We start from the raw sequence: 144,179 nt of genomic DNA on the forward strand, positions 1-144,179 counted from the left end.
AGTACCCCCAATTTGGCTCAACATCTTATTTCTTATCTGAGAACTAAAAGTGCTAGGCTCTGTATCCCAGGAAGTCAAGAGGCTCATGCCATCTCTGTACAAGGGCTTGGGAACTTGGGCTCCAGTGGCCTGGAGAGCAGTTGCAAAAGTGCATTAGACATTTCTATGGGTCCCTTATGTCTTGCTGTTGTTTTGGGATGGTGCCTGCACATATAGGTGTTTAGATATGACTGGGAGCAGCTGTCTTCCTTCTCTTGACAGTGGCGCTTGGCATCTTGAGGTTTTGCCAGTTGGCCTTCAGGTGAAGAAGTCTGAGGTCTGAAGTGCTAGCCAGCTCAGAATCTGGACCAGCCCCCTCAGTCTCCCCATCTCCTTTTCTGAAAGCACGTGGGGGTGTGACTCTGAATCTTCTACCCACCGTGTCCCTTACTTCACCGAAGCATCCAAGGCCACCTTATTTCCGGGGCTAGAACAGAGGCTGCTGCAGAAGCAGCTCCAGGAAGTGTCACATTCCTGAAGCCCTCCCTCCACCACCCAGTACAAAAAAAGCCAGAGACAGGAGATCTCCACCCCCTAACCCCTCAGGGACAGCAAAGGCCACCATTCCAACTCCTGGGTGTGTTGGCTAAGCCTCTGGTGGGATCGGTATTGTGATGTAATTTGATTTCTTACCCATTATCTCTCTTTATCTTCTAATCACGTGGGCAAATAGAGTTTTCTTCATTGTTCAGCGGGAGAAACCGGGCTCTGAGAACTTTGGAATTTTTTTTGTCCTCCGTGCCTGTGTCGTTTTGTAGCCTGTACTTCAAAGATATGGCCAAGGCCTTGTAGTCAAGGTCAGGACCGGCCTTCCTCTCGTCTCTCCTTCCACTTTGCAATTTTCGTTCTCCCCGGTTGGGGCAGAGAAGAAGGGGAGGCCGGATCCGGGCAGACCTTATTCTGGTACCCCTTCTTTTAAAAAGAGAGAGGGAGAGAGAAATAATGATCATAGATAGGCATTGATTTCTCAGGTTTATGGGGCTGGCTTGGCGAGCTGCCTGTGTATTAAGGGGGGGGGGGGGGCTGGCTACATCGAGATAAATACTTGAGCTGAGCACACCAGCCCTGCTTCCTCATCTCCTCTTCCTCCCCCTCCCTTAAGGACTGGAATTGAACCATATACTTAAATCTTCCTCAGCCTAGAAGGAGATACAAGCTACAGGAGTCTAAACAATATCGATCTCATGTGCTCTTTTTGAGGGCAAAGGTCTCTGTTTTCTCCCTTTTCCTACGTGGGGGGAGGGAGGGCTCGGGGGCGGTTGGGGGAGGCAGTGAGAAGGATAGGATGGAGATAGGAAGGAAAAGGCATTTGGCAGAGTTCTGTGTGTGCACCTATGTCTGCAGTGGGTTGCTATCTTTGGGCGTTTTGACTTGTGTGTTGTGCATGTATTTATTTAGGCTGGGGAGGTGCTTTGGATAGGTGGGCTCCAGCTGATAGTCACTGTTTGGTGTTTGTGGGTGCATGTAGGTGCCTGACTCACAGGCCTCTGAATGGGGCTGCCCAGGGTATAGAGGAGTGGCTCTGGCAACCATAACCCCATCAGTCACAAGAGATGAAGCTACCTGGCAGCCAATCAGTACCTCAGAACGGTTCCCTTCCCTCATGGCCTTCAATGAGACCAAAGTGCTGAGACAGAAGTGAGCTCTGGCCACTCCTAAGGAGACAACAGCCTGAAGCCAAAGGCACCAGAAGAGGGCCTGCCCCAGTGCTGGACCTTCTCTGGGGTGGCCCTAAAATTTTTCAGTGGCCAGCTTGATTTTGCGTGTGCGTGTGCATGTGTGTGTTCTAGACAAGCCATTCATCTAGCAGTAGACATGATATGATTTGCTGGCCTATAGGCTATAGGAACGAGGGTGGGGTGAGGGGGTGGGTAAGATGAGCAGGAAGGCCGTGTATCCAGCACAACCTCCCATTTGCTGCACAGCCCGGCCTTATTAAGCTGAACATGACACTTCATATTAAAGACCATAATGGTGCCTCTTGGGGTCAGAGCACTGTTCCATTTCTCTTGACCACCGGAGGTTCAAATCTTCCCTGGACCTCTAGACTCAGCGAAGAAGACACTTTATCTGATGACTTATAAAAAGAGGGTGTGTCCATGGCGATGAGCAGTTTTAATCCTAGCACTCACAAGACACAGAGAGGCAGGAGGATCTCTGTGAATTCAAGGCCAGCCTGATCTAAAACGTGAGTTCCAGGCTAGCCAAAACTACATGGTGATATTCTGCCTCAAAAATAAATAAGTAAGAATAAAATAATATAAAATAAAGAGAGAGATGGTGGAGGCTGTGGTTAACCTTGCCCCTCCATCCCCCAAACACTCAACAAAGCGCCAATCTGGGAGTGCTCCTCTGGAATGCTCAAATAAAAAGGTCTGCTTTACATGTGAAAAAACCAAAATCAATCTGAGCCTTTTTGAGGAAGAGTCTTTTTGAGAAACACAACTAGCGGGAGGCAAAGCCCTCAGATGTGCTGTCTGCATCCCTTCAGGAGAGGTGGACAAGCAAGCAGCTATCTACACATGCAAAAGCATACGTACATGTATGAAGTGCACCTGTGTGGAAAGCAAATATACTTTGTATATTCAGAGGTGTGATTACAGCAGGTGCAGAGACGATACCAGGGCACAAGGTTCTAACAAACATCTGGGCCAGTAAAACACTACAATACAGGCACATACTGATACATCCAAGTCCCAACTCCTGGGCTTTGTTCATTCCTAACCAGGGCAGGAGACAAAGGTCTCTTCTAAGGGCCTCTGCATGGTTGCCACTAGAGAGAACTAGGGCTGAGAGAGGTGGGTTGTTTGGGAGTCTGGGAGATGGGGAGTGGAGGCAACCAGCAGTGAAGTCTGGTGGCTCCCTGTCCCCTGGGGATCAGGGTCAAGGTTCTCAGGATCGGACCCCTACTAATAGCCATAGCACAGTGGTTGTGGGACGAGCCACCAGGCCAGCTGGACTTCCTGGGGATGGAGCATACTGGAGAAGCAGGATGCAAAATGATGGGTTCCACGTGATTTCTCAGAGAACCTGGCTTGTAGCTGGCCCACACAATTTACTTCAGTAGTATGCTTCTACCTTCAGCCTTTGCCACCCACCTTGAGGTGGAACAGGTACGCTTCACTATCACAGACTTGGAACCGGGGTGCTTTGAAGATATTTGGGAGGATTCTAGGCTGAGAGGAAGAAGGCTCACTGTGAACATTTGAACACTCACCCACATCTCACCCTGAAGAGAATTCTCAGGGCTGCAGACTCAACTTTGGGCAGTGGGGTAAGTGTGGGGGGGGTATTGGGGGGAAGAACAGAGGAGGTGCCTCTTCAAGACTGCAGGGGGTGTATAAACTTCCCAAAATTTATGAACTAACACTAAGAATTTTTCCCTGTCTCATGCAAACACACCCATACCCATGATGGGGATGGATGGGATAGAGGAGGTTGGGGTGGTGGGGAACCCTCAGCAAGTGCTCCATTTCATGCGGTTCCCAGAACTGAAGGCCCTCTGTGTAGAAGAGAAACCTAAAAGCACAAGGATATTTTTTTTCTTCCTAGGGTTCTCTATCGCAAATGGCTGGGATTCCTGACAGCTAACAAGCTTTTCCATAGAAGACTCTGCTTGGCCTTGGAGTTAATGGAACCTGGAGATCCCAGGCTCTCCAAGTCTTAGCATCTTTTGTGTTGGGGAGACATATGTTAACAGGGTTGATTTCCGGATTTCCTACCAACCTCTCAGCTGGCCTCTCCTGGTCCTTTCCACCTCTTTCACATCTGGACGCCTGGACATCTGGCAGGGCAGAACAGATGAGGAGAGGGAGCCTAGCAAAAATGTTAAATTATTGCCAATATGCTCACTACTTCCTGGCGGATGATTGAACACATCTGACATCGTTCACTTCATCCAGACATGCACATGTCTTTGAGATCGGTATCTGTTATCTATACACATATCTACATCACCTTGTCCAACTTACAGATAAGAAAAAGAGGGCAAGGTCGTCTTCGGAAGGTCACATTCAATCTCGTTGAAGTTTACAACGCTGGGCCTTCCTCACAGCTGAACTCTGACATTTGATAAGGATCTGAGGTGGCTGCTTTTCTGGGGCCTTCGATCTTTAAGTAGGAGGAGGTTTCAGTGTCTCCCCCCCCCCCCCATCTTCCTACCTTCTCTATAAAGGAAGGAATGCAAGACCCAAGGCCCATATTAACTTTCAAGGGAATTCAAAATTTGCCATCCTATCTTCCCTACGGGATGCGTTTCCACCCGCATCTTCCTCTCGTACCTGAGCCGGGACTAGACCGGCTGAAAAAGCACGTACTAATCCAGCATCGTATTCCTTTAGCCACCCTCCAGCCCGCCCTGCCACTGCCTGCGCTCCCCACCGTCCTCCGAGAGAGCTGTGCAATCCATTTCCGGTCAGTACAGGCTAGGTCGCGGGCCTGGGGCCACCTTTCTCCTGTACGTGGATGAAAATAAAACCGTTCTGGTGTTCCATTGAAAGCCTCTGAGCGCGCCCGTTATCTCCGCAGGGAGCCTCCATATCTACCAGTTCTGGGCTCCTGGTCAAGGGCCCTGACTCTGCTGGGGACACTCAGCAGACTCTGAAAGGCCACCTGCGGCAACCTCTCCTACGGTTTGGGAGTGACACTCCTTCCAGCCTGCCTCTCCCAGGCTACTCTTTGTAGGTTTCGGTTTGCATTTGCCTTGGTTCTTTCTGCTGCTCTTAGTGATTTGGGGTCCGGTCCCTTCCTGGTCTCTCCACTCCAAAGTCTTCATTTTTGCATCGGAGGTCTCCCTGTTGCTTTCGGACAGCTTCCTCCGGTCTCTGGGACTCCCCCTCCCTCCTAAAGCACTCCAGACAGGGGAAGGCCTGAGTGTTCCTTAGGTCCCCAGCCCTCCCTCTCCATGGGTCACTTGGCCCAGCTCTTGATTTTGCTCAGCTGTCTGTGTCCAGCAGATGCTCTGGAGGTCCAATTTGGTGACAGTCTCTCCCTCCCCCTCCCCGTGTTGCTAACGTGTAGGGACACGGACGCTGACCTTGAGTGCAGACGGGCTGACCTCTTATGCTTCGCAGCCACCGTCAGCCCTCAATTGAGTGTGTGAAGGGGGGAAGTGGGGATTCCAGTTGGGGCTCCTTGGGGCCCGATTCATGAGAATCACCTTTGTACCACCAATGCACAAACCCGACCCGGGAACGACCAGGCCTGGAGTTAAATGAGATAGGGGGAGGGCTGGCCTTCAAGACTGTGGAAAGTAGACTTTATTTGTGAGGTTGCTTCAACACGTCCGGGATAGACTGCACTCCGCACTGTCACTGAACATTCCGCGGCCAGACCTCTCGCAAGCTCAGTCCCCTTGGCTTCTGATTGCCGGCCTAGGGCTGGGCCCCAGTCCTCTGCGAGCTTGAGCTCAGGAGAATATTTGCTTGGCGTTTGGCTGGGGAAGTGCTGTCAACTCAGCTTCAACTTCGTTCTAGGTGAGCGCTTTGAAAATACTTCCTTTTTTTTTTCTTTTGCGGGGGTGGGGCGGTGAAAGTAGTAACGCCCCTGCCACACTAGCCCCCTTCTGTGTCAGTACAACTTTGCTGGGAAGAAACTTTCACATTCCCTCCCTTGTTTCAGCGGAGGTGTTTGGCCAGTTCTCTAGTGCCTACACCCGGCTCCGAAACACAGCTAAAGTCTCCCTAGAGTTTCTTTACAACCCATTTTTTTTTTTCTTGCGGTCCTTCCTTCTCTGAGTCATGCCCACCCAGGTCCTATAGAGCTTCCCCGAAGGGTGCTGCCCTTTTCTGTGGGTTTCAGAGCCTGGCTGGGTCGGTCCTTCCATGCTTTGCTCTCTGCGGGCTGACCGCGGGCCTTCGCTCCTGGGCTCCTGACTTTCTGGTGCTTTCCCAGCTGGCCGAGGCTGAGGAGGAAGGTGGACACAGGAGGGTGGCTGGACCTCCCTCCTCCCCGACAGGCCTCTGAATTTCTTCAAGGATGAAAGCCTTGAAGTAAAAAGTTGGGTGTCTGTTCTCCCGGAGACTGCTCTGGAAGTGAGATATCCGAAATATCTAGAAAATGTTGAGGGAACGGAGAGAAAGACATCCACTTCCTCAGGACCAAGTTCAACCCAAATCGGCAAATGTTCCCTGAGCATCTTGGTTAGAACTCCCAAGTGGGGGATGGAACTCCCCTACCCCTATCCTCACTCTGCACTGACAACTTAGCCCTGGGAGCTCGACTACCTCACACTTTTCTAGATCTTCCACTCTTCCAGGACAAGCTACATTTTATAACTGCACCCCTCCGCTCCATTGCAGGAAAGCTGTAAGAATCCTTGGATGTGGTCCACGCATCCTGGCAACTCACAGCCTGCCTGGCCGTCCTGCGAGCTTCCCCAGGATGGGGTAGGGACTCCTTTTTCTCCTAGAGACCCTCTGGGGCCAGAGTGTCGATGATCATTACTTTATATTAAAAGTCCCTCATCCCTTTCTGTCTAAGCTTCAACTTAGTTTCAGAGAATGAAGCGTGAAAGCTTTGATAGAGATTACCAATGCTTCATTTATTCCCGCAAATGGCAAACACGGCCCAGGAAAACGGAGCCTCGCGTGCAAGCTCCTCATCTTGGATCCACAGCCGTCTCAGCCTTCACAGGCTCACTTGGCTGTGAGACGCACTGGGCAGGGAGAGTCTTGTACAGTGGGCTTCCCCTGGAAGGGAATCCTGCAGTTTAGGGGTGAGGCTTCATGTTGTAGTAACAGTGTAGCTGTTGAGACCAGCCTGAGAGTGAAGGGATTTGGCACCGGGGAAGTGAGGGGGAGTGGTCCAGAGCACACGGAGCCTCCAGAGTCACAAACTGGTTGTGTGAGTTTGACTATCTAAGGATTCTCACTCCTTATCACTCCCTATTTATGGGGGAATGCAAGGGAAATATTGTATGGCGACATAGAGAGGGCCAGGAGACCCCAGTTCCATTTTCTGACCCATTAACATCCCATACCAACCCCACACCAGCCCCTGGGACTTTATGCTTGCCCATAAGATTGAAACCAAAGGGAGGATTCCCTCTGTGGCTGGCTTTCACACAGTCCACACAGACCACCCTCCAGGTCTGGTACACTCCAACCCACTCAGAAAAAGGCAGTTATTTTGGACCCAGAGCCTTTGAACCTTGCTATGCAAAGCTCACCTTGTGATGGGGTGACACAGTATGCTAGGACCATTTCACAAGGTGGCATCGATGGAGACTCCAGAAGAAAAAAAAAAAAAAGATTCTGAGTTTTATTCTTTTAGACACAGCAGGGAAGTTTGAAGCAGGAAAAGTTGACGCCCCAGTGGGAGTTCAGCCTCAAATTCCTTTGTGACACTGTGTTATTAACTCCCAAGTAGGCAATGACGTCTCCACATTCCAGCCACCTGGAAGCCCCTGTAATACAAAGATACCTTTGGGGGAAGGTAGCCAGGAAAGATAAGTAACCCTTCTTCCTGTCACCTTAGTCAGCTCAAAGGGCATCTTTGCACATGAGGAACTAAGTTCCATTTCCAGAACTCGGTTTTGTTTGTTTGTTTGTTGTGTTTTAAAGCCAGGTGTGATGGCACATGCTTGTCATATCTGTGTTAGGGAGACCCAGACGGGAAGATCCTTTGGTCCCTGAGCTTAGACTACTTGGCAAGTCTTAGCTAAGTGAGAGACCCCATCTCAAAATAACAAGCTGGACAGCATCAATGAACAACTGAGGTTGTCTTTTGGCCTCCACAGGCACAGGCATACATGTGTCTGTACCTAACCCCCCCCCCCCCCCCCCCACTCCATGTATCTTTGAGAGCAAGATTACCCCACAGAGTCCAGAGGGGCCTCACCGTAAGAGAAATGAGGCTGATGAATGAATGGGGTGCCACATGATTGTATAGGAGTACCCAGCACTACACTGAGGAAGAAGAACTGAGGGAGGGGTAGAGGTAGACACCTTGTGGACTCCCTGAACTCTTGAACACTTTTATTAATTACTCAGTAATCACATCGTGAAAGCAGGTAAAGGCAGTTGCCGATAAACTTGACCACTTGAGTTTGATCACAGGACCCCCACAGAGAAGAAGAGACCACATTCCACGTCCACACACACACAAATGAATGAATAAAAATGTTTCAAAAAGTTAAAAAAAATACTTTTCTGTCATTTTGCATTGATGATGGTCTGCAAAATCCAAGGAGGAGGGGGCTTAAAATTTAATTAATGATGAAATGAGTTGAGGGGTTGAGGAGGTACTCAATCCTTTCAAATCTAGACCCCTCTGCCCAGAGCTGGAGATGCTGGGCAGTGACTTGAAAACAAGTTGCTTAGAGAACAGAGTTCAGACCCTAATGCTGACACACACACCCAGTGGTGTGCACCACGTGTCCTTGTCACTTACCCAGTTATTCAACATGGCAAAAAAAAAAACAAAAACAAAAACAAAAAAAACAAAAAACAAAAAACAAAACAAAAAAAAAAAAAACAAAAACAAAAAAACAAAAACCCGAGTGCTTTGGAGAGGCATCTGGGTGGACATCAGAGTGGCAAGTTCTGCAGTTGCTTGCCCACCTCGGCTATGATGAGTCACATGATACTTGCAGGTGGTTTCGTGAGTCACACACACTTTTGCAGTCCCAGTCTAGGTGTTTGGACTGCCACACAGCTCTGAAGCTCTGTGGGGTCAGAGGTAGCTCCCATTGGACCTTTGTGGGTTCAGCTGAGTTGAACTTGAGATCTGTTAACGAAAAGGAAACGTGGGACTTTGGTACATTCTCCTTAGCTTATCAAAAGCTTCCAGGCCAGGATGCCACTCAGCTGTTACAGTGTTTGCCTAACATGCACAAAGCCCTGGGTTCAATCCCCAGCACCCTGTGAACAGGATGTGCTGGTACACCCTTGTATCCCAGTCCTTGGGAGGCAGAGGCAGGCATGCTAGAAGTTCTAGGTATTCCTCAGCTACACTGCAAGTTTGAAGCGTGCCTGGGCTACCTGACTAACAACTAACTAACTAACTAACTAACTAACTAACTAACTACATCTTTTGGTAGTAAAATTTTTCTTCCCAGATTCTTCTGCACAGGAACTGCTGGCCAAGGAAGGGGACAGCAGATTCAAGGACGTTAGAGATGGGTTTTGCTTTTCCTTAATGCTTTTCCTTCCTTTTGTTTTGGCTGTTCTAAGGGGGTTTTGACATGTGTGCCTGTCTTTCGGATGCATGTATTTTTTGGGGGAAGTGTGGTGAGAGGGAACAACCGAAGGTGCATTTCAGCCATGTAACAAGGTTCTGGTGTCTTATGAAATTGATAAGAACCAGAGGGGGCACTGTTGAAGTTATTCCCGGTCCCGTGTTGGTTTTGTTGCTCATTTGTTATTAAGGCAAATACTATTTAAAATAATCATGAGCATGCTTTAATCCCAGCACTCTGGAGGCAGAGGCAGGCAGATATCCGTGAGTTAGAAATCTGGTCAACATGGTGAAGTTCCAGGATAGCCAGAGCTACCTAACAAGACCCTGTCAAACACACACACACACACACACACACACACACACACACACACACACACCCCAACAAATAAACAAACAAATAAAACAAAACAAACAAACAAACAAAAAAAACAACCCAAGTCCCTCCCCTGCTCCCAACAACAGAAATCATTACATTTCTATATGAGTCCAACCTGGGCAGAAATTTGAAACAACCAACTGGGTCATTTACTGCTGCTGCTGTTGAATTGTTTCCAATAAATTTGCCATTGTAGTTTGTAGAGTTTATGTTCTTGGAATTCTCAGCCTTTTCCTGGAGTTCATTTATGTACAGTCTATACATACACACTGACCAGCTTTAGTGGAAATAACACTGTGAGATGGAAGGTACACACACAGCCACGGGGTTATTGGAACTGCTCTCCCTCATTCTTCCTAGACCAGACTATGGACAAAGTGGTGCCCAGAGTACACAGTGAGCCCAGAGCCGCCAAGGTCCAAGAGTCTGGCAGAATGTAGGTAAGAGATGGAACTCCCTTTTAACTTTGCTTGTTTGTTTGTTTGCTTTGCTCTTCTTTGCTTGTTTGTTTTTCTGGTTCTGTACATGAAATCTATGTCACTTTTAAGCCAGGCAAGTACTCTACTTAAACTACATTCTCCACTTTGTAATTTTCTTTTAAAACAAAGTCAGAACTGGGGAGATACAGCAGTCAGTAAAGTGCATGCCTTGCAAGTGCAAAGACCTGGATTCAATCCCCAGAAGCCACATAAAAGAGAGAAAGAAAAGAAGAAAGAAAGAAAGAAAGAAAGAAAGAAAGAAAGAAAGAAAGAAAGAGCCCAGCATGGTGGTGTGTTCTTGTTAGGTAATTCTAGTGCTAAGAAAGTAAAGATGGGTAGATACCTGAGACTCTGGCTGACCAGCCTAGCCTGCAGGGCTAGCTCTAGGAAAGTAGGAGACAGGAGACCTTGTCTCAAGGAAACATGTGATGACAGCTGAGAAATAACACTTGTGATTTTCCTCTGTTTGCCAAACACACAGAGTGTGTATATGTAACTCCTACACACATGCATCCCAGTATACTAGAACTTGCTAGTACATGTACTTAGGCATGCATGTGCTCTCGTGTGTGTGTGTGTGTGTGTGTGTGTGTGTGTGTGTGTGTGTCTGGAAGTGAATTAGTTCAACTTTAAGGAACGTCTCTTTATTCTTATTTTCTATGGCCAAGGGTTTTATGAAAGAGAATTGGCTCTTCATACTTGGGAATCTTAGACTGTGATCTGGAAGCCTCTTTTCTGGGGTCATAAATTTCACACACAGAAAGTCTGTAACCCCAACCATCAAACAGAGCAAGCCTGAAGACCAGCAAAAATCATGGTGAAAGGAAAACAGGGACAGTACAATGATCCTTGGGTCATCCGACTCAGGCTCTTTGGCACCAGGACAAGCAAGAGCCATTCTACTCCTCCCCACTGCTTCTGGTGTCCAGAGAGACAGTGAGTCGATCAATGCTGGGGAGATGGGTAAGTTGGCAGCATGCTTGCAATGAAAAGGTTAGGACCTGACTTTGGTCCACAGTACCTACAGAAATACTGATGTCTGCAACACTGTCATTGCTGCAATGCTGTAATCCCAGTGCTGGGAGGCTGAGACAGAAGGATTTCTGGGACTCTTATGACCTGTCTAGCTAAATCAAAAGCTGCAGGTTCAGCAAAAGGTTCTGTTTTAGAAATAAGTGGAGAGGGACTAAGGAAGACACTTGATGTTGACTTCTTACTTGCACAGGTGCATGCACACACACAAATACAAACACACAGAAACATATACATACATGTGAACACAGAAAAACATGCACAAACACACACACTAACATACATGCACACACACTAAGGAAACAGAAGTTTATGCTAACATGGGTTCATCTAAGCTCACTCTATCTATCTATCTATCTATCTATCTATCATCTATCTTCCATTTATTTATTTATTTATTTATTTATTTATTTATTTATTTATTTCTCTAGGTGGGGGGAGTCATGAGAGGCAAAAGGAAAGAGTTTCTGAGAGACCTAAGGCTGATCTTTTTTTAAAACCAGAGTTTGCTGTTTAATAAATAAAACTTCCACATGACAGTCTGGGAGATGTGACATTCACCTGAGTAGATGAAACATTCATGAGAGCTGCATGGGGGGATGCTTGGGGTGCAGTTTCCTTCTGTTCCTAGATGAGATTGCAGGGAAGCAGGTGTCTCAGCTCAGATGGTAGGGTTCCCACCAGGCCTGGCCTTGGAAGAAGGGATTCAAACTTCCATAAGGATGGGATCTCCATCTTCTGGTAATTGTGAGCCTGTTGGGGCAGCAGGAAATGAACCCAGATGACTTTATGGGGAAATGAGGAAAGAGGTGACTTAAGCTGCCGGTGCTCACTCCTGTCTTTTTCCTTTCCCTCCGTGCTGTCCCTCACATCTGAGAGGAAAGAATTATGCCCCTGTACAACTATCAGTACAACCAGGGAAGTATGGCTGGCCTCTAAAGGAGAGAGAGCGAGAGGGAGAGAGAGAGAGGAAGGGAGAACTGCCTGTCTGTCTGTCTTTGTCCTAGTTTGGGAAGGCCTCCTGGTCAATAAATACATATTAATCATGTGAAAGAATTGACATGCAAATGAAGGGCACCATTGACAAGCCCTAGATGGCAGAGGGAGAGCCCTGCAGCTGTGGTCCTGCCTGGAGAAGCCAGGGCTGCGCCTGGCGATTCATTGGGTATTTTCTAGGGGGCAAAGCTTCCTTTTCCACTAAGTTTGTAAAAGGGAGAACTGGCCCTGGAGATGACTTCAGGATCTTTTGCCTACACGTTTCTTAACTCTGCCAGGTCTCCAGATTTTTTTTTTTCAAAAATTAATTAAAGTCTGTCAATGGCAGGCCACCCTTGTGGATCGCTGTGTCTCTCGGCCCAACTGGAAATCTCCAAAGGTACTTTGTTCTTGTGATCAAAGAAAAGTTGAGCCAACCAGAAAAAGAGTTAAAAAGCTTAGGTGCATTTTTTTTTTTAGAGGAACGCTTGATAGTGCAGGAATAATTATTACCTGCCATTGTGAATTACTGCTTATAACACAGCGTGCTGTGTATTGTTGTGGCTTTTCTGGAGCAGACGCCTCCAGATAACCTTGGTAGAGGCAGGATGAAGTTTCAACTCAGAGTTTTCAGAATAGCTAACACCTTTGGGCACAAATATTTCAGATTTTAACCTACTGGGGTAAACTGTGAACTTGGTGTTGGGGAATTATACATAGAGCCTGATGTTATAAAAACAAAGCAGACTGTAATACATACCCAGTAGGCCATTGTGATGAATATAGTTACTTTATTTATCAAAATCATGGGGACAAAAACTGTTTGTTTGTTTTAACACTGAGAGTAGACTAAGTTGCCATTTAGGTTGAAATAGAAATGAATAGTGTTACTTGTGTGTCCACAGACAGCCTGGTTTGGTGTTCTGCTTTGGGGTATGGATGGATTCTTTATGGTTTAGGTTTTGACTTCTGTCTGTGGGCTCCTGTTATCTGGTAGGCATGCATGGTGACTTTGGAATGCTACTATAATCTCTTGTCTTTGGTGATACACCTTGGGCCATGGATGTCAAAATGGACCCTGGTTTGGAAAAGACCTGGGCTGTCCCGGGTTCTGGCAAGTCAGGCCCAGAAAACGTCTTTGGAGATATGTGAGCTGGGCCTGGTGTCTCTCTTCTTTTGTGGTCTCTATTTAATCTTACCTAATGCTCTGCAAGTGAATATTAGACATTGTCGTTGAACCTGACGGAAACAAATGGGGATATAAATACGAGAGAACCATCTTCTTCCGAAAGGAGCAGGGGTGGTGATAATTGTGAATTAACTGTCCACAGTCATGTGCAGACCCGGCCCGTTAGGTATTCTGGGTTATATTAATCCTAATCAAGATACTGACTTGCTAAAATACCCCCATTTTCATCTTAAATCCGTCACGGTGTTCTTCGATTAGAGGTGTGTTGATCTCAAACCCCACAGTCTGTTCAAAATTCAAACACAGACTCTCCTAAATTCCTTCGACCAACGTACGATGCTTAAAGCATTCTGCTAATATTTACCAAGATTCTAGATGGATCGAGGATTACCTGGAATTAGAATGCAGCAAACCTGTTGTCTGTTGGATTTCTCTGTGTGCGTGTTTGTGTGTGCACACAGGGAACGGCGCTGCTACTAGAGATACATTATTTAACATGATTTTCCTGTATTGTGGACAGGGAGGTTGAGCCTCATTTTTCGGATTATGATTTGTGTTATGAAATGCTTATCAAATGTTTTCCAAAGATTAGTTTAATTTTAATTAAATAAACCTTTCTCAAGAGGAGACTCCCAACTCTTGCTGTACCCAGAGGCTAGCGTCCTTGTTGTTTTTAATTATTTTGTGCTGTTACCCAGACTGCTTTGAGTACTCCTGCCCAATTAAATCAAAGGCCCAGGTTCCTTATGCACAATATGTTTAATATTTAATTTTAATTAAATTAATTAAATTGTTTATTTAATTTTATGTGCATTATTGCGCATTGGATAATGTAAAATTCATGGGGTGGAGAGGTAAATCGTAGTTCTTCCAAACAGGCCCATTACAAGGTTTCTAGGAAAGTTCCTTCTCGTTTGCAGGGGAAATGTCCCAACACCAGGTGAAATGAACTGTAAACTTCTTTTCTAGCTGGAGCTTCTGGAGGCTGGCTTTGCAGGTCTCCTTCACCTGCTGGAGCTGGCCTTCCAGTCTGCAGGTATTTGCAGCTGCTTAGCAGAGGCAACAGTGTAAGTGTGTGCACACTGTTGTCACTGTGGTGACATTGTCTGCTTTGCTGAGCACACAGCCACCAGCATAGGGACTCCTAAGAAGGTCAATTTTTTTATTTTTATTTTTAAAATTTTTACCCAGAGGCCTTGGTAAAACTTTTCATAACATCTTGCCCTGTAAAAACAGTCCGAGCCAGCAGGTTTCAGGAACCTATCCAAGATTGAGCACAAACACCAGCAGGTATGTTTTGGGATCTCACCTTTGGCCTGGAAGCAGCCCTGTCCACTTTCCAGTTTCTATCCCAGTTTGCTTGTGTAGGGATGTTTGTATGTGCACAGTAACCAGCTTTCTGTTTTTCAACGGAGGGGCTTAACTGCCAAGAAACCTGCTTCCTCAGAATTGGGAGGCAGAGAGACCCAAACACAAAGATAACGAAAATAAAGAGCCCTTTCTAATACTGCTCACTGTTCCGAAACACACCCGAGCTTGTAAAACACAGGACGCTGGAGTCAGGAGTTCTGACGCGCCTGAGCCAAAGGAGCCACACTGAATTCTCTCCTTCCTGTTCTCCGACTTAGCAATGACTTAGAGTTATCACTCCCAGCGTCACATGGGTTTTGGGTTGTCTGAGCCAAATTTCTAAACATGACCTCTCGGCGCGGAGTAGTCTCTTTTCATCACGAGGGGTTTGCCCCTCCGGACCACAGTTGAGTGCTTACACCTCTCCTCGCTCTGGACAGTTTTTGATGAAGTAGATCGAGTCTTTGTGGGTGCCTCTTGCTTATTGAAAGTGTTAGCTGCACTCAAGGAAACTTGATTAACTCAGTTGCAGGAAAAAAAAAAACAGAAAGGGAGACAAGAGAAAATGGGAAAGAAGGAAGAAAAACAGGGAAAGGAGAGAGAGAGAGAGAGAGAGAGAGAGAGAGAGAGAGAGAGAGAGAGAGAGAGAGAGAGAGAGTTAGTTCTTGGGCCAAGGTTGCATGGTTCTAACAGAGCAGATCTACTAAAATATAAACAGCGTTCTCGTGACTGCTGTTTATTTTCCCCCCTAAGGCTGGTTTTGTTTCAGTAGATTAAATATTATCATAAAAGTAGCTGGTGATGCAGTAAATTAAAAATCAAGTTGTGGAATATTTTGCAAAAGCCTTTTATTTTTTTAAAAAAACTTCTATAGCCTTTAACCACTCACGGCAAACATTAGCTTAAATGCATTTTCCAAACAGAACTTTTTTGGCTTGAAACAGGAATTTGGAAAAATTCAAATTCAGTTAGATGGAATGGACCTAGTGAAAAAGCCACTCAGAATTTCTTGAGAGAGTAATGGTGGCTGGTAGTAAGAAAAAAAAAAAAAAAAACCACACACACACACACACACACAAACAAGCAAGCAAGCAAACAAACAACAAAAAATCCCCAAACCCTGAAAGTACCCTTGGTTTTCATTTATTTGGCACATCTGTAAACTCGTGGACAATTTTAGTGTAAAACATAAGGCTGGCAAGCGGTAGGAAATGTATGTGGGGACAGATGGAGCGGAATCCGGGGTAGTGCTGTGTCACCACATTTAACATCAAATTATGAATTAAACAAGAAGAATGAATAACAAATTAGGACTCGCTTAAGCCTAGCTTTGTGCAGCTGGACAATGAAAATTTATTTGAATGCTATTCCTTGATGAGGTTACAGAGCTTTCCCCAGCAGAAGATACCCAGTGAAGACAATTATTGGAAGTTCATCTTCTGGGCACATCTTAGAAACCTTTTGATGAAAGCGGAAATGTCTGTGCAGATTTAGATTTTCGAAACCCTCCCCTAGTCTACTCAGTGACTGCTTCAGAACTCCCAGGGTCGAGGGGATTTGTTGAGCATGTTTTGCTGGGCTCTATCAAACAGATTAAAACTGAGTTTTGGGGGGAAAGTTTTGTTTTGAGTGTGTGGGGGAGAATTATCGAGTATTTGACTGGTTAGGACGTCTGCAGCATGTTAAGGGATGGCAGGCTCCCTGTACTCCAGCTGTTTGCTGAAAACGACCTCACTTTGCAAAGCTAAGTGTTTTTTCACAAGTCCCGTTGTATCCCTCTCACCTAGATGCAACCTGGAAATCAGGCACTCTGGCCTCGCTAATGCCTTCCCCACATGCTCAACTCAGATGAAGAAAGGAAAGGTGTCTGGGATATGAACCCACAGAACAGACAAGTTTGGATATACTAGGAGCCATTTCTAGTGTTGCTGGGTGTGAGGAAACTTCTCAAGCCACGAATGTAACTTATGGTATATCAGCACTCGGTGTATTGAGACAAAACAGAGAAGCATAATAAAATAGACAGTAATATACAACCTGCTTATACCTAAGGAATTTGAGGAAAGTAAACCAAACGCCATCCACTATGACTGATGGTTTGTGTAGGTAGATGTTATGCCAGCGTGATCCTCTATTGTGATTATTATTATTTACAAATTGTATTTTTGGGGAGGGGAACACATGCCACGTTGTATGTGTGGGTGTCAGAGGAGAGGTGTCAGGAATCTTTTTTTCCTTGTACCCTGTGAATTGGGGATTGAGTTAGGTGGTCATGCTCAGTGGTAAGTGTCTTTACCCACTGAGCCATCTCCATGGCCCTTATCATCTTCATTATGATTAATAATAATTTTTTGCTTAGATATTCAAGAAGTTAAAAAGGTGTTTCTCTTCATGTTATTGTCCCCGTGTAACGTGTGTCACTGTGTGAGTTCTCTCTGCAGAGGAGAGGTCTTTTTCCAGCAAGAGTGGGCACTGTCTAGCTTGCCGAACACTCTTACCTGCAATCCTGTCTTCTGGACCTCACACACAAAATAAAAATAAAATAAAAGTCAGGAGATTCAGCTCAGTCAAAGATTGATTTTCTAGCACAGAGAAAGTCCTGGGTCTGATTCGCATCCCATTGCAAACTTAGTGTGATGGACTTAGGAGGATCAGAAGTCCAAGGTCATTCTTGGTTAGTGGATTTCAAGGATGTCCCGAGGACAAATGAGACCATGTCTCATAAAGAAGGAGAGAGAAAAAGAGAGAGAACATAAAATGAAATAAAATATGAGTTAAATATATTCAAATAGTATCTTGTAAAAGTAAAAAAGAAAAAAGAAAAAAAAAGAAAGAAAAAAAGAAAAAGAAAAAAAAGAAAAATCCCAGTTTGGTCAAAGAATAGGCTTTTCATTTTTTAAAAATTTAGAGAATCCGTTTCTCACCTTTTTCTTCCTCCTGGCTGGGTTGCATCTCCACAAAATCAGCATTAAGTATAAAATGAACGTTACTATGCTATGTGTGTGTGTGTGTGTTTTGGTGTCACCTTTGAGACTTTTATAAAAACTGGGGCAAAACCTGGAGCCTGCTTTCTGTCCCCTACCTTGGGCTCTTCCCTTCCTGTCCTTGGAAGATTCATGCAGCTCCAAGGCCGGCCTGGTACCCTCTGCAGTACCGTTCCATTCTGTGCCCTTGAGCAGTGGGCAGCTAATTTCCTGCCCTTGGTTTCATTTCAAAATGGGCTTCGTTTTGAAGAGTCGGGGGCTAGGGAGGTAGAGAGGAAGGAGGGAAATATATCACCCTAAGCAAAACCGTTTGGCAGAGGTCTTCAAGGATGGCCGACCCCCTCCTGCACTGCTTCTGCCCTACCTGCCCAGGCCCAACATGCTAATTACATTCAGGCCAAAGGCAGCAGCAACTACCTGGCTGCAGCCCAAAGGATATTTTATTTTATTTACAGATGAGCTGTTCCCCCTGAAATCTCGATTGTTCTGGAAGCTGTGACAGAAGGCAGACCAGCCTCCATTTTCAGCAGCTCCAGCTTAGAGCTGTAGCAGGACCTGCCTTAATTAGCTGTGTCATTCAGAACAGAGCCACAAGCGGCCATGCCTGGAGAAGGGTCAGCCCAATGTCCCAAAACCTGTTCCCTGCCTTTTCTTTCAGAGGGGACTTTCTTTTCTTTTCTTTCTTTCTTTCTTTCTTTCTTTCTTTCTTTCTTTCTTTCTTTCTTTCTTTCTTATTTTTTTTGAGACATGGTTTCTCTGTGCTTCCCTGACCGTACTGGAACTCATTCTGTAAACCAGGCCGACTCTGAACTCAAGAGATTTCCCTCTGCCTCCCAAGTGCTGGGATTAAAGGTGTGTGCCCCCATACCTGGCTCAGAGGGAACTCTTTACACCTGCTTGGTCAGTGCTCTGCCTGGGTCAACTCTAGACTCCCATGTCCCCTTGTGTTCCCCAAGTAGGAATCTCAAGTTCCCAGTTTACACCTGGGTTTGTGTCCACCCTCACTCCTCCTGCAAGTAATGGCTGAGCCATTCACCTTTATTCCTGCCAACTGAAACTGCAAAGACTTTCTTTTAAACGTTCTTTTTTAAAAAACACATTTATTTGTGTGTTCGAGTGCTCGAGTGCATGAGCCTAAGAAGGCACGGACATAGAAATTAGAAGACAATGAAGAGAGTCGGGTCCCTCCTTCAACCATGTGTTCTGGGGATCGCACTTAGGTCATCAGGCTTGGTGACATGTGCCTTTACTTACAGAGCCACTGGCTGTCCCTGGAACTATTTTTAAGAGTTAGTTTGCAAATGGGCTGGGGAAGACAGCTCAGTGTGTGGCATTCTTTCAATGCAGGAGTGAGGACCCAAGTTTATTTCCCTAGCACCCATATACAAAACCAAGTGTCTCCCACTCCCAGCACTTGGGGAGCATGGGTTGCATGAAGAGACACTGCCAGCTAATATGGCTGAGTTTGTGAGCTCCAGGTTCAGCCTCAGACAACAAACAACAACAAATCAAAAAATAAAACTAACATACAAACACATAAACAAACAAAAACAACCAACTAAACAAAAAGCCCCAGAAAAGAGCCACTAAGACAAACATTCTTGACCTCTGGCCTCCACATGCATATTCACACATGTGCACACACACATGTACAAATGCATATACTACACACACACACACACACACACACACACACACACACACACACACACTTAAAGACCATCCATACATATACTCTCCTTCAAACACATGAAAAGGGTTTTGTCAGTTTGTATACACACGTAAGCCTCACTTTTGCTCAGAACAGCCCATTTCCAAGTCCCTTTCTTCCTCACACTTGGCTTGATACCTTTCAGGTCTTTTCTAAGCTTTAGTTCTCCCCAGGGGAGGAACTTGCTCTAGTATCACGGTTTTATCAGAGGAGTATACAGGCTACCAGGAAAGTTGTGAGACAGTGCTCAGAGTGAAGAAAAGAAACATATTCACTCCCAGGGTTTCTCCCTGGGAGGGAACATGAGAAACATGGGCCCTAGAGTTCTGGGCGTTCATGAAACATTGTTGCCACCAGATCCGATCTATCTCATCCCACCCACCGCAAGAACCAGCTCCAGTGGGCGCTGGTGAGCTACTGAACACTTTCCAGAGGCTATGTTTGCATTTCAAGGCATGTAGGGCAGGCTTACGGGACTGGAGAGAAGCCACCTTGTAAAGGATAGTAGAGATGTTGAGGATGAGGGAACCAATCAAAAGAGCTTATAGCTTTTTGTGCAACTCTTTCCTTTTTTTCATTTCTTCTTCTTCTTTTTTTTTTTTTTTTCCCCTTTGAGATGGACGGTGTTTCACACAGCCCAGGCTGTGAGAACGCATATAGTTGAGGATGACATTGAACTTCTGTTCCCTGGTGCTAAGCTTATAGGTCACCATGCCCAGTTTATTTTGTGCTGCACACGAAAAGGTGGCAGTCACTCTGGCGATTGAGCCGCATCCCCAGAACAAACAGGGATGGAGGGAGGGAGTCATGAAGGAGTAGAATGCTCAAGGGACCTGAGTGAACAGTGGCAAACAAAACAACAACAACAACAACAACAACAACAAAACAGGAGCTCCAGACATGCGGGAAGAAAACTGTGATTGTTTGACATTTGAAAGATGGTGTCTGGGTCTGGGGAAATGGCTCAGTTGGGAAAGTGCTTGCTGTACAGGCATGAGGACCTGAGTCTAGACCCTCCAGCACCCATGTAAAGGTGAGGGTGCTGCAGTGAGTGCCTGTAAATCCAGAGCTGGGAAGGCAGAGGCAGAAGGATCCCTGAGAGCAACTAGACTGACTGGTGAGCTCCAGGTTCAGTGAAGACCCATCTCAACCAACAAGATGGAGAGCAAATGTAGGAGATATTTGAAACCAACCTCTGGCCTACACACACACACACAAACACACACACACACACACACACACACACACACACGTTTGCACACACATGCAGGGGAAGGGGTGAAAACAGAGCTCTCTAGAATTTCTCATTAAATCCATTGCTGGTTTTACTGGTTAGTACTCTTTTATTTTGAACTGTTTTGTTGCCTCTCTATTCTCTACAGTGCTTAATATGGCTCTGCTTTAGCTAGAAGGCAGGTGAATCCCCTCTTTCTCTGTTTGAAAAAGAACCCTTGTATATACAAGGCAAGCAATCTACCACTGAGCAATCAACCCTTGATTTTCTTTTTGGGAAAAATGGTGTCTCAGGGAAGGGCTTGGATGGGCAATGCTTTCAAAGGAAGGGAGCCTATGAAGTTAGAATAGACAAAGAGAGCCATTCATGTGAAGTTTGGGCCAGCTGAGGCCAAGACTCAGGTAGTCACTTTGGGAAAGTGTCCTAATTTTACCTTTACTGTTGTAAAACACCCTGGCCAAAACAATTTAGAGGAGCCAAGGGTTTACTCAACTCTCAGTTCCAAGTTACAGTCCACCATGTAGGAGAGTCAGGTCAGTCAAGCAAGCTGGTCCCAGTACACTGCAGTCAGGAGCCAAGAGTAGACACACCCTTACTTCCTGCTTGTTACTGCTTTGCCTCGGTTTCCCCTGTTCTATGCAATTCTGGATTCCTGGACTAGGGAATGGTACCACTCAATGGGGGCTTGTGACTTCCTTCATCAATTAATAATCAAGATACCTGCCCCTGACATGCCCACAGAGTAACCTCATTTAAATAATTCCCCAACCTGTAACTCTCTTTCCAGATAGTTCTAGGTTGTAGTATGTTGGCATTTTAAACTGATCATCAAAGAAGGGTACATCTACTGGGAAAAGTTCTGGCAGTTCTAACCACCAGGCCTATGAAAACACGATATTATTTTTAGCATAGATCATTACACTGGGGTCTGGAGACTAGAGACAAGTCCCACCTCCAGCTTTGTGACCTTGAGTTGATCTCTTGCCATCTCTGTGTGGAATCTATAAAAAAAAAAAAAAAAAAAAAAAAAAAAAAAAAAAAAAAAAGGCCAGTCAATTGGGTTGACTAATCGGGTTGACTGGGCAATTTCCTAATGTAGTTGGAGTCTTGGTTCTGAGGGAGGAAGATCACATGATGAGTTTTAGCATCTGTTCTCCCCTCACCAAAGACACCCTGGCCATCCGCAGGATGTTTCCTTGTCTCGAAGTGGAGATGCAACAGACTGGCCATAAGCACTTGGGCTGCTTAGTCCCATGCATGGGTTGTCAGTCCCATGCATCTTTGATTAATACAAATGGGAAAATGAATTTATTATTATGCAATGAATATTTATAAGGTAAATAGCGTTTATCAGATACCAGGCATATTGTTGGTCTTCAGTAAATGGGAGTCATTATTAGCACTGATATTATTATAGATATTCTGGTTGGCCAACGTTTTTTAAAAAAAATGTAAGCCAGGACAGAAATGTTGTCTCATTGATGGGGAAATGGCAGGTGTTCACTGTCATGGTGGGACTAGTTTCTAAGCCTTTCCAGGAAATATGATGGTCTCAGGCTCCTGGAGCCAAGGCTTCCAAAGCATGGTAGAGGGCTAGGCTATTCATTGTGACGTCTGGGCTTTAAACAGAAGGCAAAATCTGAAGGGCTTATCTGAAGGATTCCCTCCACTGAGTTGGCCCCCGCTACTGGCTTCTCTTTAGCTCATAGCAGGCTCCAGTACCACATGAACTGGGCAGGGTCCTGAAAGCCTGATAGTGGAGGATGCAGGCTTAAATCGCGGGTTGGTGGAAAGGGTCTGGACTCAGCTGGGCAGCAATACATGGAAAGGAAAGAGGGAACTGTTGGGGTGGTGGCTTTGGGCTGACAGCAGCAGACTGAGCTCCTGTGGGTGTCAAGCTAGGAAAGATCTAACCTTCCTCCAGCCTTTCCCCAGATAGGCAGTGATGATAACCACTCTCTTGGTTTCATGGTTCTAGCTACAGGAGACATTTCTCTTGTCTACAATTGGCAGCCTAGTCTCTTGCCTTCCCTCACAGACAGCAGTCAAACCAAAGAAATAAACCTAGAAGAATGCTTGTATACCTTCCTCTGCTGTGTGTGTGTGTGTGTGTGTGTGTGTGTGTACACCTATGGAGGACAAAAGTCAACCTTGGGTGTCATTCCTCAGGAGCCATCCACCTCTTTTTGTGTGACAAAGTCTTTCACTGAACCTGGAACTCATCAAGTAGGTAACTGACTGACCAGTGAGCACCAGAGATGAAAGCAAGCCACCGTTGCTTGGCTTTTTAATACAGGTGATACAGGTTCTGGGGATCAGACTCAAGTCCTCATGCTGACACAACAAGAACTTGAACAACCAAACTACTCTCCTAGCACCCCTCTCTTTCTATAATATTTGCTATTAAGAACTATCAAAAGCAATCATTCAATTTTATTTTAAGAAAAACCACCCACAGCATAGTCAAGCCACACTGACATTGAACTGCTCTTTTCTGAAGCCCCCTTTAGTCTTGCCCCTGGTCTTGTTTGTGATGTGAAAATGTGGATGTCATATAGTCTGGAGCCTTCTGTTTACCCTAACCTTGATGCTAGAACATCTTGCTCTGCATTGTCTTCATTGAGCTCAAAACCATGAGAGGCTGTTGTCATACTCCCAGAGAGTACTCTGGGGTATGGCAAGTGCCCCCATCATGAGTGTGGGTCCTAGTTCCTTCTTTATACTAGCTCTGGTCATTGAGAAGTCTGGAGATGGGCAAGGCTGGAGAATACAGAAGAAGAACTTAGAGACCTTTGGGCTGGAGGAGCCTGGGTGCCCGTAGGTGATTAGCTAAAGCCTGGGCACCTTTGAACTCTAGAGGTATGCCTGTTTGGGAGTCACCTTGTGAGGGCAGTGTTCTGCCTGGTTTACAGGATTTAGATGGAAACCTGCTGCCGATGTTGGAAAATTCAAATCCTCTATGAACCTCAGATTTGTCATCTTTAAAATGAGGTGCTGGTACTTAGTTCTTGAAATTAGTATGAAATTAACTGAGATAATGTTTAAAAAGTGAACATTGACTAGATACTGGCTTCCTATTGTTTCTTCTCTGAATGCTTCGAGAAATTCTTATCTTACTTTATTATGATTTTTAAAATTACAAGGGGATGTGCACATGAGTGTAGGACCCTGCAGAGGTCAGAAGAGAGCATCATCAGATCCCCTGGAGCTGGAGTTGCAGAGGGTTGTAAATGGCCTGAAGCAGGTGTTAGGAACAGAGTTTAGGTCCTCTACTGATCTATGTCTCCAGTCCAGTGATTTGTTTGTTTGTTTGTTTGTTTTTGAAACAATGTCTTAGGTAACTCTGGCTGGCTATGTAGCCTTCCTCCTGTGCCTTCCAGGGTCTGTGTCACCATTACACCTGGTTTATGTAGTACTGGCGATCAAAGCCAGGATGCTGTTCATGCCAGGTAAGCACTCCTCCAACTGAGCTCCATCTCCTGCCCTGACTCTCATCTCTTAGAGAACCATAATCAGTATCCTGAAGATGTTCTTTGGGCATCTATCGTCTCTAAAACTCACTAAGGGTGCCTTTGATGTGGTCCGATCATCTTTGCCTGCTTTCTTCCCAGAGGGAACCACTCCTGAGCCCCACCAGAAACACCCCCTGCAAGCAAAAGTATGAACATTATAGTGGTTCATGATGACGTTCAAAAGGGTCCTTTTGTTGCCACCACATCCCCTTTCTGGAAAAGTTATCTTCTCTCCTAATTTCCAAGCCTTTCCCAACCTAATTCTAAAGTAGTAGGGAATTGAAAGTTAGCGAGGCAGAGCTCAGTAACTGACTGAATAATCGCTGGGCACTAACAGGGCCTCCGTTTGGTAAGATGCTGTGGTTATACTGAGGACTAGGAAGTCTGGTGGTGACTACCCTGACATTTTTAAAACCCAGATTTTGTGTTCTAGTCTTGCTCAAATCTCCAAATTAGGAGGGACCTAGAATGGTCTGTATCAAGTGTTCTGTGGGAGATCTGTCTCATGTGAAATGTAAGAACCCCTGAGTGGGGGCTGGGTAGCATTGGGCACACAAACATGAAAACCCGAGTCCAAATTCCCAGGACTGTTGTGAAAAAGCTGGGTTCACTGTACATGTGCCATGCCTGTAAATCCCCATCACTCTGAAGGGGTTTCACCCATACAGGAGAATGCTGAGGCTTGCTGGTTGCCAGCCTAACTTCAGGCTCAGTGAGAAGCCCTGTCTCAAGGCAATAAGGCAGAACGATAGAGTGGGACCCTGATGTTCTCCTCTATCCTCTGCAAATACATGTGAATACATGTCTCTGTCTGTGTACTCCCATACACATAACACACACATATCTTACATATACCCTTCACACACACACACACACACACACACACACACAAATTCATATATAAAAATATAAAATAAACCAGGAGTGGTGGTGCACGCCTTTGACCCCAGCACTCAGGAGGCAGAGGCAGGTGGATCCCTGTGAGTTCAAGGCCAGCTTGGCCTACTAAGCAAGTTCTAGAATATAGGACCATTATACAAACTAACCCTGTCTCAAAAAAAACAACAAAACAAGACAAAAAGTAAAATAAATGAGGTGAAGAGTAATAAGACATCTGACATTAAACTTTTGTCTCCACATGCATGTGCCTATACATATGAACACATATACACACATATTTGCACACATATACAACACACACACACACACACACACACACACACACACACACACACGAATGGATGAGTGCCAACAAGGGAGGCAACCTCATTAAACAGTGTCAGGTGGCTGTGGGGCTTTCCTCAGACTTGGTGAGGTTCAGACAAGAACAAATGGATTAATCCCAACGGCAGCCATTAATCAAGCATCATGATGACAGATGTGTCACCTGCATTATCACTAGGATTGCAAAGCAGGTAGGACTGTCTCTTCTTAGAGACATGGGGGGACTTCTGAAGGTCACCTGGGGAAGGAGTTACAACTACAGTCTAAGTAACTGTAAGTCTAAGTCACAACAGTGACTGAGTAGAGAAATTGAGTCCCTTCTGTGTATATTTGTGAGATCTCAGGTTTCTTTGAGAGTCATCTGGGCCTCAGTTTCCTTATCTGTAAAGCACAGAGCTTCCTGGCAGGCTTGTTAGGAGACTCGGAGAGGAATGCTTGTGCATAGTGAGTCCCTAGTCAGTGGCAGTGAGCAGGCCCTTGCCGTAGGGAAGGTCATGATCATCCTCTAGCTTGGACCACTCAGATGACACGTCTGAGGGTTTTGGATTTGATAGTACCAACACTGATTGCCCAGCTCTGAAATCCTATTTTTTAAAGTATGTGTGTGTATGTGTAGGCCAGAGGCTGGGTTCGTGTTCTCTCTCTCTCTCTCTCTCTCTCTCTCTCTCTCTCTCTCTCTCTCTCTCTCTCTCTCTCCCCCTCTCTGTCTTCCTGAGACAGGCTTTCTCTATGTAGCCCTGGCTGTCCTGGAACTCACTCTGTAGAGCAAGCTGACCTCAAACTAAGAGATCAGCCTGCTTCTGCCTCCCAAGTGCTGGGATTAAAGGCTTGCACCACCACCTTAGTTTTTGAGTCAAGGTCTCGTTTTGAACCTGGAGTTCGCTAATTTGGTCAAACTTGCTTGTCAGAGAGCTCTAGAGATCTGCCTGTCCCCATTTCCTCAGCACAGGGATTAGAGTGTGTGTTGCTGTGCTCATTTTTACATGGCTTCTGGGGACTGAATTCAGTTCTTATGCTATCTTCCCAGGCCTCCAACTCTGAAATTCTGGAATGGATATTGAGTGTCAGGATGGACAGCTGATGTCCTAGAGCATCTTGCTTGGGAGGCAGAAGGATTATTCTGCTTTCTCAGGGATCCAGTTTATCCATTCCTGGCACCTGAGACAGTGGTAGAAATATCTGCCTCTCTATCCTGTTATGGATGATGTCATCATTATCCGTCAGAGGGAGGGCTTGCTGAGAAGGCTGTAGGGACCCTCTATGTGGGAAAGCAATGTAGGCCAGGTTCTAGACAACCCTTATCTACCTTAGAAGCAGGTAGGAAAGCAGGCTGATACTCTGCAGGTACTCAGCTATAATGACCCTGTGCTAGGACTTCCAAGAGTCTGTATGTAAGAGCAGACTCCATGTGGGTGTGGAGGTCCTTAGAAGGCAGCTAGGGCATGACTGAAGGGCTAAGGAGCATTGCAGGGTTCAAGAGAGACACCAAGCACTGTAGACGAGGCCCCATCCATTAAAGAACAGGAGTACAGCGTTACAGTCATGATGGTAGTTAAATTGCTCAGTAGTGACACACCAGCTTTACTGGTGAGAATATAGCATGTGCCAAGTCTCTAGCACACACCATAAATTCATGTGAGAATATAAAGCAGGTAGTATTATTAACTCCATTTTACTAAAAGAGAAACTGAGGCAACAGGAGACCTAACTCTTTGCTTTAGGTTCCAACGTCAGTGCTGATTAGCCGGCCTTCGTTCACACTGTGAGAGACCTGCTGCTGAGAATGCTGGCTTACCCAGAAGCACAGCTGTTCCTCATGTGCTGCTGGCTCTTTGTGATTGATAAAGTTGGGGTTGCTGCTGACATACCTCACAACCTCCTTGACATTTGGCTTCCTGTATGTGCCAAGGGTGGGGTTGTATCTGGACAGGAGGTAATCCTCTGAGGGCCCTACAGTCTACAAGCAGCCAGTCATAGCTGCCCCCTTTCTCCCTGCTTCTGTTTGATGTGCCTTTTGTCCACTCTCATGGCTTTATGGGCAAACAGGGTTGTTACTGCCATAAATGCATCTCAACACAGAACTTCTCTTCTCAAGGTTGGTTTCCCAAGGTGAAAATCCATGAGCCTGCCATACGGAGGTCTTCTACCCAACAGGAGGGCCAGAGAGCCTTGACTAGGGTTCAGGATAGCTTGGTGGGAACAATGGCCAAGTGGCCACCTCTCTGTTCTCACCACGTAGGCTTTGCCCCTGGGCATTGAAAATATGGTCTAACTTATTGTATATCTGCCTACTCTCTCTCTCTCTCTCTCTCTCTCTCTCTCTCTCTCTCTCTCTCTTTCATCTATTTATCATTCTATTTCTATCACTCTATTATCTATCTATCTATCTATCTATCTATCTATCTATCTATCTATCTATCTATCGAATCTTCTATGATATTCATTTATATATGGAGCTGAGGTCTGTACCCAGGGCCCCACATTCAATCACATGCTCTATCACTGAGACATATTCCCAATCCCCCCAAAGATTCACAAGATTTGTGTGTGTGTGCATGTTCATGTATGTGCATGTGGAGGATAGAGGTCAACTTCAGGTGTTACTTCTCAGGATGCTGTTTCTCAGGATGTTGTCCACCTTGTTGCTAGAGACAGTATCTTTCACTGCATGGCACTGGCTAGCAACCCCAGAGTCTGTCTATCTGTGCCTCTTAGTACTGGGTTACAGATGCACACCATCATTTTCAGATTTATATGTGATTTCTGGGGGTCAAACTCAGGTCCTTGTACTTGTGAGGCAAATTATTTACTGACTTTGTCCCAGCTTCCCAAACAGGCACAATTTTAGTGGAAGATTTAGATGTCATAGTCTTATTCACCTCTAACCAAAAGGGGGTAATTTAAAAGGTAAAAATGCCCCCATCAACTGGATCTGGGGTTGGGGCAGGAGAAGCTTACATTTTGTAAATGCCCTTTCTGTATTTGCTCTCAAATTTTGCAACTAATTGGCTGGCCTGTGTATGAAGGAGGGGCTCAGCTGTTTGGCTGGGGAAAAGGGTTTTTGACATCAGAAAATAACTGATGAGGAAGGCTGTGGCTTGGGGCAAGAAGGGAAGGAACTTTCTTATACTCAGACCCAGGTTGTCTCTGAAAGGCTACACAGGTAGCCTTTACTAAGAGAAGCCACTCTGAAAGCCAGGAAGGAGTTCTTTGTTTCTGGTAGCCAGCGAAGAAGTGGGAGGAATGCCAGGAAGAGATGGAAATTTCCCAGGGGAGGAGTGCAGAAGGGTCTGAGGGAGATGAGTGTTGCTCTGAGACTATAACCATCACCTCGGGCCAGTATGTAGGTGATTATTTGCCACTGTCCAGGTCCTTTGGAGTCCACTACTTGGAGCCAGTTCTCCAAATTAACATTAGTTATATTATCCACACAGCTGAAACAAAGGTAGCCGTCTGTTTTTAGGTGTATGCTGTACATGTGGCACGTGCGCCAGTGTGAGAGATGTGTGTGCATGTGTGCACGTATGGGTGCGGGACCCAGAGGTCAGTGTCAGCTGCTGTTCCTCAGCTGTCTTCCAGCTTCTTGTTCACTTATAGAGATCTGTTTGATTCATTTATTCTCTCTGTGTGTATGCATATATGATGTAGTACACATGTGGAGGTCAGAGGACAAGCTTTTGGGAGTAGATTCTTGCCTTCCACCTTGTTTTGGGGCAAGGTCTCTCTTGTTCTGCTGCAATGTTTCATACACAAGCTTCTGGATAAAGTTCCCAGAAGAGTGGAGGAACTATAGATTCAAGTTACTGGCCTTTTTTTTTTTTTTTTTTTTTTTTTTTGTGGATTTTAGGGATCAAACTCAGGTCATCAGGCTTGCTAGAAAAGTGCTCTTACTAACTGAGCCAACTCCCTGGCCCTCCACCTTAGTTTTTTGAGACACAACTCACCAATTGGTTAAACTGGTTAGACTCCAGGTAACCTTCCTGACCTCTAGTGCTAGGATTATGACCTGTGCAATCACACTGGGCTGTTTACAAGGGTGTTGGGATCAAACTTGGATCCTCTTATGTGCACGGCAAACATTTTACTCAGTGAGCCAGCTCCCCAGCTACCAAAGTAGGTGTCTTTCTATGTGCTTACTGGTACTTTTATTGGTATGTTTCATCTCTCAATATATTCATTCGGTGTAGTCCTCAGCTGTGGTTCCACGGGCAGAACTTGGGGGGGGGTGGTTCCTATGAGGATGCAGGTGGGGAGAGTTGTTTAGGAGCTTGGGATATGGAAGATAGAGTCTAAGTCTTGACACAGATTTCCTGAATACAAGGAGAAAGTCAGAACCAATCGTGAAGGTTGTCTTTTGCCCTCTATATGCATGTCATTTTTACATACACACAAATGTACTCACATTACACACACACACACACACACACATACACACACACACACACACACACAGAGACAGAGACAGAGAGACAGACTGAGAGAGGGAGAGATCATACTCTCTCCATTCTCTAGCTATTCTACCCATAGGAATTCTTCCTCTAAAAGTATGCTACAGCATCCGCAAAGATACTCACTAAAGGACTGGGAACAGAAAATATATGAAGACACAAGAATTCTGGGAGCAGGAGTTAGGTACATGTGGGACAGACATGGGGCTAGATGCTATGCAGACACCGAGAAGAGTGAGAGAGATGTGTTCACATGGCTGTGGGTAATCCTTCATAGACATTGTTAAGTGGAAGGTGGTTACAGGGCTGTTGAAATGGCTCAGTGGGTGAAGAGGCTTGTCATACAAGCCTGATGACCTGACTTTGTTCCGAAAGATCCACATGCTGGAAGGAAAGAACAGAGCCCTGCAAGATGTCTTCTGCGTACATTGCGACATGAACCCACCTGACATAAGAAGTAAAGGACTGTAAAAAAAAAAAAAAAAAAAAAAAAGGTAAACAGTTAATACAGATAACAGAGAGTCAAAGACAAGGGTGTCTCCTGGCTAGTGTACTTACTCTGCAAGTAAGCTTGGATATGCTTCTCAGGGAGGTTGGCAGCCATGAGGTAGAGGCCTGTGAATGAATCTGAGGGCCCAACAGGCTCAGTTGTGGGTCACAGAACACTTAGAAGTGTGGAGGAAGCATAGCATTCAGAAGTTTTCAGGGCTCTCCTCCCCATGAACAATGTAAATAAGAGAGTTTAAAAGTACCAGTGGTTTTGAAAACAAACATCAGATTGAATAGATTCAAAGCCTGCTTACAACGTTCTGTTACTCTGATTCCCCACTCCCCTGCCATTCCCTCCTGGCCCCAGTCTCTAACATACAATCTATGAGGTCTAGGAGACCACTTTGTGCTTTATGAAATCTCCTGACTAGGCCCCAAATGGTGTTTTGAGCAGCAGCTTCTTCCACCAGGTGGGGCTGGAGCAATCTGGTCTTTCTGAGGTTGGAACAGGTGGGATAGCCTTTGGAGTCCTGTGAGGACTTTCAGCTGGTTTTTTGATTAGCCCAATGAAGGTAGTTAGATCCATCTTGCCAGGCCAATGGCAATCTTTCCTACATACACCTACGGTGCCTGGTGCACTGTGGTGTCACAATTGCTGCGGCAGATGTTTAAATTAATTCATGGATTCTGGGCAGGTAGCCTGAGTTTGAATCCCAGCTGGGCAAATTATAGACTCTGGGACTTAGGATAATTTTCTTTACTTCTCTCTGTTATATAACCAGTGAAAGTGGGTTAATTGTAGCCAAGTGCTCAGTCAAACTGTGAGAGCTAAAAGTGAGATATAAGTAATGTCGTAAACCATTTGGCATTGAGCCTGACTTCAAGACAGAGATAATATTAGCTACTATTGTGTGACTGTGTGTGTGTATGTATGTGCATATGCATGAATGTTTATGTGTATAGGTCCGTGTGTGTGTGTGTGTGTGTGTGTGTGTGTGTGTTTGTATGTGTGTGCATTGTGTGTGTATGTGTGTTGGAGGTATGTGCATTTTGAGGTTGGAAGTCAACCTTAGGTGCTGTCCAAGGACTATGACCTTGTTTTTTAAGACAGGGTCTCTTATTGGCCTGGAGCTCACTGAGTAGACTGGGGTGGCAGGCCAGCAAGACCCAAGGGTCCTCCTGTCTTTCTCTCCTCAGCACTAGGAATTATAGGTATCTATCTATCTATCTATCTATTTATCTATTTATCTATCTACCTATCATCTATCTATATATCTATCTATATATCATCTACCCACTACCTACCTATCTACCTACCTACCTATCATCTATCTACCTATCTACCTACCTATATACCTATCTATCATCTACCTACTACCTATCTACCTACTATCTATCTATCTATCTATCTATCTATCTATCTATCTATCTATCCTGTCGTGTGAGTGGGTCAGAGGACAATTTGCAGAAATCGGTCTCTACCTTTTGGGTTCTAGGGATCTGACTTAAGGTTGTTAGGCTTGGCAGCCACCGCCCATAACTGCTAAACCATCTTGTCAGTCACACACAGCTTTTCCTTCTTTTTTTATTCCTTTTCTCCTTTAAAAGAAAGGTGGGTTGTGGAGATCTAACTCAAGTCCTTTTTGTTAGGCAATCTACCTCCCACCCTACGGTTCTTATCATTTTCTTGAAATACTTAAATTTGTAGCCGGTTACTTGCTGATTTTAAGTAGGCTATAGATTGACTACAAAGCTTTTGGCACACGGGAGAGATGCTGGCATTGCCATTTCCAGTGTGGTGATTTGGGCTTGCTGGACTTACAGACCCCAGAAACAGACAGAACACATCCAGTTATGCCATCACGTTCTTACAGGAAACTGCTTCTCATCTGGCTACTAACCATGAGGGACCTTGTTATCAAGGAGTCCCTGGAACTTGTTTTGATGAAAATCCTGTTCAAGGGGCTGGGAAGCTGCTCATAGGTCAGCTGAGTGTTTGCACCACAAGTATGAAGGTCTGGGTTTGAATCCCAGATCCAGAGCTGGTGGCAGGCCCCTAGGAAGACACAGAGAGGTGCATCTCTGGGGTTTACTGGACAACCAGCCTAGCTGAAACACTGAGCTCCAGGTTCAGCGAGAGACTCTGTTTCAAAAGGCAACGTGGAAAGGGCTCCACAGGAAGACCAACAGAGTCAACCAACTGGGAACCTTGGGGGCTCTGAGAGACTGAACCACTAACGAAAGAGCATACACAAGCTGGACCGAATCACCTCACATATGTAGCAGATGTGCAGCTTGGTGTTCATGTGGGTCCCGAACAATTGGAGTGGGGGCTGTCCCCAAAGCTGTTGCTCCTCTGTGGAATCCGTTATAGCTGGACTTTCTCATCTGGTCTCAGTGGGAGAGGATGTGCCTAACCCTGCAGAGACTTGATGTGCCAGGGTAGGGGGATTTTCAGAGGGTCAGAGGAGAACAGTAGGGAGAATGGAGGGAGGGGTTGTGGGAGGGGGTAGCTATCAGGATGAAAAGTAAATAAATAAATTTTTAAAAAAGAGGAAAAAAGATTAAAATATAGTCATTTAAAAAACCAAAAGATAAGATGAAGAGAGATTGAGGAAGATGCTTGACATTGACTGCTGGCTTCTACACATGCCACACTTGCACACACACACACACACACAGAGAGAGAGAGAGAGAGAGAGAGAGAGAGAGAGAGAGAGAGAACAGAGATCCTGTTTAGATCATTGAGGAACATGGAATATTTGGAGAAGCTCAAGAAGGCAGATAATTTATATAGAAGACTTCAGTGGAAGTGTGTGTGTGTGTGTGTGCGCGATCGTGTGTGTGCGCGATCGTGTGTGTGTGTGTGTGTGTGTGTGTGTGCGCGCGATCGTGTGTGTGTGTGTGTGTGTGTGTGTGTTTTCCCATACATGACAAAACTATAGAATTTTTCTGCTACGAAGCAGAAATGAAAGGGGACGCTGTGCTGAGGAGGGTGCATCACTGTGGCCATATTTCTTGGAAGGGAACATGATGAAACAGAAGAAGAAAGTAGGGACAAAAGACAGGCAGAGTCTCTAGAAGAGGTTGGAGTTGGCAGAGGATGGAGAACCCAGGAGTCAAGGTTGGAGGAACAAGTGTTGAGGGTGGAGACTGGCCCAGTCCTCTTACCACATTAGACTACTGGGAAGACAGTCCCCAGAGCAGCGTGCTGGGGCGCAGTCAGAGGCTGGAGATGTACTACAGTTCAATTTGGAGAGGGCTTGCCCAGGATTCAGGAAGCCCTGGGTTCCATCCCCAGTACCACAGAAACCGGCCCTGATGGTACACACAGGTAACCCCAGCACTGGAGGAGAGGTGGAGGCAGGAGGGTTAAAGTCCGTGGTCCTCTCCCACATGGAGAGTTTCAGGCCAAACTCTGACACATTGAGACCGGCTCAAACGAGTAAACCAAACAAAAGGAAAAAAACGGCAGAAAGGGACGCCAGACTTAGCTGTGGCTTCCTGCGTTAGGACACCGATTAGAATGCAACAGAGCAGGTTATTTTGAAAATCTTTTATTTGTGTGTGTGCATGTGCGTGCATGCACACATGCATTGCCTTGGTGCATGTATGAAGACCAAAAGGCAACTTCCAGGAACTGGTTCTAGAAATTGGTTCTTTCCTTCCAGAAGATTGGGGCCTGGGGATGGAACTTAAATTGTCAGGGTGGGCTGCTATCTCAAAAGCTGCTTCCTTACCTTTCATCAGGATGGTTCCTATATTCAACAAATTGATCAGGCAAAATCCAAAGAAATGGCCATTCCCCAAGCCTGGTGCTTAGTTTTCAATGTTTATGGTGCTTCCCCCGTCCGGGTGTGTGTGTGTGTGTGTGTGTGTGTGTGTGTGTGTGTAAAACCACTCTGTTACTGAGTTACTTCCCCAGTGCCTGGAGTGTTTTTAGGGTAAAAACATGAAGGGCTTCCATCTGTATGTTCCTGGTCTCTGCGGCAGCCCCTGCAGATCGTTCCTCCACCCCCCACTCGCATATTGATGGGTTTGTTACAGTAAGGTATAGATTTGTGAAACAAGCTTTATCAGAAGTCGGAAGGCTCCTGGGCCGAGCTCTCCAGTATTTAGTCTAGGGCCACTCTTCCCATATCATTGGCAGGCAGTTTAGCATGCATACAGTGGTCTGCAGCTTGGCATGCAGAAAGCCTGGATTCCATCCGTTGCATGGTATAAGCAGGTGCAGGTGTGTGGTCAGTGGAGAGCCAAGTATGGCACTGGCCAGGACGCTACCAGGGCAACTGACACCGCTCTACCCCCACATCATTGCTGAAATGCAATTGAGTCTCAGTGTACGGACAAGAGAAGAAGCGACTTTTTTTTTTTTTTTTTTTTTTTTTTTTTTTTTTTTTTTTTTAAATTCACTACAGTGAAATCTCAGCTGCAGAAAAGCTAGGACCAAAGCACCACCTCCCCCCAACCCTTCCACCACCACCCCCCATCCAACTTAACATTGTAAGCATTTTCCTTACAGCCTCCCAAAGTTTAAATATTAATTTGCCTGTAATTGGCGGAGAAAACAAACAAGCAATTAAAACCGCTACAGAACTGACTTTCTCTTTCCTGTGCCTGGCCCTTCCCTTTCATTTTGCTCCCACTGCCTAGAACTGGCTGTAAGACAATAGGACCCCGGGCTGTGTGGAATTCTAAGCCCCGCTTGCCTTAAAGCTACAATATGGATTTAATTTATATGCAAATGAAAGCAATAAAAAGGCAGACACTGTAGAAATTATAGGGTTTCCCCCTCCCCTCCTTTTCTTAGGAGAGCACAAATCCTTTCTCTCCTCTTCCTAGGAAGACCTAATTATTATTGGTTCTCGCCCCCCCCCCCCAACTCTGGGTGTAAACTGGGCCGGTTAAGGAAAACAATAGAATATTGGAGCATTCCGGGAATTTCACAGTCCGACTGTCTCTCCCCCTCCTTCCCCCCAACAAGGCATGCTGGGGTTCTTCTGTTGACCAGCAGAACGCAGACCTGATCAAAGGCTACCGGAAGCCTTAAGTAGACCAAAATGGGGGCTCAAATATGCTAATGGAGAGCTAAATATACTTTAATCCTGTTATAATACAAGGTAACTTGGAGGCAGGGAATGGGCCTGGTGGCTTTAGCCTGGACGGAGGGGGGCCTCCTGGGGCACCCCTGTGAGTGTTGAATAGAAGTTGCTTCCTATTCTTTCTCTGGTTGGGGGTGGGGTGGGGGCTTCCTTCCTCAGACGCCCACACCAGCCCCGCCTGTCCCAGAGTGTCAACAGTTGGGTGAGCAAGCCTCCTCAGTGCTTAGATCAGTATCCTGTGACCTTCCACATTGAAGCACGCCATTCAGCCAAGCCTTCCAGCTGTTGCCTGAATGGGAGAAGGTTTTTTTTTTTTTTTTTTTTTTTTTTTTTCTCTTCTTCTTCTTTCTTTTTCTCTTTTAGAGTAGGGCATGGCTTAGGAGGACACTAGGCAACAGTTTTTTAAATTAGAACTTCCCCGCCACCCAGCTCCTGTTTTCAGAGCCAGGGGGAAGCCTGACTACAGGGCTGGCAGATGTATTTTAGAACGGAACTAAGCAGGCCTGGAGGGCCATGGGCCTCTCAGTTCACTTTCTGGACCCAGCCTCAGTCTTCCTGAAGCCTAGGCCTTGGGCCACAACTTCTGGCAGCTTAGGCCCTATCTACTTTAGACACAGTTTGAGCTGGAAGATCTATGTCAATTCTTACAGAGCCAGGCCAACTGCTGGTATCAGAAGGCTGAGAAAACAGAGCTCACGCTGAGGCCTAACCTCAGAGCCAGGAGCTCAACTCCAAAGCAGGGAACAGAGGAGTGGGGAAGGGGCCCACATATCTGTCTGTTTAGTTCAAATTCCATAGCGGATATTTAAAGTTGCAAAGGTGTGTTTTGAGTTGCCCGGCTTCCTGAGAGCCTCAGCTTGTGACAGGGCGCTGGAATGGAACTCCTGATTGTCTTCTGTTTGTGCAAGGCTGTGTTTTCTGTCTTCCCTCTTTTCTCTTTCATTCTCTGGCCTTCCTTCTCCCTTCTCTCTGCTCTTGTTGAGCCTCCACTAGAACCCTGTAAACAGAAGCCTTCAGGAGAGCTTCAGTTGGAGGTTGTTGACCTCATGAGCTTGGCTGCAGATGAACAAATGAAAGCCTAGGGACTGTGCAACGAACACAGATAACATTCCTCCTTCCCTGTCACTCAGGCCTCGGGTTCCCGGCTTGTGGAGTTAGAGAATCTCTGTCTGGCAGGTGTTCATGGGAGTATGTACGGACTCAGGCTCCCCCGGTACGGTACACCATCTCTGTCCTGCTTGGTAGCAGAGGGTGTTATCCTAACGGTACAGAGGAAAGGAACTTGGGAAATAAAGAAGCTGCGGGCATTGAGGGAAGTGGAATCTGACCCTGGTTCTACCACTTACTGACTTTGTGATTTGGGGAAAACTCTTAACTCTCCTGCCTGGGATATTTAATCTGTAAAATAAGGGAGAAAGTAGCTCTCTCAGGCTGCTGGGATTAGGTATGATAATCTTCTCCTGGAAGTGGCTGCTGACAGGTGTCTCTCTTAGGACTCAACCTTGTTCCAGCAGAATGTCATTTTTCCTGATCATGAAAGAGTCCCTTTGGTCCTTTCAAAGTCAGCAAACGGGAGAGCTTGGCCATCTGTTTAATGCTCTTCTGCACGGGCCTCTAGCCCGGTATTCTTTTTCTTACCTAAGGCACTGATGTTAACCCTAGGTCAGGTGTGTAAGCGCTGTGTCTAAGGTTCTCTCTGAGCTCTCTTTTTAAATTTTTCTGTCTTTCCTTTTGAATATCTTCTCAAATCCTGCCTAGAGTTAAGATTTCCTAAAATCTATGGGTGGTGGTGGTTGGGGTGGGGAAGAGAAGAGTAACGACTCTGTACAAATGTCTTCTGCAGACAACACGTTCTATTTCTTGCCTGAATGAAACATCTACCACCAGCAATGAGTCTCGAAGCTCAAATCATCTTTTCTGTTCTTATAACTAATAAAATGGTTTCAGTTATGTAGTGTTTTTCGCAAGTAAACAACGCGACTGGAAAAAAAAATGTAACCAACTAGTTTTTGTCAAAATAAGTTGGGGTCAGTCTCAGTTGAAGATGTCAGTAACCTGGGGCATCTCATAATGCCCTTGTTGCTGTGTCTGACCCCCCACAACAGTAGCAATAGGAAAATCAAAACCAGTTCCCAGAGGCACAAGAACCCCAAACTACCTCCTGCACAAGACTCCAGACCCATACTGAATCTAAGGGTCATTCTGGTAATACTTTTATCAGGGGCAAATTGTGCAAAGGTCTTTGTCCTCATTAAAGACAAACAAAATATTATCTTGACTACAGTATGGGCCATGAACTATCTTCCGGCTTACTTCCAAAATGCCGTAGCTAATATGTGATGGTGACAGCATCTACTGAGGGATTCTTCCGCTTCCTTTATTCACACTCTTGGTTTCACACTCGTTCATTAACATCTCCCCCTCCCACATCTCATTACTGTCTCATCAAACATTTATTACCACTTCAAGATAGATAATTAAAATTTTATACAGTTATTTCTCTATACGACAATCCAGCAGATTTCCAAACCTGCCTCAGCCACCTCAGCGGTCAACAGACATCCTAACAATTGGATCAGAAGACTCACAAACTTTCAATTTGATATACAGAAGAAATCTTCGTGACAAGATCTAAGATTCATTTTTGGATGGAAGTTTAGACGTCTGTCCAGACAAAGCTTGTTCTTTGTCAAATAAATAACTGGATTCCACTGATAATATTGTAAGAGCCACAACGTATATGGGTGATCTTAAGGCTTCAACTGGATTTGTTAGAATTGAGTACTCCCAGACAGCAGAGGCAATAAATGTAAAAAGATTAGTGAAGAATTACCCTTTCCAGATGCCTGTTACATTTAGGATTAGAGGTCCCGATACGTGTTACATATCACACAAACTGCACAGAGCGCGAACGTATCAGGTTCATCAAGAAGAGGAAAGGTCTTTCTTCCCTGGAATTTAAGAATGGAGGCTGGTTTTTCAGCTACTTACAGCTCGGAAGAGAATTTCCGGATGGTGGGAAGATCCAGCGTTAACAAGAGAGGTGACCTCTTATTCTTCCTGTGCAATTTCCCAGTCTAGACCCCGAACATTCATCTGTGCCCAGAGTCAGCCCCAAGGGGCTTGGTTCGAAATTTATTAAATCATATGAACTTGGTTTAGGGAAGGCACAATTCCTCATTCTGATTTTTGGCTACCGAAAAATAATCATTGCCAAGTTCTGGGAAACCTGGGGTCTCGCCATTATTATTATTTTTTTTTTTTCAAAAATAGGCAAACCAGAGACGTGCCCATTTAGTTCTATTTAAATTAATGCCACAGATTAATGCAACTTTTTAAAAGGGAAAATATGAATGCTGCCCTTCAAATATTTCTTACCCAGTTCAAAGAAGAAGGAGGCTCTGAGTTACCAAGCCATAGCTCTTACTTGACGACAACAGTCTCCTCAGGCAGGCCCTCAAGGCCTCAGGGATCCCAGGCTGACCTCAAACTCCTTATGTAAGTGAGGATGACCTTGAACTCCTGATTTTTTTGTGGCTACCTCTTAAGTGCTGGGATTACAGGCTCATGCCACCATCCCTGGTTTACAAAGTGCTGGGATAGCACACAGTTTTGTGCATGCTAGGCAGACTCTCTGCTCTCTTTTGTTCTGTGTGGCTTTTGGTTTTCTAGTAGGATGCTTGATGTGCACTGGACAGGTGGGGCAGGGGCTGGACAGGTGGGGCAGGGGCTGGACAGGTGAGGCAGGGGCTGGACAGGTGGGGCAGGGGCTGGACAGGTGAGGCAGGGGCTAGACAGGTGGGGCAGGGGCTGGACAGGTGGGGCAGGGGCTGGACAGGTGAGGCAGGGGCTGGACAGGTGGGGCAGGGGCTGGACAGGTGGGGCAGGGGCTGGATAGATGAGGCAGGGGCTGGACAGGTGGGGCAGGGGCTGGATAGATGAGGCAGGGGCTGGATAGATGAGGCAGGGGCTGGACAGGTGGGGCAGGGGCTGGACAGGTGAGGCAGGGGCTGGATAGATGAGGCAGGGGCTGGATAGATGAGGCAGGGGCTGGATAGATGAGGCAGGGGCTGGATAGATGAGGCAGGGGCTGGATAGATGAGGCAGGGGCTGGATAGATGAGGCAGGGGCTGGACAGATGAGGCAGGGGCTGGACAGGTGGGGCAGGGGCTGGATAGATGAGGCAGGGGCTGGACAGATGAGGCAGGGGCTGGACAGATGAGGCAGGGGCTGGACAGGTGAGGCAGGGGCTGGATAGATGGGGCAGGGGCTGGACAGGTGAGGCAGGGGCTGGATAGATGAGGCAGGGGCTGGACAGATGAGGCAGGGGCTGGACAGGTGAGGCAGGGGCTGGATAGATGGGGCAGGGGCTGGACAGGTGAGGCAGGGGCTGGATAGATGAGGCAGGGGCTGGATAGATGAGGCAGGGGCTGGACAGATGAGGCAGGGGCTGGACAGATGAGGCAGGGATGCTGAAGACACGGGGCCTACTGTAGCCTTGATGTTTGATATGTATTATGTTTCCCTGCCAGAGCAGGCACTGGACTTACTAGAATTTTGGAGGAGAACTTGTAGTTTTAGCAGTTGCTGGGGAGATGCTTGGGTCTGTGTGTAGATAGATGGCTATGTATAGCAATCTGACGTCGTATGCTCAGCACTTGACTTAAAATCTCCTCTCGTAATCACAGGGTGTTAGCAGCAACACATACCCCAGCTACAAGTTTTTTTTTGGTTTTTTTTTTTTGTGTGTGTTTTTTTTTTTTTTACAAAAACCTTCTTACTCATCATGTGTTGTGTGTTTGTGTGTATGTGTGTGTGTGTTCATTCATGCACATGTGGTGGTCAGAGATCAGCCTGATATTATCCCAGGAGATGACATCCTTGTTTGATTTTTAAAGCTAGCTTGCTTGCTTTTTTTCTTTCATCTTTCTTTCTTTCTTTCTTTCTTTCTTTCTTTTTTTCTTTCCTTCTCTCCTTCCTTCCTTCCTTCCTTCCTTTCTTTTTTCTTAAATATTTAAATTGCATCTATCTATCTATCTATCTATCTATCTATCTATCTATCTATCTATGTATCTACCTACCTACCTATCCTCTATGTATGCATGTGTACCACAGAATGCCTGTGGACATCAGAGGACAACTTGGAGATGTTGACTGTCTCCTTCCTCCATATGGGTTTCCAGGAATTGAACTCAAGTCATCAGGCTTGGTGGTAAGAGTCTGTATTTGCTGAGTCCTCTCAATGTTCCCTCACTTTAACTGCTTTAGAAAGGGTCTCTCACAGAATCTAGAGCTCACCATAGGACAAGACTGGCTGGTCAGCTTGCTCCAGGGACCTGCCTGTCTCTGCCTCCTCCACACTGGACTTACAAGCATGTTCTCTCTCACCCAGATGTTTACATGGATGCTGGGGCTCAAGCTCAGCTTCTCATCATTACTTATGGATCCAGCTGTCAATCTGGACCAGTTCTTTACTTCTAATTGGAGACACAATTGAAATTTGTTGGTGTTCTGTGAGGTCATTTTCATTATAAATCTGTGACACAAACAACTCTGAATCACCTTGTAGGATGAAGAAAAAGTGGGTTCCAGAGTGTTCTAATGTTTGGGAAGGTATGGGAAGCCTCTAACAAATGTGTCCATTCCGGAACCGGCATGCCAAATGTGACCAAGAATGGTTACGAATGCGGCTGAATACCAAACTGCAAGCTTACTTAAACAACATTGAGATTATTATTATTTTTTGCTGGCCTCCATTTTTGTAACTTTAGTGTGAACTTAAAATTTTTTGATACATATGTGTGTGTGTGTGTGTTAAAGAGGTCAGAAGACAACTGTTAGGAATTGGTTCTTTCCATGTGAGTCCTAGGATTGAACTCAGGTGCTAATGTCTGCTAAGCCATCTCACTGGTTCTTTATTTTAAACTTTGTAGATAACAATTTTGTGTGCGCAATGTCAAAAATTTAGACATGCTAAAAAGGTACCTACCGTTCTCTTTATTTCAAGTTTATGTACATGTAATATACATTCATGTTTGGCCTGGGACAGTCCTGTCAAGGCTTTGTTGGGTCTAGATGTTGTCTTGCATCTTGGCAAATGTCTGGAGCAGCAGGTGGGAGAACAGGGCTAGAACTGCACATAATGGATCCTGGCTGAGAGACAACATAGGGGAGTGAGGTCCCTGGCAAACTGACGCCCCAGACTTAGTCTCACGGGGCCATGGCACATCACTGAGGACTTGACTTTCTCACTCAGACTGCAGAGGGGACACCCTGAACTTTTTAGGGTGTGTTTCCATGTCTCCCTGTCTTCAATGGCCTATGAGTCTCTCCTCTGGTCAAGATTACGTTTCTGTGTCTGCTGTACAGATCTGTACAGATCTGGCATCTCTAGGGACACAGGGAGCCAGAGAATAGCTCTCTCATTTTAACTAGGGCTGGGAGACTAGAAACTGGAGGTCATCCAGCCTGGAACAGGAAGAGCTGCCAGGATCATATAGCAGAAGCTAACGTATGTAGTGTTCAGCTTGCATTCTTCCTTAATTCTTCCTTCGCTGCGGTGGTGTCACTGAGAAATGTATTACTTTGCAAGCCAGACACAGCCTAATGTCAGGCAAATCTGAGCTTACCCTCACCCCTACCCCGTTAAATTGGTTTGATCAGCCTGGTGGCCTGGAATGTCTGAGGGCTTTCGAAAGACACAAGGGCATTTGTTGGGGGGGTCTCACATATACTCCCAAATTTGACATGGCTCAGCAGTTGCACGGCTCCTGTCTACCTCCAAGACAGACTCAGCTCACTGCCCAGCCCCTGCCTCTCAACACAGGACAGTTACGACAGGCAGACTCCATTATTTTTCCAAGACAGCGTCTCTCTGTGTAGCCCTGGCTGTCCTGGAGCCTGCTCTGTAGACCAGGGTGGTCTTGAACTCAGAGATCCATGTGCGTCTGCCTTCCGAGTGCTGGGATGAAAGGTGTGTGCCATGGCTGCTCAGCTCCAGGCTGACTCCTTTAAACAGTGTCTCATTTAGAGCAAAATTCTTATTAAAAAAAAAAAAAAAAAAAAAAAAAGCGAAGCCAGGGCTTGGGGTGACAGCTTAGTTGGTGAAGTGTTTGCCCTGGAAGCTTGAGGACCCAGGTTTGATCCCCAGAGAGAGAAGACAGATGAGATGGCAATTGGTTGAATTAACAGTACTGTGGAATGGGGCTGGGCAGAACTCCAGGGCTCACTGGCCAGCCACCCTAGCCCACTTTATGAGTTCTAAGCCAACCAAATCCTGTCTTAAAAACAAAAAGCAAAAACAAAATAAAAGATAGGTAGCACCTTGAGGTTGATGTCTGACTTCCATGACACTTGTATACACATGCACATGTGCAGGCGTGTACATATAAACCTATCCACACGTGTACACACAACTAAGTAGCTAGCTCACTAACAGCGAGAGTGTCCATGGACAGTAGCATATAAACACGGACAGATTCTCCTTGTAGAGCTCATAGCTCAGGCTGTCCTTGAGCTCGAGAGCCTCTCACCTCATTCCTCCAGGTCTTGGGATCGCAAGTGTGCACTACTACATCTGGTCCAAAGATGATTCTTCTTTTTTTTTTTTTTTTAATTTTTTTTTTTTGTTTTTTGAGACAGGATTTCTGTGTAGTCCCAGCTGTCCTGGAACTCTGTAGACCAGGCTGGCTTTGAACTCAGATATCTCTGCTGGCCTCTGCCTCTTTAGTGCTGGTATTAAAGGTGTGCACCACCACCACCCAGCTTTCCAAAGGTGATTCTCTGTCACTCTGTCACTCTGTCTGTCTGTCTGTCTGTCTGTCTCTGCATGAACATGAATGTCTTTCTCTTTCATTCTCTCTGCCTCCTTCCCTCCCTTATTCCCTCTCTCCCTCCTCTCTCCCTCCCTCCTGTCTCCCTCCCTCCCTCCCTCTCTCCCTCCCTCCTTCTCTCCTTCCCTCCCTCCCTTCCTCCCTCCTTTCCTCCCTCCCTCTTGTTCTTCCAACCTCAGCCTGCTGAGTGCTAGGATTAGAAGCCTGCACTGCCATAGCTGGCCTTCTGAATATATTTTTAAGAGATTTATTTTTCATCTTTAACGACTATGTGTATGCATGTGTGTCTGTGTGTGGGCATGAGTAGGTATGTGAAGAGACCAGAAGATATCAGATCCCCTAGAGCTGGAGCTACCCAGTTGCTTTTTTACAAGGGTATTGAGAACCAAGCTTAGGTCTTCTGCTGGGATAGTGGGTGCTTTAGCTGGTGAGCCACCGCCCAGCTGCCCTCTGAATATTCTCTGCATTGTTGCTTGGTGCTGACTTAATACATTTGAGGCATTTTAGGCCTAGAGAGCCCTTGAGAAATTTTAGGAGCAGGAAGGAGCTTGCTCTTCCAGCGTGTTCCTAGATGAGCCTATGGCCCCTAAAAGCTAAGTGGCTTGCTCTAGGTGTACAGCCAGGCTGTCTGTTTAGGTGAGGGTGAGGTTGTTATGGCTTTTATACTTACTCTGCTAAGAGCTGGGCTCTCAGGGACTAGATGGAACTCCACACCATCCAAGTCACAGGCTGTGGGAACCTCATACTGTCTGAATCACTGTACAGTGCGTAGGAGCAGTAAGCTGTAGCACTTACCTTTAATTACACTACTTGGGAGGCAAGAAGCAGGTGGATCTCTGTGAGTTCAAGACCAGCCCGGTCTACATAGTGAGTTCCAAGACAGCCAAGGCTCCACAGTGAGATGCAATCTTAGCAACATATGATGCCGCTGTTCACCCTGAGATGTTGAGGCAGCACTCCAAATGGGAAAGGAGACTTTTTCTGGGCTGGAGGAAATGAAGAAGGAGCCTCAGGTTTGGACTTAGAGAGCTCCAGGGAAGTGTGTGTGTGTGTTTGTGTGTGTAGTGTTTCCATGGGTAGACTCACCATGTGTATGTATGTGTGCTTGAGTGTGAGAGGGTGTACACACAGTGTGTGTGTGTGTGTGTATGTGTGTGTATTTCCATGGGTAGAATCACCATGTGTATGTATGTGTGCTTGAGTGTGGGAGGGTGTACACACAGTGTGTGTGGGGGTATGTATGTGTATTTCCATGGGTAGAATCACCATGTGTATGTATGTGTGCTTGAGTGTGGAAGGGTTTACACACAGTGAGTGTATGTGTGTGTGTATGGGTATGTGTGTGTATTTTCATGGGTAGAATCACCCATGAGTATGTATGTATGTGTACACGAGTGTGGAAGGATGTACACACAGTGTGTGTGTTTGTGTGGTATGTGGGTGTGTTTACATGGGTAGAATCACCTTGTATATGTATGTGTGTTTGAGTGTAGAAGGGTGTACACACAGTGTATGTTTCCGTGGGTAGAATCACCATATGTATGTATGTGTGCTTGAGTGTGGAAGGGTGCACACTCAGTTGTGTATATGAGTGTATAGAGGCCAGAGGACAGTGTCAGGTGTCACGTCCAGGCACACAGTCTACCTCCCTTGAGACAGGCTCTCTCAATGACCTGGAGCTCACCAAGTAGGCTGGGTGGCTAGTGAGTTCCAGAGAGCCTCTTATTCCTGCCTCCTCCATGGTGACATTACACACACCTGCTGCCTTGCCTGGAGCTCTGAGGCTGGAACTCAGGTCCTTATGCTTGTTAGGCAAGGACTTTTCCAACTGAATTATGTCTTCTATAAATAAATAAAATAGTGGCGGTTCACACTCAGGAGGCGGAGACAGAATGGTTGCTATAGCCTGAGGCCAGACAGTGAGCTTCAAGAGAGCCAGCAAGGTAGAGTGTGGTCCTGTCTCAAAACCCCAAATCCATGGCTGAAGAGATGGCTCAGTTATTAAGAGTGCTCGTTGCTCTTTCAGAGAACTGGAGTTCTGTCCCCCACACCCACTTTGGGTGACTCACAACTGCCTCTCTAACACCTAGTCTCCTCTGCCCTTCATGGGCATCTTCATGTTCAAGTACACACACATGCACACATACACTCATACATGTGCACATGTACACACACACACACACACACACACACACGTAAGTAAAAAAAAAAAATAGCACAAATAAAAAACCTTGAACCCGACAAACCAACCAACCAACCAACCAACCAACCAACCAACCAACCAACCAACCAACGAACCAACGTTAACAGTGAAATGTAAAGGAGTTTGTATATTGAAGAAAATAAAGGTGCGTAATAAAGGTAAATTAAACAAAATAATTCATTTGTTAAGAGAAAACACTTTATCTAATTCAGTAATATTATTAGTTTTAGGGGCTGGGAAAATGTAGAACCCAGGTAAAAGCTGAGAGCAGAGAGTGCCTGCATCTGAAATCCCAGAATTCCTGTGGAGAAGTGGGAGGTAGATAGGATAATCCCTAAAGTCTGTGGGCCAGCTGCCTGGTGTATGAAGCAAGAAATAACAGAGACACTATGTCCCAAACTCAGAAGGACCAGCCTGAGACTCTGAGCTCCACCTTTTTGCTGTGACACAAATGCACTCAAAACTTCCATGAGTGTGCACACTGCACGCACGCACACACACACACCCACACCCACCCACCCACACACATTATTAGTTTCAGAGTAATCTAGTGGAATATATTTTAATGTTACTTTAACTTTTTTAACACTTAATCCAAAGTTCTGCTTTTAAATCCAGCTTTAAAAATACTTCGCTTTAATGAATGTGGAGCCGAGAAAAGAACTTTTGCAAACTCTCCGACCCAAATGGGAGAAGTGCCCCATTGGCTGTGCTTACTAAATCAAGATGCTCATAAAAAAAAAAAAAAAACAAAAAAACGGAGCAATTATGCTCAGGCTTTTACTGAAATTCATCCAGTCAGCTAGTCGGTTTCCATCTTCCTTAATGTCAATTCGTATAAAATAATCAAAAGACAGACTTTAACAAGTGGGTCTGAGAGCCACTGAAGCTCTTCTTCTGGAAAATGTTTAAATAGGTTCGAAATTGTTTCCGAGTTTGGAAAGTATGTGAGCGTCAGAGCTGTTTCTAAGGTGTAGTATGTAGCCGTTCAGCAGATGGAGTGGTACAGTCGTGGAGACATTGCCACACATCTGTGCCCCCCACATCTCCACAGCACACGCTGCTCCACTGTTAGAATATCACTTCTACCTGGAAGGGAAAGATATTTTTAAAAATTAAAAAATATGCTAACTCTAGTATTATAATAGCCAGTTTCACCATAGAAAATACTCGGATATGGAACGTGCATTTTTGTAAAAGAAAAATGTGTAACTCACCTTAAAAATCAGTTACTTAAAAATATTTAACTGTAACACTTAACCTCCTTTGTTCATTTGTTTATTTGTTCCTCCCATCTTCCCTCTCTTCTTCCTCCCTCTCTTCCTCCTTCCCTTTCCCTTCCTTCTTCCCTTCCTTCTTTCTCCTTTTTCTCCCTCCTTCCCTCCCTCCCTCCCTCCCTTCCTCCCTCCCTCCCTCCCTCCCTCCCTCCCTCCCTCCCTCCCTCCTTTCCTTCCATTTCCAGTGATAGGTCTATACAGCCCATGCTGGCCTCAGACTCACTACGTAACCAAGTGTGATCTGGAACTTTATATCCTCTTTTCATCCTCCTGCCTCTGCGTACAGAGTGTTAGGATTGTAGGTATGTGCCGCCACAACCAGTTCATGCAGTGCTGGTGATCAAGTCCAGGGCTTTGCTGTTGTACCTTTTATTGTCCCCTGAAACTCTGAGCCAAATTAAACCCTTCCTTAGGTTGTTCTGATCACATATTTTGTTGCAACAAGAATGTAATTCACATTTTGGTAGAGAGATGGTCATTGCGATGATTGCACTTTAAGGAAGAAAGCTCTGAGTTGAAGCTTGAGAATGGAGGTAAGGGAGGAGGAAGAGTGACAGGAAACCGGGAGGATGCAGGGCTCCAGCATCAGAGAGAGCGTCAGAATCTGGACAGAGTCAAAAACAAAAGCAAGCCCCACATCAAGCAAACAAAGCCAAAAACTGGTCAGTGTGATTGAGCCAGGTGCTGAGCCAGTAGGGAGTGGACCAGATAGCAAGTGGCCTCATATGAGTGGTCATGAAAGCAATGACAGAGAGAGAGAGGGGGGGAGGGAGGGGGGATGGGAGGGGAGGAGAGAGAGAGAGAGAGAGAGAGAGAGAGAGAGAGAGAGAGAGAGAGAGAGAGACATGTGCAGAGACCATAGGTCACCCTTGGACATCATTCCTTTGGTGTAGTCTATCTTATTTCTTGAGACACGGTCTTCTACTTGGCTTGGAGCTTGCTGCCTTGCCTAGGCTGGATGATTGGTCACCCTTGGGGACCCACCTATCTCCTCATCTCCAGGACTGGGATTACAATCCAGGACAGTACCATCCCTGGCTTTAATATGATTTTTTTTTTTTATTAACCTGGGTTTTGAGGCTCCGAATTTATATGCTCATGATCTCATGCTTACACAGCAAGCACGTTACAGATAAGGCTATTCCCTTAACCCCACCCTGAGCCCCACCAGCCTGCTGAATCTAGTGAGTTACAGGGTCTGACTGTGTTGAATAGAACAAGAGGAGAAAGTGTCACAGTAGACACAGACTACTGAAAGAATTCGCACATTGGTGATGGTAACTGAGAATAAGACCATGCACGCAGAGGTATGAGAAAGAGATGCAATGTTATGGCAATGCCAGTAGTCACCGGTATCATGATCATAAATTCTATATGGAGATAGTAGCAGGGGCTGCATGCCTTTCAGACACACCCAACCTTTTAACATTATGATGTTGTAATTATAAAATTTATGCTGGAGAAACGATGGGATCAAATTAAAAACAAAAACAAAAACAAAAACAAAAATAAAAAAAAAACCAAACAATCACAAGCTGGAGAGAAGATGGCTTAGTCAGAAGTGCTAGCCATGCAAATATGAGGACCTGAGTTTATATCCCAAGAACCTACACATCAAGGTGTGGCAGTGTGTCATTGTAATCCTAGCACTGGGGTGGCAGAGACAGGCAGACCCCCCACCCCCCAGGGCTCAGGAAGCCAGCCTAGCCCATTTGTGGAGCTCCAGGACAATGGGAAACTCTGCCTCAAAAGACAAGGTGTGTGGCACCTGTGCTGGATAGTTTTATGTCAACTCAATGCTAAAGCCATTTGAGTGGAGGTAACCTAAGAAGGTGCCCCTGTAAGATCAGGCTGAAGGCATTTTCTTAATTAGTGATTGATAGGCAAGGGCCCAGTCCCCTGTGGGGTGGGGCACCCCTGGGCTGTTGGTCCTGGGTTCTATAAGAAAGCAGGCTGAGCTAGTTCTGGGGAGCAAGCCAGTAAGCAGCACCCTTCCATGGCTTCTGCATCAACCCCTGCTTCCAAGTTCCTTCTGTGTTGGAGTTCTTGTTTTGACTTCTTTCAATGATGAACAGACTTTAGGAAGTGTGAGTCAAATAAACCCTTTTCTTCCCAAGTTGCTTTGGTCATAGTGTTTCACTGCAGCAATAGTAACCCAAACTAAGACAGAATCTAGGAACGAAATTCAGGATTGTTGTCTGGCCTCTACACACATTCATGGGCACCCTCACATACCTGTGTACCTACATACACTTGAACACACATACCACATATACACAAATACTTCCCCAATCTCATAGTGTTTTAAGTAAGTTTATGGTTTTGTGTTGGGCCACATTTATAGCATAGCTTTCTTCTGTCACGTGACAGGGTCAGTGGGGCATAGGTTGGACACGCCTGCTAACTGTCTGGTGTGTGTGTGTGGGGGTGAGTATGGGGATGCCTCTCATCCGCCCATAGAGCCTGCCAATATCTCTTCAAACAAAACACTTGGTGATGTCACTTGACCTCTTGAAATCAGTGAATATGGTTCCATTTATGCTGTAGAAATGAGCCAATGCTATAAATCAGGGCTTGCTGTTTCTTGGAGAGCCAGTTGTTAAGCATTTACTAACCCATCACAACTAACATGCAAGCTCCTTTTACTATCTAGCATCTAAGGGCTCCCTCCCAGGGTGTGCCACACTATGGCTCAGGGATCTACTGCCTAGACAATTTCTCAGCCGGAGCTGGCAACACTCCATCCTTGAGCTGTGTGGGGTACATCTGGGCAGCTGGTGAGTACACATTCTGAACACACGGTGATTCAAACTCAGCAAACATTAATAAGCTGCCACTGTCTGCTGGGAACAATGCCTGGCACAGGGCGGCTGCTGGGATGAACTCTCTCTCATCTTTTCTCCTTAAACTGGGATAAATGAACCAGAGTCCAAGAAAATAGGTGCCAGGCCCCAGGGGAAACTGAAAGGAAGAATGAGTGAGGTTTGGGGAAGATTTGAGAGAATAATTTGTTGCAAGGGAGGAGTGAGCACAGTGCTGTCTGGGAGAGAGGTGCTAAGGGTGGGTGAGCCTTGGAGAATGAATAGGTCATCGGAAAGAAGGGAGAGAGGAAGGAGGAACTGCTGGCTAGGAAAGAGCACAGAAGCAGGAAGGGGTGAGACATGATGCTCTAGTTTCAGCTCTGTGATAAAATACCCTGACAAGAGCAGCTTAGGGGAGGAAAGGGTTCAGTTGGCTTACACTTCCAGATCACAGTCTATCTTTGAGATGGAACATAAGGCAGGGATTGAAAACAGCTAGGCACATCCCATTCACAGTCAAGAGCAGAAAGAGAATAAATGCAAATGCATGCATGAATCCTTGTTTGCTTGTTTTGTCTCGGCTCGATTTCCCCTCTTGTATATAGTCCAGCATTTCCTGCCTAGGGAATGGTGCTCCCCACAGTGGCCTGGGTCTTTCTATACCTATTAACAATCAAGATGATTCCTCTGATACATGCCTGAGGGGCAACATGAGCTTGATAATTCCTTATTAAGACTCTCTTCTCAGGCGAGTCTAAGTTATGTTAGGTTGATAGTTAAAACTAATTAGTACACATGGCTTTGGCACAAACAACGCAGTGGTCTAAATGCTTGCATATGAAAGTGCGCATGTATGTGCATCCTAGTGAATACCTTGAGAACCATGGTTGTTTGTACGAAGTTGGAAAGAGATCAGAGTCTGAGTATCCCAGAGGAACAGTGGTATGGCCAGGTAAGGAAACTATTCTGGAGTGCCATTTGGCTTCTGTATACACTTCAACATTCCACAATTTGGCCCATGCCAAACACAAGAACACCACTGTTGTCTCTTAGTAAGCTTCCTATAAGATTCCAGAAGGTGGTAATGAGCTGACTAGTTGTTAACTGGGACCACTAAGATGGCATGAGATTATTTGTGTATTTATATTTTTATTATTTATAAATAATATATTATATATAAAAATTCTCTTACTTCTCTTCCCTGTTTTGGGGAGCCAGGGTGCTATAGTAATGTAAGAATAAGAAGATGGTCTCATTGATCACCTGCTAACTGTGAATATGGGGTGGCAATTTTGCTTTGAGGCACCTTGGTTTTGTCATTAATAAAAAGTGAGCTAATAGAGACTCTCCTTGACATCCTATGGGGTCCCATCCTTAAATCAGGAATACCAAACTTGAAATTCATTGAAGACACCCACAGGTTTGGTGTTGCACGCCTTTGATCCCAGCACTCTAGAGGCTGAGGCAAGGGATCTCTGTGAGTGAGAAGCCAGCCTGGTCTACAGAGCAAGTTCCAGAATAGCTAGGGCTACATAGTGAGACCGTGGTTTGTTTGTTTTTCTTTACTTTATAGCCTGCTTACATAGTACAAGGCCCTGTGTTCAATTCTCAGCTCCACCAAAAGACAGGTGAAAACAGAACACCATAGACAATGTACATTCCACTACGGCTTAGAACACAGTCTGCTTTGCTGGCTCTGTCTCCTCATGATCATGGGGCTGACTGAGGCTTTTAGCTTGCTACTGTTGCTCAGCATCGCATCCTGAGAAAACTTTCTAGCACATGAGCCATGACAGACCTGAGTTCCAAACTTTACTGAATTCATCTTGTATCTAGACCATGTAAACCTGAAAAGGTGACTACTACATGGGCTGCGGAGTCGGTTTTGTGGTTCAAACACTTGCCCTTGAAAGTAGGAGGACAGGAGTTTGGATCCTCAGAGCACGTAAATGACAGTGGCCTGCCTGTGATCCTAGTTTCAAAGACTAAGAAACCCAGAGTAAGCTCCCTAGTGAGACTGGCTGTCTCAGTGAGCTCCGTGTTCTAGTGAGAGATGCTGTCTCAGTGAATGAATCAGAAGAGTGACGGAGGATGATTCCAGATGTCAAGCCCAGGCCTCCATATGAACACACAACCAGATGCACATAGACTTCCTCATACATGTGCCCAAACACACATACACGTGTGCATGCCACACACACACATGAAGAACAGAGACTAGATATAGCCTGCAGAGCCAGGGTGATTGACAGTGGTGAGAGACAAAGAATCAACGCCACAGTCACTCCCAGCAGCCTTAGGAGCTCCTCCAGAGGATTAGAGACCTCGACTTAAGCCAAAAAATTCTTATGCTTAGAGTTTAGCATAGAATGAAACTTCAAAACTAGTCAGTTTGTGAAGCAGAGTTGGAGACGTTTTTTTAAACAATATTTTAATATAGGCTTTAACATAAGCTTGAGGGTTAAGAGAAAGAGAGGGGTTCAGAAGAAAGTGAAACACACCTGAGAACATGGGTGTGGGCTTTTCCAAGAGACTCACAGAGATTAAGACATGCTCAACTATGATACAAGCTCCTCAGCTTGTCTGGCCTCAGCCTTTGCCATCCATACTTTTGTGGTGGCTCTCAGGGTATATCTCAAGAGGCTGCTAAGAAACCCTGTCTTAGGCTTTTACTGCTGTGAACAGATACCATGACCAAGGCAACTCTTACAAGAACAACATTTAACTGGGGCTGGCTTACAGGTTCAGAGGTTCAGTCCATTATCATCAAGGCTGGAACATGGCAGCATCCAGGCAGGCATGGTGCAGGAAGAGCTGAGAGTTCTACATCTTCATCTGAAAGCTGCTAGCAGAATACTGGCTTCCAGGCAGCTAGGATGAGGGTCTTAAAGCCCACACCCACAGTGACACACCTACTCCAACAAGGCCACACCTACTCCAACAGGGCCACATCCTATAATAGTGCCACTCCCTGGGCCAAGCATATACAAACCATCACACCCTCTCTTTCTCAGTCTCTTCCCCTCTTTATAGGGTCACCCCAGGGATACTTTTGACTTGATTTGGATCTGATAGGTAAAACCAGGAGCCCACTAGGGTTAAACAAAGGGCTTAGTACATATTTTTCTGTAAATGAGATTCATGTGGGGAGTCCTAGGAAAGTGTAGGTGAGAAGGAGAAAGCTGAAAGCAGTTATTAACTGTGCTGGAGTTTGTGCTTCTCTGCCAGTGGGCGGGGAGCTTCAGCCAGATGCCTGTGAGTGGCCCCTTTCTCCTTCTCATGTCCCCAAGGTTTCCCTTGCCTTTCCATCCTGCTTCAGTGAGGACTTTGGGTCGTGGGCTTGTACTTGAAAGGCTCAGAGTTCAGTGATGGGTGGGTGTGACTTCCAGGTGCAGGACTTGGATGCTTTACGGTGGTCCTTTAACCTCATTGCTCTCAGGTAGTGCTGGAAAAATGGCTTCCTCTGAATATCACTGTGAAGCTCTGGCCTGATCATGGTTGCCAGGTTCTAAGCCTGTGACCAATGGTTCCCGGTGGTGGTGGCTGCTGCCAGGTTATCTAGTAAAAGTGTTTAGTAGAGTGGCCCAGCGTGGAATAGGTGCTCCATGACCCAGTGTTTTCACCAAGCTCCTGCTCATTTACACACCCTGATTCTAGCCTGCTTATGTGTTCCACGGACTGGAGAAGCTGCTGCTCTCCAGCCTAGGGTTCCTCACTTTAAGATGCTGAGGTTCAACAACAGAGTCTCGAGTGCTCTGGTTCCAGTGCATTTTTCCATCAGAACACTAGGGCTCTGATTCTCACTTGACCTGTTTGACAGGTATCCGCCAGTGAGGTGTGCCCCATGTTTAGGGCTGAGGTATGGCTCTAACTCCCCTGGGTATTCAGCTCCTTGAAAGAATCTAGGTTCCACAGGAGAATGTAGAAAGGCTGGACTGGTTTATTTGAGGCGAGAGGCAACTGGTGGCACAATAGTTTTCCACAAGAACACAGCACAGAGGAGGACACTCATCCAGCACGATCCAATTAATGAAATGATGCAGACCCTTACAACTGGCCTGACTTCTGCCTCCTAAGTGCTGGGATTAAAAATCTGTACCACAATGCCCAACACCACGTTATTTTTTTGAGTCGAGGTCTTTCATTAAACCTGGAGCTTATTGAATCTGCTAGACTTGCCGGTGAACAAGCATCAGAATCCTCCTGCCTCTGCATCCCCAGGGCTACAACTGATGACAACGTCATGATCCCTGTAATCCTCCCTCCCTTTTTTGTGTGGGTTCTGGGGATCAAACTCAGGTCCTTATTCTTACACAGTGAGTACATTACCCACTCCCCCTCAGTGTTCCAGCCTCTGTATACCATGTATCTTGTGGAGCAGCAGCATGGCCTCAGCATGGAGCAAACTGTCCTTTAGCAAGATCCCATGAAAATGTGCACACATGTTCATGTTTGGGAAGCTCTGGTATGGTCCTCAGAATCCCCTGGATCTGACCGAAAATTTTACTGATCTCAGGAACAAAACAAGATGCCCTGGGTGTTTATCTTTCCAGTAGTGTAAGAGTGTCAGAGCCTTTGAGCATCCTCAACCAGAATCAAGGAAAGCAGTACTCTTCATGTGCCAACCGCAGGTTCTTTCCTTTAATCAAGTCCATATGCCTTGGGTGACCACCCCCCAGAATGTAAAAATAGCCAGTTACCACCTCCTCCTCCTGGTAGCTCTTTCTCTGTAGCCAAGTTAATTCCGAATAGAACATCTGGAAATTCTATTTTGTTGCCTAATTTAAACCAGACTAAGACCAATCTGCATAAAAGTTTATGAACTTTCTGGGGCCTCACACCTTATATTTCCCCCATCTGCAGAAGCCAGCAATTTGGAGACTGAGAAACGGAAGGACATCGGCATCCCTTTCAGGGACTGGGAAGTGTCTGTGGCTTTGTGTGTTGGGACAGGGAGCTGAGCTGTCAGGACAGGGATCCTGTGCGGCTGTGCAGGGAGAAGGAAAATGGAAGCGGAGTGTCCTGAATACAAACATACTCATGTAAAGTTAAAGGGTCTTTGGCTTTAAACTGAGGTGGCAGAGGGGTGGAGGGGGATGTAGAGCCGCCAGGTGAGGGGAAAAATGGAGTGTCAGGCAGTGAGAACATGGCCCAGGGAATGAAGGTCACACTGCCAAGAATAAACTGGGAGATATTGTTTAACCATAGTCCATCAGATTCAATGACTGAGGAAATAGGAAGAGGCTAACCCCACTTTTGATTAGGGACCCCAGACTAAAGAAAACACTAGAAGAGCCCAAAAGTGACGGGCTGAGGGACCCTGTCTTTTGTTAGTCTGAATGAAGAGAAAAGACTTGAAATTGTTCAAAATACTACAAGCAAAATCCCGTGTGTGTGTGTGTGTGTGTGTGTGTGTGTGTGTGTGTGCAAATCAACCATGCTGATTGTAAAATATGTATCTGGAACAATATCTGGGTATGGTGATGCATGCCTTTAATCTCAGCACCCAGAGAGAGAGGCATGCAGATCTCTGTGAGTTCTAGTCTAGTCAGTGATACCCTGTCTCAAAAATAAATAAATAATAAATAAATATTAAATAAATAATAAAATAAATAAATAAATAAATAAATAATAAAAACCATAGACTAGCAAAGGACTGCCACTAGCCAACTCAGTTCTGAAGACCAACAACAAAGGTGTGGGACTCACAGAGGCTTCTTTATTATTACTGTGGAGGTGATGAGAGTGAGCGCATCTGTGGTTTGGGTGGGAGGAAATCCATAAGGAGTAATCGCTCTCTTTCTTGGTCCATGTGAGTTCTATGAGAAACATCATACACTCTGTGGCTTATAAGCCATACACCCTTGGGTTAAGGAGCTCAGTTGGTAGGGTGCTTGCCCAGCAAGCACAAAGTCCTGGGTCCCAACCTTAGCACTCTTCAGACCTGGTATGGGCACCTGTACCTGTAATCCTAGTTATTGGGAAGTAGAAGCAGAAGAATCAGGAGTCAGTGTCATACCTGGCTACATAACAAGTTCCAGTCCAGTCAGAACTGTGTAAGACTTTGCCTCAAAACACAAATAAAAACTGCACCCTTAGCTTTTCCCTGTTGTGCTGGCTGAGAACCTAAGTATCAAACATGGGCAGACCCATGTGAGGGTCACAGATGATACCTTTTTGCCTCACAAGATGAGAAAGATGAGGCAGATCTCTGAGGAGACTTTTAAAAGGACATTAATTCTATTTTCTTCTTTGCTTTTGAAACAGTGTGACTTTGTCTCCCTCGTTGACCTTAAACTAAGTCTGCTTGCTGTAGCCTCTCGGATGCTAGGGTTACAGGTGCAGCACAATGGTGGATTTACTACTCCCATTCTTGAGAGTTCTACCCTTGGGACCTACTCACTTCCTCTGCTAGGTGACATGAATGCTGTGACAGAAAACCCGACAAAAGCAACTTCAGGAAGAGAGGCTTTATTTGGGCTCACTTTGTGGGTACAGTTCATCATCGCAGGGAAGCCACGATGGGAAGAACCTGCGGTAACTCGTCATATTGCATCCATACTCATAAAGCAGTATGCTCTACACATCAGGCTGAAAGTATACGCTTGTCTTCATCAGTCCAACACCCTGATGGAAGAAGCACCAGGATTTCCCCACACTTCACACAGAGAAGCCAAGGCCAGAACAGGAAGGCCTCTTCCAAAGGCACAGAGTAGTAGAGGCAGAAATGGGATTTGAACTCAGGACATCTGGGTCTCTCCTTCATTGCTTTCTATTCTGCTATATCATCTCAAAAGTGTGCAACTGGGGGCTGGGGAGTAGCCTGCTTGCTGAGCCAAGTAAGGCTGAGTTTGCATCCCAGCACCTATGTAAAAAACTGAGCCTCCACACGCGCGCGCGCGCGCGCGCGCGCGCGCGCACACACACACACACACACACACACACACACACACACACACACACACACTCTCACCCACATATCCCCAATGTAGTGGTGCATACCTATGATCTCAACACTTGGAAACACCTGGAACACAGAGACAGGAGGATCAGGAGTTAAAAGTCATCCTGAGCTACATAGCAAGTCCAAGGTCAGTCTGGGCTATCTGAGACTACCAAAAAGAAAAAGAAAAAAAGAAAAAAAAAAGAGAGGCAGGAGAGATGGCTCATTGATAAGGGTACTTGCCAACACTTGAGTGCACACACACACACACACACACACACACACAGTGTTCATATTGATGTATGCATGTATATATAAACACATTGCATAAACGGAAGGGAGGAACAGCACAAAGGTCACATTTCTCAAGGGAAGGAAGGACAGAGAAACTGCCTTATGTCATGCCCTCCACCAGGAGGCCCCTGATCCCTTTTTAAATTACTCTCTGAGTCTGGTGCTTTGTAAGTCACTGAGATAATCAAATAATTCATTTTTAAAAGAAAAGATTTATTTTTATGTGTGCATGTGCATGTGTGTGTGTGCACACGCACGCACGTGTGCGTATGCACTCTCAGAGGCAAGAGGAAGGTTTCAAGGTCTAAAAAGCTTCTTGTGACTGCAGAGGCAACAGGAAATGATCAGCTCTTCGGGAGCTGGAGGTAAAATGGTGTGAGCCACCACGTGTGGGCTGGGAACTGAACTCAAGACCCCTGAAAGAGCAGAAAGCCCTTGTTAAATGCCGAACCATCTCTACAGCCTCTCAGCACACTTTTGAAACGGCATAAAGAAATGGTGGGCTTTTGTCTTCCCAAAAGGTACATCACAAGGTCCACAGCCAGTTACAAATGAGATCTTGTCTGGGTTTTTGAAGTGTTGAGAGATCACTGTAGATTAGTGTAGGCTCTGAGTGTCTGACTTAGAAAGGAACAGGAGAAGATGGTGTTTGACATCAGGATGGTGCAGCTATGAGTGGAGTAGCAGGAACTGAGGGGTAAGGGGGCACTCTCCTCTACAACCTTCAGAGTGCTAAATGCTGATTCCAGCCCCCAACCCCAGAACTGTGTGAAGTACATACCTATCCTGGAACTCCAGGAGACAGTGGGTGAAGTCGAGTTCTCCTGGATGCATGGAGTCTGCTGGGAGCTTCAACTGCAATCTCCTTCCAGAGTTCACAGTGGTCAAGGTGACCACCCTGGTTTTCAACCTTCAACATTGAAATTTCATCTTTTGGGATGATGTTTTCTTTTCTCTGCCATTGAGAACTTTTCTCTAAATGGCTCCTGCTGATTGAAGCCCTGAGTTTTCAGGAAACCTTGAGGCAACCTGGGGAGGGGTGGACATTGGAGCCAGTGGCTGGGACTTCAATTCTGACTCTCCTGTGAAATCACAGAAAAGCTACCCAACCTCTCTGAGTTTTCCTCATTAATAGAAACAGATATATGGGGCCGGGAAGATGGCTCGGTTGGTAAAGGGTTGGCTTGAAGAACGATGACTTAAGTTTGTTCTCTAGAACCCATGGTGGGGAATCAAAACAAAATTGGGCATAGTGGTGCATACTTGTGATCCCCTTCAGAGGAAGTAGAAACAGAGAGAGATCCCTGGTGCTTGCTGGCCGGCCAACCTAGCCAACTGGCTGAATTTCAGGTTAAGATGAGCGTTCCTATCTCAAAGAAAGGCAGACAGTGACTGAGGATATTTTCGTTGTCTTCTGGCCTCTACATGTGTGCACATATGTCTACATGTGCATGCAACTAGCACGCATGATAGCAATAGTACCATCATTTATTTTAGCAGGTGAGCAGCTTTCTGTTACCATTAAAAAATGACCCCCTGACAATCTCCTTATCAAGACAAGAGGTTATTTTGTGTTATAGTTGTGTCTGTGGTTGTTGGGTCTGATTGTTTTGGGCCTATGCTAGTGCAGGAGCAAGTGCACCCTGATTCTTCCATGTATATAGATCTTCTGCCCCTCTTCCATCTCCAACTTTTCTCTCCTAGCTCCTCCTCTTCTGATTCTAACTCAGCATCTGGCATAGAATCAGTCACTCAGAGGGGATTTCTAGAAGTTCACATATCGAATGGATACAGAGGAGACATTGCCCAGCCTTTGACATTGTCCTGGGGAGGGGCATCTAAGAAAAGAAATTCAGCCTGGAAATAATTTGGAAGCCGGGCGGTGGTGGCACACGCCTTTAATCCCAGCACTTGGTAGGCAGAGGCAGGCAGATTTCTGAGTTTGAGGCCAGCCTGGTCTACAGAGTGAGTTCCAGGACAGCCAGGACGACACAGAGAAACCCTGTCTCGAAAAACCAAAAAAAAAAAAAAAAAAAAGGAAATAATTTGGAGGTGCCTTTGAGATGCAATGGAGGTGAGGTGATGGCCTCTAAACAGGATATGCTCATTAGTTCTCTCTCTCTCTCCCCCCTCTCTCATATTCCCCTCCTCTCTCTCTCTCTCTCTCTCTCTCTCTCTCTCTCTCTCACACACACACACACACACACACACTCATTCTTTAAATAAGAAAGAAATAAAAAGAAAACTAGCAGCTACTTTCGCTCCATTTCTCAGTGACTTCTGTGCGACTTCAAGGAGGAGGAGTGTCATTATGATGACGTGATTAACTTACAAAAAATAGGAAAAGAAGCCAGAGCCATGAACAACTAAGCTTGCCAAATTGTATGGAAAAAAATGTGTTCCTGGGGCCTGATTTCTTCAGGGATGGAAGCCCAGGAGACCCCAGAGGCCAAGAGGCCACAACTATATTAATTTGACTTATGCAGGGGTGAGGGGTTGACTCTAGTTGACTACTTGCAAGAGTCTGAGTGTCCTTGTTGTGCTAAAGTTTGACTCTACTGTGAGGCTATGGAAAAGTCGCTTAACCTGTCTGAGCAGCTTGTCTATAAAAATAGGAGTGCTGGGCTTGGCAGCCACAGGCTGCTTGCTCTTTCTGCTGTGAGGTCCTGTAAAGAGTCATAGGCCTTAGGAAACTCGTGCTTTACTGAGATCGCTTCCCCACTTTTGATCTTTTGGAGCATCTTCAGATACAGGGAGAACAGGGACACCCAGCAGGAACAGGTCATTTCACCCAAGTTGGCATGGGCTTGTTCCTATCATGACATGTTGCTTGACGAGCTATCCTGCTCTACATAGTGTCTTCCCATCATGCTCCTGCCAACATGCCCACCATGATGCATTGTATCTTCAAATGACGAGCCAAGATAAGCATTTTCCTCCTTTGGATGTTTTTGTCAGGCTTTTTTGTTGTAGCAACCAGAAAGTAACTAATACAGAGATAAGTGGATCCCCTGGGAATGGGAAAGGGATCAGAGGCCCTTCCCATGTCTGTGGTATAAGAACATGCCTGTGTTTCATGGGCCCAAGCCTTGGGCCTGTTGTGCTTTGGCTCCGGGTTCTCATTTCATAAGAGCAGCCTAGCTTTAGTAAGGCTAGGAGTTGGGCATTGCCTCTCACTCCGGTTTTCTTTCAGCTTCTCTGATAAAAAGCTCTGGCCAAAAGCAGCTTAGGGAAGTAGAGGGTTTATTTGGGTCACTCTTCCAGGCCACAGTCTGTTAGTGAGGCAAGTCATGGCAGGAACTCGAGCAGGAACTTGAAGCAGTAACCATAGAGAGACAGCCTTCAGGCTCACTCCCAGGTTCAAGTTCAGCTCACTGTTTTACCCAGCTCTGACCATCTGCTTTAGGATATGCTTCCTATCATCCATCAACTAACAGTCAGGACAATCCCCTATAGATCGGATCACAGGACAATCCCCTGTATAGTGGATCACAGGACAAACTGATTCTGGGAAATACCACAATTGAGACTTCCTTTGCAGGTGAATCTAGGCTGTGTCAAGTAGAAGCAAACTGGGACAGCTCCCCAGAACATCGACCTGAACCCTGTCTCCAGACCTGAGAGCTGACATCCAGAAACAGGGAACCCTCTCCCATCTCCCAGAAGTTGGCAGGGGAGAGTGGGACAGGAGGGAGACTCCAGGCCTAAGTCACGGCTTGTCCCTTGTAGATTCAAACCTTGGACCACTTAATTCACAGCTCATCCTGCTGCTTGGAAAGGTGGTGGGACCTGTAGGAAGTAGAATCTTACTATAGGAAGTCAGTCATTTGGTGTGGGCCTTGAGGCTGTATTACTCAGTTCTACCTCCTTTTTCTATGCACAGTTTCAGTGCAACCAGCCACCTTCCTGTTCCCACTGCCATGCCTTCCCTGCAATGATGGCCCATCTCTCTGGGGCTGTGCACCAACATAAGTCCTTTCCCACTTAAGTTGCTTTGGTCAATGTCAACAGAAAACTGATTAAGACAGGGCTAGCCCGAGAGCCCTGACTCACGTCCATTGATAACACCCTGGGTACTTTCGGTCATATGATTCAGCCTGTAGCTTGGGATTTCATGCAAAAATATTTTAATTACTAATATGTATTTGGATGAAAATTATCTCATACTATATAAATGCCAGGGTGAGGTTACAATTAAATGAGTTAAATCGTAAAGACAGGGGGCAACAGAACGGTTCTCACAAAGACATCACAGAGCAAGCAATTTGGCAATAGTGTAAATTAAAACTAGGAGAAACTTCAAGTGGGGCTAGGTAAGAGAAACAACAATAACAACAAAAGCAAATAAGAAAGTAAGACATAGGCACTGAAAAGATAGCTCTGCGGATAAAGCTGCCAAGGCCTGAGTCTGTTGACCAGAATTTGATCCCTGGAACCCACATGGTGGAAGCAAAGGACTGATTCTTGCAAGTATGCTCACAATATACATGTATACATATATAGATAAACATAAAAATACAAAAGGAAGGAAGAAAGAGAGAGGAAAGAAAGAAGAAAGAAGGATGGGTAGGGGGAAAGGGAAAGGAAAGAGATAAATGGGGAAGAAAAACCAAAGCAGGTTCAAACATCAGGCTGGGCACAACATAAAAAGAGTGAGTTATTTGATTATTAATGTCTGAATTATGATAGATTTAATAAGGACTTCACAGAATCATTCAACTGGAATGCAAGGATGTCAAATCCATGACATGCATTCTATTACTGTGATTTGCACCCAGGGCAGACATCATTAATGGATTACAGAACTCTTCACTAGAAAACTGAATTTAGCTTCACAGAGTGAGGTCCAAGAAGAGTCAGATCTAAGATGTGTATGAGGCTGGAAGAGGGTACATGCCTCTGCTTCATCCTGGTTCCTCAGTAATTTGGTAGCACAGAGGAAGCTAACTGCCTTGTGAAACTAAGAATTCTAGCCATTTTCTTTCCTAGCCAGAGCTGAATGACCAGTTCAGTCCAGTTCAGTACAGATTAATAGCTTCATATCTCAAGCTTCCTTGAAGGAACACACTTTTATAATGATGGGTACATCCACTGTTTCAGAGTTTTGTTAGGATTCTGAGTATTACTCTCTCTCTCTTTCTCTCCCTCTCCCTCTCCCTCTCCCTCTCCCTCTCCCTCTCCCTCTCCCTCTCCCTCTCCCTCTCCCTCTCCCTCTCCCTCTCCCTCTCCCTCTCCCTCTCCCTCTCCCTCTCCCTCTCCCTCTCCCTCTCCCTCTCCCTCTCCCTCTCCCTCTCCCTCCCTTGCTCCTTCCTTTCCTCCTTCTCCTCTCTCTATCTATCTATCTATCTATCTATCTATCTATCTATCTATCTATCTATCTATCTAAACATGTATGGGTACCTGTGTGCAGAGACTAGAAGGCAATCTCTGGTATCATTTCTCCAGCACTACCTAGGTTATTTTTTTGAGACAGGGTCTTTCACTGAAATGAAATTCACCAAGTAGGCTAGGCCCCTTAGCCAGAAAGCCCCAGGGATCCTCTTGTTATACCTCTTCAGCACCGGGATTTCAACTGTAAGCTGCTACACTGATCTATTTTACATGGGACCTGAGAGTTGAACCCAGGTGCTTGTGTCTGTGTGATGAGCACTTTGCCAACTGAGCCATCTTCTCTGTCTCTCTTAGTTAATCCTTCAGTCATTTCGTGCTACCTGTTTCAAAAGGCAAGATATTGTGTCAGAGAAGTTCTGAGGTTTGTCTGGTGCCACATAGAAGCTTGGGGCCAGATAAAGCTGGGACCTGAATCTCCTGCCTCTGAACATGGTGTGCACCCACAATCTTAGACTGCCCATGTTACCAGACATAAAGTCTAAGACAGATAGCTTGTTTCTTCATTGCTTGTTGCTTTCAATGGAGGACTACCTTTTTGGACATCTGTAGAATATCTCATGACACATGTTAAGTTGGGGTAATAAGGAGTTTGGTTTCTGAAGAGGCTCATTTTGATGATGATGGGGTTATAAGTCCCACTCGGACCCTCAAACGCAGTCCCACAGAGAAGCATGATGCAATTGCCAATGCATGGTAGTGATGGATTACTGAACTGTCAGTCCCTGCCCACAGATGGGTACCTAATGACATGCAGATGAGGTTACAAAGCTCACCCACTGCGTTCCCCATGTTTTGAAGTAGTCATCACTTAAACTGTTCCAGATAGAAGCATCTTCCTGTTCACTCTCCATCTTCAAGAGGGTCAGTGGCAGAGACTCTCTAACATCTGTGGGTTAACCAACCACTTTAGCATTTAACAGCCCTTTGGTCAAGTGATTAATCATAACACCCAGCCTATGTTCTTCTTGTTGACTATTTCCTGTGTGCTGTGTGGGGCAGTGTGTGGACGGCTGTCCCACTTAGCTTCTGCTTGTTAACTTTATTTTACTGTTTTGTGTATGGGTGTTTTGGCTGTGTATACGTCTGTGCATCATGCATGTGCAGTGACTGCAGAGACCAGAAGAGGGCGTCAGATTCCCTAGAACTGGCTTTATAGACAGTTGTGAGCTGCCATGTGGGTGTTGGGGTTTGAACCTGGATCCTCTGGAAGAGCAGCCAGTGTATTTAACCCCTGAGCCACCTCTCCAGCCTCCATTTATTTATTTATTTATTTATTTATTTATTTATTTATTTATTTATTTAATATATCAGTAATTGGGCTAGTGATGTACCTGGATCTCTGACTGCTCTTAAAGGTCCTGTTTGAAAATCCTTCCTGATTCCTCTCTGTATTCTTATATCATTTTTTTCGGGGGGTTGTCTGTTCACCCTGAAAGAGGACTAAGTAGCCAAGACTGGACTTAAACTTGTGGATGTCCTCCTGCCTCAGTCTCTTGAGTACTACAATGATAGGCTTGTGCACCATGCTCAGCTTCCCGAATGTTTTTAAATTGGGATAGATCAGAGTAGCTCTGGTTACATGCGTCATTTTGCTCCCAGCTGTACACAGTGTCATTTCTGCTCCTGTGGAGTCGCCTGTCCTCACTAAGAGCAGTCACAGAAGAAAAAGCACTAACAATAAACGTTCAGTGACGATTTGTGTTCTATTTTCCTGTAGCCCCAATAACTCTCACTGCAAAAACAGATGTATTCACTCTCTGTCTCCCATGTCTGTGCTTTCTAATTAATTAACTAATGTATGTATGTATGTATGTATGTATGTATGTATGTATGTATGTATGTATGTGTGAGCTCCTGTGGGTGTCAGATTCCCTGGAGCTAGAGTTACAAGTACTTGGGAGTTGAATTGGGAGGTGGGAACCAAACTCAATCCTTTGCAGGAGCAGAAGGATCTCTTAACTGCTGAAACATCTCTGGGCTTTAATTACCAAAGTTTTTTAAGAATCCAGATAAACACATTTCCTTGTTGAATTTAATTTTGAAAATGGAAACCATGCCTTCACTGGATGTCTCAGTGACTTAAGGTGTCTCAAGAAAGACTCTGCATATTTTCTTCCTATCCATATAAATTTTTACATGGGTATATTCATTCACTGTCCCTATTGAAAAGCAGAAACAGAAACCGTGGTACAAAGCAGTGGTCTATGGCTATTCAAACCTAACTTTCTGGTCTCAAAAACGAAGAGTCTTTGATAGGGAAGGGACCACTGAGATGGCTCAGCAGAGAAAGGTGCTTGCCACCAAACCTAGTAACCCAAGTTTGATCCCAGGATCTATATGGTAGAAGAGAACTGACTCCCATAAATTGTACCCCGGCTTTCAGGGATGTACGTGGTGGTATCTGTTTCTGCCTCCCAAGTGCTGGGACTAAAGGTGTGCACCACCACCGCCCAGCTACACTTGACTTTTCAAATGGGTCCAAAGGATTACACTCAGGTCCTTACGATTGTGTGACAAATATTTACTGACTGAGCCACTTCCCCAGCACCTGCTGTCTTTCCTGGATTTAGTGCCTGCCAAGCCAGACATAGTGTTTCAGACTTAGAAGAATTAATGATGTTCTTATGCTGATTGGCCTTTAACTGTCATGAGTTTCCAGTAGCCAAAGTAGCTATGTATGCTCTGTGCAGGAGGTGTTTAGCAAGGGCACGGGTCAGATTCTGTGACTTGATTTGCCCCAGTGAGAAGGTAACTGGAAAGAGCTGTGGCCAACCTCATGTTCTTACAAGACTCTGCTGACATGGCTCCATCCATATTAGGGCTCTAAGTCAAGGTGAGAGCGAGCCCGTCTGCATTTTTATTGCAAATTAGAAAATGATACTTGAGGAAATCAAATGTCAGGCTTCTGGATTCAGCCTCCGGCTCCTTGGAAGCAGAAACGGGAGGAAAAGCGCTCAAACTTTCCAAGAGGAAAATGAGGCTGTACGCAGAGCTGGCACTGTTCCCCAGCCACCCATCTTCAAAAGGGTCGGAGATGGCAGGCGCTGGCTGCTGCCACACAGCTAGGACATTGCTTCCAAGCAGTAAGCACCTTTTTGAAAGCCCCGATTTAAGTTGCCTTTTCCTGCCAGGCTCAGGAAGAGGTTATGAGAGGCCCCAAAGATAAGGCGCCGGCTCTATCTCCAGTGAACTGGGAACCAACAGGGGAATTGGCGTGAAAACTAAATAAGACGCTGGGGAATTGGCGCTTACTGGGTAGAAGGTGTGCCACACATACACAAAGCCCAGGGTTCCATTCGGTCACTACTAGCGTGGGAGAAACCAGGTGTGGTGCTGCAAGCCTGTAATCTCAGCACCGGGAGGTGGAGGTAAGAAGATCAAAGGTTCAAGGTCATCCTTGGTCTTCTATACTGTGTTCAAGGCTCATTTGGGTAAACGTGCTGGAAGCCAAGTCTGACTAACTGAGTTCTGTTCCTTGACCACCAAATACATACTCACCCTTCCTCCACAATAACTAAATAAAAATGTGATTAAAAAGTTAAAAAGTTTGTATGTTGCTTGGGCTGGAGAGATGGCTCAGTGGTTAAGAGCACGTGTCACTTTTGCAGAGGACCTGAGTGTGATTCCCATCATCCACATGGTGGCTCACAACCATTTGTAACCCGAGATCTGACAGGAATGTGTGTGGTGCATATTCATCTCTGCCTGTAAATATTTCATACACATATCTTTTTTTGTTGATTCTTTGAGACAAGGTTTCTTTGTCTAACCTTGGCTGTCCTGGAACTCACTCTTTAGACCGGCTGGCTTCGAACTCCTAGAGATCCACCTGTCTCTGCCTCTGGAATTCTGGGAGTAAAGGCGTGCAGTATCACCGCCACCAGCCACATATCATTTAAAAGTTTGTATACTGCAAACACAGAAAATAAATCTTGATACAAACTGGATTTTCATTAATAATGAGTATCAGAGTTGGCTTATTACCTGTTACAAATGTTCCATACTGATCAAAACCAGAGGAAATCAGGGTCTCTCTGAAGGGGTGCCTGCTGACCCATTGTATCTTTCATTCAGTATTTTTCTATAAACATGAAGTTGCTAAGGAAATTTCCTTTATTAAATTAAAATGCCTGCTAACAGGACAAGAAGACTGGACAACCCAAAGGGGTGGTGGAAGCCTCCACGGGAAAACCATCTTCTGTGTAGCGCACTTAAGTCTGTCACGGGTCAAACTGTTTCTAAAGCTCAGTAAATCTCTTCTTGTGCCAGGCAGTGGTGGCGCACGCCTTTAATCCCAGCACTTGGGAGGCAGAGGCAGGCGGATTTCTGAGTTTGAGGCCAGCCTGGTCTACAGAGTGAGTTCCAGGATGGCCAGGGCTACACAGAGAAACTCTGTCTCGAAAAAAAGAAAAAAAAAATCTCTTCTTGTGGTACCCAGGTATCTCCTGCAGATTCCATTATGTAGTACCCTGGGGCTCAGAGGCAAAGTCCTGTGGTGTTAGGGTATTCGGGTGTGGCTCCCCCATTCCTGTCAGCTTCTCACATTGAAAACTTACCAGCCATGGAAACAGCAGTCTTCACTTTTTCCTCTTGTCCTCCTCCCCTATGTCCACTCCAAAGCCAAGGAGAGAATTGGACATTCACAGAAAAATGAATGCAATAGGTAGATACATTTAGTATATGGATGTTTGTTAGAAGCAAAACAGAACAAATAAACAATAAATAAAAAATCCACCACAAAACATAGAAACCCCTCATCTCTGACAGTGTTCCGACAAGAGCAGATGGTGTTTAACAGGCTTGTAGGACATTCCCATAAAGTTATAAACATACCTTCCAGAGATTGCATTAGATAAACAGATACAAGCCATGCAGTTTTCCACACAAGAGACAACTTGTCGTCTGGAAGCCAAATAAAGATTCCGAAATGGAGGTGCACCTGGAAAAGCTTAGGAGATCCTATCGAGAAACTGAAATGGTGGCTGCACCTCACAGTCTCACCCTGTCTGTGAGAATGCCTGGCTCCAGTCCAGCATGTGGGACTGGTGGGCAGGGCAGTTGAGGGACAGTTCTTTCTACCCCTGCTGCTGTCCCTCAGCTCAAGGTCAAGGCCAGCAACAGTTTTGGATAACTCTGCTCAGCTCTGCAATCAACAACCATCCAGTTGACATCTGAGTGTTTCTAGGTGGTAGGTGGTGGCCAGGTGCCATGCACAGGAATCTGCACAGGACCACACAGGACGATGGGTGAAGCAGGTATACCTGCTGACACTTTAAGCAACTGGGGTATTTGGTAAGCATCTCGTGATTCTTAGTCATCTGGGTTCTGACTCTGTTCCTTTCTTGTTCTGTGTCCTGTGGCAAGTTGACCTCCTCTGTTCCTGAGTTTTATCATCTCCAAGGAGACAACAGTACTAGCTTCAGTGGTGTATATGTAAAGTACCCCAAATGGGTTCCTTTTCTCAATGCTGTGACAAAATACATGGCTGTATTAGTTACTTTTCTATTATTGTGATAAAACACTGTGATCAAGGCAGTTTATAGAAGAAAGGGCTTATTTCAGATTATAGTCTGGTTGGAGGAATAATTGTCTATGTTGGAAGCATGGCAGCTGAAGCAGGAAACTGTGTAGCTTAAATTATTAAAATGTAATGTAGGCATGAAGCAGACAGAGCGACTGAAGATGGTGTAAGCCTTTAAACTCTCAAATCATGCCCCCAGAATATACATCCTCTGGCAAGTCTACACCTTCTAAGACTCCCCAGCAGCATCACCAAGTGTTCAGATACTTATACCTATGGGGGACATTCTCATTCAAACCATCACACTGACCAAAGCAACTTAAGGAAGCAAGGGTTTATTTTGGCTCACAGTTTGAAGGTGCAGTCCATTATGCAAAGAAGGCATGGCGGGTGGGTGGAGTTTGGAGCATATGGGCACATTGCATCTGCATTTAGGTTGCAGAGAGAGAATGATGACACTGTTTGCCTTCTGTTCAGGAACCACCAGCCCAAGGGATAGTGCTGCACATTTAGGGTGGGTCTTCCCCCCTCAGTTAATCTAATCTAGAAATTTCCTCACAGATATGCCCATAGACTTGGTTACTTGGTGATTCAAAATCCTATCAAGTTGCCAAACAAGATTAACCATCCCATCAGACGTTGGTTTGTTCTGAGTTCTGAGACATTCAGACTCAAATGCCTGGAGAGGTCAATTTGGGGCAATATAGAGAGATAGGACCTGTGGCCAATCAAAAGGAGCATATCTGTCTAAAGGGGTAGGTTATAGATGGGTTGTGGCATCTGCAGTACCAGCACTGGGCAAGCTGAGGCAGGAAACTGATTAGTTTGATACAAACTATATGGAGAGACTATGTCTCAAAAAAGTGCAGAGATGATTTCTGCTAATTCCCTTGTTTTCCTGGACAACTGTGGACAACTGTGTCCAGATTAATGAATATTTTAGGCGAAGTCCACTATCTGGAATTTATGTGAAACTGTTCAGGTTTTAAAAATTGCCAGGTCAAATTGAATGGTTTTGCACTCCTGTCTTGCTAGAGAGGTCCTGCTCATGGTATCGGGCCAAGGCAGCTAATGCAGAACTAGGTTAGAGACCTGACTTCTGAACATGAGACTCCAGCTCCATATCTGGAGAGGCTGTGTTTCTGTTACTGCCATATTTACAACCTAGGAGTTTGAGGTCTTGGGTGCTTATACATCTGGGAAGAGGTGACTTGAAGGACTTGGAAAATGATTTAGCCTTTAAAAATGCTTGCTGTCCAAGCATGAGAGTCGGAGTTTAGATTCTCAGCACCGTGTAGAAAGCAGGACATGCTTGTGTGTGTCATTCAGCACCGGTGGAAGGAGGAGACAGGAAGATCGTGAAGTTCATTGGCCAGTAGTCTATCAGTGAATACCAGGCTCAGTGAGAGACCCTATCAGTAGTCTATCAGTGAATACCAGGCTCAGTGAGAGACCATGTCTCAAAAAAAAATACAGTGGAGAGCAACAGAAGGCGGCACCGACTATTAATCCCCCACAACATTCAGGTGTTTTATCTCAAAGATCAAAATAACGTGTCCGTTGGACTGGAGACCTGCTTTTAATATGAGAATGTGCCTCCACCTCTGCCATCATTCCTCTGAGCATCTAATCCTGCCTATCTCCACCACCACAGGGCACATCATCAAGTCTAATATGTAGGAAGCTGGGTCAGAGCAGTCAGTGCATGCATAAATTTCAACTCCATCACTACCTTGCTGGTTGACTTGCCATTGCCTTCTTGCTATTGCCTCCTGTCTCAGTTTCTCTCAGCCTGGACAATTGCATAGGATAATTGAGAATTTAGTAAGATAGTATGGAGAAACATCATGTATCTGATCAGACTGAGTGTTCATCTATCAACCATGCTTGTGTTTTTATTATTATTCTCCCTTTGGGTGACAGAATTACACAGAGCCAATCACGAAAGAGCTGTTTGTGGAATGACTAAATGGACTGGCTCTCAAGGAGGAGACAGCTGCTCCCGACATTTCTTCTTTGTTTCCATTATATTGCATCTTTGCAATCATTTACACACACACACACACACACACTCATAGGCACACACACATGCACACAGTTGGCAAGATGGCTCACAGGGCAGAGGTAGCTGCCATCAATCCCTGGGAACCTCACAGTGGAAGGATAGAACTGGTTTCCACAAACTGTCCTTTGACTTCCACATGTCTGGTGCTCACAAGCAGCCCTTGACTTCCTCCCTGTCCCCTTGCAATTTTTCTTCTTCTGTTCTTTACCCTTCCTTTCTTCCTTCTTTCTCTCTCTCTCTCCTTTGCTTTTCCCTTTTGTTCTTTTCACCCTCCTTCTCCCTGACCTTCAGCTCACTAGAGGTTACTTAGCTCAACCCATTTTTATTGACCATCTACTTGCTGAAGCCAAGGTCTTCAGACACAATGATAGGCAACAGGTCTAAAAAGATGAACAAAACCCACAGACCCCTCCTTTCCTGGTGCTTGCAGTCTATTGAGAGAAGCCTTAATAGCCAGTTGATTTCACCAATTCAGCAATGGATACCCTAGGGAGTAATGGAGTGGTGTCTGTGGGAGGCAGAAGGCAGAGATAGGGCATGGATAGGGCTTGCCAATGCAGGCTTCCAAAGGGCATGCATTGGAGCTGAGAAAAGAGACCTAGCACAGCCCACCAGCTGAGAGTGTAGGTTGGGTGTGGAGAAGGGTGTAGGCCCCAAGAATGGAGATAGGATATGTGAAGGCTCTGAGCTAACCTCAGAGGGTAGGGTTTCCATCCGAGGCATGCAGAGACCTAGAGAGCTCTAGTAATGTTTAGTCTTGCTCCCCCATCACCAGTACTGAGGATTGAACCAAGTGTCAAGTGGGTATCAAACATGGGATTTATGAGTTACAACTCTAATGTGCCTTCTACTCTTCATTTTTGGAGAGAGTCTTGCTAGTTACCCAGGCTAGATTTGAACTCTCTCTGTTGTCTAGGCAATAAGTCATTCTAGCCAGAGGTCAACCTCAAGTGTCTCTACCTTGTTTCTTTAAAATTATTTTTCCATCATTACCATCACCACCACCACCACCACCACCACCACCACCACCACCACCACCACCACCACCACCACCACCACCATCACCACCACCACCACCATCATCATCACCAACACCACCACCACCATCACCACCATCACCACCATCACCACCACCACCACCACCACCACCACCACCACCACCACCACCACCATCGTTGTTATTGTGTGTATCTCTGTTCATGATACATGCGTAGGCGTGTGAAGGTCAGAGGGGATTTTTGTAAAGTTGATTCTCTCTGTCCACCTTCTTATCCATCTTGGGTTTTAGGGATTGAACTTGGCTTGGGCAGGTTTGTGAAGCAAGTGCTTTCAGCCATGGAGCTTCTTGAACCTGTCATTTTCCTGCCTCACTCTCCTGAACAGTTATGATGGCAAGCTTAGGCCACCAGGCCTAACCTGATCTTGATGCTTGTGTGTGGGGGTGTGCATGTATGGAGGTCTCAGGATAAACTCGTGTCGTTCCCGAGATACCAACTACCTTTTATTAAGACAAGGTCTCTCACTGGCATGGAACTTGCCAAGTCAGCTTGAAGTCACAAAACCCCAAGTCACAAAACTCCACCACCATCATGCTGTGAGTACAGGCATGTACCACACCTTTTATTTTGAGATCAAATGCAGGTCCTTGCAAGGTAAGCATGTCATTGTCTGGGCTATCTCCCTCACCCTTCATCTTGATGCTGACTACAGTGGAAGGCACTGCAGAGTCTTAGTAGATGTGTGTGTTAGAGAGATGTCATTGGCTGTGCAATGAAGAGGATCCTCCCCATGGGTCAGGGTCAAAGCAAGTCCAGGAGAACCATGCCCAAAGGGTCGAGATTTAGGAGGCAAAAGTGTCAGAATATAGGCAGTTGATAAGCCAAGGTAAATCTTTATAGACTGTCATCTCTCAGTGAGAACTCTTCAGGCTCAGGGAGGCAGCAGCTTTCTGCACCAAGAGAGTGATACTGGAATTAAATATCAATCAGAGAGATTTTGTAGAGCTGGCTGTCTCTACCCACCTTCTCATGGGTTTCAGGGCTGGAGCTAGGGTTGGCAGGTTTGTGAAGCAAGTACTCTCAGCCACGGAGCCATCTTTCTGGCCCACCATCTTGTTCTGAGGCAAGGTCTCTCATTTTTGCTTGGAACTCACTAGGCTTGCCAGTGAGCCACAGGAATCCTGTTATCACCTCCTCAGCTTTGACATTCCAAATGTGCATAGTTGACTGGCTTTTTGATCCTCATGCTTGCATGACAAACATGCTACCCACTGAGCCTCTCCTCAGCCTGGCTCTGGTATTTTCCAACAGTGTCGTGGTTAGAACTATTACGCTATTCTGTGGCATACGCACTGAAAGTTTCACTCTGTAGCCAGGTGCCCAGAGGGTGAACCCTCTGACTTAAGTCCTGACTGCATGGCATTCTGGAAACCCAAAATATGTCTCTGTAGGCAGCCATTTTGGATCAGCAACAGCTTGTTTCCTGCCTTGCCAACTGTGTGATGGTCTGTTCTCCCTGAGTCTTCTCAGGGAAACGCTCTGGGGAAACTGACTGGGAGTTTGCCCTGCTCTGCCCTGTTATCTGCCATGAGCCTTCATACTTGCCTACTGACCAGAAAGTGCCAATGTCTGCAAAGCCAAGCTCTCGGTGGTTCAGGTAAAGCACAAAGCAGGGGGCACTGCTCCTCTTTTTTTTTTCTTGTCTTTAGAGTAGTGATTCTCAACCTGAGGGTCACGACCCCTTGGGGATCAGACGACCCCTTGATAGAGGTTGCCTATGACCGCCCTGCATATCAGATGCTAACATTACGATTCATAACAGCAGCAAAGTTACAGCTATGAAGTAACAAACAACGTAATTTTATGGCTGGTCACCTCGTGAGGAACTGTATTAAAGGGTTGTAGCCTTAGGTAAGTTAAGAACTACTGCTTTAGAGAAAAAGAGAGAGAGAGAGAGAGAGAGAGAGAAAGACAGACAGACAGACACAAAGCAAGACAGAGACAGCCACAGAGAGAGAGAGAGACAGAGTGAGAGAGAATCTGTAAAACATCAGAATGCACGTGGAGGTGAGCGAACAACTTTGGGTGTTGGTCTTTAGGAGTTGTCCATCTTGTTTTTCTAACACTCCGCTCCACTAGCTTGGAACCCACCCAGTAGATTAGGCTGGCTGTCTCTGTCCCACATGTCTCTGGCTTCCTACCAGAAGGTCATCCTTGGCTACATAAAGAGTATGAGGCTGGCTAGCCTGGGTTACATGAGACCCTGACTCACAACACATCAAAACAAGCAAAAAAAAATGCATGTAAAAGTTGCCTAAATATGTACAAATATATTTATGCAACGATTTCTACATTCATATAAATGACACCTTCAGGAGACTCATCTTGATCCAGATCTGCTGTTTTTATGGGGAATAATTTTTAATAACAATTCCACAACTCTTAGTAAACCTTCCAGTTCAAGTGCTTCTTCTACATTTTTACATGAAAGGAATGTTAATTAGGGGTTCATCTTTGAGAGGAGAATTTGGCTGAATACTTATTTATTATGGAGAAAGGTCAAAGATGATTGCCTCTGTTTCTCTCCCTCCCCCTTCCTCCCCTCCCTCTGTCCCCCATCCTTCCCTTCTCCTCCCTCCCTCCCCTTCCTTCCCTCCCCTATCCTTCCCTCCTTCTCCCTCCCCTGTCCCCCATCCATCCTCCCTTCCTCCCTTCCTTCCTTCCTTCCTTCTTTCCTTCCTTCCTTCCTTCTTTCTTTCCTTCCTTCCTTGTTTTTTAAAACAACGTGTCCTATTGCCCAGGCTGACCTGGAAGTCACCGTGTTGCCCTGGATGACCTTGAACTTTTCCTTCTCCCCACTATTCCACTTCCAAGTGCTGGGTTGCAGACTTGTACCACTATTGTCTGGCTTTGTGCAGTGCTGGAGACTGAACCTAGGGCTTTGTGCATGCTAAGCAAGAAGTCTAGTGTTTGAGCCGTATTCCTAGTCCATGGCTTGTTTCTTGGACTTGAAAACACATAATGAGGTCCTCTGAGCATCAGGGACCTCATCTCTTGAGACATCTGCTTCCTGATGTGAAGTCTCCTTTCTCCCAGGTATAGCCATGAAAGTCTCAGCCTCCGCTGCACTTGTATCATTTCCTATGTAAACAACCAAGATGAACTCTAGCCAAGGTTACCTCCCGGTTCTGCCTTCATACAGCAAGACAAATGCATGAACTGGCCTGGAGCTGGGCTTTGTCATTTGCAGATTTCTTTCTCACATTGCCTGTGGCATCACCCTTGTCTCTATGAGCACACGGGTAGAGCCAAGGACTTTCTGTCAGGGTACCTGACCAGCCTTGCTCCCTGATTAATCCACCATCCATTATGTCTGTTCAGGGAAGCGCTTTATTTTGTATGCTTCAGACTTACATTCCAGAAAGCAAAAGGATTCCCAGTGCTTGAAGACAGTGGACGTGATCCTATATGCTTCTCCAAGTAAACTGCTTTGCTTAGTCTGGGAGATGTATGTCATCAAATGGGTAACACAAATGTAGGTGTCTGTACTTGTGTGTAGGTATGTGCATGTGTGCCTGTGTGTTCATGTTCAGATGTTTGTGTGTGTGTGTTTGTCAGGGGACAATCTTGGACATCACTTTTCAATTGTTATCCACTTGTTTTTGTCTTTTTTTCTTGAGACAGGGTCTCTCACTGGTCTGGAACTGGCCCAGTAGGCTAGGCTAGCCAGCCACTGTGTTCCAGGGATCTGCTTGTTTCTGCCTCTGTAATGCTGGGCTAACAAGCACACACTGCTACACCTGGTTTTGTTTGTTTGTTTGTTTGTTTGTTTGTTTTCTGTTTTTGACTGAGCTGTCTCAGCAGCCCAGGATTTTTAAAGTTTTAACTACATTTATTTATTTAATTAGTGCTTTTGTGTTCCCCTGGACCACAATATACATGTGAAGGCCAGAGGACGACCAGAAGGACCCAATTCTCTCCTTGTACCCATTGTGTCTAGGGATTAAATGCATGTGGTTGGATTTGGAGGCAGGTGTTTTCACCAACTTTATCCAGCATGCAGGCCTTGAAAAAAAGAAATTATTGTGTGTGTGTGTGTGTGTGTGTGTGTGTGTGTGTGTGTGTGTGTGTGAGTGTGTGTGTGTGTGTGTGTGTGTGTGTACATATGTATTGGGGGCAGAGAGCTTGTATATGCTGGACACACGTGTGGCTGTTAGACATCTTGCAGGTCCCTGAAATCCAACTTGCTGTTGTGCTTGGAGGTAGCCATCTTTATTCATTGAGCTGTCTCTCCTCCTCTCACAGCTTGCTTGCTTTCTTCCTTCCTTCCTTCCTTCCTTCCTTCCTTCCTTCCTTCCTTTCTTTCTTTCTTTTTTTGGTTTTTTGGTTTTTCGAGACAGGGTTTCTCTGTGTAGCCCTGGCTGTCCTGGAACTCACTCTGTAGACCAGGCTGGCCTCGAACTCAGAAATCCGCCTGCCTCTGCCTCCCAAGTGCTGGGATTAAAGGCGTGTGCCACCACTGCCCGGCTCACACTGTTTTTTATAACTATAAATATTCGGACTATAGGAGTGAATGTCAAAAAACTACAATTTGGTGGGAGCTTCCATATGGATATCAGGAACTGTTTACCGAAGGGCAAACAGATCTGCTAAGGTCATTTCATTATAACTGGGGACTCAGTTAACATCAGGGAAAGGGAGTCAGTTTCCACCATGTGAACCAGTGCATGGTACAGGAGTGAGCAAAGTTGTCTGAGCTGGGGCCTCATAGGCAAGCTTCTGAAGTTTGGCACCTTCTGTTTTTGCTGCTTTATGAAGCAGGCCAGTTGAAGCCAACCAAAGGACAACTTTATGAAATATTTCTCTGAGGGGCCCACAAGTGTCCCACAATGGCCTTATAAGGATGAACTCTGAATAGGATGTCCTGGGGTGAGAATCAATCCATAGTGGATGACGTTCTCCTCCTAGGTCTTAACCTTTCATAGCGAGACGGGCAACCAGGACAGTAGGAAATCGAAACAAGCTATGTTTAGCCGAATTTTACATACCATAATCTCTTTACCATGGTCAAGCAAGGCAGGAATGCCCAGACTGATCGTTCTGGCTCAAATCCATTCCAGAGTGGAGTGATTTACGACTTAACACCATTCTTGATTTTTTTCCCTGAGAATGAAGTTACATGACCCAAGAATAACATTAGTCTGCACCAGGCTGGGTGAGAATGGCCTTCTAAAGGGTGGTCTCGGGCTCAGCTTTTCACCCACAGTCTCAGACTCCCTCCAAAGTCCCAGCAAGCATCCGGGAGCACTACTGTTGTGTGAGGCTGACAGTCTGGTGAGTTATGAGATCAGAGAGAGTCTGGCCCAGGAACCTCCGCTGTCTCTTCACCCATGAATCTTGCTTCACCCAAGCACAGGAGACCCAGTGAGTCCTACCTTCCTTCCTGCTCCAGTCTTGACCTACAGACCCCTCTGCCCTGTGCTTGATCTAAAAAGACAATAAAGTGTTGGGAGGTTGGGATAGGTCAGGTCAGCTCAGGCAGAGGAACAAAACCAAGGCAAAGCTGGGAGATTTTGATGATTAAAATAAATGAATGTAGGGCTCTGGAGATGGTTCAGTTAAAACAGTGCTTGCTCTCTGTGCTAGCATGAGGACGTGAGTTCAGATTCCCCAGCACGCACACAAAGAGATACAGGCATGATGTACCTATGAAGACCAGAGCTGGGGAGGCAGAGACAGGAGTATGCTGGTCCTTGTTAGTCAGATTGTTTATCCCGAAGCTCCAGCTTCGGTGAGGAAACCCTGCCTCCACACCAACCCTGCCCAACAGGTGGAGGAGAAAGATAAAAGAAGACACCAGCATAAGCCTCTGGTCTCCATAGACGCACGCACACACACTAAATGGATGTAAAACGAGTCCCTTAAAATAGCCCAAGTTCCTCTGAACCCACCCAGCAAGACTTGTAAACAGGTGATTGAGATGCCGAAGCTGCTTCAAGACAGATGCCTTTTTAAACAGTGTTCAGGACTCCTTTTGGGGCTCCTAGTTCACCGTTCCTCAAGCAGGAGGCACTTCATCTTCAGACATCTGCAACTGTCAGAGAGATGGTATGGCGGCACAGATGTGGGGCCTCGTGCACTGAAGCTCACAGGCAGATCCTGGTCACCATCTCAGAGGAAACAGTTGTCGGTTGAGCAGCTCAGGGGGAGCCATGCTCCTGTGGACTCACCATGCACAGCCTCCACCCCTGCTCTACTGAGCATCTCTGTTTGCCAAATGACTAAAAACTGTAATTTCAGTTCTGTGGTTTTCTTGCTATGCAGTGCAGGCTGACCTTGAACTCACAGAGCTCTGAGTGCCTTTGTCTTCCGAGTGCCAAGATTAAAGGTGTGTGCCTTTACCCCCACACCTGGCTTATTTTTCTCAGCTTTTATAAGTGGCTAAGAGCTGGGGAAATGGCTCAGTCAATAAAGTGCTTGCTGCGCCAGTGTGAGGACCTGAATTCGTTCCCCAGGACCTACATGAAAAACACACAAGCAAGCAAATGAACATCAAGGAGTGGGGGTCACAGGCTCGTGGTCCCAGCATTTGAAGAGGCAGAGATAGGTGGATTCCCTGGGGAATGGCAGCCAGTATAGCCAAAATGAGAAGTTCCAAAACAGAGAGAGATCATATCTTAGAAAGCAAGATGGTTAGGTCCAGAGGAAGGACATCTGCAGTTGACCTCTGGCCTTCAAGTTTACATGTACCTGCATACACATGCACATACAACATGCACACACACACACACACACACACACACACACACACACACACACACTCACACACACACACACACACACGCACATACAACATGCACATATTACACACGCATGCACTCACACACACATGCTCTCTCTCTCTCTCTCTCTCACACACACACACACACACACATACACACACACATACACGCACAAATGAACACACATGTACACAGTGTGATTTACAGGGCCCGCTCCTGTTTCCTTCAGGGGTAAAATTTCTTGTATCTCATCAAAATATAGCCCTGGCACGGACATGCATGGTTAAACTTCTAATGTTGCCCAAAATATCTTGGCACTTACTTGCTCAGATCCTTCCATTAATTTGATGGGACGGATGTTGGGACAGATGACAGAGGGACACGGCAGCTCTCTACCAATATGAAAGGGACTGGTTTTTGTTTTCCCATGGTAGGCAAAGCCTCATGCTTAAGTCACACCCAAGTGGGTTGCTCTACACAGCTGGAGCCCTGAGGAATCAGCCTGCAATTAAGAAGCAGAGTGCTGATGTGTAGCTCAGTGACAGAGCAACTGCTTAGCATGTACTGGGAGGCTTAGCATGCACTGGGAGGCTTAGCATGCACTGGGAGGCTTAGCATGCACTGGGAGGCTTAGCATGCACTGGGAGGCTTAGCATGCACTGGGAGGACCAGTGCATCAGATCTCCAATCCCCAAACCAAACCAACCACCAAACCCACACGGTCTAATGGTATCTTCATATATCATTTCAGAGACATTGGATTTAAAATGTCTTCATTTTAGCTCAGCAGCTAAGAGGACCCAAGCTCCGTTCCCAGCACCAATACTGGACTGCCTGTAACACCAGCTCCAGATGCTCGGGAGCTTTTTTTGGTCTCCAAAGGCATCTACACTCATATGCACACCCACATATTATTTCAAAATAAAATATATTTTAAAAATTAAGAACTGTGGCTCAAGACATATCTGAACTTTAATGCAGGTCTATCTGGGAGTTTAGTGAAAGAAATAAAAGAAGAGAACTCACCAAGAGCGAAGTTAGGAAGTCACACCATCTTCTTGTCAATTGTGATCATAAAATCAGTACTGCTGAAGATAATCAGCGTTTCGAGGGTTATTAATCAGTTAAAAACATTTTTGCAATGGTCAGAGTCTTATCCACTTCAGGTAAGTGTATAACCACTGGCCTATTCTCTCAGTCTTGTTATTAGTGTGTGTGTGCTCATGTGTGTAGACATGTGGACATGTGTGTGTCTCCATAAAGGTCAGAAGGCAACTTTGGGTGTTGATTCTTCAGCAAGAGGCTACATTTTTTTTGTTTGTTTTTTGAGACAGAGTATCTCACTGGCCTAGAGTTCATCATGTAGACTAGGCTGGCTGAAGAGAAAGACCCCCCACCCCCACCCCCACCCCCACCCCAGGAATCTGCCTGCCTTCATCTCCTGTGCGCTGGGATTGCAAGCGTCTTACACCACGTCTAGCCTTTGTACACAAGTTCTGTGGGTAGAACTCAAGTCTTTATGTTTGCTTGGCGAGAACTTTACTGATTAAGCCAGCTCCCCAGCCCTTTAATGGGTTTTATTAAGGTCTTCCCTTGGCATTGGGAACCTTTGAGTTCTATGAATTGTTCTTGATCAACAGCTGCTTGTATCAAAAATCTTCCAGAGTTAGTGTAAAATCTCTGCCCTCACTGGTGGTTTAGTTCATCCATAATGACACTCTGGCCATTGAAAACATCATTTAAATTAATTTCCTGGCCAATAGAATGGGGATCCCTGGAATCTGAGCTATTTGTGTTGCCTGGACCATGTTAGGCCTGAGACAACTGGACCAGGCATGGCCTAGGGTACAAAGAGGTGGTGATTAATTTAGGGGTCAAGTGTTTAAACATCTGGCGCCTTTAGACTGCTCGCTTCAGTTCAGACACCTCTGCTTGGAAAGAAGGAGCTGGGAGCCCCCCTGCTGCCCTTATTTTCAGAGGAGTTGCCTGGTGCGATGTCCCTCAGCTTCCCTGAGACACCAGCCCAAGGGAGATTGTACACTGCAGTTTGTACCACCCTGTGGTGACTTTATGCTATGACACACGGTCCCTCCACTAGCCTTCCCATTATGTGAGTGCCATCCCTCCCTACTGCTCGCTCTAAGGGCCACGGTTTACCTTCCTTCCCACCTCCAGACATTTTGGAAGGGCTTGGTCAATCCCAAGGTAGGTTTCCATGTCTTTAAGGACCCCGAGAATCACCTGTGCTGGACTCTTACTGTCACTATGGTTTCCCGAGAACTGATTAGTAAGGAATTAATCAGCACCAGATCAACCAAGAATAAGGGAACTTCAGATTGGCTCATAGTCAGCGGCTTGCTGGCCACTTGCTCTGAGAGAGTGAGGACCTGTGTTCAGATCCCCAGTGTGTATGTGAAGAGCCGAGTGTGGCTGTGGAGGTGCCTGTAACCTTGCCTTTGTGTTGGATGGAGACATGAGGATTGCTGGGGCTGGCTGCCAGCTTAGCTCCTTGTTCTGTGAGATACTCTGGCTCAGGGGGCAGAGAGCAGGATTGTAGTTGTCCTTTCTGGCCCCTGCATTCATACACCTGCATACACAGAAACCACATATACACACTCCACACAGATATAGCACATACACACTAATAAATAAAATTAACAAACTCCTCAAAACCCAGAGCGAGCTCTAGCCTAAGCCAAGGGCAGCACCCCAAGTTCAACACCCACAAGAGCCTGGTGCTGAGAAAGGAAAGAGGCTGTCCACAGAAGTGTTTGCTTTTTCTCTCGATCCACAGATCTCCCAAATGTTCTTTTTTTCCACACTGTACCCCCACCCCCAGTTTTATACATAGCAGATGGTGTTCAAACAAGTCAAGGAGCAGAAGCTGCAAAAGGCTTAAAAGAAAAAAAAAAGACAGTGAAAACTCATATATTTCTTCAAACGATAAGATGAACTACAGATGTTTGAGGACTGGAGATGGTGCCGCCTGCGACTGCAGCCCCACTTAAAAGAAGAGACCCTTATGTTTAACGTTGGACAAGCCCAGTAGCTGTCACGGCATGATTTACGAAGGTTGTTTGTAAGATTTTATGTTACCGGGGACCTGGCATTGAAAACCCCATTCCTTCTGCCCATAGGCATTATCTCCTGGAGTCCATGGTGGACTCGTGGGGCTGAACTTGGCGCTCCATAGCCAGTCTGTGGTCCTCTGGCTTCCTGCCTTCTCACCAAATCTTCCCTTCTGTCCTGGATACTTGAACTGACCCCTCTGTGGGGAATCTTGGTCCTTGGAAGTGTCCCATTCCTACCTGACACCTGCAGTCAGATTACTCTCAAATTAAGCTTGACAAAGTTGCTAAAGGCGAAACAGTTGTGTGGCAGGGTCCAGCTGCATATAGAAAACAGCTGCCTTCAAGGCTCCCCCTTTTCTGTTAGGAAGAAAAGAATCTCCATAGAATGTTTAAAGTGTGAACATAAAGGTTATCTTAGAAAGACCGCAGAGCCCATAATCAGAGAGTGCCATGGCTCTAGTAAACGTTGCTTTTGGGGGGGGGGGGACTTTTTCCTCTGTCATAAATATTTATTACCAACTGACTTCCAAATGTAGATTTCCTTTCCTGCCTATGTCTCCCAAGGCTATTTCTTTCTTTTATATCTTTGTTTACTTAGTTATCTATTTATTTGTGTGTGTGTGCTCACTTGCATGAATGTGCCTCTCTCTCTCTCTCTCTCTCTCTATATATATATATATTATATATATTTAATATATATAATTAATATATATATATATTATATATATTAAAGATTCAGGGCAGCGGACTCAGGTCATTCAGCTTGGTGACAAGCAACTTTTGGGCCCCAAGGCTGATTTCTTTTTAAAGGGAACCATTTAATTAGAGTTTGCTTACAGTTTCAGAGGTCCCAAGGCTGATCTTAAGGATGCTGAAAGCACTATACCTTTTGGATAGTCATGCCTATCCCCAGAAACAACTAAGGTGGACAGCTGTGAACTCAGACATTTAGGCTTATTAAACCATGTGCACGGAGCCCTTCCCGCAGGTGGCCATGGAATTGGTATGAGTCCAGGCCGAGGCGGCGGGAGGAGCCCCCAGCCAGCTCTGGTCTTTGGAACTGAAATGTGTGTAGCCTTTGATGTTACCACAACTCAGGTGCCAGCCTCTCCCAGCAGCCTAAGAGGAGGAAGTCATTCCTTTCAAGCAAGGGAGCCAGTTCCCGGGGAGCTGGACGTTTCCAATAAGCAAATCCTTGGAAAGTTATTCTCTACAGGATGAGGGGTGGGGGGAGCTGCTAGAGTGCAGCGTGAAGAATGTAAGTTAGGTAGGAGGCAGCATGTAGAGGCCAATAAGGACAGCAGGAGGAGGCCAGGAAGACAGTAATAGTAATGAGCTTTCAAAGCCAAAGCAGCTGGGCAGGCTGAGATAGCTCGACGGATGAAAAGTGCTCAATGCACAGCTCCGAGGACTAGAATCCTATCTTAGAACCTAGAACTGGTGGTTGGCATCGGGTAACCCCAGCCTGATACTCATAGATATGCAGTGCAGAGACAGAAGAGAGACGTGCCTCGAAAACATGGCAGAATGAAAGATGCTACTTCTGAAGAGTCATCATTTACTTTCAACACACACACACAGTGCACATAAAATAATCTTAAAAAGTTCACATCTCTGTGTTCAGAGGCAGGAGGATGGGAAGTAGGACTTCCCAGGATTTGGTCTGCTTTCATGTTAACACAGCCATAGCCCTTGCTATGACCTTGCTGATGAGAAGGAGACAGGAGTTTAAGCTATAATGATCTCTTAGAGTCTTTGTCCTCCCTTCCCGGTATTCACACAAAACCCCTCCAGGAAGCTCCTACAGCCACGAGATTCCTGCTCAAAGGCTTAGAGTTAAACGGTAAGCAAACATTGCAGTTGTACTTTTATGGCTTCAATTTCTCATTTCCCTTTTCTTCTTTGAGACAGGGTCTCAGGTAGCCCAGGCGGACTTCGAACTCATGACTTCACGTCTGAAGTTCTAGGGTGAGATGTGTGCACCACCATGCTCGGCTTGTGCAGGGCTGTGGATGGGATGGATAGCTTTGTGGGTGCTCTGTAGGGACTCTACCGTTGGGGTTGCATCTCCAGCTCCAGCCTTAAACTTCTTTCCTTCTTTGTGGGAATTCCCCACTGTCTAAGTGAAAGTGATGGTAGGGATGGGGGTGGGGGCCAAACTGCTCTTGTGTCTGTGATTGACCCATAAGGCCATTGCTTCTCTGCTTCCCTCCTCTTTTGCAGGCGGCACTCTTCTCTGAGCCTGTTTCCTCATCTTCAAAGACCAGGGGACTTCATAGGATGATAAAAATGATTAAACAGCGCTGGAGACAGTGTACTACTGGCTCTGTGCCTGCCACCCAACAGGTACCTAATAAACAGCAAGCTTCCAGCCACCTCTAGGAAAATCCAGGTGAAAAAAAAAGCCAGAGTAAGGCTGGAGGGGTACACATGACTAGATCGGGGTTCTGTATCATAGCAACCACAACTCATCCTTAAATGGTGCGTGCATATGGTTAATCTCAGTTAAATCTGCAGGACCTAGAGCAGTGGTTCGAAACCTTCCTAATTCTGGGATCCTTTAATAAAGTTCCTTATGTTGTGGTGACCCCCCCCCCATCATAAAAATATTTTTGCTACTACTTCATAACTGTAATTTTGCTACTGTTAAAAATTGTAATGTAAACATCTGGTGTGCAGGACATCTGATATTCAACCCCTGTGAAGGAGTTGTTAGATCCCCAATGGGGTCAAGACCCACAGGTTGAGAACTGCTGATCTAGACCCATCTTGAGCCAAGCCTCTGGGTACATCAGTGAGGTGTACATCTTGCTTTAGTGAAAAGTACGTCTACTTTAGGTAAGCCACAAGTCCTGCCTGTGAGGGATTTCTTGATTAGGTTAGTTAAGGTGGAAAGCCCCACCCTAAATTTGCATGGTACTTTCCTGGAAGTAGAGTCCCAGTGAAAAGCTTCTGTTTTTTGCCTTCTAGTCTTTGTCTCTTTCTGGCGAGTGCCTCTGCCAGTGCTGCTGCTGCTGTGCCTGTTGCCACTGTCCTTCCTTGACATCAGAACCCAGTTTCTTTGAACTTTTAGCCTGGGCTGAAGAATCATGACTATCCAAGAATCCTGCAAACCGTTGGCACCAGATTGGGATGACTGAGGCATGCAGCTTCGTGGACTGAGGCAGCCCTTGCCTCATCACATTCTACAGTGTGAAGCCTTTATTGTGTAAGCTAATTGAATAAAGTTCCGTTTTAATGTGCATTCATTTTATTGGTTTGTTCCTCTGGAGAATCCCGATTGGTACATATTCATCTCAGATAGCAGCATCACCCCCAAGGAACTCCTTCCCACAGCCTGGATAGGATCTGGGTAAAGGGATGCAAGAGTTTTTCTCTGTCCAGGTTCCCACGCACATCCATCTCTTTCCTTCTCTGCTTTTTACCTCATGGAAATGGACAAACATTGCCACTCTTGGCTCCCTTTCCCTGCCTAGGTTGGGGCAATCCCAGCTCAGTTCCAGCTCTTACAAGGCTCTCATTGGTTTACCGAGTTGGAGTTTGTTGGAATTGTTACTGAGGTACGTTATTACTTCTCTGTTTGGGGTGAGTAGGAGTTCGTTCACGTATCCCAAGGAATAGTGCCACACAACACCCCCACTGCCCTCAGCTCCAGTCCAAGAGCTCCTTCAGGTCACTCACTGGTTTCTTTGATTGACATGTAGGTCATGCTCATACCATTTGTTGAATAAATGAACGGTGGGAACCCAAGTCTTAGGGGTTCTTGCAGAGCTATATTGGTCTCCGTCTCTTTCTACAGTGTTCCCTCTTTGAGCGTCTATCACATGCTTTGAACTTGGTTCTCCAGCACACACTCCTGTGAATTGTGCTGCATATGCGCAGGGGAGGTGGTCTCTATTGTGGTGTCCTCCTCACTAGCCAGTGTGGTTCTGTGCCACCCTTGATGCGTGTACAGTTCACTCATGGTGGTGATTTGGGAGAAGGGAAAGGTATTGAGCCACCATGGTTTACCCAGGGGCAGTTGCTCTCCAGGTCTGCCCATCCCTATGGGGCAGGAGGGGTTTCAATTCAAGCTGAGCCAGAGGAATGGTTTCTCAGAAGGCTCTTCTCTGAAGAAGAGCCAAGCTCTATAAATATATGCTATGCCTAAGGACAAGCTAAATCAAGAGTAAATCGTTGGTGTGATGGTTAGCTAGACTGGAGTAATGAACTAGTAAAGCACACCTCGGGGTGTGTCTGTGATGGTGTTTCCAGAGATGAGAAGTAGATCATGACGAGTACGATCTAACAAGTGGATTAACTTCTGATGGATTCATAACATCATGAATATGATGGCATTATTGGGAGGTGGTGAAAGGTCAGAGGTGGGGTCTGGTTGGAAAAAAGTAGGTCACTGGGAACTTATCCTTGAGGTAATATCTGTCTTGCCTATTTTCTATAATTCTTTGTCTCTGTTTCTTGTCCCCCATGATATGAGCTCTCCTCTTCTGACCCCTCCTGTTGTAAGAGACTAAAACTATGAGATACAGTGAGCATTTCTTTCTTAAGTTTTTTTCTCCCTTGGGTGTTTGGTTACAGTGACTCAAATGCCTGACTAATAGAGTTGGTTCATAAATCATTTGTGCTCTGCCCTAAATGGGCTCCTTGATTGTCTAGGGAGGAGCGTTTATCCCTGTTGGAGTAGTTGGCACCCTTGTTGTGGGGAAGGAGGAGCTGGAATGCTGAATTCCTGACATGTGCCACTGATAATTGACCAACTGAGCCAAACTCTTGGAGAACTAATTCTTCCCTGTGGCATCTTCTAGAGGACACTGATGTTGGTGATGAAGAGGATGGTGGTAATAATGGTGTAAAGATGGTGATGCTGGCAGTAATAAGGAATTGATGGTCTTGGTGGTGGTGGTGATGACAATGATGATGATAGTGATCACAAAGATACCTGCAGTGATACCTACAAGACAACTTGTTCTGTAGAGCTGCAGCATAGGCCTAATGTAAACATCAAATAATTTTCAAATGTACATGAATATACTCTCACTTTGGCTTAAGAATCGTACTGCACAGATGACCCTGTCCCAGATGCTTCTGTACTGCAGTGTGAGGAAGGCCCAGAAGGGGCACAATCCACAAGGATGTTCTTTGCCCATTTTGAGTCCCAAACCTTCTCCTACACAGGGTCCTAGTGAAAGAGCAAGGACTGCATCATAGCTGGTGTGACCATTCAACCTCTAGGAAGCCAAACCACAGCCCTATAAGGTTCTACTCCAATGGCATGATTTATGATAGCTATTTGTGGGCTTTGTGTCTTGATCAGGAATAGTCCATTGTGAAAGTGCTGCTTGGGCTTGGCTTGCTGATGTTGGCAACACAATTATGATTTAATTGATTAATAGGCGTAGATGACTAGTAATTAAGGTATTACCTGTTAGCTGGGAAAAAAAACCTCATATACCCAACCCGTTGTTATTAGCCTATTGATGGAAGGGTGCCTTTGCTTCTGGGGATCATAGAGTCAGTGCCCCCTTTCAGGGTGAGTTATAAAGAAAACAAATGATACTCATTAACCTATTCCTGGCACCCATAGATTATCCTTTCAGCCACTGTAAAAGGTGAGCTTTATAGATATGATATTACCCTTAAGCTCTGATCTGAAGGTGACCTGTCTAGGAGCCAGCCTTCCTGGAGGTTGACATGGGTAGTCTCTGTAAGTAGCCTTCACTGGCTTCCTAAGCTTCCATTGCCTCCTTCCTTCTTTGACTGTTGAAAACTTTCCTCTGTGGCTAACACCGAGGAACAATGTAACATGTAACTTCTAATTAAACTTTTCAATATGTGGCAAAATTGTACTGCATGAATAAGTAAAGGCTGCATAATGGGAGCCCATTAGCCAAGTGAATATACTTCTTTTAAGTCAAATTTCTATACCACTTTTGTATTATCTCCCATCAGAAGAGAACGTGCAATTACCAGTTTTATCTTATCTGGGATTATTATGAAAAAGTAGTAAAGGAAACTTCATTCCAGGAGCCATAATGTGATTTTTGATTAATACGAGCTCTTATGTGACAAGAATATTTCTTTCCAGCAAAGTGTGCACTTGGCTTTCTGTGTGAACCAGCTTGAAAGGTATATCTCAGAGGAATGATTGTTCAGTAATTGAACATATGTGTCTACATAGAGGTCAGACTTGCAGGGCATGTCAAAGTATGAGCAAGGCAGGTATTCTAGTTAGCACTGACTGCCGACCTGACAGTCTAACCTTGCTGGGGAATAAGTCTCAGTTGAGTGTTGTCTTTATCAGGTTTGTCTGTGGGGGATTGTCTTGATTGTTAGTTGATGTAGAAGGGCCCAGGCAACTGTGAGGAGCACCACCTTCCCCGGCCAGGTACTCCTGGGATACATAGAAAGCTACATAAGCATGATCCTGTGAGCAAGACAGCAAGCAGCATCCCTCCATCCATGGTTTCGGCTTCCCTCGGTGATGAACTATGACCTGGAAGTGTCAGCCATATAAATCCTTTCCTCCAGCAAGTGGCTTTTGGTCAGGATGTTTTATCACAATAACAGAAAGGGAACTGGAAGATTAAGGAGAGGTTGGCTGGGCTTCAAAAATACTAGTTTAAAAAGTAAATGTGTGTGTCAGTGGTGTGTGTGTGTGTGTGTGTGTGTGTGTGTGTGTGTTTGTCTGAGTACATATGTCTCATAGCTCAAGGATGGAGGTCAAAGGACATCAGTGTCAGTTCTTATTGACTACCTTATTTGAGTCAGGTCCTCTTGTTGTTCATTTCTAGTTTGTCTGGAAACTTCTGAGGATTCTCCATAAGAGTGCTGGGCTTACAGATGTGATCTACTGTACTGTCTGCCTTTACATGAGTTCTGAGGACCCAAACTCAGGTTCTCTTGCTTTACTGGCTTGTGGCTCATATCCCCAGCCTCCTACTCCAAATTAGTTGGTTCTTAGCCACTACAGCATGGATGCATGTGTGAGTGGTAAAAGTTTACACGGAGATCCAGGTCACAAGTGCTTGCTGGAAGCCTCAGCCTGTGTCTCCTGTTTCAGCCAAGTTACGTTCTCTTTTTAAAATTTTAAAAAAAGTATTTATTAATTATATTTTATGTTATGAATGTTTTCTGTGCATGTCTGGTGTCTGTGGAGGTCAGAAGAGGGTTCATATTACCTGGAGCTGTAGTTATGGACAGGTGTGAACTACCGTGTGAGTACAGGGAATCAAACTTGGGTCTTCTGCAAGGACAAGTGTCCTTAACTGCTGAGACATCTATCCAGTTCCCAAAGCACGTTCCTAAGGTATGAAAGATACTTAAGACACAGCTATCCCTGATGTCAGCACCTTCTACTATTCCAACTACAGAAGGAAATGGTTTGAACCTGAAATCAAGTATTTCGAACTTATGTTCCCAAGAGAAGCAGGCTAAATAATGTTGCTTCTGTTCTTGTCCTTGCATGAGAGTGACCTGTATGTAGAATAGTCACTCGGGAAGTATCAGGGAGGGGCAAGGAGGGAATTGCTCCAGTCCTCTGCAGACAACCCAAGCAGGACCAGTAGCTGCACTCACCTGTTTTCTAGAAGTGCCAGGGATTGACCTCCAGTGCCTGTGTCAGTTAATTCTGTCAATGTGACACAAATGAGAGCCATCTAGGAGGACAGAATGTCAATTAAGGAAATCCTTCCATCAGACTGGCCTGCAGGCCTGTCTGCTTGGCAGTTTTCTTGAGTGTCAATTGATGTGCAAGAAACCAGTGCACTGTGGGTAGGGCCACCCCTGAGCAGGTGGTCCCGGGAGGTAGAAGGAAAGTAGCTGCTCATGGCTGTGGATGTAAGCCAATAGGTAGCATTTCTTTATGTTTTGTGCCCCAGCTTCTGCCTGAGCCTAGTCCTGATCCCTAGCAGTGATCCCTTGTGATCAAGATGTGTAAGCCAAATAAACCCTTTCTTCCCTGTCTTAGGGTTTTACTGCTATGAACAGACATATGACCAAGGCAACTCTTAATTTACATTAATTAACATTTAATTGGGGCGGGCTTACAGGTTCAAAGTTTTAGTCCATTATCATCAAGGCAGAAGCTTGGCAGTGTCCAGGCAGATATGGAGGTGGAGGATATGAGAGCTCTATATCTTCATCCAAAGGCAGTCAGGAGAAGACTGGCTTCCAGGTGGCAAGGAGGAGGGTCTTAAAGCCCATGCCCACAGTGACACACTTCCTCCAACAAGGCCACACCTCCAAACAGTGCTGCTCCCTGGGCCAAGCATATTCAAACCACCACACTCCCCAATTTGATTTTGGTCAAGGTGTTACCACAGGATCAGAAAGAAAACTAGGAGGTTCTTGAATGGTTTTGTTTGGGACCATCACCTGCCTCAACTATGCAAGAATCCTAGCCTATCTAGAATTCTGCTTTCCTAGCTAGGAAACAAAGATGTCACCTTCACATGGACTACCTTAGTTAGCTTCCTATTGCTGTGATAAAATACCTGGGAAAATTAAATTGAAGAAAGAAAGATTGATCTTGGCTCACAATTTTGGAGGTGTCGTCTGTACACATTTACAAGATCCTATCATTTCTGGGCTGAGGTAAGGCAGAACATCATGGCAGGGTGAGTGTGGTGGGACAAAGCTGCTTACCTCATGGTGGTCAGGAAGCAGAGAAGGGGGAAGAGAGGGAGGGGAAGACTGAGAAGAGGGAAGAGAGGAGAAAGTCAGAGGGAAAGTGAAGGGGGAGAAAGAAGGAAGTAGGGAGAGGAAGGAGAGAGAAGATGCAAAAAGGGAGATTGAGGGGGAGAAAAGGAAAGCAGGGATTAGAGAAGTGAAGAAGGGGGAGAGAAAATACGGGGAGAGAGAAAGAGGGGAAACATGGCAGTTGAAGGAGATGGAGGAAGACAGGAAGAGGATGGAGAAGGAAGGGAAAGGAATGAGAGGGGGAAAAGAGGGGATAGAGAAAGGGAGAAAAAGGAGAACAAGAGAGAAGCATTGAGGATAAAATACCCCCACCATGGCAAGTATTCAGTGACTGACTTCCTCACATTAGGTCCCACCTAAAATGTCTGCAGCTTCCCAATAGCCTATTGAGCCCATAAGCCATGGGTGAGGTCAGAGCTCTTAGGAGTTCCAACACCTCTGAACACTGTTATGTTAGGGACTAAGCTTTCAACACACGAGCTGGTCAGCAGCCGCATTTCAAATCTAAACCACAAGAGGGGTTTTACTGTGAGAACCCAGTGTGATGTTTTAAATCTCATTTCACCATTTTGTTTTTGTGAGGCTTGGTCTCCTGTAGCCTCTAAGGTGTAGCTGAGAATGACTTTGAACGTCTGCTCTTCCTGGCTCCACCTCCAGAGCACTAGGATTACAGAGGCACGCCAGCACTCTTGGCTTATGTGGTGCTGGGAATGGAAGCCAGGGCTGTGTTGCCTGCTAGACAAGCGCACCCTACCAACTCGCAGAGGAGAGAGACAATGTTGTAACACAGTTGTAACTGTAACAAGTGAACCATACAATTTAAGGAAGAGCACCCAGCCATGTTCTCTTAGACACCGTGATTGCTCTGCATTTCCTTAAGGCTACTTTGCATCATGCTCACTCCATCCCAGAGAAGCCTCGGTTGGTACCATAACCCTGGTCTCATTTGTTTCACCTCCAGCAGAGCTGTGGGTCGCTGCTGGAGAACCACACATTTGCTAAGGAAGTAGAGTGAGATTTTGGTAGAAGGATGGATACTTATAATAGCACATCACCAGTAACCAGTTTTGTGGTTTGTTTGTTTGGTTTTTTTTTTCTAGAAGTTTCTCAGAGAGAAAATAATTGGGACTGGGGAGATACTAAGTGGGTAAAGTACTTGCTGTGTCAGCATGGAGACCTTAGTGTGGATTCTCAGAACTTACAAAAAATGCTGGGCATGGTGTCTGATGCCCATAAGTCTAGAACTGGGGAGGTGGAGACAGGGGATCTCCGGAACTCAATAGTCAGCCATACTGGCCAAATGGATGAGCTCCAGGGGCTCTGACAGACACTGCCGAAAACAAGTGTAAAGTATAATTGAAGAAGACACTCAACACCAGCCTCTGACCTCCACATGTGTACACACATGTGTGACTTAAGCACACGTTAGTACATCCCCTCCCCCAGAAATCATCCGGGCAAGCATGAAAGCTGTTGTACATGTAAGGATGTTCCCAGTAGCACTGTATGCAGAGCAGAAACTTGGGTTAAACAAAATCATGGTGAGAGGACTGTTGTTTAGACACCCTGTGATGCATTTAAATTTTGGAATCCTGTCTGTCAGTTAAAGGTGATCTCAGCAGACCATCCAACGCTGTGGGACGATGTGGAGGGAGGGACTCAGGAATGTTATAGAATTAGTCACTTTTCTGTTACTATGATAAAATATCACCATCAAAGCCAACTTAAGGAAGAGTTTATTTTGGCTTCTAGTTCCGAATGGATGAGAGTCCGTGCTTGAAGATCAGGGGCATGGCAGCAAGCAGCAGGCATGGTAGCAGGAGCAGGAAGGTGAAACCTCACATTTTCAACCTTAAGCAGAGAGAGCAAGCTGGAGACAGCAGAGGGTAGAGGTTTTTAATCTGAAAGACCAGGCTTTGTAATGTCCTTCCTACAGGCAGGCTGAGGCACCAAAACATCCTGACAGCCATATCTACTGGGGGCAAATAAATGTCCAAATGCCCAAGACTATGGGGGACATCATTCATCCAAACCTCCACATATCTAAGATAATAGTCAGACAGTGAGGGTCCTCAGCCAGGAAAAGTTCTTGTTGCCAAACCATAGGAACTGGGTTCTATACCCTCGATTCACATAGAGGAAGGAGAGAACCAACTCATTCAAATTGTCTTCTGATCCCCACATATATGCCCTGGCACATGTGAGCATGTGAACACACACACACACACACACACACACACACCAAACAACACACAAGTTAAGTAAAAAGATAAGTATTTCAGGATACATTAAGAGTTACCTTATATTCTCTCTCTTTTTTTTATTTCTATAATCTGATTTTTTTGAAATATTTGGTATGGGTTGCATGTAAGTTTTTTAAAAAAAAATGTTTAAGAGCACTGGTTGCTCTTATAAAGGATGCACGTTCAGCATAGTTCCTACAACTGCTTATAACTGCAACCTCAGGAGTCCAATGCCCTTTTCTGGTATCTGAGGGCGCCTGCATCTATGCAAGACACACACATATATACACACACACACACTCAGATACACATACATTCACACACACCATCACATACTCTCCTATACACATATATTTACATATACACAATATATACACATACACACACCCTTTTACACACATATATATCCACACATTATCTCATTCACACACACATTCTTTCTCAAACACATATTCACACACATCACACCCAAAACAAAATAAAGATAAAACAAATGTTTTAAAAAAATAGGCCTTTGGAAAAAAAAAAAGAAATACAAAAAAAAAAAAAAATAGGTCTTTGAAAAAAGTCAATAATGCCTTGGAATGCAATTTAATTGTCTGGTCTGCTAGGAGCCCTGGGCTTCATTCTCAGCACCGTGTGAACTGGACATGATGACATACACCTGTAATTCCAGCAGGTGGAGGCAGGGAGAGCAAGAATTTGACGTCATCCTGTGCTACAGAGTCTGGAAGGAAAAAAAAAGCAGTAAAATGTTTTATAATATCCACTTTTTAAATTGAGTCTGAAGAATAACAAAAGTTCCCATGAAAGCAGTGTGAGGTGGGGACTTCAGGGGTCTTGAGGTCCTTTTTTTTTTTTTTTTTTTGTTTCTTTTGGAGCTGGGGATAGGACCCAGGGTGTCAAGTGGTCTCTCCACCAGGAATGTTCCCTAGACCCCTGCGTTTTCTTAGGCTGGACATCCATGCAATGCTACACAGGGAGGCCTACACCTTTTTGGTATATACGTGGGGTGATCAGATGAGCAGAATTCAGTGGCATTTCCAGAACCACCACTTCTACTTCCGGAGCAGTCTCCTTCCAGCTGGCATGGGATAAATGCTTTGCCCCACAGGGACTACATCTGATGAGACACAGGCCCCGAGAGTTAACTTGCTGTCCGGTGCACCTGTGCTTCAAGCGACTCCCGACAGGCCTGAGAAAACACGCACTTGGAGGAAAGAGTCCCGCGAGGCCGTGCAGGAGACCCCGGAGCCAGGATACGTCTTCCTGTGGACCCTGGGCCTCATCCCAGCTCGGCCACAGAATTGCGGGGAAACAAAAGATGCCATGGCTCACCACAAAGGCCTGGCTCCTGCCTGAAGTGGGGTGGCACCAGCTCCTGCCCACTGCAGACCAGGACTTCGAAGGAGGAGGGATAAATTTACCCAGAGAGGCAGGGTAATTGGCTTCTTCCTCGGGACTGTTTCCTTTTTGAGGCAGAATGCTATAACTGGAAGGCCACAAACACTGGCTGGCTGAGGATAAAGCCACCAAAAAGAGGGCGTTTGGGGGCCCCAGGTATTGAGCCTTGTCATTAAGACCGTGGGATGTGGTTTGGCCAGGCTTTCTAAAACCTGTTGTGAACGCAGCACTGGAAAGCTGCCAAGCTCCAAACCAACCTGTAGGTCCTTTTTATGAGGGGAGGCCAGAGCTGCCTGCCCTGTGACCTGACCTCAGCTGACCTGCAGCCTGGCCAGTCTTCCCAGTCTGTCCCTCCCACCTCTCCCATAGCCACCTGGAATTCTCACCAACAGAGGAAGCACCAAGCAATAAATGTGCCAAGACACTTTTTTCTTGTGAATTTCTCAAGTCGTGTATGGTACCCCAAATAAAAACCTCATCTTTTCTAATTGTGAACCAATGTTTAAAATAATATTTCTGCCATAAGTTTTTTGTGCCTGTACATGTTGTCACATTTATATATGTGCTTTGGTGTGGGGAGGCCAGAGGTCAACCTCAAGTGTCTTCTTCAGTTGTTGTTGATCTTGTTGCGAGATAGGGTCCTCACTTTTACATGGAACTTACTGATTTGACTAGGTTGTCAAAGGATCCTCCTGTCTCCACACCTCAAAGCTGGCTTCACAAGTATGGGCTACTGTGTGTGTGTGTGTGTGTGTGCGCGCGTGTGCGTGTGTGTTGTGCATGCTTGGATGTATACATACTCCTGTGTGTACGGATGCATCTATGGAGGCCCAGGGGTTGCTGGGAAGTGTCTTTCTGGACTGCTCCTCGTATTTATAGTGAGACACAGTTTCATACTTGAACCCAGAGCTCTTAAGATTCATGTAGTCTAGCTAGTGAGCTTGCTTCACTTCAGGGATCTCCTGTCTGTGTCTTCTGACTGCCAGATTTGCAACTGAGTTACCAGGCTAGTCAGCTTTTGTTTGACTGCTGGTGTTCCAACTTCAGGTCTTCATGCTTGCACGGAAGGACTTTATTGGGCCATTTCCCCAGCCCCATTTTTTTTTTCAGATAATATATTTGCATAGCTCAAAATAGGTAGCAAAAAGGAGACTCATCCAGAATGAATGGTGGAAGCACACCCTCCATTGTAGACCCCAGAGATACCCTCCCAGTCCCCTGCCCCATAGATGACCAGTGGGATTAGTTTCACCTGAGCACAGTGTTCCACCACACAGGGATTTTCCCAGCTCAGACAACCAAGGTCACACTGTTTGCACTATGTTACATCACCCCCCCCCCCTTTAATTCAACCATTTTGTTACACAAAACTGTTCAGTAAATTGCTCCCCGATGATCCATTAAATTCACTTATTTTCTTCTTATTAGGTCCAGAATTCTTTTGAACCAATCAGTGGCTTTTTCTTTCTTAAAGTTGGCTTCTAGGATGGGCATTTAGGTGGTTTCCAATCTTTTGCTCTTGCAAACTGTGCTCCAGTGAACGGACTCTCCAGTCACTTCCTAGAATTCCATGTGGGTGAGGGTATTTGTAGGATAAATTCCTAAAAGAAGATTCTCTGGGTGACAGTCCTAACATTTCTAATTCTGATAGCTATTGTCATGATGCCCTTTATGAAATCTGTGATAATTGACATCCCCACAGCCATGTTGGACTTGGTTAGTTAACATCTATCTTTGGCCCTTCTGGGTGAGCCCTACAAAATGTGACTGCAGGCTACAGTTTGCCCATAGGGTGCCAGTTAGTAAACTATTTCAGTTTTTTCCCAAACAGTAGCAGACAAATGGATTTGGCCTCAGCATATGTACACTTAGGCACTTCACCTTCAACTCCTAGGTGCACTCCCTTTCTATCTGACATGGGCCTATGGCTAATCTTGACTTCAGAGATGACTGGTTTAGGAAATGCCATGTGAGTTAAGCTGGTTATATTTGTGTGTGTGTGTGTGTGTGTGTGCTTGTGTGTGTTTGTGTGAGTGTGTGTGTTTGTGTGAGTGTGCTTGTGTGTATATGTGTGTGTTTGTGTGCTTGTGTGTGTATGTGTGTGTGTTTGTATGAGTGTGTGCTTGTGTGTGTTTGTGTGAGTGTGTGTGTTTGTGTGAGTGTGTGTGTTTGTGTGAGTGTGCTTGTGTGTATATGTGTGTGTTTGTGTGCTTGTGTGTGTATGTGTGTGTGTTTGTGTGAGTGTGTGCTTGTGTGTGTGCACTTGTATGTGTATGTATGTGTGTGTGTGTGTGTGTATGTGTGTGTGTTTGTGTGAGTGTGTTAGGTCAACTTTGGATGTTGTCCTCAGGTGCTGCCCATCTTTTTTTTTTTTTTTTTTTTTTTTTTTTTTTTTTTGAGAGAGAGAGTTTTTCACTGGTCTTATGCTTACCAAGTAGATAGGACTTACTAGCCAGTGAGCCACAAGGATCTGCCTTTCTCCAGCTCTTAAGCACTGGGATAACACAGCACACACCATCTTGCTTGGCCTTTTCATGTAGATTCTAGGACTCAAACTCTGGGCCTGATGCTTGTGAGGTAAGCAAATTCTTTCCTGTCGGAGCCATCTCTGCAGCCCTTCTGGCTCACTTACTAGATCAATCAGCCATTCTTCTGAAGTTGCCATTTGTAGGGATACTGTGGGCATGGGGTGTAGGAGGAGCTAAGGTGGGAGGAGTAAGGAGAGGAAGAGGAGGAATAAGAGGAAGAAGAGGAGGAGCTAGAGAGAGCAAAGAGGTAGGAGGATGAAGAGCCATGCAGGTATGGAGAGCAGTTTTATAACTTATATTTAGGTTAGCTAATTGGGAAACACCTCTAATTATATGGGCATATTGTTATTGAGCACTACCAAATATATAAAACCTTTGATTAATCTTTAAGCTTCAGAATCTCATTTCCTACCAGGCCCTCATGGATGGCTCGATGGTCTGGGTACTACCCAGCCTTGTAGAAACAGCATGGAAGATTGGCAGAGCCATCTCCCACGATGGCATCTTGTGGTTGGCAGGGCCGGTATCTCTGACCACCCGAGCAGACGGCCTGAGCTGAGCAGTGGCAGTAGGCCACCTCCTCTCGTAGCTGCAAGCCTAGGCTAGTCGATAACATGGTGGCTGATTAAGAAAAGCCATATTGAAGGCTGCTGTTTTAAATATCTCCCACTACAATGGGGGTTTGAGGAAACACTCATACTCTAAAATCCTTTCTGAAAAGAGTTTCAATCGAAACAGGAGAATAATGTAGAGAAAGGCAGTATCCTGGGCATAGCCTCAGAACTCCCAGACCAGGCACTACCAAGATAACTACTCTGGATGTCCAGGTGACTAGAACTGGTCATGTCCTCATGACCTTGTCTATGTCATTCCTGTCAGCTTTTTAATTGTTTAATTAACTTTTTTGTTTAATTTAAAAATTTGAACCAGGGTCTCATGGAGTCAAGGCTGGTCTCAAGCTCACCATGTCGCCAAAGTTGACTTCAATCATTTGATTCTTCTGTCTCTACTTCGAAAGTCCTGAGGTTACAGGTGTGTGCCACCACATCCAGTTTATGCTGTGCTGAGGACACAATCTAGGGCTCTGCATGCTAGGCGAGCACCCAGTCAATGAAGTCACATGGCGAGCCCTCTTTTCATCTTTTTATATGGAAAGACATTCCCTGGGTTATAAAGCATTCATGTGCACAGCATGTACCTTTTAAAAATGGTTCCATATGGAAGAAGAAATCATATGTACATGAATATACCTCTCCTGTGTTTATCTCTGGGATAATGTGGATTCTCAGAGCTGCTGTTTTTTGTTTGTTTGTTTGTTTTTTTCCATAGCCTCTGTGCTCAACCTTTCTGTTTAGTTCTAGTAATGACCTGAAAATCGCCCTGTAGGCAAAGTTAGAAATTGGCTTGTTGTTCACAAAAGGATAGGGACTGAATCTGCTTCACATCTGGAATGGTCTATCAGGAACATTTGTCCTTAGATTTAACATCATGGCAGTGACAAACCTCCCGTGCTAAGGAAAAGGGACAGAAACATGTCCTAAAGCATTTCTCTTTGTTCCAACTACATGCAGCTGCCAGTGTTCTAAGATTTTCGAACTACACAGTAATAATTTATAAAAGCTAGGGAAACAGTAATGATTTATATAAGCCAAGCAATGTCTCTTTGTACTTAAGGCTGAAGTAAATTAGATAGCAGCCTGGAGTTTTGGCACAATGTTTTGTTTGAAGAAGATCCTGAGGATCAAATATATATATATATATATATATATATATATATATATATATATATATATGAAAAACATTAGAGAAGGACATCTTTTTTGGGTAACTCTTTTAAAGGTTAGAATATTATTTCTCCTCCCAAACTCTATTAGATCTATGCTCCCTGGAGGCCCAAGAAGTATTCACAGCAGTCTAGCAGTGGAGTCTGAGGACCATGGGCCTTCCAGAGGTGGCCCAGGATCCTTGCACCTGCAGAGCTCACCAGCCAGCTTCTTGACTCTCTTCTTAATCCTCAGACTCCCCTAGGTGATTTGCTCATCTATGTAGTATTCTTGGACATCCAAACCAAACCAATTTTTCATTAGAAGGAAGGCCAGGTTTTTAAACCTAAAGTGTGTCACATGGGGCTGTAATGAAAATTGTGTTCAAATATGGCCCTGTGAAAACTTAGCCCTATTTTGAAGATTTTATTTTCTATTGTTATGTGTATGTGAATATATGCCCCATGTTTTCAAGCTTCTGTTGCTGTCAGAAGAAGGCACTGGATCTTCTGGAGCCAGGGTTACAAGTGACGGTAAATTGTCTAACATAGATTCTGAGTATGGAACTTGGGTCCTTTAGAATAACTATGTCACATGTCTCGCGCTGGCTCCTATGTCTTCCTGCCCTGATGGATGGTACCCTAGAACTGTAAGCCAAAAGGAATTTTTCTTAAGTTCCTTCTCATCTGGTATTTTGTCACATAAATAATTTAAAAAATGGCTCATATACCTGCCAAGCAGTTTGTTGGTTTGTCAAGGAACCTTCAAAGCCACCAACCTCAAAGGCAGAGGAAGCCGAACCTGTCGCATGGAAGGACTAGAAAAGAAAGTGCAGAAGTGTGGTTGGCTTAGAATTAGAATCTAAACTCTAAGTCTAATTTCAAGACCTGTAGCTGGAGCACTTAGCTGCTAAAGTGCTTGCTGCACAAGCAGAGGAGTCAAGATCATCCGGATCTGGGTAGACACATTGGGTGGGTGTGCCGGTTCACTTGTAAATACCAGCCTCAGAAGGCGGAGATGGGCTCTCCAGGGTAAGCAGCCTAAAGAGAAACCATATTGACAAGTTCTGGATTTGACTGGAAGACTCTGCCTTGATGAATAAACCATGGGAGCAATTGAGAACAATTCCTAGTATCAATGTTGGATCTCCACAGGCATGGTCACACAGGTGGCACATGTCCCATACACATAGAAACATAAACACATTCTCCACACATATAAATATGCATACATATATGAATGCATGACACATCCACAGACACATGAAAAAAAATCGAAAGACTTACAGACAACAAATCTATCAGGACAGTGAAGAAAAAAAGCACCATTCTCAAAGAAAGTCCCAGTGGTTGAAAGAAAGGGAAGATCTAAGGTTCTGGTGAAGGCGGGCGAATGCAATTAGGAGGAGGACGTTCATTTGGTCGTCTTGGCCAGGTACCTGCAGACACCAGTGCCTCTGTCTGTGGGATGCTCGCAGGCATATCGAGCCACCTTTTGGAAAGCTCTTTGGGAGACACTGTGTGCTGTGATTAAAATCTTTTAATTAAGGAAACGTTTGCACAGGATGCAGCATGTGGCTGAAGGAGAGTTTGCTTAAATTGGAATTTTTTTTCCCTCTTAACTAGAAAAATAATAAGATGAACCCTGCTTTGTGTAATTAAGGAGGGCATGTTCTGAATGAGGCCTCAGGAGCCAGCTGAGAATGAATTCATTCGTCTATGCCTTTGTTCATTCTGTCCTGGTTCTGATTTAGTATCACTCTTTGCTGTGACACAGCAGCCCACAAAAGCAACCTAAGGATGGCAAGGTTTATCTGGCTCACAGTTTGAGGGTACAGTCTTATTTCTGTTGCTGTGATACAATACCCTGACAAAAGCAACTTAGGGACCAAAGGGGTCATCTTAGCTCATATCTCCAGGCTACGGTTTCTCATATCAGGGAAGTCAGGATAGCAGGAACACAAAGCACCCGGTGACATCACATTCATGGTCAAGGTCAGAGAGAAATGAATCCATGCCTGCTAGCTCTTAGGTAGCTTTCTCAACTCTTCTATAGCACAGGCCCTTCAAACAAGGGATGGTGGTTCCAAATTACAGACTGAGTCTTCACCCATCTAGAGAGTCCCCACAGACATGCTCGAAGGCCAGGCAAGTCTAGGTGGTGTCCAGCCAATAATTAAAATTAACCATCACACAGTTCATTATGGTGGAGAAGGCACCGAGGCAGCTGCTCACCACGCATTGCAGTAAGCAAGCAGAGATGCATGCTGTGTCCAGCTCACTTTCTCCTTTCTGTTCAGCTTATGGGGTAATGTCACCCATATTTAGGGTGAGTCTCCCCATTTCAATTGACTGAATCTAGAACATCTCTTTCAGAATCTTCTAGGAGATTCTAGATCCTGCCAAGTTGGCAGTCAGGATTAACCGTCACACTACTGTAAGTCTTGACCTGTAGACACCGAAGCTTGTTATCTAGCCTTTGTGCTGGTTGCTTACCTGATCCATCTCCTTCACTGCATAATCCTGAGAGGTATGCACAGGGCCTCTTTACTTTTCTGTAGATAAAACCAAAGCTCCTTGGTCAGGGAAACACATCTGGAGAAGCAGCTGGGAAAAGAAATGAATCTTAAAAACCACTTTCTTTCCGTGTTGCCTTTAATGTTTCTACTTTGCATTTAGAGGGCCCCCAACATGTCCTTTCCAACTGTGCATGTTTGTCCTAAGCTCCCTGTTCTACCTCAGTTGTCCTCAGAGTCACATTACAAACATCCCCTGGATGGCTGACTTTCAGCTCTGAACCTAGGCAGGCAAGACCATGCTCACAAACAAGGACCTTGTGCTGGTTTGACTAGCAATGGCCTTCATAGACTCATGCGTTTGAATGCTTGGCCCATAGGGAGTGGCAGTATTAGGAGGTGTGGCCTTGTTGGAGTGGGTGTGGCCTTGTTGGAGTGGGTGTGGCCTTGTTAGAGTGGGTGTGGCCTTGTTGGAGTAGGTGTGGCCTTGTTTGGAGTAGGTGTGGCCTTGTGTGAGAAAGTATATCTCAGTCTCCTTCCTGCTACCTGCAGATTAAGATGTAGAACTCTCAGCTCCTTCTCCAGCACCATGTCTGCCTGCACACTGCAGTGTTTCCTGCAATGCAGATAATGGACTAAATCTCTAAACTGTAAGACAGCCCCAGTGAAATATTTTCCTTTAAAAGAGTTGCCATGGTCATAGTGTCTCTTCATTGAAATAGAAACCCTAAGACAGACTCCACCCCTTCCTTCCGTATTCATACAGTTGCACATCTGAACTAACTTCCCCCCACTAGGCTCCACCTCCTAAAGGTCCTCCCTCCACACTCCAGTAGCATCACAATCTGGCAACCAAGCTTTCAGCATGTGAGCCTTTGGGTACTCTTATCTAAACCCCAGTGTGCCTTACTAAGTCCAAATCCAGTTGTGACACTGGATGGGGAGATGGCTCAGCAGTTTGGATACATCTGCTCGTGCAGAAGATCAGGGTTTGGTTCTCAGCACCCATGTCAGGTAGTTCACAACCCCCTGTCACCTTATCTCAGAGGAACTAACACATTCTTTTAGCTTCTTCAGGCACCTGTACACAGATGGTACACACAAACTCATTAAGGCACACACACACACACACACACACACACACACACACACACACACACCTTTTTAAAAAGAAGCATAATTATGACTGTTTCTCTGAGAGAGCGTCTTCATGTTTAATATCCAAAGTTTGGGCAGGAGACACAGGGGCAAGGAGGGTGGAGGGAATACATGTAGCTGTGCTTTCTGCCTTACATATTTACATATTTATTTATTTATCTATCAGTGTGTGTGTGTGTGTGTGCGTGCACATGGCATATGTGTATGTGGGCATGTATGTCTGTGTGAACATGTGAGGTCAGAGGGCAAAATGGAGTTAGGTCCCAGGTATCAAACTCATGTCAGGCTTGTCGTGAAAGCACCATCACTTGCTGAGTCATGAAAGCACCTTTACTTGCTGAGTCACCCTGCCAGCATCTCCTGTATTTGTTGCATTAAACCATCTTTTACCCAGGGTCTCACAAGCCAGGCAAGTGTTCTACAAACTGACCAACATCCTCAACTGTGCTTCTGCATTCAAAGAATAGTCTACAACTAAATGTGCAGAATTTAAAAAAAAAAATTAAGGGGTCAGGAGTGGGGCTCAGTTGGCAGAGTGTTTGCTTAGTACACAAAATGTCCTGGACTCGATCCTCAGCATAGGCTAAAACTGTAATAGCGGTGTGTACTTACAATTTCCTTTGCTAGAAGGAGGCTCCCAAATGGGTCTTCCAAATGGTCCCAAGGACCAAGCAAAACCATCCTTGGAAGTGATCTGTCTTTAGTCCCTATGTCTACCATGATGCTTACTTCCTTAAAGTTCCCTAACTGGAGTTAAGCAATCAGTGAGGTACATGCCTTCAGAACCCTGTCTTTGATTCCTCAACTTGTATAACCCAATTGTTTCCTGGAAGAATTCATTTGCTAGTCTGATCTCAGGAAGGGAAGACCTCAGGCAACTGTGAGCTTCAGGAAGGGAGATGTGTGTGTATGTGTGTGTGTGTGTGTGTGTGTGTGTGTGAGAGAGAGAGAGAGAGAGAGAGAGAGAGAAAGGCCATCATGCATATCAGGGAAGGTACAGGAGGATAGCACTGTTCATTGTAGCAGGAAAGTGTCGAGGAAAAGTCTTCACATCATGTAAGTAGAGTAAGGTATACTTAAACCTAACCTCCAGAGGCCTTCCTTCCTTGACCTAGTTTAGCTATAATGTTGGGTGTGCCCAGATCCTCTGTCTGGAGTTAATTGGGATTAATTACTGCTAACTCTACTGTCTCATTTATGTTGGCTAGACTCATTAGTAGCTTTTCAAAATGCTTTAAGGATGAAAGGGTTGCTGTTTATAAAGTGAGTCCCCAGCTGTTCTGAGGAGCCACTGCCTTCATATAGACTCTGTGGCTGCCTAGCAGAGCCTCTGTAGGCTTTGGCCCTTGGTGTGATGGTTAATATTGACTCTCATCTCAATTAGGCTAGAATCACCAAAGTGACAAACATCTAGGAGTGTCTGTGAGGGGGTGTCTGGATTGGGTGGTAATATGGGAAGGCTCACACTAGCTGTAAGTAGCAGCACTGTTCCATAGCCTTGGTCTCAGACAGATACAAGGGAGACAGCCAGCTGAGGAATGGCATCCTCCACTGAGGATGTGTAGAAGTCAGAGAAGAACCAGCAGGAGTCAGTTCTCGCCTCCAACATGCGGGGCGTGGAGACTGAGCTCCAGTCTTCAGTCTGGAAGCGCTGATAGTTTTACCTGCTGAGCCATCTCCCTGGTTCTAAAAGTTCCCATTCTTACCATGATTCACGATTTGAAAGATTCCAGGGGATGCATTATCAAACCTGGTGTGCTCTGAAACTTCCCAGGGACAGTCTGTGGATGCCCAATCTCAGTATGTTTTTAAATGCGAGAAATAAAATCCTTTACTGATTCAAAAGGCTCAGATTGTCTTGGTGTGCTTGGATCACAATAACAGAATGCTGCGTTCTGGCTGACTTAAACAACAGAAAAATGTTCTCATAGTTCCGGAGGCTGCGATTCAAGTCTGAGTCAGGGGTGTCTGTGAGGGTGAGACCTGGAGACCGAGGGCTCTTGTTTTATTTTCTTGGTTGGCAAGGAGCTGCTTCTTGACTGTGCTGTTACATGACTATGGACACAGATATCTGTGCCCTCCTCTTCCTACAGGAACACTGCCGGAGTTACTTTCTCATTGTCGTGACTGTAGTACTGTAGTACCTGACATGAGACTTAATGGGAGCTGGCTGCTGGCAAAGTGCTTGTCGTGCAAGCCTGAGGATCTGAGTTAATCACCAGAACTCACTAGGTGGTGGGGTATACTTGTAGTCCCAGTGCTGGGGAGACAGAGACGTAAATTCTCGGGGCTGGACATCGAGTCTATCTATCTCCCTGCCAGTGAGATGGTCCATTTCAAAGACAAAGTAGACAGTGCCTGAAGAATGACACCTGAGGTTGGACTCTGACTTCTGTATGCACATGTATGCATCCATCCTTACACATACCTGCGTGTGCACAAACACCTCACATATGCTCCCACCACAATATCTTTTAAAAGAAACAAATGGTGTTTATCTGTAAGATTCATAACAAGTTAAAGAAGAAATCAAGAAAGGGTTTCAGGCAGTTTGGCCAGCAGGAGGCTTTGGAGGCTAGAAAAGCTCCACCATGTTGCTGAGGGGCTTGTGCTATGCTAGGCTCAGCCTCCCCAGCTCCCTGTATCTGTTCTCTCTTTTCCACGAGGACAGTGTGATGCTTGTGGCCTGAGCCTGGTCCTGACTGCTGGAGGATGCTGGGACATTCAGAAGGTGCCCTGTAAATCAGAGCTGTAGGGGAAGTATGAAGAAAGTCAAGGCAGGCCACCATTCTGAGGACAGCAGAAAATGAATGCATTTATTGGGACACTTGAATAAGGGGACTCCAAGTATCTGAGGGGTGAGTTAGCAGGCACTAACCTCACCCAAGCAGCCTCAGGCTTGCCAGCTGCTATGGTGACAGCTGAAGGGAAGCTATGAATTACAGGATGTGTTGCAGCCAATGGTGGGTGTTTATAGACTAGCTTCAGTTTCAGAGTATCTATTGCCCACTTCCCATTTATTAATATAACTTGGGAGCCAAGTGACTTTAGATACATTATGAATCACCCAATGTCTTAAGCATCAACTGTATATATGAGTTAGACAAACAGTAAAACAAAATCAACAACTAAAGGCCATAAGGAATTTTAAAGTCTGTGAAAATAAGCACATGTTAGAAAATATTAGCTCTGATCTTCAAAGGGATAAGAGGGAGTGTTATTGTTCTGGAGCCAAAGTGAGTGACAATGACCTAAGAACACAGATTTAGGTTACTCTCGGTCCCTCAGTTCTGTGTTCTAATGTGGTAACAGGTTTTCTGGTTTTTTGTTTGTTTGTTTGGTTGGTTGGTTTTGCTTTTTTTGAAACAGAACAGGGGCTGGAGACACACAGAGAGAGAGAGAGTTCAACAGTTAAGGCTGCTGCTTACTGCCCTTGAAGAAGACCCAAGTTTGGTTACCAGTTATCTATACTGGGGAAATTACAACCACCTGTAACTCCAGCTCTAGGAAATCCAACCTTCTTTTCTGGCTGCCATTGGTACCTTTGCTCACACGGATACCTTCAAATACAAATACAATTAAAAATTCAATTGTAATAGTAATAGAACAGAGACAATAGTAAGTAAAAGTATTTTTAAAATAAAGAAGTGAGAACATTAGGTAGGTAGTGACAACAAAGCAGAGGCATCTATTATAGGTCTCAGATGCTATCTGATGACATTTTTCACCTTTGAGTCAGTGCCACTTAGTACATTGCAAAAGGATTTACCAGATACTCACTGTAAGATCTCACACAGAAAGAAGGACAATGAATGTCTATTAAGGAGTCTAGAATAGCCCAAGATAATTTGGGTCTGGACTGGCAACATCTCAGCTCTCCATAACCACAGAAGTTCTAGTCAGTCAAGCATCCAAGTAGAATCCTTAACAAGGGTGCAGCTTGTTTGTTTGAGAACATAATTTCCTAATCATTATTCTCAACCAAATTTCATGAGGGAGTTGCTGCACTGACTGGTTCGTGGGATGACTGATCCATTTATTCATCCCTGCAAATTGCTGGTGGTCCACCCCCTCCTCCACTAGGCATTCTGGAAACTTAGTAAGAAACAAGCCCTGCCGACACTGAAGCTATCAATCAAGAGACAGAACAGAAATAACAAAGACAGTTTCCAATGAGTGTGATAGGGAATCTTGACGTCAACTCAATAGGACCTAGAATCACCAGAGACAAGCCTTTGGGTATGTACATTAGACATTTTCTAGATTGGGTTAATTGAGGTTGGAAAACTTACCCTAAGTGTGAGCAGTACCACGTTGTGATTAGGGTCTTGGACTGAATAATAAAAAAATGAGCCGAGTACCCCATTTCATCTCTCTCTGCTTCCCGACTGGGGGTGCAATGTGAGCAGCTGCCCCATGATCCTGTTGCCATGACTCCCCATTGTGATGGACTGTACTTTCAAACGCTGAGTCAGAATAATGCTTCCTTTTCTAAGGTGCCTTTGCTGGGTATTTTTTCTTAACAATGAGAAGTGACTGATATATCCAGTTTTAATCCCAGCACTCAGGAGGCAAAGACAGATCTGAGTTTGAGGCCAGCTTGGTCTACAGAGTGAGTTCCAGGTTAGCCAGGACTACACAGAAAAACCCTGCCTCAAAAACCACAAAATAAATGGTTTTATTTTTATTTACGGATATGAGTGTGGGCTTGTGGATGTGAGTGCAGTGCCCACAGAAGCCAGGAGAGGGTGTGGGATCCCCTGGAACTGGAGTTCATAGTAGTTGTGAGCTGCTTAATGTGGGTGCTAGGATCTGGGTTCTGGTCTTCTGCAAGAGCAGCATTCGATTTCAGCTGCTGAGCCAGGCCTCCAGCTTACATAAATTATCTTTGCAAAGGACTGAGTAGCAGTTTTCAATCCTGGTGATCTTGAGTATTTGAACTGTAAACTTACCTGAGACTGACTTCCTTCTACCTTTCTGGAGAGTGAACTGGGAAACAAAGAATCAGTAAGAGGAGGCAATGGCTAGTCTACGTGTTTATTGTGAGAACATCGGCATACACACAGTTACAGGAGTCACCAAGGATGCCGAACAGAACCAATAGGCAAGATAGAGAATGACAAACAGTCTGCTCTTGGTTAAAGGATGGATATCCAGAAAATGTTAAAGACTTCCTGCCAGCCAATCATAATAAGAAACAGACCGTCCATCCAAAGAATGACAATGGAAGCAGGGGAGATGGCAGTCGGGGAAGGGCTGACTGTACAAGCACAAGGGCCTAAGTCTGATTTCCTAGAACCATGCAGAAAAAGCTAGGCATGGTGGCGCCCACTTCTGATCTCACTTGGGGTTAGGAGGGTGAGAAAGATGGAGAACAGTTAGGGAAGACACTCGATAATGACCCCTGGCCTTCACATGCACACACAAGAGAAGACACAGAAAACACACACACACACACACACACACACACACACACACACACACACACACACGCAGACAGAGACAGAGACAGATAGAGAGAGAGAGTGGGGCTTAATATGGGCAAAAAATCTCATTGTGGTTCCAATGTGAAATGTTTCCCATAGGCTCTTGTCTTTTGATTCCCAGCCTTGTGCTGTTAAGGATGATAATGGCGCCTTTAGGATGCGGAGACTTGCTGGAGGAAGCAAGGCCACTGGCAATGGGTTTGGGGTGGTGATGGTTATATCCTGGTTCTACTTCCTGATCTTTCCCTGTGGGGGGAAGCAATGTGATCTCTCTGCTTCTTGATTGCTAGCCCAACCCCATGGTCCTACTGCCATCCATGTCTTTCCACCACAGTGGGCTCTAGCCTTTCCGACTGTAAGCCAAAATCAACCCTTTCTTTGGAACATTGCTTTTTTGTTCGGGCATTCTTCTACTGTAACAGAAAAGTAAGAGACACCAGTAAAGATTCTTCTGAATGGATATACAGTTCCATGGCCAGTAAGCACATACTAAGATATTATTGGTCATTAAGAACATTTGAATTCAACCTAGTGAAAGATATACATCACATGCATCAGAATGGCTGTTACAAAAAAGAATCAAAACCAAAACAAACAAAAATATAAGATGACTGATGTTAACAGCTGTGGAAGAATCGAGATGCTCATGCATGGCTGATGGCAATGGAATACAGGGCAGTAGCTGTAGAAAGCACAGTGGCGGCTCATTTAAAAATTCAAATAGTGGGCTGGAGAGATGGCCAAACTGTTACAGTGCACACTGCACAAGAATAAGGGCCTGAGTGTAGATTCCTAGAAATCCACGTAAATGCCCAGTGGGTGCAGCAGCCTGCCTGCAATTCTAGACTCAGAAGGCAGAGAAAGGGGATGTCCAGATCAAACAGATAGCAAGACTTGCCATATCATGCACTCGGTGCTTGGTTGAGAAGCCCTGCCCCAATGAATGAGGTGAAAGAGCTATTGCAGATGATTCCAGACATCAACCTCAGCCTTCATGTACACATGTAGCCATGCTCCCAACTCTCCCACACGTGTATCTACACACATGCTGCACACGCACATCATGCATGTCTTGAAAATGGAAAAAAATCTAAATAGAGCTAATATATGACTCAGGAGTTCTGAGTGTGTACCCAAAAGAGTCCAAAGAAGACTACTGAACAGATCTTTGCAGTGTGTCATGATATTAGAACATTGGTCACTCGTGAATAGGTTTGACTAGGTTGAGAAAATGAGAGAAAGCTCTGGAAGGGAACCCAAGAGATAGTTGTACAACAATGTAAATATGCCCACTAGCAATGAGCCAGGCATTTCAAATGGTTGGAGTGTGAATTTCATGCTATATATTTCTAAGCACAATTAAAACTATTCATATGTGTGTGTGTGTGTGTGTGTGTGTGTGTGTGTATGCTGTGAGCCTTTGTGAGTTTGTATGCACCTTATGCATACAAGAACCCATGGTGGCCAGAAGATGGCAGCAGATCCTCTGGAATGGGAATTGTGGGTGCTTATGAGCCACTGTCTGGGTGCTGGGAACCAAACCCAGGTCTACTGCAAGAGCTGTAAGCGTTCTTCACCACTGAGACATCTCTCCAGTCCCCAAGCAATTCCTCTGTCTCTCTGTGGCTCTGTTTGTCTCTATTTGTCTCTGTCTGTCTCTCTCTGTCTCTATCTTGGTCTCTCTGTGTCTGTCTCTGTCTCTCTGTGTGTGTTCACATGTGTGAATGCAAATGTGCACATGCCACAGCACAGGTGTGGGGATCAGAGATTGCTTGTGGGTCCTCATCTCCTACCTTGTTGCTTGTTGCTGCATACTCCAGGTTAGCTAGTCGAAGAGTTTCCAGGTCTCTGTCTCTGCTTCCCATCTTGCCTTAGGAGTGCTAAGATTACAGACGAGTACCACTGCACCTGGCTTTATGTAGGTTCTGAGGGTTTGAACTCAGGTCTTTGCACTTGCACAGCAAGTGCTTTTCTTAGTCTCAACTAAAATATTATAAAGCCCCTAAACCGCATCTATCCTTTGATTCCCCCAAGGAGCCTTCCATGCATACTGCTCTTTTCCTCCCACCCATGTCTATTCATATTCATATCTACAGATGTAAATCGTTGACTATAACACTTCTGCCCCTGTATTTCAGATGGAACTCTAATTTAGCTGTCCCAGCCTGTACTCACTGGGTTTGAAAGCATGAATGTTTTAAAAGCATTTAAGTCAAATTTACAAAATGTTTCCTACTCCCCAGCTCCCAGCCCTTCCCAGTGGGTAGATGCCATTTCCCCTAAATGCCCTTCAACTGCACCCCCAGCCTACAGTCCATAGCACAACATCCAGTGCAGCCACTCATGTGGTCTTAAGCATCCAATAAAAAGGGTATGGGGGTGTTTTTCTCTTGGTAGTCAGCTTCAGGTCTTCTTTGCTAAAGGAGTTAGAGGTGGTGGTGTCAGTGGAGCGCAATAGGCAGGAGTCCTGATGGTTTCTGAAATTGTCATGAGGTCCTAGGAGGGATTCTGAGGGTGGAGAGAAACCTATGGCTGGGTCTGCACTGTGTGTGTGTGTGTGTGTGTGTGTGTGTAAGCTGTGGGGAGGGCTCAAGGAAACTGGAGCCCTGGAATTTCTGAGGGAGGGAGGGGGAAGGAGACTCGGCCCAGCAGAGGCAGAAAACTGAGTGGGTAAGAGTGGGTTTGGAACCCTCCCTTTGTTTATGAACAAGAGTCTCCGAGATACACAATCCGAGCTAGGGAACCCTGGAGTGTGGAAGGGCTTGTCTAACATCTTGATCTACTTTTCTAAACTTTTTGGAAAGAGAAAATCCCCCAGCCCCAGTGCCAAGCCACCCCCCCCAACCTCTCTATTTGTAAAAAACCCATCTGCAGTTCAAGGGAAATCAGATTCATGTGTTTTCAATTCATTTACACTTAACGTATTAAAATATTGCTTTGTAAGAGCTATTTGATGTCCAGGAAGCCATTTGAGTCTCTTAAATAAATCTTTAAAGTCCCTTTTTCTTAGAAACAGGAAATTGCATTTTGCCAAATGCAAATTAACTTGCACCTCATAAAGTTCAAGTTGAGCTCAGAACATACACCGAGTGAGGGTCGAGTGGGTTTCAGACTTGGCAAGCTAGTGCAGGGTTTAATCTAAACCAAAAGACAGCAATTGGAGCTCTGCGGACATTCCAAAGGATGGTATTATTGGATTCCTTCAGTGAAAGTCAACTTCACATCCATTTACACACCCAGTTCTTCAGCTCTGGATCATCAGAACATCTCCCCTGTTCTGTCTCCTGTCTCAGGCCCGAGCCACAGGACAAATAGACAAGCTCAAGGTTCACTTGGACCAAAGACTATGCATTTTGATGGTTTGTTCACCACCAAGTGACAATACAGTATCACTAAGAGTATCTGCTTTTCTCTGCTCACAACCCACTTAGCACAGGTTCTTCTATCCATCTGTCTGGGTGAACTAGAGCAGGTTGCCATTATGAGCTTCCTTCAACACCAGAGAAAGAGAGGACCATAGAGTTAGAGCTAGGAGATGATTCAGGCAGTAAATTGCTTGCTGTAAAATAACAAAGAACTGGGACCTGAGTTAGATCCCCAGAACTAACATAAAAGGGCTGGACACGGTGGTGAGTACTTGTATTTTAGTGCTGGTAAGGCCATGGATCTTTTGAGCTCACTGGAAGCACCCAGACCTTCATAGGGTATTCTAGAGGAACATGGAAGAGGCACTTGGCTGGACATGGGTTTGCATTTAGCCTTTGTGATGAGCAATTTCCATGGAGTTTCAAATAGAAGGGGCAGCAGGAGCGAAGGCAGAGAGCTCAGATGTAGCAAGATAGACGTGAAGGATGCCATATATATATATAGCCTAGGCCAGTCCCATAATTCTCTCTGGTTGGCAGTTCAGTCTCTGTGTGTCCCTATGGGCCCACTATAGGTTTTCTTGGGGTATTCTTGACCTCTCTGGCTCCTACAATCCTCCCTCCCCCTCTTCTGGAGGATTCTCCAAGCTCCTCCTAATGTTTGGCTGTGGGTCTCTGCATCTGATTCCATTACTTGCTGGGTGAAGCCTCTCTGATGACAACTGGGCTAGGCTCTTGTCTTTAAGTACAGCAGAAAACCATCAATGTATCAGGGATGGGCTCCCTCTCATGGCATAGGTCTCAAGCTGGACCAGTCATTAGTTGGTCATTCCCTCAATTTCAGCTCCACCCTTACTCTTGTACATATTATAGGCAGGACAAATTGTAGATCGAAGGTTTTATGGCTGGGTTGGTGTCCTAATCCCTCCACTGGAAGTCTTTCCTGGTTATAGGAAATGGCCTGTTCAGGTTCCATATCCCCCCTTGCTAAGAGTCTTAGCTAGGATCACCCTCATAGATCCCTAAGAGTTTCCATTGCCTTAAGTTTTAGCTTGTCCAAGAGATGCCCAACTATTCCAGTTTTCTCTCTCAGTACTCTCTCCGTCATCTGCTCCCTCCTATTCCTATCGCCACCTCTCCCCAATCCAGTTCCCATCCCCACCCCTGCTGTCCACCCAAGATGTCTGTTCTATTTCCTATTCTCAGTGAGATTGAAGTTTCCCCCCACACCCTGCCCCCTGGGACCTTCCTTGTGACTTAGTTTCTTTGGGTCTCTGGATTATAGCATGGTATACTTTACTTCATGGCTAATATCATGTATAAATGAATACATACCATGTATGTCTTTCTGGGTTCCTGTCGTCTCACTCAGGATGAACTTTTCTAGTTCCATCCATTTGCCTGCAAATTTTATGATGTTATTGTTTTTAGTAGTTGGGTAATACTCCATTGTGTAAATGTACCACATTTTCTTTATCCATTCTTCAGTTAAAGGACTTGTAGGTTGTTTCAATTCTGGCTATTACAAATCAAACTGCTTTGAGCATGGTCAAGCAAGCATCCTTACTATATGCTGGAACATCTTTTCAGTATATTCCCAGGAGTGGTATATCTGAGTCTTGAGGTACATCTATTCCAAATTTTCTGAGAAACTGCCAAATTGATTTCCGAAGTGGCTGTACGAGTTTGTACTCACACCAGCAGTGGAAGAGGGTTCCCCTGGCTCTGCATCCTTGCCAGCACGTGCTATCACTTGAGTTTTTGAACTTAGCCATTCTGATGGGTGTAAGGTGGAATCTCAGAGTGGTTGGTTTTGATTTGAATTTCCATGATGGCTAAAAATGCTGAACATTTAAGTGCTTCTCGGCAATTAGAGATTCCCCTGTTGAGAATTCTGTTTGGATCTGTAACTCATTTTAAAATTGGATTATTTGGTTTGTTGATGTCTAGTTTTTGGAGCTCTTTACACATTTTGGAAATTAGCTCTCTGTCAGATGTGGGGTTGGTGAAGATCTTTTCCCTTTTTTGAGCTGCTGATTTGCTCCATTGAGAGTGTCTTTTGCTTTACAGAAGCCCTTTCAGTTTCACGACGTCCCATTTATTAACTGTTGATCTTAGTGCCTGAGCTATGTGTGTTCTGTTCAGAAAGTTGTGCTAATGTGGTTCAAGACTACTCTCCACATCTTCTTCTATCACTCTCAGTGTATCTGGTTTGATGTTGAGGTCTTTGATCCACTTGGACTTGAATTTTATGATGTGGAGACTTTAATTTTATGATGTGGATCTATTTGCATTCTTCTACATGTAGATATCCACTTAGACCAGCACCAGATAAAGTACTTTTTGCTTCTTTGTCAAAATTCAAGTGTCCATAGATTCTATTGATCAACCTGTTTGTTTTTATGCCAATGCCATGCAGTTGCTTTTATTTAAAAAAAAAAAATTCTATTGCTCTGTAGTAGTCTTGAAATCAGGGATGATGATATCTCCAAAAGTTCTTTTATTGTATAGGATTGTTTTAGATATCCCTGGATTTTTCTTTTTTTTTTTTTATGCAAAGTTTAGTATTGTTCTTTCAAGGTCTGTGAAATTTTTTGTTAGAATTTTGATGGGAATTTCCTTGAATCAGTAGATTGCTTTTGGTAAGGTGATCATTTTTACTAGGCTACTCATACTGATCCATGAACATGGGAGAGCTTTCCATCTTTTGATATTTTCTTCAATTTCTTTCTTCAGAGACTTGACGTTCTTGCCACACTGGTCTTCCACTTGCTTGGTTAGAGTTACACAAAATATTTTATATTATTTGTGGCCATTCTGAAGGGTGTTATTTCCTTAATTTCTTTCTCAGCCTGTTCATTGTTTGTATAAAGGAGGGCTACTGAGTTTTTAAGTTAATTTTGTACCCAGCCACTTTGTTAAAGGTATTTATCAGATGTAAAAGTGCTTTGGTAGAATTTTTGGGGTCACTTATTTATACTATTATATCATCTTTGAATGGAGATACTTTGACTTCTTTCTTTCCAACTTGTATCACCCTGATCCCCCTGATCTCTTGCTAGTTGTCTTACTACTCTAGCTAAAACTTCAAGTACTGTATGGAATATACATGGAGAGAGTGGACAGTCTTGTCTGCGGAAAAGAGACATTTTAGTGGAATTGCTTTAAGTTTCTGCCCATTTAAATTGATGTTGGTTATTGGCCTTCTGTATACTGACTTAATTGTGTTTACGTATGTGCATGTATCCCTGATCTCTCCAAGACATTTATCATGAAGAGGCATTGGATTTTTTTCAAATGCTTTTTCATCATCCAATGAGATGATCATGTGGGTTTTTTTTTTTTTTTATTTCAGTTTGTTTATATGGTGTATTAAATTGATGGATTTTCATATGGTGAGCCATCCCTGCATCTCTGGAATTAAACCTAGTTCTTCATGGTGGACAATGTTTTTGATGTATTCTTGTATTTGGTTTGTGAATATTTCATTAAGTATTTTTGCATCAATATTCATAAGGAAAATTGATCTGAAATGTTCTTTCCTTGATGAGTCTTTGTACAGTTTAGGTATCAGTGTCTATGGCCTCATAGAATGAGTTTAGCAATGTTCCTTCTGTTTCTATTTTATGGAATAATTTGAGGAGTATTAGTACTAATTCTTTGAAAGTCTGGTAGAAGTCTGTGCAAAAACTATTTGTCTCTGGTTTTTTGTTTGTTTGTTTGGGGGGTGTTGTGAAGTTTTTTAATGACTGCTTCTGAAATGTCTATTTATTTTGACCTATATATGTTATAGATCAATTTCAATTTGACGTTTTTCTAATAGGGAAAAATATCACTTTCAACACCCTTGAAATACACTCGCGCGCGGGCGCGGGCCTGTGTGTGTGTGTGTGTGTGTGTGTGTGTGTGTGTCCCTTGTTACTATGGCTTCCTTTTTCTGGTAGAGATGCTTTGCCTTGTACAGCTGTTGTCTTCAGCCATCTCAGACTCCAGCATCTGATATGAAGACAGTGAAACCACCTCTCCAGTGTGAGAACATCCCTTCACAAGGCTCAGGCCCATCATCCTCAGGGACACCAGATTTGTTTCATAGTTTTCTTTGCTGTCCTTTGAACACATATACCCACAAAGGCATGAATGTTAAAGGACTGTCCTCAGACAATGGCCTTTGGGAGAAATTTTTAACAGTTAGGGCCTAGAAGGTGAGCTCTTCCTATTACTGGGTATGCCCTTGAATGGGACATAAGAGCTTCCTTGTTCTAATTCTTTTGTTTTGTTTTGTTTTTATCCTTTTCTGTTCCCCTTCCCCCTCCCCCTTTCCCCTTCTTCCCCTTCCCCCTCCTTCTCCTTCCCCCTTCTTCCCCTTCCCTGTTTCCCCTCCTTCCCCTTTTTTCCTTTTTCCCCTTCCCCCTTCCCCCTTCCCTTCCCTTCCCTTCCCTTCCCTTCCCTTCCCTTCCCTTCCCTTCCCTTCCCTTCCCTTCTCTTCCCTTCCTTTCCCATTGTTTCATTCTGACAGTGTCTCACGTCTCATGTATTTTAGGCAGATCTTGAACTCTCTATATAACTCAGGATGACTTTGAACTCTTCTTGATTCTCTTACCTCCATTTCTCAAGTGCCCCATTGTGCTTAGTTTATGCGATCTGTGGATGGAACTTAGGGTCTCATGCATGCTCAGCAAACACTTTTTTCCCCGATCCACATCTCCAGTCCCAGATGGGGTTATTACTAAGACTCATGGACTTCTGTTTATTCATCATGGCATCACAGTTGGTGAGAGACCCTGTCTCAAGGGAATAAGGCAGACAGTGCTAGAATAAGACACCCAGCATCCACCCCTTCCTCTATATCACATGTGCGTACAGTACAGACACATACAGTAACTAAACAAGAAACAGCAACAGTGGTCTTCTTTAAAGAGCACACTGTAGTGTTCTTGCTTGGTGCACATCCTTTCACGTCTTTCTTCAAACTCATAGATACCTGCACACACACAAACATTATTTGCCCCATGAATGTTGGCATATGGCACACATAATTCAGGATTTCCGTTCTTTTAAAATTTCATTTTCTGTTGTATTTGTATTTTGGTGGTCTGCTGGTCCCTCATTATATTCTAGGCTAGAGTTTCACAACCATACATCTGCCAACTCACTGAGTTTTCCTAAGTTTAGCCAAGGTGTTGAATTATTCACATCCCATAATAATCATTCTTGATTCAGTTCTCAGAAAACAAAATGAAGAAGGTGATTTTCCCCCACTTTGACTTTTTGCCAAGACTTTCACTGAAAGTGTTGGCTCTGCTGCCATATGGACACACTAGACTTTAACCCAAAGTGACTGCTAAGTTACTACAGAGTTATACTTAGTTATCAACAGATGAATCTGCCAAAATTTTACAAAGTCTGGCCAAGATCCCCTGGCCTTGCAGACCCCACTACTTTCTTACTTTGGGCATGCCTCATGGGTGTCTAAGATACAGGGTTTAGTTTTACTAATGATTTGGACTTGAAGTAGCTGGCAGAGAATTGGTGCCAAGCTAGACTAAGAACATGGCAGGTGGTAGAATTGCAAGGTACTGGGGGCTTATGAAACCCTATTGGGAGATGAATGTGGAAAAGTGGGTTATGTGGAGAATGGGGACTTCTCATTCTCTGCAGATCAGAGGAGATTCAGGGGTTAGGTATGCTGGGAGCTCTGAAAGGTGGGAATACTTCCTATGCCATCTTAGGGAACTTGCTATGCAGCTATGATTGACCTTGAATGTCTCATTCTCCCTATCTCCATCTCCGAGTGATGGGGTTATAGTTGTGCACAACCACATCCAGTTTGTGCAGTGCTGCTGATGGAACTGAGGGCTAAGCAAGGCACTTTAGCAGCTGGGCTAGATTCTTACTCTCTCAGAAAGCCTTCGTAGGGTAGCAGACTTCAGAGATCCATGAAGTGTATTCGTGTTGGAATCTTTCAATACTGATTCTCTGGGTCAAATGACCTCTATCTCTGGAAGTTCAGCTGTATTTGCTTGCAAAAGACCATCCCAGCTGAGCTTATTGACAGTTTATATCTCCCCATAGTGGAGCAGGAAGGGTCACAGGACCCTTATCTGAACATCCAGTCTTTTTTTCTCTCTTGGATTTCACACCCAACTCCTGCATCACTCACCATTGCCAGGGAAATCCATCTATATACTGATCCATCTATATACTGATCCTGTTCTCCCTTCTTGGATGCTGGTGAACCCCATGATTCCAAACTGGCATCCTGTGAAAGATAATCTCTGAGAAAAATGGAGGAACCATTAACTAACGTATATGGAAAAGCCCAACACGATCATCTTCTCTAACAAGCAGTGTTGTTCAATGTCTGAGAAACTCTTAGAGAAAAGAAAATGGTAGCGGGAATGGGGCTCAGTCAGTAGAGTGCTTGCCTAGCATGCACAAAGACACGGGTTTCATACTAGCATCACAGAAGCCAGGTATGGTGTTGAGCCCTCATAATCTCATTGTGTGAGAGGTGGAGGCAGGAGGATCAGGATTTTAGGTTCAATCTTCATCGACATAGGGAATTGGACACCAGACTGGGTCACATGAGGTCCTATTTCAAACAACAACAACAACAACAACAACAACAGAAACAAACAAGAAAAAATGGGGAAAGGGGAAGGTGACTCTTGTCAATAGATGGTGTGCCAGGTGATACCTGAGCCTGTCCTCTAGCAGTGAGGCTTAGGTTTTCTTCCCAGAAGATTCCATAGGTCAAAAACAACTGGCAATCACCTAACAAAATGTAAGGTATGGTCCTTTCACTAGAGACAAAAGAAGGGTACATGGCACCATGACTGGTAAGTTAGGCAATGGTGAGATTTTTTTATAATTCACATACGCACTTATTATTATTTCCATGTGTATGTGTCTGTGATGTGTATACACATGTGTATTTGCATGCGTGCAAGAGCAAGTGTGTATGCAGGTGCATATAGCCTTGTGTGTGCATGTATGTAGATACTCAAGACTGAAGTTGAGAGTCTTTTGGGATTTCTCTGCATCTTACTTATCGAACCCAGAGCTTGCCAGTACTAGCTAGTTTTGCTAACCAACTTGCTCCACCTTTGCCTTTTGAGCTCTGGAATTACAGGCAGGTGGCCACAGCCATCCTTCATTTACTCGGCTTCTGGGAGTCCACACTCCTTCCCTCACACTTGCCGCTTGTTCAGAAAGTGCTTTAACTGTTGAGCCATGTTCCCCAAGCCAACAGTGAGATTTTAGATATGAGGAGTGGCGAGAAGTGTTTAAAGGTACTGATTCTTGGATGTGTGTGGTGAGTATATATGCATGTACATGTGTACTTTCTCCCTCAGAGAGTGGTGAGCTGCTTAGATCAGCATGAAGATTCTCTGACGGACATAGGGAGGAATAGTCTGCTTCTAAAGCTGTCTCTTCTTCTTTTGAAATGTAACTTTTAAAATTAGCTTTGAAACTGGCAGGTGTTCTTATGCCATCTTCACAAATACTTAGTCTTAATTGACCCTACTCTCTGCTACCTTCTATCCCCCAGCCCCTGCCCCATCCCACTGACATGCTCCTAGCCCACTTTTGATTCTATATGTTCTGTGCATATGTATTCAGCCATATGTGCATGCATACGAGTAGGTGGACACATGTATGCATAAACACATGAATGTGGAGCCTAGGGGGTGACACTAGGTGTTTTCCTCAGTTGCTGTCCACCTTGGCTTTTGAGGCAGGGTCTGTTTTTCACTGGCCTGGAGCTCACCAAGTAGACTGGCTGGATGGTCAAGCAAGCCCAAGGGGTTCACCTGTCTCTACCTCCTTAGTGCAGGTATGACAAGCACACTATCCCTTGGCTCGTAAGGCCCCTTAGGTTTGAATTCAGGTCCTTGTGTTTGTTTTTCCAACTGAACTGTCTCCTTAATCCCTATCTGTTTTGACATTGAGACCTGAGATGGGCACAGCCTTTCCCCCTGCCTTGAGTGGGGTCACTCTTGTGCCTGGGCTTTGTACTCCCTAAAAGCATTATTCTCTGCCTCAATTTCTCTGGGCCAAGGAACACCTCAGAGTCTGTGGATGTCTCAAGACTCTAATAGGGGCGGACGAAAAGGAATGGGGTTAACCTATAGCCTTCATGGCTTTTTGGACATATTCAGGTCCTGATCTGAGATGTAAGAAGTTCAAGAATATAGGGAAGATGAATGGATGATGGATGAGAAGAGAGGTGAGTGTGCACATGTGTACGTGTGTGCGTGTGTGCATGTGTGTGCATGCGTGTGTACTAGTGTGAGGGCTGGAATCGAAGTGATCATGGGGATCTGAAATGCTGCTCTTTGGCTGGCTGAGGTTGGCATCTTTCTGAATGACGAACCTGCCTTGAACACCTCAGCAGCGCTGCTAGGTGAAGGCTCATCATGTGTACAGTGTGGGGTGGGGACAGCAGGGAGCAGGACACAGAGCCTTCATTCCATCCACAGATCTCCTCTCATCTGCCCATGGGTTTCCCCAGGAGGCTGGGGAAGATTTCAAACACAGCTCTCCTAAGGGTCAGTGGGACACTGAGCAGTAACAGGCTTGCTAGTCATCGGTCTCCCTCCCTCCCTCCCTCCCTCCCTCCTTCCTCCCTCCCTCCCTCCCTCTCTCTCTTCTCTTTGTCTCCTCCTTTCATTCTGTCCATCTTAGCCTTCTTCTGTCTGTCTGCCTGTCTCTAATCTTTCTTTGTGTGTATTTTTACCTCTTCCTTCTGCTTGTCATTCCCTCTCATTACTCTGTTTCTCTCTGTCTCTCTCTGTCTCTCTCTGTCTCTGTCTCTCTGTCTCTCTCTGTCTCTCTCTGTCTCTCTCTCTCTCTCTCTCACACACACACACACACATACACACACACACACTTTCCACCTCTTTCCCCTTCATTTTCATCTCCATTTCTCCATTTCTCATTGTCTTTTTCTTGCTTTTGTCTCCCTCTGTCTCTATCTAATTATCTCCGTTCTTATTTCTCTGCATCTCTGTCTGGTCCTCCAATTCTCCTTCCTCTCCTCTAGAATGCTTTTCTGTTGCTTTCATCATCTCTCTTTCAAATTGTTTCCTCTTCCCTCTCTCTCCCCATCTCTCCCTCTCTCTCTCCTTTATCTCTCTAATTTTCTCTATGTAATTCTTTCCTCTCTTCTCTCCTTTCCCTTACTTGCCCTCATCTGTCTCTGTCTCTCTCTCACACACACCCCTCAAACCTCTGTATTAAATTACTGTTGAATGTCTCCAGCGCTCAGCACCAGGGTCATGTGACAGAGCACACGGGGATTTGCTTTTAAATCTCGCCCAAGAGAGAGAAACGAAAATGACTTGCAGGATTTTGACACAATGATCAGACACAATTTTTTTTTATCCCCCCACCCTTGAATAAATAGGAACTTGTCAGATGCCATTACCGTATCACACAGATCAGAATTCGTCTCAGTTTTTTTTTCTTTCACTTTTTTTTTTTTTGGTCCTAAAAGTAATAAAGAGTTATAACTGCATTCCAAGTTATCTTTGGATCGTTGACGGTTCCATGACCAAAGATTTGTCTGTCCTGAAGGCAGATGGAGTTTGAGCTGATTTATCCCCTGGAGTTTGAGGCCTGTCTGCTGCTTCATTGAGTCATAAACTATCACAGTGGGCTCTGGCTCTGATCACCATGCTCCAGCCATTGTGCCGTAGTTTTCTTTCATTTAAACAATTATTTTTAAATTATTTGTGTACATGTGATGTGTGTTTAATGTATGTAATTGATATACATGTGTATACTGCATGCATGCTATGTTTGTATGTATAATGTGTGTGTGACATGTGTGATGTGTGTATGTATAATGCAAATGTGTGATACATGTCTGTGCATTTGATATGTGATATGTGGTGTGTGATGTGTATATTCGTTATGCCTGTGTGTGATGTGTGTTTCTGTATTTGATATGGAATATGTGGGGTGTGTATATGTTTGTCTGTGTGTGTGAGTGTGGGTGTTTATGTATGATTGTTTGCATATGGTGGTCAGAGAACAACCCTGGGCTGCCTACCATCTTTTTCAAGGTGGGGTTACTTGCTGCTCACTCCTCTGTACACCAGGCTAGCTGACTGAGTGCTTCTTGCATTCCCCTGCCTCCTCTGATCTTGTTATAGGACTGCTGGGGTTACAGGTGTGTGCCATTCCATCCTGCCCTGTGTGTGTTCTTGGATTCTAAACTCAGGCCCCTATGCTCACCCGACAAGTAATTGAGCCATCTTTCACCCCATTTTGAGACAAGGTCTCAAGTAGTTCAGGCTGGCCTCAAACTTACTCTATAGCTGAGGCTGACCTTGACTCTCTGATCTTTCTGGCTCCACATTCTGCATGATGGGATTTTGGAAGTGTGCCACCATGTCTGCCTTACTGGGCCTCAGTTTTCTGATATGAGCATCTCTGTAGCTGAACCCTAGAGGTTCAGAGGGGTGGTGGTACCAGTGGTATGCTTGGATTCATTTTCCATTTCTTGTATCTATTTGTTTAGAGAGAAGAAATACCAATTCTAAGAAAGACCTCTGTATGAGCCAAACGATGCTCAGAAATTATTTCTTACCATTGTCTCTGTAGTCAATAAACAAATTGCTGCTGTCTCTGATTCTTCCCCAGGGAACACTGACAGATCTCTGACAGGTAACTTCAGGTTTAAAGTCACACTTGGGTTCTCTTGCTTGGATGGCCTTGATGATCAAGTCAAGCAAAAGGTGGAATTCCCTCAATGTCAGGTGAAGATAGAGGCCCGCTGTCCTGCATCCAAGCCTCCACAGCCACCCCATTGGCTTCATTCTAATGAAGACAGATGCCAAGCAGCTCTGGTTTATCCAGCCACTCAAAGGTGTAACTGACTTCCCAATTTATTAACAATGGTGATTCATTACCATGACAATTGGGAAGAAACTGATTATCTTTGAATATCTGATGAGGTAATTCTGCCTCTGAGCACAGGTAATGAATCACCATTTTCCCTCCCTCCTTTGACCTAATTTTCCAAACCATGTACCTGTATAAAATATTGTACAGAGGTGGGGAGCATCTATTTATCTTACTGAGAGTCTCTCCTTCTGAATTCAAGAGAGAAGACAACCCGCCACCCAGGAGAGAAGATTCATGAATGTTCTGGTTCTGGCACTCACCAAAGCTCAATCTCTCATACAGTCAGTCTGTGAAGTGACAAAACATTCTTCTGCAGACTGGGGGTCTGGAGTGTGCTCTTGAGAAGTTTTGGAAGTCTAGTGGGACAGTGTGGTTCTGCTTTGCTCCATGGGAGTGGAGAATCTAATCTTTGTTACATTTGTTTGTGTGTGTGTGTGTGTGTGTGTGTGTGTGTGTGTGTGTGTGTGTGTGTGTGTGTAGGGTGGTGCATGTGAAGATCAGAGGACATTTGCTGAAGCCAATGGATTCTCTCTTTCCACATGTGGTCTGTGGTTCAACTGCAGGCAGTCAGGATTGGCTGAAGTACACTTACTCACTAAACCATTTCACCAGTTGCCTCTCCACCAAGCCTACTCTTATAAGGCTTGGATTTCTTATGATAATTTGTGAGTTTGTGTATGTGTGGTATGTGAGTGTGTATAGGTGTGCTCACACACACACTTGTAAGTGTGTCCATGTATAGAGGCCAGAGGACAACCTTGCTAGTTACTATTCCTCAGTTGCCGTCTATCTTGGTTTTGTTTGTCTTTTGCTTTTTGAGACAGGGTCTCTCATTGGCCTGGAACTCACTAAGTAGTTGAAGCTGGCTGTTCAGTGAGCATCAGGAATGCACCTGTCTCTGCATCTCCAGTTCTGGGAATACAAGCACAAACTCTTACTCCCGATTTTCCTTTTGGATTTTTTTTTTTTTTTTATTTTACATGGACTCCGGAGATTGAATTTAGGTCCTCATGATGGTACAGAATGCACTGAACTTTCTGTACCTCCCCTGGCCAATACTTTCATCTTCCTTTTAAAAACCTTTATAATGTCTTAAGCAGGAAGATATGGGAGTCTCACAATTGCTAGCTTAAATAAATGGTCCCATTGGTTACGCATGAGTCTGACTACTAGTGGTTAGCTATAAAGGTTAACAGTTGCAAGCTTAGGTACTTAACCCCTTAGGTAAGCATAGAGATTCTTAGACATGGATGTGTTCCTTGGCAGAAAGTTACTTTTGATCAAACACGCTACTTTTATCAAGGTACTGTGGGAAAGAGGTACTTTCTCTTGGTGATGTGTGTGAGCGTAGGCTCTCTCTCTCTCTGTCACACACACACACACACACACACACACACACACACACACAGCTTTGGTGAGAGCCATGTTGATAAATTTTCACTGTTTTTTATTTGTCTAGGTTCTTAATCTCAAAAATGGAGAGTCTGGATCATAAATGTACATAAGACTGTACACTGTAGGTAGGGACTTCACAGCAGACGAAGGCAACAATTCTACCAGCATTCACCTTGGCCTACCCCATGAGTCTATTGGGGTTGCTTACAGGTGTATGGGTGAGGGGTCACTTACAGCATCAGTGATGACCCAAGGAGAGCTACATCACTGAAAAGGATAGCTTTCTTAACAGAAGAGATGACTCAGGGAAGCTGTGACCCTGGAGTTCTCTGAAAAGCTTGGAGGCTGCTCTCCATGATCTCACAGTAACTCTGCTGCTCAGAGTCTGGGACTGTGGGCTCATGGGAGGGGGCCTCATGAATCTTCTACACTCAGCTTTTTCAGACACGTGACATTTATTTGCTTCTAGAGTCTTGAGCCTCCCTCTCAGTGGACTGTCTCAACTTGTTGAAATTTGCTACATGGTACCTTATAGCCAAGAGCAAAAGGGAATGTGAGAGAGGCCCAGGATGCTACAAGTCTCTTAAAGGGCACGCCTTTTATAGGTCCGACCCAGGACAAAGCCTTGGTTGCAGAGAAGAAAGGAAGAGTTGTGGGACATAAAAGTATCATGCCTGGCTAGAAAGAAAGTTCAGTGGTTAAGAGCACTTGCTTAAGTGGTTAAGGACTTGAATTCGGTTCCCAGCACCTACATATGATGGTTCACAATTGTAACTCCATCTCCAGGAGAGCTCATGCTGCCCTTTGACTTCTGAGAGCTCTTGCACTCATGTGCACATTTCCACACACATACACATGATTAAAATGCAAACAATCACAATCATTCGTGTACTTTTTTTTCTTCTGCCTAAGCAGAAAGAGATGTGATGTTGCGTTCTTAAGTCACCCACAATGCTACATTATCAGAGCCCTGCTGGTCTTTTCTTGTAGCAGAGTGACGACCTGCTGTAGCACGCTGCTTGGGTGTTCACACTTCTTCACTGAATGGACAAGGACCATATTTCCATTTTCTTGGTTTCCCTGTAGTTTGCCTTGCAAAGATCATATATCTAGAACTAGTTCAAGATCTGAGGGTTCCGTGTTACGTGGTCGGACCCTTGTCTGTGGTTATCTCCCATTCCTGTGAGCCTTAGAGCTGTGCTTTGGCTCTGGGATCTCGGAGTTGGGTCCCCATAATAAGCTTTTCTGAGCAGCCCTCTTTCTCCTTTTCATTTAGTTGAGTCCAAGTTCATGGAAAGATGCTACCACATTTAGGGTAGGCTTCTTATTGGTTAAACCAATCTAGAAACTTCCTCACAGACATCACCAGAAGCTTGTCTCCTGGGTGACTCTTGAGGATTCAACAATAAGATGGTGTCACTCCCTCCACCCCCAAAGAAGATATCTGTTACTCATTAGATTTGGGAGAGGGCTGGTTTAGGATGGAGGCTGATCCTGATCATGGAAGATCTTTGCAGTGTTGTAGGTATCTGTGGGTCACAAGCTAGGAGTAGGTATTTTTGCAACTGGTGGGTACAGGAGGAAGAGAGATGTTGCTAAGTGTGCCACTATGAACAAGGCAGACTTCCCTTGTTCACAACGTAGCAAAGTGTTTAGCCATGTCTCTATGGCTGAGCTGCAGAGACCTGAATCCCAGAGACAAAGGGAGAAAGCTGAGACACTGGCGCCAGGGAAGGGATGGGGTGGAAAGGCTGATAAAGCCACAGGAAATGCAAATTACATGTTTCTGGAGCAACCGAGGAAGGTCTTCATTTGTAGCCTGCAAGGCCAGACTTTCATTCTGTCAGATGGAGAATAGGTTCTGGAGCCCAGAGAGTCTGAGGGAGAGAAATTCAAGCACCATCTCTAGACAAACTTCTAAACTTCTATTGTGAAATGTTAGGTCTGAGGAACAGGCACATGAGATGCTGACTTGTGAAGATCAGCCAGCCCGGGTCACAGAGAATGCAGCCCCGGGATCAAAAGCTGTGGGCATTTGAGTCTACAGGATCTGCCACAGAGGAGGACGGAAAATGGCTATGTCGGTAGGCTTGCTATCAGGTAAGGGAGTAAGCAAGAAGAGCCGTGGCCAAATGAAAGTGCCCCCCCCCCAACTATGGCGTTGTTAACTCAAAACTTTATCTGGAGATTTTTTTGTGTCAGCCCTTTGGAGTTAGAGGCTCATCTAGGGCTGGAGTCACAGATGGAAATGCCTTCAGGTACTGGCAGATGCTATGAAACAGCGAAGGACACGCTCTACCGGCTATGGCCAATGCGAGGCCAGCTGGCAGCATGTGCCCAGATCCCTTCCTCTCCGTCCCCTCTGCTCCTTCCCCCTGTCTTCCCCATGGGACCAAGCCTCCCCACATCAGTGTTCTGCAGAAAACAAAACAAAAACAAACAAAAAACCCAAGAAAAATAGTAGCTTCCTAAGCCTGCTAAATGCACGAGCTTAATATTCATGTTTCTACACAGGCAATTCATCCATCTGAGTATCTTATAAGATGAACATTCAGTGACGATTCAGAGCTTCAGAGCCAACACAGGGAGCCAGCAGGTGCCAGGGAGAAACTTCACTTACCGTTTATGTTTATCCAGAAAGCTGAGGCTCACCCTGGCAGAGCAAAGAGCCAGAACCCTTGTTCTCGAAGCACTTTCAGTTCCGTGGGAAAGATAAGCACCACACAAGTAGCTACCCCACAGAAGCTAAGTGTTGAGTGTTGACGGGAGAGGCCTGCAGACCTACTGGAGCTTGAAACAATAAGGCCACTTGACAGGTGAGTAGGGTACAGAGAAGGAAGCATGGAGTTTTCTTTTCGTAGGAGTGAGGCTCCTGCCAAGGTGAAGGAGAACTGCAGAGATGAGCTCACACTGAAGCTGGATGATGGTGTCAGGTTAAGGGCGGCACGGAGACCTCCCTATATGAGCAGAGGTTCAGAGGATGCATCCCAAAGCTGGGTGGCAGGGGTGGGGGTGGGGATGATCATGGATGCTGAAGCTGGAACAGTAGGCGAGGGACAGAAGGGTGAGTACTCAAGGATCCACCGGGGCTTTGGGGCTCTATCTTGAGCTCATTGTATGATGGTCAGCAGCTGTATGTTTACAAAAGCCCTAACTGCTGTAATGCCAGCTTATTAGAAGGGATAAGTGCTAGTACAGGGAGCTCTCTCAGGAAGGCTTTTCGTGGGTCCAGACGTGGGGATGTAAGGACAACTTCCGTGAGGCTGGTGGTGATGGGCGTGGCGGCTGAGATGAGTTAGAGAGGGCCATTATCAGAGTATACTCTTTTTCCTCCAGGTATAGCATGCTCATTAAATTGTCATCTTCAATCAGAGATTACTATGGCCTGGTAGCCATGGCAACTGAGCAGAACAGCACAGTGTTAGCCAGTGATGGTAGTCCGGCCTTCAATACTCTCTAGTAGATAGAAGAGAGGAGGGTTACAGGACTCTGGCTACGATTGCAGCCATTAGTTCTTTTGGCTCATTCCCCAGCTCCAAATGATCTTGGGAGATCTATGTAGGAGCTGGAAGGTTAACTGAATGGAGCATGATGCAGCTCCTTTGAGGTCATCATTCACGATGGCTAAGTACTTGGTGGTGATGTAGCTGTGTTGGGTCTGCACATGCTCCTGTAAATAACCCTTCACTTACACTCCCTTAAATAACCCCAAGAGACTAACTGGACCACAAAGTTGTACTTCAATAGAATTGTTGCTCTGGTCTGTTGTTATCAGTGCCAGCTCTAGAGTAAATAGTCCTTTGTTCTTATCGGCCTAAGAAAGTTCATGCAACTGACATGTAGGAGAAACCAGGAGCCCTGGTGACTGGTGATGGCTCGGAGAAAGAGGAATGAGATACTAATGGTGACACTATTCACTTCAAGTTTCTAGTCTGGGCATCATTGGGTGCAACAGGTGGTTGGATGGAAGTAAGGCAGCTGCAGGGCCACCTGCTGGGGGGGGGGAGAGGCTTAGCTCTGCCATGTTGGGTCTCTCTGGTGATTCTCTCCATCTTCATCGTCTACCCTTTTACTGTTTTGAAACGCAGTTGCATGGGGTCAGATTTGATGCGTGTTTCTGAGTTGGAGGGTTTGGTTTGAGTTGAGGTAGCTGCATTCCCACCCTTCCTATCCCCCAACTTTCCCTGCCCAAGCCAAGTGAAACCAGATGTCTAACAAGGTCTTGGCACCAGAAGGCTCATTTAAACCAGGATCAAGGGCTGCAGTGATTGAGGGAGGGCTGGAGGGTTTTGAAGTGTTGGCCACATGAGATGATGTTTAGAAACTGCCTAACAGCAAGGCTCCTCCTCTGGCCTTATCTTTGTTATGACTGTGGGAGCCACAGCGGTAGCAGAGGCCTGGGGAGGCAAGGACCAAAGGACTGAATCACTGCTGGTGGTCACAGGCCTCCTGGGAACAGGGCTGGACATGAGGCAGGGGTGGAGAGCTGTTGGTGCTTTACTTGGGGGAGGTGGTGAGGGAAATGTATGTCTGCTCCTGAGGATTGTGATGGAGCGTATATCTTAACTGAACAACAGACACCAGGACAGGGCCCATCTCCACTGCTGTGCACAGCTACATCTCCACGATGTCACAAGGACCTGGAAGAGGAGCCAGGAAGATGTCTCAGTGGTTAATCATCTCTCTACTGCCTGTAGTACCTAAGTCCCTAGTGAAATGAGAATGCTGTGCAAGTAGTTGTGTATTTAGGATATAGTGATAAGAAAAATATGAATGTACCCGTTACAACCGCATTACATTCAAATAATTTTTACTCAAGGTTGGTCCAACCCACAAGTTAACCAGGGAGGAGTGAGCTCCAGGGACTTTTGGAGATGCTGCTAAGCTTGCTGCCCAATCCCTCTCGTGTACACTCATGGGGACATGACGATGGAGATAGATAAAAGATGGGTGATAGAAAGTCAGATGACAGACCGATGCTTGCAGGCAGATAGGTAAGCAAAGAGACGCTAGATAAATGATAGGTAGATCTTTAAAATACATGGAAAAGCTTCTCAGTAGTACAAGCATCTGGAGTCCCCACGCTCCTATCACCATAGGAGTGATGGTAGGCAGAAACAGAATTCAGGAAAGTTCCTGGCCTAGCTGGCCTGGCATTCTCAGTTCCAAACAAGAGACTCTGTCTCAAGCAACATAGAAGAGGAGGGCAGATGCCTAAGGTTGTCCTCTGACCTCCATATGTAAGCCACAGCATATGAACACCTGCATTTGCACACACACACACACACACACACACACACACACACAGTCATGCACACACCCCATGCAAAATAAAGTACAATGGAGGTGAGCAGGTGCTATGCAAAGACCACACCATTTCTATATGCGACAGGATGGATGTGGGTTTTGGTATCTGTGGAGTTATAGAAATTACCCCTGTCTTTCCTGATTGAGATGAGACCATAAAAGAGGAAACGCACCAAGATGCCAGGGGAGAGGCCACCAGTGTGGCACCTCCCAGAGTGATGGGTTCTCTCTGGCTCATGTGTATGGAATAACAGACCAGGGATCTACACAGCATGTCTTGGTGCCACATGATGCAGAAAATCTACTTGAGCTTAGGGATTCATGTGCAGAGAAAGTAAAAACAGACATGCTTCCAGAGGAAAAAAAAAACCAGACTAAGAACCAGGAGCCCAGGCTGACTGTGCTGTTAAAGTGCTGTGCGTCCTCCTGCCGGAAGCCTCTGCCTCTCCTGACCTCCTCTCTGCAACGGCATATGCCACTTCTGCTGTGTACCATGAGAGTTACCTGTGGGCCTTGGACCTGCTCTTTGTCCTGCGTTTATATCCACCACAGTCTCCCTTTGGAGCAGGCAAAGGAGAAGCAGGTTGCAGAGAGTGATGCTAGCTTCTCCTCCTGGTGCTCTGGGCCTCACTCCTCCTGTCCTTCTGCTCTGCCACCCCTGATAGCAGCTTGATACTGAGAGGCTCCTTTGTCAAGCAGAATTCACCACATGCAGTCCTCTTTCTTGGCACTCAATGGCCTGGGACTCCCTGGATGCAGCTGCCTCATCCTGTATCAGAAGCCTCTGCGCTCTTCTTTCTTTGTTCCTCTGACTCCAGCTCAAAGGCTCTGAGTTATCCCACCTAAGCACATGTGTCCCTCTGGGATCCATTTCCCCACTGGGCCTTCTGCTTTGTTGGGAGCAACCTGTTGGCTTTTTCTAGGAAGGCAGTGCATTGTCCTGGCGGCCCCACTACCTCCCTCACTCTGTGGGTCCCCTGCTTTTGCAGTCTGTGTGCTGTGATGATTCCCCAGTGGGCTCTTTCATTTTCTGCTGCTGATCCCAGTCCCTGGTGGGCATGTGCCCAAAGACTCCTGTTCTTGGCACTCTTCCTCTACTATTGACTTCTCCTTTGTTATGGACTCACACAATCAGCAGGCCTTCTTAAGTCGTTGTTCAGACTTCTGCACTGTAGAGGAGGCTCTGAGCAAGAATGTCGTGCTGCTCTTTCTTTGTCTCTCCTTCTGCCCCTTCTCCTTCTGTGTGTGTGTGTGTGTGTGTGTGTGTGTGTGTGTGTGTAACATAGTGTGTTAGTTACTTTTCTATTGCTGTAATAAAACACCATGACCTAGTCAACTCACAGAAGGAAGCTGTTATTTGGGCTTATGGTTCCTGAGCCACTAGAGTTCATCACCATCATTGTGCAGAAGCATGACGGCAGGCAGGCATGGTAACTGGAGCAGCAGCGGGGAGCTTACATCTTAAACGGAGAAGATGAGGCAGAGAGCACACTGGGAACAGGACGAAGCCTTTTATAACCCCAGACCTCTGTGATATACTTCCTCCAGCAAGGCCATTCCTTCTAATACCTCCCAAGTATCTCTAACAACTGGGCACTATGTATTAAGAAATCTGAGTCTGTGGGGGACAAGCTCATTCAAACCACCACAGATAGATAGATGATTAATGATAGATGACCAATAAAGACGACAGATAGCTAGAAGTTACTAATAGATGGCAGATGATAGAGATGACAGATATATGGTAAAAGATCGCTGGTAGAGAGATGTTACATAGACAGAATATAGTTGATAGAGAAATGACAATAGATACAAGGTAGATATGCTGGAGAGACAGACGATAGATAGACTCTGGAAGGTAGCCAGAAGACAGGTAAAACTTAGTTCTTCACTGTGTGAGCACATATAAAGACACACCTCACGAAGCATATGGTGAGAAGCCAGACACTGACTAGGGTGTTAAAAAAAACATTGGTGTGGCTTAAAGTTTCCTTCACGCCACAACTTATGTAGAAATTTATTTCTATTACAGCAGCATTAAGAGGGGTCTTTTATCATTAATGTTTGATTATGATGGTGGGCCCTGGGGAGCTGATTCATGCCTTCATCTGGGGTGGTGTGGTTGTCTTGGCCGTGAGTTAGGTATAAAAGACAGGGTTTGGTTCTCTCTCCGCCTTATGTTTTCCTCTCACCTCTCATGTTACATGACACCCACTGGCATGTTTTGACAGAGCAAGAAGCTCCCCTCCCTCCCTACATGTGGTCTCTTTGTAGCCCCCAGAACCTGCAGCAAATACATTTCTCTTTTTTATAAAAACACCCGGTCTCTAAATATTTGTTCTGACACCCACAGATAAGTGTAGTCCTCATCCCTCATCAAGGAAACTTCTCTTTGCAGTAGATCATTACAGAAAACCCACAACCAATCAAAATGCAGAGTTGTGGAGCGCAGTCCCAGCGGATGTACCTACAATACACCCAAGGCTTGGGAGACCTTGGGGAAGTGAGAGCAGAAAGACCATAGGCCAGATGATCAGGGAGCTTGCATGAGGTCTTGTCTTCTAGGAATGCCAGAAGCAACAACATAAAGCAACACCAACATGGCTGTCTAAACATGGTCTGACCAAGAGCAATAACAGTAGGCGTACTAAAGTGCATGGAGGGAAGCCCATGAGGTCTCAACGCTACACAAAGAACTACAGTGAAGGGATGCTGGAGATGGGAGAAACAGTTTTCCCCAGGGAAGAGCACACCAGTTGGCTATCCAATATCAAGTGGTCAGCCCTAAACACATACATTCAAGTAACATTATACAGACTGAGCAGGTTGCGTTTACATATTTTGGAATATGTATACAGATATGTATGTAACTACAATTAACAAAAAGAGAGGCCATGAATTTGAAAGAGAACAAGGAGGAGTGTGTGGGAACTTGGAGGAGGGAAAGGGAAGGGGGGAATGAGGTAATTATAATCTAAAAAAAAAAGAAATAATTACACCCCCACAGGGTGTGTATGGTGTCTGTTACAGCACTAGGGAAAGGATTAAAGTGAGCACTTAGTAACACACACCAGGAACTTTCTCATGTGTGAACTCACCCCGAGGCCAGACTACGAGGCTTCAGGCTGCTGAGGGGCAGATGTGGACAAGGACATGGTGCTCCTTGCCACAGGCCTCTCTGCCACAGGCAGATGGAATTACTCTGTCATGATTCTAGGGTGTCAGCTGGGCTCTAAAGAAGCGGCTCTTCCCATAGCAGAAGCTGAGAGCCTTGAGGCCTTGGAAGGTCATGGTTAGGAGCTGGCTCATAGAGAGAGTATAAAGAGAGACTCGATGTCTCCACCCCATTCTCATAGGTTTTCAGACTGTCTCAGTGCAAGGGAAATCTGCCCTTGAAAGGGTGCTGGGTAAGGAGGGAAGAAAGGACCCAGACCTCAATATCCAAGATGTGGAAGTCAGCAAATCTTCTAAGAAGAGCACAGAATGAGTCTGTAAGCCCTGGGCATGAGGGCTGGGACATCTTAGAGGCTTGACATCTTGTTCTGGCTAGTCATCAAGTTGACTCATGCTAGAGTCATGAAATTGGAGGAAGCCTTAGTTGAGAAAGTGCCTCCACGAGATAGATCTGGCTGTAGGGCATTTTCTTAGTTCCTGATTGATGGGGAAGGTGCAGACCATGGTGGGTGTTACCACCCCTGGGTTCTATAAGAAAGCAGGCTGAGCAAGCCATGGTGAGCAAGACAGTAAGCAGCTCCTTTTCATGGCCCCTGATCAGTTCCTGCCTCCAGGATTCTGCTCTGTGTGAGTGCCATTCCTCATGGCTTTTGATGACGAACTGGTGTGTGTGTGTGTGTGTGTGTGTGTGTGTGTGTGTGTGTGTGTGTGTGAAATAAACCCTTTCCCTCAAGTTGCTTTTGGTCATGGTATTTCAGCACAGCAATAGTAACCTAACTAAGACTCCTGTGGATTCAGGGAACCTCATAGGTTAGTGACTTCTTTGTTTTGGTGCCTTTTTGTCCCCCATGTTTTCTTCCTTTCCCTCCCTTGCATTGATCCTTCCCCCTTTGTGCTTCTCTTTTTCTCTCTGTGGCCTCTTACTGGCTATGTAACAGAATATGACCTTGAACTTCTGATCTTCTGCATCTACCTCAGGAGTACTGGGGTTCCCAGACAGTCAACCATCATGCCTTTTATCCAGTACTAGGTTACACTCTAGGGAGCACTCTATCTGCTGGCTATACCCCAGGCTCTCTTCCTGGTGTGTTAACGTACATGGTTTTGAATCCCCTGTAGCTTTTTTTAAAAACTGAATTTTGTTTAGTTTTGGACAGGGCTGGTCTTGAACTTACAACAATCACCCTGCCTCAGCATCGGAGTGCTGGGTTTACAGACATGAGTTCCCACATCCTGGCCTCTTGCTGTAGGTACATCTGATAACTCACCTTCAGAAGAATCCAGGGCACTGAGGGAAGGACTCACTGTCCTCCTGTGGGATTCAGATTCACCCATAAGCACACAGTGTGAGAGAGGAACGGTTCCCTGAGCAGCAACGGGATTCCTGGGCCTCTCTTGCTCTATGTCAATGTTGAGCTGTTTCCTCCTCATGAAAAGCTCTTCCTGTTGAGTTCCTGTAAAACTGTAAGTTTATTATTCCTTGTTGATGTTTGTGTGTGAGTGTGGTATATATAGCAGTTGTGCATGTGTATGTGAGCGCCAGTGTGTGCGTGAGCAGAAGCCACAGGGGGACACCAGGTGTCCTCTATCACTCTCCAGCTTATTCCCCCAAGACAGGGTCGTTCATTGAACTTAGAGCTAGGCTGGCATCCAGCACTCCCAGGATTCCTCCTGTTTCCCTGTCATACTGTATTGAGATTGACAGGCTCACATGTGACCACGCCTGGCTTTACATGTAAGTCCTAGGAGGTCCCATGCTTGTGTACCAGGTGCCTTACCACTGTTTCATGTCTACAACTCGCATCTCGAGTTCTTCATTGTTCTGTATGAGTTTGGGCAACATGTTCTGTGGATGGTGACCTTTGATCCTTCTCCTACACATCTGTGAAACAAGCTTTGAATGAATGAAGGCGTCTGTCCTGACATTCGGATCTTTGGAGCCTCTATATGAGAAGCCGGTCGTCACCTGCTGTGCACACTCTCTTCACTGTGTCTGGAAAGCCCTCTGAAGTTGCCATCCCTTCTCTTTCAGACCTCCCTCCACTCAGCTACAAAAAGCAGAGCCCAGGACAGCCATGCCAGGCATAGGGTGACTTGTAACATCAATAACTGCAAGGGACAGAAACATCTGTCAGCACTCAATGTCGCTGATCGAGCTCATGGTTTTCATCCTGGCTGCTGACATCTGCAGCTGAGCCCAGAACTCTGGGATCTGAGGTGTTAGTGTCAGTGGGAGGTTGGTGTCAGCTCAGCTTGGTAAAATGCCACTTAAACTGCTTATGAGAGAGTTCTGTCTGCCGTGTAGCCTGGCCCTAGAGAAGGAAAGCAGGCAGGCCATTGACATAGGTGACCAGGATCAGAGCAGTAAGAAAATGGGCACCACATACTTTCTGGATTTAGAGTGATATATGAGGGCATCTCCTAATACTGCATTCTTGCTGAAAACATGTACTCTGACAGTTGTGTAAGGTGAGAAGGGTTTAAAGATGTCACTGGAAGTTTAGTCATAGCTGATCTGTAGACAGCCAGAAGAGGGGTCAGATATAGAGAGAAGAGATTCTGTGAATCAATAACAAATTTCAGTGAAATAAATCTGACAAGGAATTAGCCTTCATATATAAAAAGTACTTACAAATCAATACAAGCTATGCTACAATAGCTGTTCAAACCGAAGAGAAAAAAAGCTTCATGAAAGTAAAGCTGTAAATAAGCAGAGGACTAGACATGGAAATATGTTTTGCTCTGTTAATAATAAATTTACACATAGACATTAAAAGTCTTAATCTTAACTACTAAGCATTAACTACTAAACATTGTTTTTAGAACAAGGCCGTGGAGATGGCTCAGTAGGTGAGGGGCTTGCTGCATATGTATGCAGACCTGGACCCTGAGTTCAGATCCCAGCACTCATGTAAAAATCCTGGGGTGATGGCACACTTCTGTAACCCTAGTTCTGGGGAGGTAGTGATGGGCAGATCTCTGAGGCTTGCTGTCTAGGCAGCCAGGCAGCTCTGAGCTCAGTAAGAGGCACCATCTCAAAAAAGCAAACAGGTAAATCACAAAAGGGAGACACCGAAGACGACCTCTGGCTCTCACTGAAGCACACAGGTGAACACAGGAGGACATGGACTGGCACAGGGACAGACAGACAGACAGACAGACAGACACACACACACACACCAGACAACCTTGGCAAACCCAACATTTTATCTGGCCCGACTGCTCAGGGAGCTAGGAAACACACTCTAAAAAGTAATGAATTCTTTCACTTTCAGAATAGAATTCCAGTGCATGCTGGTGGTTATCAGACCCCTGCCTCATCAGGGCCAAGGCCTATTTCCCCCGCATGGGAAGTCCTGGCCCCCACTGGATGTGGACCATAGTGATTTATTCTTAGTTCATCAAGGTGTTAGGGGGACATCTGGGGTAGTATGGAGGGCAAGCTGGTTGTTTCCCTACTGTTATGGCAAGCCCAGGCAGCTTCCCCAGTCGGGGCCAGGCTCCCAGCAGGTGGCCAAGGACTCCTACCCTCAGCAAATCTTTATCTGGCCCACCGAGAACCATGAAATCCAGCCAGACCCTGCAAAGATGACCCTGCAGCCCCAGTGCCCTCTGAAGCACTCAGCCAGGCTGGCTTCCATTTTGGGTCCAGCGTGGCCACTGAGGAATGCCAAACATCTGGGTGCCTGGCAGTCACGGGTCACCAGGTGTTCCAGATCTCTTTCCCCAGGTCCTGAAGGAAACTTCCCAAGCCCCTTTTCTAATTCTAAATTTTGCCATCCTAAATCTGAACAGAACCTTAGCTCTTTGTGGGCAGGGGGAGAGCAGTGGAGTCCCACTGCTTGGCGATTACCATTTCATAGGGAAATGGCTGGGCTAATTGGACCCAGGTGTCCCCAGGTGCTAACACGCATGCTCCCACTGGAAAAGTGGGTGAGAAGTGAAACCACATGGGCTACTTACAAATAAGTGAGGTGTGAGCTTCAGCCCACGCTTTCTCCCTCCCTCACCCGCCACCTGCTTTTGCCCCACGGGCTCTGGAGGAAGACCCCCACACTCACACATTATACAGTATGGTCGTGGTTTCCTGGCCAGTGCTTTGCCTGGGCACAGGACAGTCTGCTCTGAACCTGCTGGCCTGGAGCAGGCCTGGAAATCAGGGGAATCAGCATGATGAGAGGGTCTGAGCATTCTGCTCGGGGACAGGACCTGTACGTCACAGAGAAGATGGGGACAGAGAAAGCAGGTCCTCAGAGATGAGCGGCGATGAACCTGGGCTTTTGCTTCTGGAAACTTGAGGACCCTGTGAACACTTTTTATTACTCTCTTTGTTTTTGAGGCAGGGTCTCAGTTATCCTAGGCTTGCCTTAAACTCAATATGCCACCAAGGAAGACCTTGAACTTCTGATGCTCTGACCTGCTTTTATATCCTGAGTGCTTGGATTACAGGTGTGCCAGGTGTATGCAGTGCTGGGCTAGAACTCAGGGCTTTGTGCATGCTAGGCAGGTGCTGTATTGACTGAGCCACACTCCTGGCCTTATAGGCATTGCTTAATGAATACTCATTACACCAAGACAAGCAATCTTTTCTCTGTCCATTTTACAGATCAGCAAACTGAGTACTGGTCAGAGACCCCCCAGTAAAGACTTACTCATGGTTCTCTGGCTACTAAGTATCAACATGGCAGCTGGCTCAAACATTAGGGCTTGCTGTCTCTTATTCTGGGCTGAGAGTGTCCAGCTTCAGATCTTGAAGGAGCTGACCTGCTCTAGAAACAGGAATCTCAAACTCATAGACTGTATCCTCCCGAGACCAAAGCTCTGACTTTGCAATCCTTCTAAATCAGATAATTTTTAACTCAAACTTCACACATTCCTATGTATCCCTCATTTAAAAAATTTTATTTTTAATTATACTTAAAGATTTAGACATTTTTGTGTGTGTCATGCAGGTGTGTGCATGTGGTGGTGGTAGGGGGCACATACACACTGTAGAATTCCTGTGGAAGTTAAGGACAGCTTGAGGTGGGGTCACTTCTTTTCTCCCACCATGTGGGTTCTGGGGATTCAGTTTGGGTGGCCAGGCTTGGTTGCAGGCGTCTTTACCAACTAAGCCATCTGACTGCCCCCAGCCTCCATATCATGTATTTTGACCATCATCTAAAATCCAAGACAAATAGATGTAAAGATTCTGATTACTGGGCCCCAATCTAAGGATGCTGCAAGGCCCTGTTGGGCACTAACTTAGCTCCCTTCAGGTCTGCAGGTTTCACTGTGGGAGCAGCTACTCTGTCCATTGGTCACCCATGAGTGGCATATAGGCCTGATCCACATAGATCCCCCCAAACCAGGGATGCCTGCATAGCTGATAACTCTGTTTTCAAAGATCAGAATGTAAGCTCTGGATTGGTGCTCATCAATGAAGTTCAATTTTATTAAAATTACCTTTTATTTATTTAAAAAATGTGTGTGTGTGTGTGTGTGTGTGTGTGTGTGTGTGTGTGTGTGTGTGTATGTAGATGCCACAGTGCACACGTGGAGGTGAGAGGAAAACTTGTGGAAGTCATTTCTCTCTTTCCACCTCATGAGAATATGTTTATTCCAGCAACATGAATGAAACTAGGACACTGATACTCTAGAGAACAGACGCCTACCGCAAGCACTTTTACCTGCTGAACTGCCATCTTGCCCACCTCTGCTTTATCTGGATGGGTTTTTTTGGTTGTTGTTTTTGAGATGATGTATCATGCAGCCAAGACCAATCTTGAGCTCCTCACATCGTTATGGATGACTCTGACCTTCTGATTCTCCTGCCTCTGCCTCCCAAGTGCTGGGGATACAGGCTTGAACTATCACACCTGATTAATGTTCTCTGGGGATTGAACCCAGGGCTTAGCATGAGCTAGATAGGTATCCTTCCTCTCGAGTCACAGGCTTGGCCCAATCTACTGGCATTTCAATTGCAGAGAGAACATCCCCCCAAATAAACCAGGTATCCAGGAGGAGAGTCTGCCCCAGGTGAAAGAGGGCTCTTGTGGTCTAGACACTGGTTCAGTGATATCTTCCATGTGGGAGAAACACCTGCCAAGAATCATTCACCAGAGAGGGCAGAGGTTCAGGAATGGACTCACGAAACTGTGTCATCACCTGCAGAATGAGTTCTCAAATTCTTTTTCAACGTAGGTCACACCTTGGTTGAGAAGTCTTGAGCCATTCTGTCTGGCCTGCTGCCTACCCTGAGAGTTGGTGGGTGTGTCCCATGACTGGGCCTGAGTCTTTACTGGGGATGTTCAGACTTCTACACATCAGCATGGTTGGCAGCCTGTGGCAGCAGTTCACAATGTGCCCTAAGGACACACAGACACACTTGCATGTGGTTTCTTTTAGCCCCTCTTTTCTGACCCCACTTCTTACTCTGCTTCTCTAAGTCCAGCCTGGAAAATCATCACTAGGTTACTGCTCCTCTTTGGCGAGAGAAAGAAGGCATGTGGAAGCCTGTCCCTAACATGGCCCTGCTGGCTTAGAGTCAGAAACATTAATACCTAGGGAGGCATAACTCAGAGCATGTGTGGAAAGGCATAGTTGATGACCCACCCAGGTGAACAGTGCATGTTTAACATTTTTTAAATTTATTTATTTATTTATTTGTGTGTGTGTGTGGTGTGTGTGTGTGTGTGTGTGTGTGTGTGTGTGTGTGAGAGAGAGAGAGAGAGAGAGAGAGAGAGAGAGAGAGAGAGAGAGAGTATGTATGTGCACAAGTACACTCATGTATGCGTGTGTGTGCTGGCACATGTGCAAGTTTGTGGGAGTGCGTGTGAAAGACTACGGTCATTCCTCAGGTGTTACCACCATGTTTTCTGAAGCTGGGGTTTCTCACTGGCCTGACACTCATCAAGTAGGCTAGACTGCTGCCTACTCACAAGCAGGAGTCACCTGCCTACTATCCACCAGGCTTCTGCCTCCCCATCATGGGGATTATACGCATGGACCACAGTACCTGGCTTTTTAAAACATGTAGATTCTGGAGATCAAACTCAGCTTCTCATGCTAACGTGGCAAGCACTTCACCAACTGAGCCATCTCTGTGGCCCCTATGACAATGAATATCTTGCTCAAAGATAGACACCAGGACACAAACACCATGTTATTTATTTCCAAAGCCTGCCTTACTCTCACTATGTTCTCTGACTAATGACAACGGTTCAAAAACATGGTCTCTTGGCCATTCCTTTGGTCCTCCAAGGTTGAAGATATGCACAAGGCTGTTAGCGTCACGCATGGTAGGCAGAGAATGCCAATAATTAGATTGTAACATTGGTGTTTGTTTTTGCATCTGTAGTCCTTATGTTTGTGTTGGGAATGTCTTGCGGGGTTGAAGATGAGCAAAAGGAGGTAATTCCACGTCTTCTGCACAGAATCACCTCTAAAATTCGCCATTCAAGCTTAATGACATTTATATTATGAGTCTGCAACTTCTTTTCTTTAAAGTCTTCTAGGAGGATCACAAAGTAATCAGTTCTCCTTTGATTGACTGATCATGACACAGGTGAGTCTAGAAGCAGCTCTGTCCTTTTGTTAACATAGTCTCAGCTAACTTAGCAGAGCACATCTGTAATCCCAGCCAGGGAGGTGACATGGCTGCTGTTAGTGTGTGGCTCATGTTCTTTGTGCACGGCAGAGAACACATGTTACCCTGATGGGTTCTGGGACAAACCCTCACCTGCTAAGATTTACTTTACAGCAATTATGTAGTTAGTAGTCTGTCAGAAGCAGTGTTTTTCATCCTATGAATTAAAATGATAAGTTAGACAAGGCTGAGAGAGAGAGAGAAAGGGACAGAGAGAGAGAGAGAGAGAGAGAGAGAGAGAGAGAGAGAGAGTCAGAGAAAGCAAGCACACTCGGGTATGTGTGTGTGTGTTAAAATGTCAATAAATATGCCACCTGTCAAGCTGTAAGGAGAGACTGTTCAATTGAAAGTAGCAATTATTTGAAAAATAGGTCACAACCACATCCATCAAAATTAGCCTGTTTTTTTTTTTTTTTTGAGAAGACTGAAATCCCTAAGGCAGCAATTACTCATAAAATCCATAAATATAGAAGAATTAGTAACAAAATATAGTAATAACAGCACACATAGACAGTGCTCTCAATGTGGTGGGCACTGGTCTAAATGAGTGTGTGTGTGTGTGATGTTGTGTGTCCATGTATGATGTGTGGATATGCTTTGTGTGTTGTGTTGTTTTCTTTGTGTGTATATGTGTTTGTATATATTGTATGAGTGTGTTAGGTGTGTTTGTGTGTGTGTATGTGTGTGGTGTATGTTGTATGTGTGTCTACACTTGGATATATGAGTGGATATATCATGCTTATGCACTCAGAGATCAGATGGAGGTCTCACTCTGCCTTACTCTTCAGGGGCAAGGTTTCTCATTGAACCTCGAACCCCTCAATTCTCAGCTAGGCTTGTGGCTAGCAAGCTCAAGGAACACGTCTGTCTCTGCCTCTGCTCCCTTAGTACTGTGGCTATATATATATATATATATATATATTTTTTTTTAACATGGGTGATGAGGATTTGAACTCTGGCCTTTTGCTTTTGCAAGTGCTCTTGTCCATGGACTCATCTCTCAAGTTCTAGTCCACATACTTTGCATGGATGAACCAGGATAATTTTTGTAGCCCTCTGTAGAATAAATACTGTCTCACAGACCTTTTTACAGATGTGGAGGAAGAGGCACAGGAAAATTAAGGAACATCCTGTAGGATAAATGGCTATGAAGCTCTAGATACCAAGTGATCTTCACATCAGTCTATTGGCATAGTCTACGGAAGGAAGTAATGCAATTCTTGGCTAACAACGACGATGACGACGACGATGATGACGGTGGCGACATCATCTGGGAGTGTAGCTCAGTCCAGTATATATGATGCTCTGGGTTTACTTTTCAGTACTGTATAAACCAGACACTCAAGAAGTAGAAACAGGAGGATCAGAAGTTCAATGTCATCACCCCATGTATAGCAAGTTTGAAGTTAGTCGGAGTTACCCGAGATTCTATTTGGAACAAAGCAAAAAAATGAGCATACATAATCATCAAGAAAGTGATGCCGGAAACCTCCTTCTCTATCTCTGCCATTAGCTGAACTTCCTCTGGGTTTATCAGAGAGATATGACTTCGGAAAGCAAAGGACAACGGAGCGGCAAATGGCTGTTTCTGAGGCTCATGTCTGGCAGGAGGCTGAGGTGTCTCTGCTACGCTGTATCTCTAAGCCTGTCTCCTCTTGGTGACTGTTTTGAATTCTGCCTTGTTTACATGGTGGTGCTGGGTGGCAGAATTTGCCCTGAAATCTTATCTGGAGACACAGTGTGGCTTCTTCCAACACCTTGTGATGATACCCTGGCTCAGCAGGGACAAGCATCGAGGGTGGCAACCTAGAACCCACGTAAAGATGGAAGGGGAGAACCAGCTTCACAAAGTTGTCCTCTGGCCTCCATATGCACGTTGTCCCCACATCATGAGCTCATATAAAATATACTAATAAATAAGACTAAAAAGTATCCAAGGTCCAAGTTGTGGTTCTTCCTCTGACTTGATATAAATGTTTTGCAAACATTTATTTTGGGGCTTTACGCTTCATTTTCATTTAAAAAATGGGGAGGCTTCAAGGTATGCGTGAAAGTCACATGATTCAGTGTGTGTCAGGCAGTGGGCACTTGGTGTACACTGGGCACAATTTGGTAAACACTGGCCTGATTTTTTTCTTCTTTCTTTCCAATCCTCAATACATGAGGTCTCAGAGGCTACTTAGCCTTCTGTTACTGTATCAAATACCTGATCTAATCAAGAAACGAAGAGGAAAAAGTTACTTTGGCTCACAGTGTGTGAGGGTTCAGTCAACAGTAGAGGACTCCATTGCTCTGGGAAATGTGCTGAGGGAGCAAATGAACTGTCATAGGAAGGGCAGAGTGGAACTGCTGAGCTCAAAGCAGAGAAAGGGGAGTGAGGTGGGAGAACAGATGAAGGGGAAGGGGAAAGGAGAGAGAGAAAGGGAGAGAGGGGAAAGGAGAGGAGCGAGGAGAGAAGTAGGGACAGGAGAGAAATCAAAGGAAAAAGTGAAGAACAAAAGCAGATAGACACACAGATACATAGATAGATACATGGACAGACTGCATATAGACTAACCGTGGGGAAGCTTCCTCCTAGGCCTCACATGTTAGAGTCTTCACCACCCCTTAATAGCACTGTGGATCTGGAGTGTCCCACTAAAGATCCGCATATTAAAAGCTTGGGCTCCAGCCTGGCACTGTTGGGGAGGTTGAAAACCTATAGTGGTGCCCATTTTTTTTTGATGTTGGGATAGTTGTTATCATCTGCAAAGTTCAGGACTAAGTCCCAAACAATTGAGTCAAAGCTCATGTGTTTTGAGTGAGTTCCTGACTTGTGGGTGGTCAAAATTCATAGCCAACCTTGGCCACATGTGGACCCAAGGTATTGGGTTGGAAACATCCACTAGGTGGGCCGAATGGAGGTTTTCTGGTCCCTGGAGGCCGTGTTTATAAAGGTTAGTAGAATCATAGCCTCTTTGTCTTCTGCTATTTTGCATTCTGGCCGTGAGATAAAGTGTTTCTCTCCATCACGTACTCCAACCCTATGTCTTGCTTGGTAACAGGCCCCAAAGCAATGAACCCAAATGGGCATGGGCAGATATATCTGAAAACCTGTGTTCAAACAAACCTTTTCTTCTAAAAATAACCTATTTTTATTCAGTTTTAAAATCATCTGTACGCATTTGGTCATGTATGTGGCTCTGTGTTTGTGAGTACAGGTGTGTGTGAAGGCCAGAAGCATCAAAATCCTCTGAGGTTATAGGCAATGTAACCGATGTAGATGCAAGAAAGCAGTGTGTACTCTTATCCACTGGGCCGTTTGAGCCCCAAATCTTTTCTTTTTATAAGCTGATCACCTCAGGCACTTTGTTACAGTAATGGAAAGCTGACTAACATAGTGACCATTGCAAGTAAAGGTGAATGGATGAAGACATGCCTGTCAAACATGTGGATCAGCACTGAGGGTCAGAGTTTAAAAAGAACACTGTAGAGACAGCTCAGCTCTTTCCCATGATGACTGGGGCTGGTGCTGCTGGGCCAGAAGAAACATTCTGGGGGGACAACATGTCAGTTCTCATGCTGGTATGATGTCTAGTCTGATGGATTCAGGAGAGGGTCCTATGAGGCTGCTGATCAGAATGCCTATGTGTGACCTCAGTCTCACTTCCTCTTCCTTTCTGTTAGCAATAGATTTGGCCCTCGGCCGCCCAAACTGGGATGGAGCTGTGGAGGTTCAGGCTTCTAGAGCACAGCTTGGGGATGTAGATGGCAGGGTGGTAGTGTGTGGATGGAGAGGTAGACGTCAGCCATAGATGACGGCTCAGTTGGTAAAGCACTTGCCTCTCCAGTGAAAGGTCCCCAGAGCCCATGTGTAAAGCCAAGTGAAGTTGTATATAAGTTGTATATACCGGTAGTTCCAGTGGTGTCCAGATGGGAGGTGAGACAGGCTGATCCTTGGATGACAAAGGACCAGTTAGTCTGACCTACTTGACAAAGTTCTAGGCCAGAACCTGTTTCAAATAAAAGATCGAAGGTTCCTGAGGACAGACATCCATGGTGGTCCTTTGACCTCTACAGATGCACCATGTACATGTGAACTAATAGACACATAGACATACATGCACATGTAGACACACACATATACAGACAGACACACAGACAGAGACAGACAGACACAGATACACACACGTACACACACAGACAGACAGACAAACCAACACAGACAGACAGACAGACAGACAGACACACACACACACACACACACACACACACACACACACCCTGAACATATGTACCGAATCCCTAAGGAATGTGACTATGTGACTCTGAGAGGTGAAGTCCCGGCTCCTCTGTTCTACATGCGCCTCTTGACCTCATAGCAGGCAGCTGTGCTCTCAGATCATGCAGGTAAATGGGATGAGGTGCTCCCCACCAAGCCCTCTGGCGCCAGGCCTAGAGGATGTCCCAAATTGCCCTGCAGCTGCCTCCCTGAAACACTTCCGACACTCATCAGTCCTAACAAGGTCCCTGCACCAACTCGCCCTCCCCAGCGCACCGTTTCTCATTGCCAAGTGTAATTAACGTGAGACATTGACTTAGGGCACAGCTAACAAGCACATATTAATTCTGAAAAGTCAGGTTCTCTCGATGGAAAGGAGTTGCTGACGATCAACTACCACAGGAGTTTAAAAGTGCAGGAAAGGGAGGAGGTAATTATGGGCTGGCATGGCCTTGCTGGTCTGTGTGCTTCTGCCCCCTGGAAATACCCAGACAGTGACTGATGCTTCCCCGCCTCCAGGAGGGGTGCTGAGAGTCTCCCCAGTACTGTCTCCTCAGTGCCTAGTGTTCCTTCTCCCTGAGAGTATCTTGTTTTCAACCAGGCTATCTGTGTTGCAGTCTTCCTTTGGAATCCGGACCTTGAACGGTTCTCTACCGGAATGCTTCTCCCACTGGGGGTTTATGGGTCCACTCCTCAGATGCTTCCAGGGACACAGGTCACTCATTGGTCAGCCATAGGCAAATGGATGCCAAACCTGCATCTGCCCTTCATTCTAGCTCCTGAAAGCTGGTCTTTCCTTCAGAACTCTGCTTCCAGGAGGCCAGTCTTTCAACCATCACACATTCTGTCTCTCCCCAGTTGGAAGAGGGAACTGTTCACTTGCCTGCATGGGGTGGGGTGGACATAGGGAAGGAGCTTTTTTTGATCTGATGATGGATTGGCATGAGTATGTCTGTCTACTACCCTCTCTTTTGACCTAGAAAAACCTAGGGGACAGTAAGGACTGGGTTAGGACAGTCACCCTCTGTTATTCTTTTCTGTTTGTTTCCCTTTAAATTTTTATTTAGTATTAGTGTGTGTTGTGTGTCTGTCTGTCTGTCTGTCTATCTGTGTCTGTGTATGTAAGCACCTGTGTGTATGTCATTCCTAAGGAGATTAAAAGATAGCTTGGGGAAGGCATTCTCTCTTCCCATCAAGTGGGTCCTGCCTGGGGGATTGAACTCAGATCATCAGGCTTGAGTTACAAGTGCTTTTTGCTATTGGGTCATCTTGCCATGTGCTCCTGTGGATGGAATTGGGTTCAGTTCCTGCTCTGGCTCTGTGTAGCTATGTTGGGTTTGGACAAGCTTCACCAGCTTGTTAATCTTCAGCAACCTCACATGCCATTTGGCACTGTGACCTTCGATCTTCTGAATTACTGACAGATGGATGTCCTAGCGTGTGCAGAGCTTCCCAAGACCCTGCTGCAGTCAGAACCAGCACAGTACTTGCTGCCCTCCCAGATCCCAGCTTCCTTCTCAAATGCTCTGTTCCATGTGTTTCCATGCACTCCAGGAACACCTGAGGCTACCCCAACACTCATGTTTCTTGGGATATCTGGGGAACCCACCACACACCTCTGTTTAAAAACTCATTTTGTGGTTTCTTCTGTTATTTATAGAACCCTGACACTCTCTCTCCTTCCTCTCTCCTCTTCACATCATTTCCAATCCAGACTTTCACCTTACCATCTCTGGTTACAGACCACCACTTTCAAAAGATGGCCAATACCCTGCTCCAGGACCTGCGGTTTTCAAGGAGTCCCTGTATGCTGACATATCTTCTGGATAGGTCCCTGCAC

The sequence above is a fragment of the Arvicanthis niloticus genome, chromosome 10 (assembly GCF_011762505.2).
Source record: "Arvicanthis niloticus isolate mArvNil1 chromosome 10, mArvNil1.pat.X, whole genome shotgun sequence".
In the NCBI taxonomy this organism is placed as follows: domain Eukaryota; kingdom Metazoa; phylum Chordata; class Mammalia; order Rodentia; family Muridae; genus Arvicanthis; species Arvicanthis niloticus.